The following is a 110,131-nucleotide window of genomic DNA, read 5'->3' as shown; positions in this document are numbered from 1 at the left end:
AAGGGGGGAATGTTCTTTGTTGCAATTTTTAGAAACAAAATTCGACATTTTAGATTTAAAAACGGGGGGAAAAAAAGAGAAAACAGAAAGGATTGCCATTATAAGTGATCTCTGCATCGTTACAGTAAGAGTACCTTTCAGAAAAAACAGGAAGCAATACCTTCCATTCACAGAGTTTAATGTGTGTACTACTACCGTATGTTAATTTGTTACTTGAAGTACATCTAAACGGTACTCAACGTCATCCAATGTTCTCAAATAGTACGCACATTGAGCTGTAGTAATGAACGGTATTGCTTTCTGTTTAAAAAAAAAATGATAAAAGCTCCTCACACGACGGATGTTTTTTTTTTTTTTTTTTTTTGAGCAATCACGATTGCTTATTGTTCTCACTTTACTGTTTTTGGCATGCTATCATTTAATTTTCCCACGGCTGCCCTCCGCACCATCACCGTCGACCGGCTCCTCACGATGCTGCTCCTGTAGCGAAAGCCGTCTCCAGGTTGCATCCATAACCTACACACACGCACATACATACACAACTACACACACACACACACACACGCACACGTACACATACACACACATACACCTACACACAAACACACAAAAAAACATACACACGCACACAACTACCCACACATTCATGCCTGCACACAGACGCAAACACATATGCCTACACACACATACACAACCCCCCCCCCCACATTCATACACACAACTACTCACACACTTATGCCAGCACACAGACACAAGCAAACATGCCTACACACACATACACATACCCCTACACACATACATATACCCCTACACACAATCACACATACTCCCCACACACAAACACACACGCCTAAGCACGCACACTCGTGATTGCGAAAACATAATTTGAATTCAAGATGTCAAAATTCAAATTATTATTATTATTTTTTTTTTACTGTGACGATACTGTGATTATTTATGCATACACTTTTTAAATTTTCTTGTTCTTTTCAACCCTTTTTTCTACATTTCATAAAATATTTTTTGAACCTATGAAGTATTATGTGAAGAATTGTTATTGAACCTGTGAAGTATTCTACAAAAATTTTTGAATAACCAGAAAGTTGCACTTTTGGCGTGTCCCCATCCGTTTTTCAAATGGAATTAAATTATTTAAAAAATTTTTATCAACATTCCACAAATTTAACCATACTTAAAGGTGTAAAATAGCATTCTTTAAATAAGTTTAATTATTTAAATTGTCGAAGTACATCGTTTTAAACTTTGTCCCCATGTTTTCATGTCATTCTCTTGTCCTAGAAATGAGTTCAATTATTATAGATAAAAAAAAAGGAATTTTAAATGATTTAAAATAACTTATCTGAAGTTATTCTGCTCTTATTAACCCCTTCCCGCTCGCTCCCGTGATATTGCCGTGTTGGGTTGTGCAATATTAACGCGACGAAACTATTAAAACCATTTCATTTATTTTTCCCGGTATACATTTTATTTCTCTCTTTAGACACTAGATGGCACCCTAAGTTCATTTTAAGTGTAATTGCAGATTTTAAATGTAACTGCAGAGATGAAGAAAGGAAATTTGGTACTAACTTACCAGATTGTGACGTTGGCCTCTGTATCTCAAGCTTTGAAATTTACCACACAAGAAAAATTTACTTATGTTTACTTATATTACACAAAATATTAATAAAATTCTTCTTTAATATATAAAAGACGTATTTCTTAAAATTTCGCTGCTTGGTAGGGATTGCATGTTGACTTTTCATAAATTTTATTATTTTTTTTAAATTTCAATCCAAAAAATATCGAAAATGAAAAAAAGAATGCACATGTTATTCATACACTAATTTTTATATCATTTTCCTAAATAAAAAAATAGACACTTTTATGATCGTTTTCTTGAAAATTATCCGATCGTTAAGGGGTTAAAAGAATAACTCATTTGGTTTTTTCTACAAAAATTTTTGAATAACCAGAAAGTCGCACTTTCACCCCATCAGTTTTTTAAACGGAATTGAATTATTAAAAAATAAATATCAGCATTCCGCAAATTCAATTTGTAGTACAAAATTAAGCATATTTAAAGGTGTCAAATAGCATTCTTCAAATTAGTTTAATTATTTAAATCATCAAGGTACATCGTTTTAAACTTTATCCCCAGGTTTTCATGTCATTATCCTGTCTTAGTAATGAGTTCAATTACTATAGATAAAAAAAATGAACTTTTGATCTGCTGTTCTATAAAACTGTTTATTGTCACCATTTTGTTGGATTCCCTGAGTATTTTGTTAATATGATTTGTCTTGCTGTTCTCATTAAAATTTTGAAGTTCAAGAATAGGGTATGAAACATTTTCGCTGTCATTCTCCTGGACAATATTTCTGCTTTAAATAAACGAAAATGTTTAACTTTACTCATAGTGTGTGGTTAAATGAAGAGGTAAGAATAGAAAAACAAGTAATAAATTTCGTATGAATAAGCGCAATCTTCTTATTCATACGAAAATGTGTTGCTGTTTTATGAACTTTTAAAATGTGCCAAGGGCTTGTCGGATCCTCTCTATTTTGAAACAAACTTGCTATAAATTTCGCAGTTGCTTTAAATTAAAAGTAAAATGTATGTTATTGCTGATTCCCTTTTGTTTTATGTTTGTATTTCCTGAACCATAAAACAAATCGCAGGTAACGAGAAGGTAACTTTTCTTACTGTAAATTTTATCATACTGTTCATGGCTAACTTAAAGACAGTTTTAATGTAGCAATCGATTTTTTTTTCGTTGAAATGAATGTCCTTTATTTGGAGTGTAAGCTATTCAGAGTGATTAATATGGAGAAACCTATATTTGACTTCTACGCGAAGAAATTGGGGATGTCCGGTAAGGGATATTTTACATAAATTTTGTTTTATCATTTAATAACCATACTTTTTGATTTAGGCCTTACTTATTTCTTTATTACTATAGTTATATCTTAAATAACCCATGAAGAAATTCATTTTGTAACTCTCCTGGTGCTGCGTGTCAATCTCTTACTATATGAAAATTTAACCCCCTGTTTTGAGGGTGTAGTATAGTAAAGAGTAAGTTCTCTCCCTTTTCCCCTTAATAAGTTCCTAACAAAGAGTAATATAATTTTTTTCAGATTTTTTTCAGCATTTTATGTTAAGAAATCGCACATATATACGGCTCTTAAATATAATGTAGGCAACTCAAAAATGTTCCTGTTTCTTAGTACGGCATGCAATCTGTCTTTTTGTGTTTTCGTCACAATTCCACTTACGTGAGAAGTAAAAAAAAAATCAAGCTGATTATACAGAGATACACTTTTTGTTTCAAAATACAGGGTGTCAGACATGCCCTTGACACATTTTAAAAGTTCATAGAAAAGCAACACATTTTCGTATGAATAAGCGGACTGCGCTTATTCATACGAAATTTATTACTTATTTTTCTATTCTTACCTCTTCATTTAACCACACACTATGAGTAGAGTTAAAATTTTTCGTTTATTTAAAACAGAAATATTGTCCAGGAGAATGACAGCGAAAATGTTTTATACCCTATTCTTGAACTTCAAAATTTTAATGACAACAGCAGACAAATCATATTAACAAAATACTCAAGGAGTCCAACAAAATGGTGACAACAAACAGTTTTATAGAACAGCAGATTAAAAATTCTTTTTTTTTCCTATAATAATTGAACTCATTCCTAAGGCAGGAGCATGACATGAAGACCTTGATACACAGTTTAAAACGATGTACCTTGATGATTTAAATAATTAAACTTATTTAAAGAATGCTATTTTTTACCTTTAAGTATGCTTAATTTTGTACTACAAATTGAATTTGTGGAATGCTGATATAAAATTTATAAATAATTTAATTTCATTTGAAAAACGGATGGGGACAAGCCAAAAGTGCGACTTTTTGGTTATTCAAAAAGTTTTGTAGAAAAAACCAAATGAGTTATTGTTTTAATAAGAGTAGAATAACTTCAGATAAATTATTTTTAACTATTAAAAAAATTAAAACACTTTCAGGGTTAAACAATTTTTTGTTAGGCTACGGGGACATAATATTGTTAGGATTTTGGGGAATCACCCATAAGTTTTTGAAAACAATTTCTGAAAAGTTGGTTTTATGAGAAATTATGTTTGACGTTTACGAAAGTTTCAAAATCATATCTTTAATTTATTAAATTGTTTGTCCCTTCATTAGCGATACAACAACTAGATTTAGTTTGTAACACGATACAGTACTATCAGCAGTTAACAATCTTTAAATATCGACGTCATCTAATTATTTAACAAAAAATATAAAGAATTAATTTTAAAAGCTGCTAAAATATATCGTTTACCTGGATAGTGGTACACATGAAATTCAGACCTAGGAGGCCTGGGCGTCCGTTTAACAGTAGCGTATAAAGGTTCCTCCAATGCCTGTAAAAAAGAAATTTTTAAAAAATGGGCTCCCTTAAAATAAATGCAAGATAGTTATAAGCATAAAGAATACACTGTACTTTGCGAATTCATAACATGTTCATATATTTTCTAAGTTTGTATTATGTATATTTTTTGTAAAACTGCTAAAAATCTGTTTATCATGCTATCACTACGCTTATTAGAAGAAAGAATATTTCTGCGAGGATTAGTGCAGGAGAAAACTGTATCTTCTGGAGAAAATTGCTTTTTTCTCAGTATAATAAAAGTACAGATTGTAAAAACAATTTTAGGTTTGTAAATATTCAAAAAAAATGTGTTTTTTAAAAATTAACACACTTTATAGTAACTTCTTGGCTTAAACAGCAATTTTAAACCATTAGACGAAAAAGTTTCTTTTATTGAGATTGTCGTTTGACTTAGTTTGTTATAACTTCCATTTTTACTATCCACTTTTACTTTTTACATTCAACACACTAAAGAAATCATTGGATTCGCTGAACTTTTCAAGTTACATTTTTTAACAGATGTGCTTTTGTGCAGCGAGGAGGAACGCATTTGATCCAAAATTTAGTATGCCGTTGCTCTTCAGTGATAATAAGTGCTTGATTACTTTATCTTACTGAAAGATTAAAAAATCTTCTTAGCCAGAAACATTCTTTGATATTTTTAGGAGTCATAAAAAAGGTGAAGTGAAAAAAATAACAATAAAAATAAAAATAACATAAATGAGTATTTTACAAAAGTAGCTGCTTTCAAAGCTTAGTTATACCTTTTTTTAACTTCAATACATTTTTTATTTCGATTTTGACGTAAGTTAAATTGTTTATCCACCGTCCACGCATTTCATATTCATTTAGTATAAGTTTCAAATATTTTCTTTCTGACTACGCAAAAAAAAAAAAAAAAAAAAAAAAAATTGTCGGCATTTTTCTCGAAAATATATACATGAAATAAAAATCTTATAGTAACTCTAGTTGAGGCAATGTATTTATTTTAACTTTCTACAATTTCAGAGCTTTGTATTCTTCGTCCTCACCTGTCGAGCAGCAGCCTCTTTTTGCTCTTCCGCAGTGATTCGTGTCGTTGCATAAGGGGTGGGATAATAATCTCCTCTGGTCACAGGACTGGAGAGGGCTTTCTTCAAGGAACTCTTCTCCATTTCCGTCATTTGGACTCCTTCGTGGACTTGGCATTTTCTGCTACTGTATGTGTCACTGCCACTCCCTAAAATAAAGCATAAATTTAAAACGAGAAGAAGTAAGCGGCAAATTCTTTACTAATAATAAAGCTCAAAGTTTTTCTCGATATCTGTCAGAATATCTGTCCAGATCTCTGTCGGGATGTCTCTCTGTGACGCTCACAGCACCTACACCGTTCGGCAACTTTTTAAAAAATTTGGCACAGAATTAGTTTGTAGTATAAAGGTGTGCACTTTGAAGCAATTTTTCGAAAATTCAATTTTGTTCTTTTTCTATTCCAGTTTTAAGAACATTTTACCGAGCAAATTATCATAACGTGGACGATTAAATTACCAAATTATCATAACGTAGAATCGTAACATGTGCGAGCAAATTGGCGAGAATGTCACCATCCATTATTTGTAAATATACAGGCGAACCAAATGGCCTTCTAATTTTTTACTATGGGCAAAGCAGCGCGGGGTACCGCAAGTTTAAAATAAGGAAACAACTGGTACAAATGGTAGAAGAAACTCTCATTTATTTGCGGGCAATGAATGGTGCAGTAGCTTTGTTCGGTACTGTCATGCAGCGGGATTTGGAATAAGCTTTTCATGTGCCTCCGACTTTCTCATTGCCTCAACTATTAACTCAAAATCAGCTTTTTCCTCAATAAATCTCAGTTTTATGCTTACAATAATTGTATAAGAAAAGATTTTAATTTTAAAAAAACAAAAGGAACTATTTTAAAATAGACAACAACTAAATGCGTTAAAATTAATTGCGGAAATTTTTGCCGATTTTAATTCGGTGTTTTAAGTTTAATTATCATTTGAAAAAAAGGTTTCCAGCTTAGCTTCAGCTATGAAACGGTACTAATTATTTCCTCGAAAAATATTCAGTCAAAAAATATAATCGTTTTTTGGACTAATGGAAAAATTGCGTACCAATAGATATTTATGTATTAATTTCATTTGATTGTAACTTATAATGTGAGTACAATTCCACCATTGAAAGAAAAATGAAAAATACGCGGAAAGTGCAACACCATAAAATTAGATTTTACCCAGTTTCCACCAGAGGAAAATTCAAGAACCAATGCAAAGCAGTTGATATACAAGTACAAGCAATAACCCCAACTTCTCTTCAAAGTAAAAAAACAAAACCATTAACAGATCACATTCAAAGTATTGCTTTAGGGACAAATATTGATGTTTGATTTTTGAAATAAATGCCTTATAAAAGGAGTATTTCTGAAGTATTTCATAGTTATGCAAAATTAAGAAACATTTACAATAAAATAAATTTAATATTAATTGACTATGGGACGTGACAGAAGTGGAACGCAAAATAAAATTAATTTAGTGAAAATAATGCAGAAAAATGAAAATGTTTAAAAACTCTCTTTTGGTATTTCACAAATCACATCAAAATGACTCCACAAACAAGAACCGCTTCCAAACAGTATCTTCAGAACTGTTTAAGACACAATGAGCTGTGTACAAAATTAACAACCTTTCTTTTTCTTGAACAATCACGATTGCGTATTGTTCTCATTTGACAGTCCTTGGCGTAGCGGTTCCTTTTTCAACTTGGACCAGAGGCTTCTGCAGCAACACCGCCCACCGGTCTCTGGTCCTGAGCACTGTCCCTCTTTTGCCGCTTCTCCTGGTCGGTGGCGTCCACGTTCTACGCACACACACATGCTCACAAACATACATGCTCACACACACGCATCCTTACGCACATACACACTCCCACACACACGCCGTTACACACATGCACACACACGCCGTTACACACATGCAGACACACGCCTTAGTGCATACACACAGGTTTACGCACACAAACAAGCCTATACATGCACGCACAACTATACGCACATAACCGCCCAGGAGGAGAGGCAGACTTGAGGGGACAGAAGCCGTATCTAGAAACAATTACTCCAATGAGTAGGGTCTTGTCGTGATTACGAAAAACATAATTTGAATTCAAAATTTCAAAATTCAATTTTTTTTTTTGTAAATAAAAATTTGTACAAAACTTTTTAGTTGTCTTGCCAGAAGATTGTATCAATCTTCTTCTTCTTCTTTTTCGGCACTATAGCCTAGGGCAGGCCAAGACCGTCTCAATCAATAGATTGCATCAATGAGTCTTCTAATTAATTAAAGAGACAAATATACTAAAAAAAAAAAAAAAACTTTTGAAGAGTCGCATAGCTAATATGCATGACTCAAAATTTAATTTGAATAACTTACATTCCTTGATTTATCACTAAAAGGTAATAAGCAGAGGGAATGACACTACACTTAACTATCAATACAAGTGAGTATAAATGGTAACAAAAATAGAAATTTCTTTTTAAAAAGTAGAGAAATTTTACAGTTTGCTTGCATCTGAAATTTGAAAGTGAAATAGCAATAATTTAATGGAATGTGCAGAAAAATAGGGTGGGATACTTAAAAGTGCTTTTGACTGAAATAGTTAAGATATTAAATACCTACACCTTTTAATTTTTGCTAACCGATGAAAGAAACATTATTTTTCAAATTATTTTGAATTTTATGCGAAAAAGTGGGCTTTATTTTGAAAATTTAATTTATATGATGCTGAAAAATTTTCGTTCATTAAGACATGGTAAAATTTTCACTTATGATACGGACTTTTATGATCAAAAATATAACTTAACTAATCAAAAATTGGAAAAATAAAACATAGAACTTGCAAATAAAAGAAAAATCCACTGTTTTTACAGAAAGCATTAGACATTACAGTAAGCATCAGTCGATGTTCTTCAAATAGGAGTTGCCGTTAAGAGTCAGTCCTTTGGCCATACTGTGCATGCCCGTTTCCTCCCCATTCTTAAAACATGTAATAAATTTAGAACACACCCGTTAAATTTAATGAACTTCTGATAACTCTGGCGAAATGACAAGATCTTTCAAGATCAAGGCTTTCCGTGACCAATGAGAAATTTGCATGAGAGGATGGTGTTGATGATAGTTACCAGCATTGTTTGTGTCCTGCACGTTTCGCTTGTGAACAATGACGCAGACTAGTATTATTAACGCAATGACGACAGCAAGGGAAACCGCAGCAGGAACTAATATGTTTATGTCCAAGTAAAGAGGAAAATCTTGATGACCATCTTCAAGCATTGGATAATGAGTTGTGTAATCTGGAAATACAGAAACAAATTCTAATTACAATAGATTTATTGCAAACAAATCGTTGCAGGATAATGATTGATGAAAACAGATTGTAATTTTATAGGTTTTCAGAAGTGACAGTAATTGACCCATTCTACGTTACAATAACAATATTAAAGAATTAGCTATTCAGCTATCCTTCAGTTTCAAATATGAAAAAAATATTCCTTTAGCAAAAGAAGAATGCAGTTAAGTATCAAAATTTTAATTAAGATTTAAAAAAAAACTAAGTCCTATTGCTTTTAAACACCATGCTGTTATCATTCCCCGTCATTTATCTATTGGCACACAACAATTTCATATCGATCCATCCCTACTTGGCACTAACAGTGTAATTACAGAACAACCTCTCTTATGCGGACTAACTCGGATCATAGAAATCCGGATAAACGAAGATCCGGATAGCACGGGAAATAGACAAAACGTTTTCTTAAATAAGCAGATGTACCTTTAACTGCAAAAAATCATTTTATAACAAAATAAAATACTTTTTTTTTTCGCGCAAACACTTTATCATTTATAATAGTTTAGCTGTAGTGAACTAACATGTTCACTAATATGTGAACTAATAGATGTCGCGTCGGGCTGAAGCTCTAAGTAGGCCGTGATGTTTGTTCGATTACAATAATTTATTGCTTGGTTTTACAGAGATGTTATATAATAAATTAAGCCAAAAAGTAGGTGTTTCGCGTACTGCTAGTTTATTTATGATAATTAAACAACAGTTAGGCAAATGGAAAACTTTTTAAAAATTTTTGGCAATTTTGATTCGGATTAACCAGATATCCAAATAAACGGGGACCTACTGTTACAAATACGTTAGGATATACTTAAATTTTGTGCCAAATTACATTGCAATAAATCCATTGGTGTTTGATCTGTTAACATTATATTGATTCGTTATATTAAAGCTCAAATTTGATGTTTTAAGGCTTTCATTACTTGAAATCAATGAAAGTCCAACTTCATACATTGTTTTTATTTTGTTTAATAGTTTGAAAAAAAAATGTTCTTTATTTTAACTGATTTTCAAAACGACAGGGCAAAACTCATTAAATCCATTGATTTTTACAAGTCATATGAACTAAGACAAAAATTAGCATTTATTGACCCTCGTACAGCGAAAAGATGTTGAAAGACAATACTTTAAAATTATAACACATTAATTAAATTTTAAAATCCTTACGGTGACCTAATGAAGCGTGATAAATTAATGTAATGTAACACTAATCAAACCTCGTCAAATCTTAAATATGTTTACAACATTCACTAAGATTAAATAATGATATGAATTATGCCCTGTCATTAAGAGACTAATCTCAAATGCCTACTCTATATCAGTTCCCAATATTCATGCACACATGAAATAATAATGCCAATGATAATCTGTCATTAGGAGACTGGTCAAGAATATTTTATGGAGACTGAGGTTAATTGTGCCAGGGGCAAGTTGGCCCTCCCGACTGAGCCAATAGGTTTCAACACCTGTCGCGTCATGTGAGTGAGCAGATTAATGGTCTCAAGAGTCTTGTGTAAAATTGAAAGTATAACGTTGGACTGTTTTCAAAACAAAAATGGTTATTGTGTTTTCTATAGCAAAAAAAAAATTTTTTTCTGACCTACGTTGGAATTGTCATTGCTACTAAGGACACTGAAGTAGGAAAACTTGCCTAACATTATTTAAATACCTATATTTCGAGCTGTTACTCTATGCATTTCATTTGTTAATCATGATACTATTTCGGAAACCATTCAGTAAAGTTCAAAAATGTTGCGACAGTGTTCCTACCTTCCCCCGTCCATTATCCATCAGAGATGAGAGCGTTGATGACCAAAATTATAGTGAAAATAATCAATATAAAGCTGTTATCAAATCCCACACTTCAGCAATAAATTTAGTCAATAATAGTAAGAATGCAGATAAGTCTTCAGAACGGAGAAATCTAATTGAATTAGATGAGTCTATGGCAATTGAAATTAGCATTGTAACAGCGGTACGTTTTATAGAAAAAAAGACGGCCATCTAAAGTTGAAAATTGAAAGTGCAAACACTCCACTCGTAAATGTTTTTAAACCTGTTATTCCAGCAATCGCACCTAAAGAGAAAATTTGAGCGAAACAAAAAGCAAGAGAACGCAAGAAACAAATTGAAGAAGAAAAAGCAAAATTTAAACTGTACGGAAATGCCAAAAGGTGCAGAAAAAATTACAGCAACGTTATTTAAAAAAACTGAAGAATAAAGATTCGAATGGCTCTAAAGATGATTAAAATTGGTTATGTCTAGTCTTTGCTTGGAGCAATACAAAGTTTCTAGACCCGGAGAAGTCTGGGTACAATGCATGGCAGTTAAAACTGGTCTCATGTCAAATGTACCAAAAATAAACCTTATAGCATTTGCATTAACAACACATCGGCTGTTGAAACAAGCGAAGAGAACGAGTGATTATAAAAATGAGTAGGCTTGTCGGATATGGGCCTATACATTATACTGAGTCCAAGATTAATATGGCCAAAAATTATTAAAGGTCTACGTTTTATCTTTTTCGATTAAAGCAGTTTTTTAATGTGTCTCTAAAAAAAGAGTTCACAAGCGTTAATAATTAAACTATTTTATTTTCATTTCGTTTAAAGTGTTATTGAAACATGATGGTGTTCTTTTTTTGTGTTCAGTGCATTATAAATAAATAATTATTTCACTCTTAACGTAAAATATCCCATTTAATTGCATTTACTACATAATCTGTACACGTTACAACGTATTTGTACGCCTTCGTTGGGTGGCACAATGTGCCTCAAGCATGTCGCTATACCCCCGCTACGGGGCAAGTTGAGACAAATTTAGAGGCTACGCAAATTCCGTTTTCTGTCATGAAAAACGTCTAAAAATGTTGATAATTGTTTTATAAATATATTGCTCAAGGTTTACTCTAATAATATGATATAATAAATGGTTTCACATCAGTTCAAATCTTACGGTATTATCAAAAATGACAAAAATGTCAATACTAGACCTGGCCTCCCCTACTTAACATCAGTTTGAAGTTAACATGCAGATTTAAAATAATATTAATAATAACCTGTCATTAAGGGACTAGTCACGAATGTGTACTCAGCATCAGTTGATCCTGCTTCATTATGAGCCGTCACCTGAAGCCTGTACCAAGTGCCTGGAATCAGATCGTCAAGAACGATTTGACGTCGGAGTCGCTCTTGAGGTCTAACATTGTTGTCACCAGATCCACCCTCTGTCACAAGATTCCACACCTGCTGTCTTTGCTGCCTGTAGCGAACAGCGAATGATGTCAGGGGACAGCCTCCGTCGTGCCAAGCATCGAGGTGAATGGCTGCAGCAGACTGGTTTGTAGTTAGCATTGACTGTTTATCTGGAGCAACAGGAGCTGGAAAAAATTTTTGAATTTTGACATCAGGAATTCAAATTATGTTTTTCGATATCGCAAGTATGTGTACGTAGGCGCGTGTGTTTGTGTCTGTGTGCAGGCATGAGTGTGTAGGTATGTGTGTGTCTGTGCGCAGGCATGAGTGTTGTGGGTATATGTGTGTGTGTAGGCGTGGGATATGTGTGTGTAGGTGTGAGCATTTATGCGTGCGTGTGTAAGTGTGTGTATGTATGCGTGTGTGTAGGTGTGTGTATGTATGCGTGTGTGTAGGTGTATGTATGTATGCGTGTGTGTAGGTGTATGTATGTATGTATGCGTGTGTGTAGGTGTGTGTATGTATACGTGTGTGTGTAGGTGTGTGTATATATGCGTGTGTGTGTAGGTATGTGTATGTATGCGTGTGTATGTAGGATATGGACGCAACCTGGATACTGTTTTCGCTGGAGGATCAGCATTGGGAGGGGCCAGTCGACGGTGGTGCTGCAGAGGGAGGTGGGGGGAAAGTAAAATCATAAGAACATCAAAATAGTCAAGGGAGAACAAAAAGCAAGGTGTTTGCTCAAAAAATGATCTGTTATATAATATACATATTGGGCACAAAATAGGCAATGCCAATCACATATTAATAATTTGTTCAGCAGATTAGCTTCTTTATGTTTTTTTGTAAAAATATAGCTTTGATTAATGAGCTTCTCAATTATTTCTTATGTGTTGCATGAGAAGTAATTTTCTGCTTCAGATGTGATGATTGAGCCGCCTATATTAATACAGTTTTATAAAAATATCCTTTCTTTAAAACATAATAATTTTAAATCTGATTACTTAGTGACTTTCTTTAGTGTTTTTGCGAGCAATTATGTCGTGATAAGAGGATACAAGTTTTCATTCGACCTATAATTTTCTGTTTCTTTTTCCTATTTTTTTAAAATCTTTACTTCTTTTTATTGTCATTATTATTTTGTTTCACCTCAATGCGCTTTTTTTAACTTAGTATTTTTTCAGTAAATTAATTTGAAAATAGCTTATTGTTCACTTATTGAAAATCAGTCGTATAAGCATGTTCAAATCACGTGCAGTTCCAGAAGAGAAGGGGGTCATGAAACGTACCTCTCTCAAAACCAGAGATTGGGTTTGCTATTGATTCGGGCAGTGATTATTACTCTGTAAACACGAAAATATATTAAAACAGTTCAAATAATTAACATATAAAAATGTTTTTACGAAGTCCATATTGACAAAAATACTATCTAAATACTGATTCTGTTTACCTAAGACAAAAAAGAAAAAAAATTAATTTGAATTTTGACATCTTGAATTCAAATTATGTTTTTCGCAATCACGAGCGTGTGTATGTAGGCGTGTGTGCTTGTCTGTGAGGGTATGTGTGTTTGTGTGTAGGGGGTATGTGTATGTGTGTGTAGGCATGTGTGTTTGTGTCTGTGTGCTGGCATAAGTGTGTGGGTAGTTGTGTATATGAATGTGTGTGTGGGGGGTATGTGTATGTTTGTGTAGGCATATGTGTTTGTGTTGTGTGCAGGCATGAATGTGTGGGTAGTTGTTTGTATGTATGAGTGTATGTGTTTGTGCGCATGTGTAGGTGTCTGTGTGTATTTGTGTGTATGTGTGTAGGTGTATGTGTGTGTATGTGTTTGTGTGTGTTTGTGTGTAGTTGTGTATGTATGCGCGTGTGTGTAGGACATGGATGCAACCTGGAGACGGCTTTTGCTATAGGAGCAGCATCGTGAGGAGCCGGTCGACGGTGATGCTGCAGAGGGTGGCGGTGGGAAAATAAAATCAAAGGACATCCAAACGTAAAGTGAGAACAATAAGCAATTGTGATTGCTCAAAAAAAGAAAAAATAATAATTAATTTGAATTCTGAAATTTTAAATTATATTTTTCGCAATCACGAGCTTCAACAGGACCCTATTAATTGGAGTTATTGTTTCTAGAAACGGCTCCTGTCTCCCCAAGCCTGCCTCTCCTCCTGTGCGGTTACGTGTGCATAGTTATGTGTGTAAGTGTGTAGGATTGTGTGTGTGCGTAGACCTGTGTGTGTGCACGTAGGCATGTGTGAGTGTATGTGTGTGAAGTCGTGTGTATGTATGTGTGTGTGAGCGTGCGTGTGTGTAGTACATGGACGCCTCCGACCAGGAGAAGTGAATAGCTCAGGACCGTAGCAGCCGCGCCGCCTGCACAGGCCGTTTGGCGGTGGTGCTGCAGAGGCCCTTGGTCCAAGCTGAAAAAGGAACCAGACGCCAAAAACTGTCAAATGAGGACAATAAGCAATCGTGATTGCTCAAAAGACTCTTGAGTAAAAGTTTTTTAAAACCGTGTTATTTGTTGGTGAAAAATAGAGGATTCATTCTTACCTCTTCCATTTGTTTGCGTCCTAATAATATCACTTGGAATGCCGCGACCAATAGAATTGAAAGCTGTGACGTAAAACTGGTAACCGGATCCACATCTAAGATCATGTACTGAGTGCTCTGTCTCTGAAGAAGGAAATTCCGTTTCTTGCCAATCGCCTAACTCCCATTTGTAGTGAAGGATATAACCTGTCAATGCAAAAAACAAAACTTACCAGAGATAATCTGTTTCTACTTGTTAATGAAGAAAGAGGAACGCAGTTTCAAGTTAGTAACTTGCAAGAGAAATAAACAGTGGGAATAATTAGGACGCCATCGTTTTTAGGACGCCATTTTAACAAAGAAAATCATTCTATTGCATTAAATTACAAAGTTATAAACGAAGGAAAACTACCAAAACTACATAACGGGTGTCAGACTAAGAGTATGAACACTACCCAGTTAATGCACAGTTCAATTTGTTTTGAAAATGCGAATAAAAAAGTTTTTCCGAAAATAAATTGGCAACAGTAACATTTTCTCTTATATATATAATTTCTAATCCGAAATAAACAAGGAAATGAAAGAAAAAGGAATCTGTAAAAGAAAATACAAACAAATGAAACAAATACAAATAACCAGAAAGCACAAACAGTAAAAGATGAGTAATTAGTAGAATGTATAAAATATAATGTAGACATAAATTTTGAATAAAATTTAACTTTTGTTGAACTCGTCGAGGAATAAAATGCACCAGATTTGAAAAATTAACTTTTTGATCGATTTTTTGAGATTTCTTTTCCGATCGAAAGATTAAGAAATGGAATGTGAAAATAACTGAAATTGGAAAATAATACTCGAATTCCAACAATTTTTCAACTAAAACTATTTTTTCGCTTTAAGGAAAATACTTGAAAGATAAAACACGGTAGCAAATCCTTAGCTTCATCGTAAAACCTTTCTCACATAAATCTAAGGTCTGAGAAAATAATTCTAATTCAGGCATTATTTTAATATAAATATTTTATATTAAATTAAAATTATAATTAAATGAACAGACTAGATTATTGAAATATCTGAAACTTTATAAAATGTTTCTTCTACGGATGATACTTTTTCCTTAAATTCTCAGTTAATTAGAAATATCTTGTTTTTAACTAGAATGAAAAGAATATTTTGAATTTATTTTGTCAAAAATGGGTTTCTGAATAAAAGGCGGCATCATCATACATTCAAAGTGTTGATGCAAATTATGCATTAACATTCACGAATTGCTTAATTTTAAGAATTTGTAGTCTCAGAAGCATTTCTTACTTTGATGAAAAACAAATATATGAACACCTCTATTATTACTTCATCTATTATGAGTGAAATTGGAGGCTTTGTAGCTAATAATTATGTAATGGCAATACAATGAATATTAATTTCACTTCTGCTCTAGCTAATTTTATCCTTCTCTTTCTTCAAACAAGAAAATTCGCTTCTGGGAAAACTCTTCAATTAATTCCAATTTTGTAGATGCTTATATTTCTCCCTCTTTTTTTCTTTAATTCTATCAATTTTCGTCTTCAAGGATAGTTACTTTAATTGTCGTATCCTAATATATAACGGGAAATGAAGTCAAAAAGTACTTTGTGATAAAATACTTCATTTGTTTTTTCTAATGTTTAAAATCTCGCTAGTGTCTGATGAAAATTACTCTTAGTCTTTAATAATGTTTCTAAAGCTACATTTGCGAAAAAAGAAAAAGATAAGTTGAAGGGTTTTTTTTGACGATCACCAAACTTTGTCCTCTATTTGTATGATGAATTCTTGTTCCCACTAAATTTCGCTTACGCTTATACGCCGTGACAATAGCTGAAACTCATGGCAACAAAGAGGGCGCTACAGGGAGTCCCTGTCTTCCATTACGTTGTTATTCATTGTTGGATGCCAGGGTTCCGTTCAGCGATTATTGCAGTCAAAATGGGCGATGTCCAATCAAAAATAAACCAACTTTTAAACTTATCATTGACTGGTGAATGCATAGGAAGATCATAAGTACATCGGTTTAGCACAGAAAAGTCATAAATTGTCCAAGCCCGAAAGCGTCAGTGCCATCTAGTGGTTCAATGATCAATGTGCACTCTATAACAAAAAATCGACTCACCAAGAAGGAGAGGTACGATTGAGATGAAAATTGGTGGATAGGAAGAAAATGTATAGAAAATAAAATGATTAAGTTCTCAGAACGATTGAATAACTTATGTCAGAGTTACAGTAACAAGCTCAGTTAGGTGTTAACCTGCCTCTAGCCTGGATACAAGCTGAAGCAAGGCGTGGCAAAGACCGGTAAAGCTCCCGGAAGGTGTCCTGCGGTATTTCCTTCCAAATTCGCTCCAATTGTCGAACGAGGTTATCAACATTCCTTGGCAGATGCAATCGCCATCCCATCATATCCCAGACATGCTTGATGGGAGAGAGATCTGGCGATCTGACAGGCCACGGAAGAGTTTAAAAAGCTTGCAGATAGCTCATATCAACACGTGATGTATGTTATCTGGCAGTGTCCTGCTGAAAACGAACCTAGGGTACTGCAAAAGGAGCAGCAGCTAAACAAGTCTTAAGATGTCGTCGACGTACCGCTGTGCAGTAATTGTACCTCTAATTACGACCAATTGGGTCCAGCTATTAAAGGAAATGGCACCCCAGACCATAATGCCTTGTGGAGGGTCAGTGTGGCGTGCAAAATTGAAACCTCTGGCCCTGGTTTTCACCAAAGACGTCTTCGATGATCATCAGGACACAGTTGGAAGCGGGATTCGTCGCTAAAGACTGTACGTCCCCAGTCGGCATTATTCCAACCTAATCGAGCTATGCAACACTGTAATCTGACTCGGCACTGTGTAGACGTCAGTGGCAGGTGGCGTAACGGTCGGCGCGAGCGTAGACTTCGTTGTCCCAACCGTCTGTAAATGGTCATGATGGACACTGGTGTTTGGGTTGAATGTCAGATGGTTCAAAGAGATGAAGAAAACGCTGTGACAGCTGATTGGACAATCACTCTGTCATCACAATATGTTGTGACTCTAGGTCGACTGCTACCATCCTGACGCATAACTTGGCTATTTACCACCCATCCTTGCCAGCAACTTCGAATCACCGCATAGCTTCGACTCAAATGACGAGCATTATCCGATAAGATCAACCGGCCCTTTTCAATCCATTGATACGACCTCTTTTAAACTCTAACAGTTGCTCGTAATATTCACGAACTACGCGGCAAGACATTTTTTAGTTGTTGACAGGTAATCTGAATAGCAATCAAATCGAAAGTTGTAACAACTGTTGAATAACTGCTCTTTATATACTTCTGCTGGATGGGCAGTTTCGATGCGTTGGAGATCAAACTATTCATTCATTGGACACCAAATTTTAATCATTTGCATATCTGGTCAAAACACTCATGAATACAAATTTCAAAGCAATCGGATGATTGCTTATTGGAGCGTCGAATTTTTTGTTATAGAATGTGTAATCGCATTACAATAGACAGTGGTTTCAGTGCTTGCACTCGTTTCAAGCGCCTCCTTTTTCACTTCATAATCACTTATGTAACCGGTCTTATAAGATTATGTGATTCGCAAAATCCAGAAGATATTGATAATTGGGTAATTAGGGATCTTAAACCACTGGCGTTTATCCAATAGCTTCAATGCCTGATCGAGGAGTTTTTTTCCTTTGCGCGCGTGAGCAAAGAGTAGGGTAAGATTTATTTGCATACTGTTACTACAAAACAACAGAGCTACCAAAATAAAATTTCGCAAGGAAACATTTGAATACCGTGCGCCCCCCGCTTCCAGATATCGAATGATCCCCGCAAAAACAAAATTAAGGAGGGAAAACTGAAAATAATTAAAAGTTTTGCGGTTATTCCAGTTGAAAACTGTTAACTAACAGAAGGTGACAAGAGATAAAAATTTAAATCCTTGACATTTTTCCAATAGTTTGCAAACAGTTAAATCGTGTGAAAGGCAAAGGCGACAATTCAAAATGATTTATCTTTCTTATTGTTGCATTAATTATTGTTTTTTATTTATTTGACAAGAAAAAAAACAAAAAGGATAATAAATGGCATTCTAATTCCATTAAAAATCAATGGAACGATTGATTGTCATGAGGCAATGAAATAAAAACCGGTCTCATGTTGGTGACTGAAATAGCAGCTCTAAACTTTCCTTTTCAGTACATACTCTAAGACATTGCGTGATCTGCAGTAAAGTATCTATCCAATGCGTACCCCCTTTTTTTCTGTGACAAGGCTACTTTTATGTAGGTCCAGTCCATCCTAGGAAAGGGACAACGTTTGAGGGAACACAGTGTTTTGCGTGGTTGTCTGAATCTGTATCATAAGCCAGATGCCGCAATTGGATAGTAACTTCATCTCGTCCCACCGATAGGAGCATGGAAGCCTCAAACGGGGTCTGGCAGATTAACAACTGGTTAATCAGTCGTTGTCTTGTTGTCTATTAAGAACATGTAACACAAACTCACCATCAACAGGATTAGCAATTTCCGTTTGTTCCCATTCTAGACTAATCGACGACTGGTTCGAAAATACCACTTTGAGCACCGGACTTCCAGGGGGATCTGAAACATAAAATGAAATTCTTATCTATAAAATTCTTATGAACACATGCGACAGCATACAGCACTTTTTACTAAAGGATATTATTTCATTCTCAATGCACAAATACTTCTTTAACTTTATACTTCTTTGTTTTTTAGCATTTAGAGACACATTTTGGTATACAGTTATAGTAAAATTTTGATTTACTCCCGTAAAAGTGCTATAGTTCGATTTTAAATCTCAACACTTTAAGACATTCAATCCTGAAAAAATCATGTCTGAAATACTCATTAAGTATCTAGAACTTTTAACCGCAGAAGAAACGCTCTTCAATAGTCAGGAATAGTTTAAATTTATGTTTCTCGGACTGTTTTTGTGTTACAGAAAAATTACTGTTACTGTACTACATCTATCTCTGGCTGAAACATGAGCACCTGGGTCATGACAATTAGTCTCCTTTCGAAACAAGGTGATTCTGTATGTCATTTTAATTCCACACGGAAGCTTGTGCTTCGATATATTATCACACATTTGTTTGTTTTACCTTTTCATATCTAGAAATAATTTGGGTCCTGAACACAATACTAACACTTATGTACTGAAAATAAACGAAAGAAAACATATGAGGCAGTGAGAAGCAAAGGGATGTAAGTGGACATTTTCAAGTTTTGAGTAAAACGCGTTTAAAGATTAGCTCCTAGGTATGTTCTTACTGATTTTTTTTTCTAAATCATGCTGTATAGCAGCACTTACCAGGGCTACTAGTGCTATCTCTTGCCCCAAGACAGTGGAGAGGTTATCTCCAAATTTTCAATTTTGCCACTTAATTTTTCCCTTTGCTTCTCATTGCCTCATATATGGAAGCAGTTGAAGTTAATATTCAAATTGTTGAACTCTGACTAAATTAGTTTCCCATTCTTATACATTTATTAAAAACACAAAGAAATAAGAATTTCAAAAATATCTTTTGTAGTAAAGCATTAGATAACCAAGCAATATTAATGCGCTCAAGCTTTCAGGATACTGCAGACGTGAGTTTAAGGTAAAATAAGAAATGACAACGTCAAGTAGCACAAATTACTATATACTGATGACACGTGTTTCGCACGTGTTCAAAAAAAGCTTTAGCTTTTGTCGGATGCTTTTCCATCCGTAAAGCCTTGGTTTCCTAGGAGCAAACACGCCGATCGTCGTCGTCGCTCCTCACCGTGGGGAAAACTCGATTCTTCTGCGCATGCGCGCCCGAGCAAAATCGACGTCGTGAATGACCACGCCGGAATCCACTTGACTTTGATTTCAGCATCACGGCGAGGAGCGACGTCGAAGATCGGCGATTTGCTCCTAGAAAATCAGGGCTTAAGCTGATTTATTTTACGTTGGAAAAAGGAGTTCCTTGTAACGCCAAAACACGTGTCTTTAGTAATGTGCCATTTGTGTTATTTGACTTTGCTATTTCTTACTTTAATTTTTATGCACAAAGGTGTTTATTTAACTCACGTGTTTAAGGGTTCCTAAAAGCCCTTTTTCAATACAAAAGAAAAAAATATCCTTGTCTCGGATATCTTTTAATTGTATATTACCAACAAACAAAGCAAAAAAGAAAAAAAAAAAACATTTCAATGAACACTAAAGTAATTTAACGAAGATATTTCGCTTTATTTCTACACTCAGAAGATAAACCTACACATCAAACAGTTATTTTTTATTGCGGGATATTTTTCCTTTCTTACATAAAAGTATTATTTAACACAAAATACGGAAACATTCTTAATCAACTGAAAACTTAGTACTAATCTTGAGAAATTAATTATTCACGTTCTACTCATGAATATAATTCAATGTCATTGAATCTTATGCTTTGGCATATAAGTGTCTTGAATTTCCAATGCTCCAAACTTATTTGTTGAGAGCTCAGTTCAATCTTAATTTATGACTCGCCTTTAAAATGTTAAGTGAACAAAATTTCAATGTCAATACATCAGCTGTTTACCAAGACAAAAGGTGTTCTAGAAATCCATTTGCTGAAAATAGACTTAGTCTTTGTTTGATACGAATGTTTCCTGATACACAGAGAAGTAAAATGTAGGTAATGAATAACTGTTGATAGAAATACCCACGATTGTTAAATATTCATCAATCTAGGCAATTTTTATTAAAAACATGTTTCGTAAACTTTAAAACAGTTTTGTAACTAAATAAAATTAAAATATCAGAATAGTTTGAATAGCTAGTAGTATAAAGTCATATTAAACTATTATTGAGTACCTATTGAATGGTTCCTGTTAGTTGGAGCTCTTTTAGTTTACTAATCTCGGATGAAATGCGTGTTTTCATTAGTATATAATCTCATGATCGTATCTTACCACGTACAAAATAATACAATTTTTTAAAGATTTTTGGAACAATTCCAATTGTATTTTGAATATTTTATCCTACTTTCATTACAAACTCTTTTATCCAGTCCTATAATTAGATAATTATCTCACTTAAAGTGCTTCAAATGCATCTGAAGAATTTAAAATCTTATTTTTAAAATTTTTCTGACGATAGTGTTAATTGATTGTTAAAGTATGCAAGAAAAATAACATATCATGTTTAGGAAACAAATAAACGATTTTACATTTCAGGTGATGTTAGGATTTGAATCGGATAATACTTAGTTCATATATAAATAAGTGTAAGTGCTGCAGAGATTTAATTCCTAAATGAAAAAAAAAAGGAAAAACTGGAAGGTTCATGGAAAGTAATGGGCAGCTAATGAGACTAATTTCTGCAGTAACATAACTGGCAAAATTTCCCGCTAAAAGTCTGAAATGTTTCTGAAAAGCCAGTACCGTTTCTAGAAAATACAGGGAACTTTCCAAGAAAACTTAGATATGTTTATAGTAATAACTTACACCTTCCCTTTTAGGATGGTTCCTCCAGCACCTTAGCATATGAAGCCGAAGCGAACACTGTTAAAATTTTTCTGGGAAATGTACGGTAATTGTTACTGGCATCCATATTGCCAGTAACTGTTACCGTAAAAATCGATGTATATGTTACTGTTAAATTTTACGGTTTCCTCGGTAAGCAACAGCAACCAATTGGAGCTGGGATCGCTTATTTCTCCGGTATAAATTACCGTAAAAATCAGTGATGCTGTAAGTCCGCCATTTTACAGTAACAATTACCAGAAAATCTTCTTGAATTTTTAACAGTAAAGGTAGAACTGCAAGAAAATACCAAACAGTTTATTCGCCTATAAAATTCTGTTAAAGAACAGTAGGGCGAAAATCCAAACTAAGCAGATGAGCATATGTTCATACTGGTAGCTAAAAATGTTTTTCAAAACAACGAGAAGCCTAATTTGATAAAATTCATAAGAAGTAAGGAAATGTTTAAAAAAAATTTCTTTTTCTTGCGAGAAACGAACTGAAACCCGTGAAATCCCGAAACGTTACATGGAAATGACCTGTAACAGTTCTAGAGCAAGAGCCCGGGAGCGGCAGACCTGCATAGTATAAAAACCCGAAATTTTTCTGCGTAAGCACATCACAGCTTAATTAATAGCGAATGGTTCGCTATTATTTAAGCTGAGTCGCGCTGGATTTGACAGGAAACAGGTAGCAAAAGTTGCGTCAAAACCAGAGTCAAGTGACCTCGTCGCCTTCACCCGACCATCTTCGATCTGAACAAAATTTTATAGAGGTGCAGACATACATTTGAAACTATATGCCAATTTTTAGCTTCCAAGACCAAAATCCTTTATATAGGATCAATTTAAAAATAAAAAAAAGAGGACTCCAAAATGGTTGGTTGGTTTGTTCATTTTTAATGGCGCAGGAGCCTCTGAGGGCTGTGCTTCGCCAAAAGATTGTTTAGTACCAATTATATACATAAGTATAAAGTCAAGATATGATAAAAGTAAGCGTGTTTTGTGAAAAAAGGTATATATGATTAGTTTAAAATAAGTTATAAAGACATGCAAACACTAAGATAACGTATGAAACAATATGTTGACAAAAACTTTGAATGACAAGAAAAGGACAAGATCACATTTTGACGAATCAAACACTACATTAACTAGTATGTTGTGGCCATCACGAAACTTCCTTCTATATTTTTCTTTTTTTTTTCTGATCCCTCCCCATGCTTGACAATATGCAATATTCCCAACAAAAACAAAATTACACATGCAAAAACTAGACGACCATCCCAATGTCTGAATTATTGCAAAAGCAAAGAGCGAAAATTGAAAGTTATTTTAAAAGTCTTGCTTGAATTAATTATAAATTTTTTATTGTTTTGTTAACAAACATAAGATGGCAACAGTTAAAAATTTTAAATCATTGAGATAATATTTCCGATCATTTCCATACAATTACTAGTATGTTGTGGCCATCACGAAACTTTCTTCTATATATATATATATATATATATATATATATATATATATTATATAATATATATATATATATATATAATTATATATATATATATATATATATATATATATATATATATATTACTTGATCCCCTCCTTATGCTTGATGAGGAAGCAATATTCCCAACAAGAACAAAATTACACATGCAAAAACTTGGACGACCATCCCAATGTCTGAATCATTGCAAAAGCAAAGCAAAGAGCGAAAATTGAAAGTTATTTTAAAAGCCTTGCTTGAATTAATTACAAATATTTTATTTGTTAACAAACATAAGATGGCAACAGTTGAAAATTTTAAATCATTGAGATAATATTTCCGATCATTTCCATACAATTAAAATCACGAGAAATACGCAGACGACAATCTACTACGATTTATCTTTTCTTATTGTTTCATTAATAAAGCTATTTTTATTCGCAAAAAAAAAAAAAAAAATCAACAACCTCTTGGAGCGATTGGCGTCAAAATTGAACCGAAGCCTGTTTACATATGGATTCACATATATTCCAAATTTTAACCAGAACGTAGCATTACTTCTTGAGATAGGGCACTCACAATGGAAAAAAAGAACGGGTGATTGCGCTACCCCCCTTTTTGGCTGTTGACACCAAAATGAAATCAGCTCTTATACTCACTAAGGGCTACTTGCCGATAAATTTTTCTTTCATTCCGTTCATTATTTCTTGAGATACAGCAGTCACAATTGACGACAAAAAAATGCTCTATGGCTCAACCCCCGTTTGAGTTATTGACACCAAATTGAATCAGCACTTGTTTCTGTTAATGGCAACACATGGACCAACTTTTGTTTGATTCCGCCAGTTACTTCCTGAGGAATAGCAAGCACGCGCAACTCAAAAAACGTCCCATTGCTCCACCCCCCTTGGAGGAATTCGCGCCAAAAACCAATGGGCACAAGTTCACATAGCGGCACATATGTGTAAAAAAATTTCGTTCGATTTCATGCGGTAGTTTTTGCTGTAGAGCGGCCACAAAAAACTGGTCACACACAGACGTGACACACATGCACACACACATACACACACACACAATATACACACAGACAGACAGACATTTCCCAAAAAATAGTCGAAATGGACTCAGTACACCTCAAAACGTTCGAATCCGTCAAAATTCGAAATCCGAAAATTTGCACGAATCCAATACTTTCCTTTATATATTAGATATAGAAGAAAGTAAAAATCACGAGAAATACGCAGACGACAATCTATTACGATTTATCTTTCTAACTGTTGCATTAATAAAGCTATTTTTATTCAAAAAAAAAAAAAATATCAACACCTCTTGGAGCGATTGGCGTCAAAATTGAACCAAAGCCTGTTTACATATATGGATTAACATATATTCCAAATTTAAACCAGAACGTAGTATTACTTCTTGAGATAGGGCGCTCACAATGAAAAAAAAGAACGGGCGATTGCGCTACTCCCTTTCTAGCTGTTGACACCAAAATAAAATCAGCTCTTATACCCACTAAGGGCTACTTGCCGATAAATTTTTCTTTCATTCCGTTCATTATTTCTGGAGATACAGCAGTCACAATTGGCGACAAAAAACGTTTTATAGCTCAACCCCCGTTTGAGTTATTGACACCAAATTGAATCAGCACCTGTTCCTGTTGATGGCAACATATGGACCAAATTTTGTTTGATTCCGCCTGTTACTTCCTGAGGAATAGCAAGCACGCGTAACTCAAAAAACGTCCCATTGCTCCACCCCCTTAGAGGGAATTCGCGCCAAAAACCAATGGCACAAGTTCACATAGGGGGCACATATGTGTACCAAATTTCGTTCTATTTCATTCGGTAGTTTTTGCTGTAGAGCGGCAACAAAAAACTGGTCACACACAGACGTGACACACACACATACACACACACACATACACACACATACACACAGACAGACAGACATTTTCCAAAAATAGTCGAAATGGACTCAGCACACCTCAAAACGTTCGAATCCGTCAAAATTCGAAATTCGAAAATTTGCACGAATCCAATACTTTCTTCTATATATTAGATATAGAAGAAAGTAAAAAGGAGAAGCCAATCTTCCGGAAGAAGGAGTACAAATTGCAATGCGATGGGTCCCCCAGCAACTCCTTCAAAGATGGATTAAAATCTTTAAAATATTTGAAACGTATTCGATTAAAATTTGGGGCAGTTACTTAAAATATGCAACACATTACAATGGCGGATGAGCTTTGTGAAACGAATTGTCATGTTTACCGGGGTAACCCCCATTAAAAGCCCTGAATCCGTCCCCTGATTCCTGAGAAGTATTTAACCTTTTTACCCCCCATCAAGAGCGTAGCCAGGATTTTGTTGTGTGGGGGGGGGGATGTATTTCGAAGTTCAAAAAATTTCGACAAAAAGACGAAAAAGTCACCTGCTGCTAAATTTTTGTAGCATATTACACATTTATAGACATATGGCAATATCGCAGTAGGGTGCGGGGGCGGGAAGGGGTGGCGACACAGAAAAATGAAAGTTGTTTCGGAAGAAGACGCGGGAAAGGGTAGGCGGTATTACTGTTTTTTTTTTTAATTTTTTTCTTTTGAACACAGTAATTTTACTGAATTACCAAGAGTTAAAGTTACTTTATCATAATATGAGTAAATGTTTTCTCAGATAACTTATATTTATTATTATAGTATCATTTCGTCGAAATTTAATACTGTACAAGTTTTGTTGGTTCAGAAAAAGATGTGTGGTGTCGTAAATGTTGCAATTCCGAAAGATACCAATAACATAAGGACCTTTAATTGGCGCTCAAGTTGGACATGAAATAGTAATATGTACCACAAATCACTTTTCATGAGCGTTGACGATCAGGAGCGCCTAAATGATTGTTTGTAAGGGAGTAGCAGACCCAGGAGTATTTTTAATATTTTGAAATACATGCCAAAATGACTGTGGATTCGGTATCTCTTTTTAGACGCAATTTCAAAAGAGATTTTTTTAAACTCAATTCAGGCTACATTTGGTAGTAACACAAGGGAAAAGATTTGGTTTTTGGACACTCCCTTAGAAATTTTTAAATGCTTAAAAACGCATTTGGGATTGTCCCCGAAAAATTTTGTTTTTGCAGTTGTAAGAACGCAATTTCTGTATATATGTAGAAATGCTAGAGAAGGAGGTGATTGCTCTAACTCGTTTTTTTTTTTTTTTTTTTTTTTTTTTTTTTTTTTTTTTTTTTTACGTTATAAGAACTACGCTTGATGACGCTTGGGGTTCTCTAATTGGGAGAAGGTTCGGGAGTTCTCAAATTTTTGACAATACGACTTTAAAAACGCCACTACATTTTTTTTTTTGGGGGGGGGGTGAGTTTACGGGAAGGAGATGGATATTTAGGAGTTTTCCCATTCTTAAAACACATTCTAAAGGTCTCTTTGGCAACGTTAGACAAGGAAAAGAGGTTCCCCAGGGAAAACTGTTAGCAATCGAAGTCCAAGAAACATGATTTTCTATTTTGTTTGGTACGACAGCACAAGAAACGGGTAAGTGGCTGCAGTCCTTCCGTAAGTTTTCGAGATCAAAATTCTGAAAATGCATTTTTAAGTTACCTTTAGTGATATTAGGGAGGATAGTAGGGATTGGTTACTCTGACCCAAAAAGTGTCCAAAATTAAGGGCCTAAAAATGCAATTTTTAACTCTTTTTGGTTTTTTCTTTTGGTCTTTTTTCAAAGGGGTTAAAACCAGGGCTGTGGAGTTGGAGTCGGAGTCGAAGAGTAGGATTCATTTTGTATTAAAGGAGTCGCAGTCGGAGTCGTTAGAAAACATGCCGACTCCGACTCCGGGTTTCTTTTTTACTTTCCTTTTCACTGACTCTCCTTGCATTTTTTAAAAACTGACGACCAATTGGTTCGATTACATGTATAAAAAGATACTAATAAGAAAATAACTGCCATTATGGTAATCAGCTAACTTGAGTGCTTACCGAACTTTCTGTGGCCGTCCCCTAGTTTGCTTAACCCTAGTCTGCTTGTTGTTGTTACTTAACTAATAGCAACTGTCAGCAAACGGTTTTGTTGCGTAACATTTTCAAGTAATCACTTTCAAATAAAAATAGAAATATAGTGCTTTTTTCGATCTCAGTTATAAAATAGTAAAATAAACGTAACAAATTAGTAAGTCGAGGCCCGTAGCTAAGGTTGAAACGTTTAAGGGTGGTCGGCAAATTGAAAGAAGTTCTGGGGCGAAAGCACGAATCCAAAAGATTCGATGAAATAATGTAATGTTTCTTTCTTTATTAAGACTATTTCTATAAGCTTGGTTCTCACTAAAAAGTATGGAACAAAATAAGTGTAAATGATTTCTTGATTACAACACTCAATAATTGCAGTTAATCTTAAAATCTCCATATTAAGGTTAATTCTAAAGCAGCCAATAAAATTTAAATTAAAAATTTAGCGAAGAAGAAATATAGGGATAGTAAAAGCTATTCGTACCAATTTGTATACCGCCACATTTTTGTGTAAAATTAGCTCCTGACGTATATGTGCCCTATTTTCGTTGAAATTTGATTGATGAAATATAATTAAAAATATATTCGTGAAAATTTTCAGAATTAAAATACTTATATTTTTTTTTTAACTCTGAAATTAACTTTGGGTGTCATCTACCAGATGGGTATCACCCGGGGTAAACCACCCCCTCTCAAGAACTTGGATTTAGAAAAAAAGCTTTTTTTCTCTCAAGTTACAGCTTTCAAAAATTGAAAGCACACGATTTGATCAATATCTATTTGTTATACATTAAAGAAGGCAAATAACAGATAATCCTTTTCAAATTTTTTTAATGGAATTTTTAAATCATCTCATTTTTTAACTCGTAACTATTGAAAAATTTTATTTTAAATTGAATTTCTAACGTTGTATGCGTCTTGGGTTCACAATAAAAAACAAAATGCGAAATTTTCATAAAAAGGAATTAATATTTCAATCTCTGTTTAGAGCTTTTCCCCCTTCCCCTGAAGGGAGAGAGGGAGTTGAAAAAATACAATTAAAATAAAATTTAAAACAATCCGGAGTCGGAGTCGGGCGTTTCGAAATCCAGGAGTCGGAGTCGGCCATTTTCCTTCCGACTCCGCAGCCCTGGTTAAAACCCTCGTTTATATCACCAGTAAGTGTTTCTGTCGCAACACTTAAACTTGTTGCTCTTAGTCAGAAATTGCTGCCGCTGCGTGATCCAACTCTAAGGGTCATTTCAAAGTCGAAAAATGAATGGAAGGTATATGAAATTGAAGACCTCTTTTTTATATCATATGTGTCTTAAATACAGGGGATTCTCCCCTAGAAAGTTTAAGGATTTGTAGTCTTGAAAAAGCATTTTTGACGATCTTTGATGATGTTAGAGGGAGAAGAGGTTTAAGGTTGCTCCCCGTCCATTTTTCTAAACTGCAACTGTTATATCCCTAATTATGTTAATAAAATTTATTCGGGAGCTCGCTAACGAATTTTTTTTAATTAAAAACGTAGATTTTTGGTGGTGTTAAGGGGAGGAGAAGATTCAAGGACCCAACCGCGAAATTTTTTTTAATTTATTGTTTTAAAAATGCATTTTAGATAATTTTTGGTAATGTAAAATGGAGGGGGGGGGGAGATTCAAGGGCACCCCCTGGTCATTTTTGGAAATTAATTTTTTTTAAATGCAATTATTGCTTACGTCCTATTATGCTGTGTGGGGAGGGAGGGGGTTCGGTGGTACTCCCCCCGAAATTTTTCGAAATTATAGTTGTAAAAACGCCGTTTTAGACGGTCTTTTATAATGTTTGAAGAAAGAGATTCGATACCGATCCCCGGGAATTTTTAGAAATTGAAATCTTCAAAACACGATTGTAATACCATCTTGGTAACGTTAAGGGGAAGGGCCAGCCTTCCCAATTGAAGCTCTAAAAACGTAATTCTGGTTGACTTTCAATGATGATAGGGGGAAGAGTTTTTGAAAGCTTCTCTCCAGAAAATTTTCAAAATTCAAGCCCTGAGAACCAAATTTAGAACAATCTTTTATGATGTTATGGAGAGAATGGGGGAGGCGGGGAGACATTTCCCCGAAAATTTTTTGAAAAGGAAGGTTATAGAAGATCTTTGGTAATGAGTGGGAGAAGAGGTTTGGGGGCCAAATTTCGGTAATTTTCGGGTGCGCTCTCCGGAAATTTTTTCAGAGTAGCAGCCCAAAAACGAAAGTTTAGACGATCTTTGCTGATACTGGGGTCGGGGACAACTTAAAGTTTTCCGAGTCGAAGTCCGAAAGACGAAATTTTTGGATTTTTTTTTAATAGCATGTGAAACTTTGAAAATTTCGAGGGGGGGGAGGGTTCCTACTCCCTGACCTTCCCCCCTAGCTACAGCCTTGCCAGTCATTGGAGGCGATTTTGGAGCCCATTTTTTCTTTTCTTTTTGAGGTATCCTAGGTCCTCCTGATTTGTGTCTTGGAAGCTGAAAATGTGCATAGATTAGTTTCAAAGGCATGTCTGCACCTCTCTAGAACGTCCTCCAAATCGGAGATAGTTGGATTCGGGACCACCAGGTCACGTGACATGGAATGCAGTAAGTTTACGCACCTTTGCTACCTGTTTCCTGCTAAAGCCAGCGCAACTCAGCTTAAATAATAGCGCACTTTCCTTGCCTGCTGTGATGACCTTTTTCAGAAAAATATTGCGCCTTTATATGAGCTCAATATTTGACGTAAGTCTGGCACTCATGGACCCTTAGACTATTGGGAATGTTCTTACAGTGTAACTAACACTAAAAAAAAAAAAAAAAAAAAAAAAAATCCGAATCGTTACTGAATTTTCCCGGGATATGTTTCGTGATTTCACAGGATTTTATCCACTTTCAGAAAAAAATCAAGTATCTGAATTGCTATAAGCCGCATGAATGCAGACTTCTCACTGCTGTGAAAAATATATTTAGCTACCAATATACAGATTAACTGAGCGTATTTATTAAGTGTATCGACTCTAGCACGATTACGGCCCATCCAGATTGCCTAAGTTCTCGATGAGAGCGAATAAGTCACGGAATTCCGTAGCTTTGCAAGCATTGCAGGCGAGTTAGATTTATGGTATTTGCTTGCAATTCTGTCTTATCTTTGGCCATATTTGCAAAACAAAAATGTGCCAAACTATTATATTAAACCTACCAACGTTTTCTCTGAAGGTTCCAGGGACACGACTGGCTTTAACCAAGGATATTACTGAATTATTTAGAAGTAATCCACTACAATTTCAGGAAGGATACTGAATTTTAGCGAAAAACCTTTCTGTTTTTTGTAATATATGTTTCTTGCAGAAATTGGTCGCATCAGCTGCCCATTATTTTCCAGGATCAATTCTGAATTGTTTTTACAGTGAAATGGCTAAAAATAAGATTTGTACCGTATATGCATCTTTTGCAAACACATATATTCAAATAACGTACCACAAATCTTTTAAACTCCTTCATATAAAAAAATTTTGTTTACGAACGTTCGCCCAAATCAGCTTTTCTCAAACTTTTTTGAACGTTGAACCGGTAAAGCTTTTAATAAATTCTCGCGGACCGGTAAGATTTTTCTTTTTTAAGAATATACATTAAATAAATAAAGGGTTATACTTTACTTGATATTTTAGAACTATCGCAAAACATATGTAAAAAAATAAGCAATATACAAAAATAAGCAATTAATGATATAATTATACAAAAAAAAAATAAACATTGTGGAAAATCATAGCAAAAAACGAAAAGTAAAAACGAAATTGAAGTTAAAACGTCGTATAGTAGATCGTAAATATTACATTACTAGTGGTACCCGCATGGCTTTGCTCGTAGTGGAAAATCAAAAGATCATTTGGTTCGCCTGTATATTCACACATAATGGATGTTGAATTTCTCGCCAATTTGCTATGTTCATTTGCTCGCCCATTCTACGGTTCCACGTTTATGATAATTTGGTAATTTACACGTTCACGTTATGATAATTTGCTCAGTAAAATGTTCTTAAAATTGGAATAGAAAAAGAACAAAACCGAATTTTTGAAAAATCGCTTCGAGGTGCACTCTCATGCTACAAACTAATTTTGTACCAAATTTCAAGAAAATCGGCCGGACGGTTTAAGCGCTATGCGCGTCACAGAGATCCGGACAGAGATCTAGACAGAGATCCAGACAGAGAGATTTTCAGCTTTATTATTAGTAGAGATTATTTATTTATTCATTTATCTAAAAAAAATAATTTGTTTTTGAATAAGATTTTTGAGCAATCACGATTGCTTATTGCTCTCATTTGACTGTTTTGATGTGCTATCACTTTATTTTCCCGCCAGCACCCTCTGCTGCACCACCGTCGACCTGCTCCTCACGATGCTGCTCCTATAGCGAAAGCCGTCTTCAGGTTGCATCCATATCCTACACACACGCGCATACATACACAACTACAAACACGCACACACACATACACACACACACCTACAAACACGAACACACACATACACACACACACACCTGTATACACATACACAAACACATACACACACAAACACATACATACAAACACCTACACAAACACACACATACGCAATTACCCACACATTCATGCCTGCACACAGACATAAACACATATGCCTACACCTACATACACATACCCTCCCCCCACACACATTCATAAACACAAGCACCCACACACTTTTGATTTCACACAGACACAAACACACGTCCCTACACACACATACGCATACCCCCTACACACAAACACGCACTCGTGATTGCGAAAAACATAATTTGAATTCAAGAGGTAAAAATTCAAATTAATTTCTTTTTTTTTTCTTTGAGCAATCACGATTGCTTATTGTTCTCATTTGACTGTTTTGATGTGCTATCATTTTATTTTCCCGCCAGCACCCTCTGCCAGCACCACCGCCGCGTCGACCGGCCTCACGATACTGATCCTCTAGCGAAAACCGTCTCCAGGTTGCGTCCATATCCTACGCACACACGCATACACACACACGCCTACGCACACATACACACACTCATGCCTGCGCACAGACACAAACACACACTCCTACACACACACACTCACACTCATGCCTGCACACAGACACAAACACATATGCCTACATACACACACACACACACACGAACGCCTACACACACAGCACTGCATACACAACACGTACACACATGCATACATACACACACACGCACCCACACACATGAACCTACAGAAACACACACACATGCGCCTACGCAAACACACACGCTCGTGATTGCGAAAAAGAAATTTGAATTCAAGATGCCAAAAATTCAAATTAATATATATTTTTTTTTTTTAACGTGGACAAGCAAAGATTTCTGAAAACTTATCAAATTATTTCTGCGGAACGATGCCGGTCCGTTGGACCACCGGTTGAGAATCGCTGGTCTAAATGGTAACTCATGAAAAATATCAATAGGTACCATTTTCAAGAGTTTTGATGGTAGTTGGATCGGAAGGTGGACTTGCTCCTTTTGCATTGTAGGCTTGCACAATCACTGCGTACTCGATGAGTTTCCGGAGGTTAGAAAGCTGTGTCTCTTCCAAAAACGTTTCACTTCCTTGCGCTTTCAGTGTCTTGTAGATATACGCGTCTTTTGAATTGGCAACTTTGTATCCAACGTAGTAGCCTTCTATGGAACCATACTGTAGATCAGGTCTGGGAGGCTAAAAATAAAAAAGGAATTTTTATATTAATTCTCGAAAAAGGTAATCAGTGGTTTTTTTTTTCCCGTACGTAAAAATAATTATGATTCAAATTTACTACAGCAAAATTCCGTTCATCCTTGGGTTATGTTTCAATTTTTAAAAATAAGTTAATTTTGTGATATTAATAGCGTAAGGTGTAATCATAAGTACCGAAAGATTTGGAAATTGTTTTTTTTCGTACGGAAAAATATATGCTATAAAGTCCGTGAAAACAGGTAAATTAGATTATTTTTCAACTTTACGCATACCTTTAAAATCAATTTGATATGTATTCCTTTTCTTCCCTTGTTTTTGTTACAAAATGAAAATTATTTATATATGTTAAAAGTTAAATTTTACTGCCAAGTCTGCTTTTAGGACATTAAAGTAAAATTTTTAACATGTTTCAACTTATAGGTTTGCGAATATATATATATATATATATACACTGGTATGCAAAAATTAAGGACGAAGTCGAAAAATTAGCATATCAGCTGAACGAAGAGGCAGAGCGGACAGAAAGACCAATCAGGAGATTAAGTAAGGTGATGTACGGTAGCACATGCGAAGATATGCAGGCAAACGTAATGGGGGAGTGTCTGAGTAGTATAAAGCATGTTGTCGGTGTAAGATAAGTATTTCTGGCAAAGAGATTGCACGCCGTATAGCAGCTAAAATTACACCGAGTTGCTGCCTCAGCGAGAAATGGCGAATAACCAATCTGTTAAACGACATCTGGATGATTTTACCCCCAGGTCGAATCATTGGGAAAATGCAGGAAGGCCGCAGTGTGACAAGTGTGGCTGCAGAGTTCGGAATTGCTCAGAGCATCGTTTCACGACTTTGGAGACAATTTCAAACTACAGGAACAGCTATCCGGGGATTCAGTAGTGGTCGTCCACGAGGAACCACACCCGCAGATGACCGGTATATTGCCTTACAGGCCAGAAGAAACAGGCGGCAGACAGCGGGAGAAATCGCTAGACACCCGACACAGGCGACTGGACGACCGATATCGCGTTTTACCGTGGCCAGAAGACTGCACGGTGGTGATCTGTTTGCACGTCGCCCTATACGGTGTGTACCTCTAACGCCTGGTTATCGGAGAAGGCGTTCTCTGTGGTGCCGGGAACACCGGAATTGGAGAGACAATGAATAGGGACGAGTACTCTTTACAGATGAGAGCAGATTCAGTCTGAGTAGCGATTCTCATCGCATACTCATCTGGAGAGAACGGGGAAGCCGCAATCATCCCTCGAACATCATTGAAAGGGACAGGTATGGAGGTCGCGGTGTTCTCGTTTGGGGAAGCATCATGCTTGGTAGTCGTACAGATCTTCACATCTTTGACGCAGGTTCAGTCAACGGGACCCGTTATTGTAACGAGATTCTTTTTCCATATGTGCGCCTTTTTGGAGGCGCTATGGGTCCGCAGTTCATTTTCATGGACGACAATGCACCATGTCATCCCACAGTAGCTGCCGAACAGCTCTTAGAGAGTGAGGATATTGAACGTATGGATTGGCCGGCACGATCTCCGGATCTCAATCCCATCGATCATGTATGGGATTTTATAGGCAGACGCTTGGCAGCTAGCAGGGGCGGCAAATAGGGGGTTCAAGAGGGGGCGGTTGCACCCCCAAAATTTTCACTGTGAATAATAAAAAAAAGGGTAAATTTAATTTAGATAACTTAGAAAATCATTTGCCTGCATTTTCAGAACAGAAAAAACTGATGGAGAATAATGGTTTGCCTTAACTAAAGAAGTAATCTCTTCAAATGGGTTAAATATTTTAAAATTGTGTAATCTGTGTTATGATGGTGCATCTTGTATGAGATGCCTGTGCCGTGTTGAGACCGTGCAAATTTTACACGTGAACTCCATGTTATCTTACATGAATTTAATGCTCATATTATAACTTAATGCTTAACTAGTAAGTGTTCATTGATTCCCTGTACTAGAAACACATTTAGCAACTCGATATATTATATGCTTTCATAGAAATTTTTTGTAAAGATATGCTATTTTTGAAAAACTTCCCACACCAAAAGATACTTTCATATCAACTAATATATCTTGAGGCTCTTTACTTGACAATATCTGAGTGACACAAATGGTATTCAAGAGCTAAACCTATAAAAGTTCCCTAGAAGAATTACTGGAAAGCAATCTTCCCAGTGATGGAAAATCAAATATTATTTTAATATGTATGACTTTGTTTGAATTTTTGCTTACTTTAATTCATGCGGAGCGTTTTTTGAAGAATGCTACACTCTAGCATAAAAATTTCAATCTCAATTATTGGATTGACAATTGAAACTCTTAGTAATTTTTGCACTAATGCATACTTGAACCAAGTGTGGAACTTTGTGACAGAACTTTCTATAACAGTTTTTACTGTATGCCAATGTAGAAGAGGTGACAAAACTCACATGAATTTGTAGTCAAATATAAAATTAATATTTTGAATAAAAATATCAATTCAGTTTCTCAAGAAATTGAGGCAGGATTTGATGAGATACATTTATCATTAGTCTTAAGTTCAATATTATGTAGGTTGGTTATAGAAAACAAAAAAGAAAATATATTACACTTATACACTAGTGCAGCCAGAAATTCCTTCTGGAGGGATTTTTTTGATCAAAAATACCTTCTGGAGTAGCTCTTTTGATCAAAAATACCTTCTGGAGGGGGGGGGGGGTGATGAAAAATATCTTCTGAAGGGAATTTTTTGATCAAAACAGCCCTTTCATATGCATAAAGTACTGCATTAGAATCTGCATTTCTGTTAAAACCAATGGCTTTGGGGGGGGGGGGGGTTCACCTCCCCTTTACAGCCACCCCTTCCTTGTTGTGTTACTGCACTTATAAGAAAAATTTATAGTATGAGGGAAGAGGGATTGTTTTGTGAATTACGACTATACTTTTTAATGACGCAAAATAAATACTAAACCAATTTAATAAGCTTTCTTGATTATTTTAAAGAGAGAAATCTGAAGGAAGTGTGTTTTTTAACATAACTTTTTCTTGCTTCCATTGTTTTTTGTCTGTTTCAATCTCGTTAGTCATTTTAAAGATGACTTGTGTGTCTCAGAAGATTAAAATTACCTTTGAAGAGCAATGTGGCAAGCAAGACCTTGATCTTTAGCTGTACTGGAAAAAGTCAAGATAAATTTAAAGCTTTGGTCGCAAAAAATTTAATTGTTATTAACAAACCTACTTATTCTTAACATTAAAACCATTTTAGTATTCCTTCCTGTTAACCAATATTTACTTTGTACCGCACTGAGGAAATTCATGTTCAAGAAACTCGACCCCCAAAACAAAATGCTGAAATGCCGCCCCTGGCAGCTAGTACCTTTCCACCAGTAACGATTCGGGAGCTTCGATTGGCGCTGCAAGATGCATGGGCAGCAATGCCTCAACAACTCATTGACACCTTCATTCTCAGCATGGGCAGACGCTGTGAAACCTGCCTAGCAGTCGGGGGAGATCATATCCCCTACTAAAGACCGGATGCTTCTTGCTGGACACCCATCACAGGGATGTTTCGGTCTTCAGTCGCATTGCACTCCATGCTACTTTTTCAATAAAGCTTTTTATCCCTCTGATTTCTCTTTTAGTAAGTGTTGCTTACATTACACATGTCTTTACGTATTGGGGATCTTACGGTATTGAATGTGTTGATTTGGAAAACTTTTGTACAAAGTTATATTGAAAAAACCGTCTCGTCCTTAATTTTTGCATACCAGTGTGTGTGTGTGTATATATATATATATATATATATATATATATATGTATGTATGTATGTATGTAGGGGAGGGTTGCCCGCAGAGAGTAGGTCTTCGTATGCCCCCCCCCCCATGGTGTGCAAGCGGCGATGCATGAGTATGTCGTGTTTACATGAACAGTTCCAAGTTTTAATCAATCCCAGCGAAGCTGCAGTGAAACGGCATGCCGCAACCAGACTAAAAATTAAAAAATATATGTACACTTCTAAAAAAAGACGTTTTTTGATTTGTGATTCATCGAAGACCAGCTTATTTTTTTTAATTTTCAATAATATTACGTTATTCTGACACCATCCACCTACAACCTACGATAGTCATTTCTTTTGTTTCTTTTTTAAATTTATGGTTATAATTATTGAAATAAAAAAAACGTTTTAAGGCAAAGCGGTTATAGGATTTAATCATATATTTATTTATAATTTCTTGACTCGTGTGCTGGCGCAGATTTTCTGTTTCAATAGGCTAAGCATTCCTTTAAAAAGTTATTTTTTAGGATGACAATAAATTTGATCTAATAATTTAATCAGTTATTTCTTTATGTTTTATAATATAAAAAAGTGTATTTACATATATATATATATATATATATATATATATATATATATATATATATATATATATATATATATATATATATATATATATATATATATATATATATATATATATATATATATATATATATATATATATATATATATATATACATATATATATATATATATATATATATATATATATATATATATATATATATATATATATATATAATATATATATATATATATATATATATATATATATATATATATATATTATAATGGCAGGTAGCTATTAAATAATTTTAATCATTTATAACTTCATATTTTATTGGTAAATGACCCAAGTTACAATTAGTTAAGCTTACCCTCTTTTGGATCACTGGTCTGGCAAAGCGGGTTTTTCAAATGTTCGTAAAGTTTGATAACAAATACATATTGCCTTTGAAATAATACAAAAATTACTCTTTTAAGTTCAAGAACCCTACTAGGAAATAAAATCAAAACTGTTGCGATAAAAACCCAAAAACTACAATTTTCGAGCGTTCTTCGAAAACCTACCTGCTTTGGGCCACTCTCTCCTATATATTGAAAGTTTTTTTTCTTATATCATCTCATTTAGGAATAATTTCTAAGGGGTTGAAAGCAAACTATAAAAGAAAAAATCGGGAGGCAATTTCGGCAACCCCAGAAATTAAGTCGTCCTAGTTTACAATCAGAAGCTCTTTTCAATCAACTGGGTATAAAACAACTTTGTGTGTTAAATATTATTGTGTCTTAACTTACCTTCCTATTTATTAATGATTAATCATCATTTGTTTCTTCAAAGTAATTATAATTCGTCTGGTTTATTTTGTTTTGTTAACCGTACACTCCGAAGTATATTTATAACCTACTCCTAGTAGTTTCATTTTTTTTCTTGTGCATTATTTTTCTTTTTACTGCAGTCGCAATTTGACAGTTCCAACTCACTCTTTCATTTTCCTTTAACCAGTGTCTTTGTTTAGAAATAAACTGTTGTACACTTCCTCTAGCCTCTAGGTCCTACACAGTCAGTATAAACTATCCACAAAATACGCAAGCAAAACTCAGAATATTTTTATTACCAAATGTTTTTCCGTACCTTCCACGTAACCTTTACTGTATGAGCTCCAATAGCTTTTGCTTTGACCTTTTGGGGTGGGCCTCCAGGTGCTGAAAAATAAATGAAAAGTTATATAAACATAATTTCACTAAACTCACGATTTTAATATAGTCTCGAGCATACAATCAAGTGGGTATTCATCTGACTTATTATTACTCGTTAAATTAGGTTTTTTTTTTTTTTTTTTTTTTTCTTTCTTTTTTTTTTTTTTTTTTTAAAGTTAATTGTAATCGTTTTCTTAATAAAATATCGTCTGTCATAAATAAAGTTATTGTGGAAAAATGAATGAAAACTTTTTTTAATAAACGAATTTCCTCAAGTGTTTTTTTTTTTTTTTTTTTTTAAACTATCGACGGCGCTTTCTACCAGTTTCAAAAAGGTTTTGCGGAACACAATAGATTGGCAAAATTATGTTGAGTTGATGAGTAGTTTTAAAATTACTAAGTAATTAAATAGTTCTCTGAAATTTTCAGAACATCTTTTATTAATACAATATTTTATTAACTAAATTTAAATTTTGAGCCAGAAAATTGCTTCTACACACCTCTTTTCCACACATTGACGGAAAATTTTACTTTTTTTTCCCTTTTTACCTGATTGCTGAAAATGCGTCACTTGACACAACTTTTATATTTGAGGTAAACCGTGCAACGCCAAGCAATGCAGCTAGTTTCCAATATTTTCCTTATATAGATGAGCTCAGATTAACTTATCAAAAAATAAATCATATTGTTTGAACAGAGTTGTAGAATTTTTTAAAACACTTGCTTGGCCTTTTTTGAAGAATCTCCTTTTTTTTTTTCTTCAGTTAAGTAAAAATATGTTCATAAAAGTTACTAGATAATGAAAAATTAAATTCAATCCAATGTAAATGCAACTAAAAGCAAATACGGTGACCGAATTCATATAAGTATATTTTATTATAATTATCCTAAACAGAATTTTAATTAAAAAAAAAATATATATATATATATATATATATATATATATATATATATATATATATATATATATATATATATATATATATATATATATATATATATATATATATATATATAACGGTGGTGTTTAATGCCATCAAATTGCTAAAGAATCAAAACTTATTTAATTGATTTATTAGAAAATTAATTTTTATTGTGTATGTTTTAAAAAGCATGAATGTTAAATAATTCGCCTAAAATTTTACTTAATTGCTTTATTATTTTTCTCCTTATTATTAATATTTTGTTCTATTATCAATATAATTATTGTTATCAATATTGCTATCGCTCTAATCTTAACATTATTATAAATATTCTATCCAATTGTCATTTGTTAAACATGGTAAAATTCTCTGTACCTTCCTGATCTGTTCGTAAGTGTACAACGTTGCTTGGTTCACTTCTACCAAGAAGATTTTCTGCGTGTAAACGGAAGTGATAAAAAGTAACAGGTTGTAAACCACGAACCAAGACACTCGATTCAACACCAGAAACAGAAATGTTTAGTGACTTTTGCTGCCATCTATCTGTAAAAGAGAGAAATAAAACAGTTTTACCTATTTTTTAGTTCATAAGTTTTGTCGTATAATATATTTTTTAAAAAGTTGTCTTCTCCTCCAAACTTTTATGCAGAAAAATTAATAAAAGTATTCAAAATAATATTTCTTATGCTGATGATTAAACTTTTTTGCAGTGGCGGGGCAAAATCCAATTTCGAAGGGGGCGCATGTTCAGTTTTAGTCCGTTTATATGAGCAAAAAAGGAAAAAAGTTACGGGGGGATACGTCCCCAAATTACCCTTTGGTTATATACTTTTGTGTTAAATGCATAGATAAATATATGCATGTCAAATTCATTTTGAATATCATTACTCCGTCCCATCATTTCGAATTTTTCTACGGGTAAGGGGGGAGGGGCAAAATCTAAAACTCAATGAAATTTTATCGGAGAAAAACAAAAACCTCGCGCACTTATATGTTAAACTATTATTACTTTTTTTTTTTTTTTTTTTGGTGGAGGGGGAAGGGAAATCAAAATCTCCAAAACATTACAGTACCCTAGAGCAACGTAGAAAAAAATAGGGGAAATATTTCACACAGAAATGAAAAAAAAATCATAAATGAAATAATATTCAATCTTAGTTCATTAAATTAATAAAATTAAGTATTAAAATTGAAATATTTAGCTAAAACAAAATGAAAATTTAGCAAAATAAAATGAGGGAAAAAGCCTTGACAAACTAATGAATTTTACGAGAAAGTAGGCAATTGCAGTTTGTGACGTAGACAGCCAAACATATCGGAGGGGGACATCATCAAATTTTAAATCGGGATATCGTTAATTTTAGTCTCTTTCTATGCTAAAAAAATTAAATTTCTGAGTTTTGAACCTGAATTTTTATCCTCACACTTTCTTCCTATTTGCTACGCAGCAGCCCATGTTCTGAATTAAAGGCATTCTCAATGTTTCATATTTCTTTAGAAAACATGATTGATGTAAAGTAAGAAATAACGTCAAAAAGCACAAATGGCAGATTACTACAGACGCGTGTTTTGGCGTTACAACTCAGCGTTTACTTCAATTTTCAGCACAAAGGTATTTATTTATCTTATGATTGATGTACTTTCTAATTTAACAGCCCTAAAATTTACTATTGATCTGCTGTACATATCTAAGTTGTTGCAACAATTAAGAAAGAATAACGTTTTGAAGAAGATTTCAAAATATACTGCGTGCGTGAGTAAGTGTAAGAAAAGAGCGACTTTTTCGTACTGAGAAACAAGTGAAGGCAGTAATCTATTTTGTAATTTGTTTGTTTCAAAGCAATTAGAGATAAGACACTGAATTAAAATAGGAATCGACAATGGGAAAATGGTTTCCTTTTCTTTTCTTCAGAAATCAAAATAAAAAGGCTTTAAAATGCTTTCGCGATTCCTTCAAAAAACTACGATGAAATGTTAAAGCCGTTTTAAATTCTTTATCGCACTATAAACCAAGGAGATATTTTTTGCATGTGTTAATAAATGGATCTGCACGTGATCAGATAATATATTACACTTAAGCAACGAGATATGATGCAAACGTACGTTTAAAGGATCCTATGTTGGAAAAATTAATTTAGGTTGTTTTAATATAAAAGTTTTGGAGGATTTTCCTTTCATATAGGATCCTAGAGTACAGGTTCTTCACTTCAAATTAAAATAAATAACCCTAAAAGACAGGGGGAAAAATCCGCTATGTAATACGTACATTACATTTTCAAAGCCAAACGAATAATTACTTCCCATCCCCACCACCGAAATGACGAGCCTGTAAGGGTAGTTTTTAATGATCTTAAATAATCGTTGAACTTCAAATAAAGTAAACAAGTCCTGTAAGATCGAAATGTGTGTCGAATATCTAAATTAAATGAACGGATTTAAAAAAAAAAGAACCGAAAGAAAGGTAAGAGTTTTTTTTTTTTTTTTTTTCATATCACTTTAAGAGATAAATATTTTGTAATTGCAATTTACTTCTGGCAAGTCTACATAAGTTTGAAAAAAAAAATTCACATATCTTTGCAATGATTAAATCTTCAAATAAATCACATTAAAGTAATATTCAATGAATATAATTCAATGTGCACGAGCATACTTATTCCTGCAGCAAAATTCAAGCTTTCTTTCAGATATTTTTCTTAAGTAGGAACCGTTTTTTAGCCTTCGTACCCAGTAAAAGTCGGAGAAAGAAGAAAAAAGCATGAAAGATGGCTTAATGAATCTTAAAAATACCGGGAAAAAACGAAAAAATAAGTCAAAAATAAGTAAAATAATTAAATAACTATCAAAAAATTTAAAATTGGAAGGAAAAATTGAATTTGGCATTGAGATGGGGGGGGGGGATGTCTGTCTGTCTTTTTGGCGGAGAAATTCGGAGTCCTCTATGTTTTAACATATAAGCGCAGACCTTTTTTTAATAATGAAAATTATATCTTTGGGTTTTATTGTTGTTTATTTATTTTTGAAAGAACATTTATCCTTTTTTTAATTGATGCTTTGGCAACAATGGAAAAACAAACGATTTTTTTAATAGATGTAGTGTTTATTTTACTGAGTTCATTATTTTAAATTCATTTTAAAAGCGATTAAAGATATTTTTTTATTTGACGGTAACATATTAACTGCTTTGTTTAAAAGAGTCTGCTACTTTATTTGCTTGCTATTTATTTTTTGCGCATCTATTTCTTTAGATGAGCGAAGCATATTTTATTTTTGGAAGTCACCTAAAAATGTTAATAAGTTGTAATTGAAATAATTTACAATTTTAGCTTATTTTGAGAATATTGATCAGATACTAAAAAGTTGATATATGACAAAGCAAGCTCGTTTAGTTCTTTACGGAACTTCTTGTTTCAAATTCACAGTATTTCTCCGGCACTCATTTGATATAAAAGAACTAAGGCTGATAATCTAAATTTTACCTTGTGTCTTTAAATGTGGCCTTTCACAATTCACTAGTTATTAACATTTAGAAAAATAAGTTAATGTTTCCCTTTGAAAAAGATATCTATTAATTTGCAAGATTCGCTTTATAAATTTCATTCAGTTTATGCAATTTTATTTATAAATAATTATTGTTGATTGAAATTTCGTCGAAGGTTAAATGCAAATCCATAATCACTCTTCAGGTTAAGCACAGTTATTAATGACGTAACGATGTCAAATCAATGCAAATTATAAATTGCACTACAAGAGAAATATAACATGCGTGCAACAACTGACCTTGAGGGTCATTTCGTTACAGCTGGCATTGGATTTTGAAACAACTTTTTAAAGCATCTATTTGAACAGCCATGGTTCGTCAAAAGGTAAAAAAAATGAACTTCACGCACAAATCTGGGAAATTTGAGTTTTGCATGAGTGAGTAATTTAAACGACAATGAACCAAATGATAGACCACATCTATTGAAACGTAGATATACTTGAGCTCGACATTTCAAGGTGACTTTTATATCCAGCTTCCTTTTTCCTTGTGTCCCTTTGACGAGTGGGTTCGTTTTCTTTTTTACTTTTGTTCTAATTGCTATTCTACGAATGTATATTGATGGTAATTTTTCGTTTTCCTTTTAGAATGAGGGACTTTTTAAAAAACGAAACCCTCGTAAACAGGTGTCATTTGTGGTTTCTGCAACGAAGAATACACAACTCAAGTAATACCTGGCCATCAGTACTTTTGTAAACAACTAAGTGGGCATCTCATCAGTTGGATTGGAGATATTTATCGACTATTGCTTAGAAACCTTATTCTTCGCAGCCATTAAAAGAAAGCCGATATGAAATCCTTGATTGCCATTGTGCTTCTGTGTGTCTTGATTGGTACAGTTAATTGCCAAGATGAAAGAGGGAATTTCTGGGATCGGTTGAAACAGATGGTCAAGAAATTTATGGATGCGGCCAGGAATTTATGGAATGAGTTTAAAGAAGAAGTGTCTGCAAGAACTGAAGATATGCAAAGTTGGACGTCTGAAATGATGGACAGTTTTAAACGCAGTATGCGAGAATGGATAAATGGAAAAAATGATATTCCTGATAATGAGAGGGAAGATATGAGAACCTATGTTGAAAGACTAGAATTGCCTCCTCAGGAATAAAGCAGTGCGCTGTATAGGGACTGGAGTTAGTGTAAAATTTCAAGGCTTATATTTCACAGTAAAGTTACTGAGTTGAAGACGGATGGACAACTTTAAATTTGTGATTTTTGTGCTATTAATTACGAATCACAACTGAACGTAAGTACAAGAACTATCGTGGAACCAAATTCAAGATCAGTTTAGAAATTTTAAAATTTAGTTTTAAAAGAAAAATAGAGTGTTTGATTCGAAAAAGAACTTTTTTCAATTCCTGTAAGATATTTTTTGTGTGATATTTTTTTTAGAAAAGCGCATGAACGTTTCAGAGAAATAATCGTCAAAAAAGATAATGTTGTGTTTATATTTAGGACAATATTATAGAAAAAGTATGAAAGTTTGTTTTTCAATGATTTACATTTTACATTAGGATATATTAATTAACATGATAATACGTAAAACATTTTAATGTTTCTGTAGAAAAAAATATGTATGAATTAAAAACCAAAAATTTTCCTGAGCTCTGTATTTGCTCTTTATATTTTTGTCATACAGCATTTGACTATTTAAATTTAGAACAAAAATGTATCAGATATCATAAGTTATTGCCGTTAAATCTAATTTGAGTTGTGTATTAGTATTATGGTAATTTTTTCAATGCACAAAATTACCATACTCATGTTACCTGTTACTTGACTTGACATGTAACTAAACCTGTAACTTGACTTATTTGAAACTGTAAATGCTTAGATAAATCAATAGTTTTCATTATTGAAGAATAATTTCATTCCTATTCACACATTTAGTGTTTCTCAGTCCCATCACTAATACTGATTTTTAAAAAAATGAGATGAAAAACAAAAATAAGTATTCATTTTAGATAGTTAATTATTATTGCATGGAAATGATCATTTATTATATATCGTTTTACCTATGAGGAATGCAACGTTCGTATCTTGTTCAACATCCAAGATTTCTTTAGTATACAAGATAAAGTTAATTACAGTTGAATCCCTTTTTGATAATATCAAATCAACAACAAATGTTCTTAAATTAGTCTTACGCTTAACTATTATCATTAAGATCAATTTCATCGCAATGAGAAAGTTATTTAATGCTGAAATAATATTTATCTAGCGTGTATACTATTGATCTAGTATGTATGCAGTTATGTATGTATGTATGTATGTAGTTGGGATGGGACGTGAAAGGACGCCGTCTCTAAAGTAATTTGTTTTTTATTGTAAAAAAAAATGCAAACATAATGCGAATTAGTTTCAAAACACCATTTCTTTTAGTGAGTCCCCACAAACCTCATGATGAGTTTTCTCAAATATTTCTTCACAACAACTTTCTTTAGTATTCAGAAATTAGTCTGTAAATTAAATGTATTTCATAATGCTTTTTTAATTTCATTTCGGGCACAGATTTTCTTCACTCAAGATTTTTTTTTTTTTGACAACTAAGTTTCCTTTTTTAATTTTCTTTTAACTGAATTATAAACCCTACTTGCGTTAAAGTCTTCTTTAATTTGGTATGTGTTAACCTATTTATAAGAAACTACTCATTCATGTTATTCTAAACTTTTGAAGTAGTACATATATCGTGATAGATTTCTCTCTCTCTCTCTTTTTTTTGCACTGGAACTCGTTTATTAATTTATTTGTTTTTGAAATCAGATTTACTAATACACGAGTGAATAAGCTGGTTCAACCTAAAGTAATTGCATTTAGATTTGTTATGTCTTATCACCTCAAAATTTCTACGTATAAAGTCCAGCTTTTAGATAAAAGCTCAGTAATAAGGCAAAAAAATTACTAAATGTAAAAATAGAATTCTGCATACTACTAAGTTTAAATTGTATTTAATTAAATATTTTAGATACGTATTCGAAGCAACAGAAAAATTTGAATTAATAAGCTTCAAATATGTACCTTGTTATGGTGGATTAGTTATGTTACTTTGACTTTGAATAAATAAGTTTTTTTAGAAATTAATTACACTTTTGATGTCCAAAAATACGTAGCAATGTCATATCAGAAAAGAAGAAAAATTGTTGGAATTATCAATAGATTTTTAAAACAATAATTAATGTTGCATCACTTAGAGAAAGGAAGAATAGGTCATGTTTTAACATTCGTTCATTTGTGGCCCGTAATTTAGTAAATTGAAAATATTGCTTTATTTACTTTGACCTGTATCTGTGCCTCAAAGAAAGACTAACGTTAGACATTTTATTGCTACTCTGCAGGAGAGCGAAAAGACTTTCGCCTGGTGCCTATAAAAGTTGGGGCTCGCGCTCTTTTATGCTTGTAAAATATTTAAAAAGAATACTCGTTATAAAAGTATATGTAAATTATATTGTAATGAATCGATGCGGAATACGATTCTATTTAGAAAGCAGTAATAACTTAAAAACAGTCCTGTTTGGACTTTCAATAGTCTGGCTTAGAGGTACTAATATTATTGCTACAAATGTTAGCTGCAATTTAAAATCAAATATTTTTAAAGATCATGTGGAAGAAAATAATGAATATGAATGTAAATATTGACAACTTGTTCTAACATGCAACATGATGGGGCATGCTAGAGAATTGTGCGGTGATAGTTGCACCAAAATTGAACAAGATATAAAACAACTTATGAAATATTTAATTCTACAAACATGAAGTCCCAGACACGCCTTAACGTACTAGTATGATAGTTCTCAAGCTTTTAATTTTTGTAGGAAGTCATAAATTGACGATTCACATATGACATAGAAAAGCTGATTTTTCAGCACACCTATGAATGATACTAACGGGTTTTAGAGGCTGTAATAAGCGGCACTAAGGAGTGTGAACCATCACTTTCTTTTTTTAGAGAAAAAATGTTTTCACCGTTGAGAAATTTAAAAAAAAAGCAGTAAAAAAGCAGTAATAATAATAATAAGAAGAAGAAGAATAGCAATTTATTTTTCATCAGTTTTCATTGCTTATACGCTTCCGACCAAAATGTAAAAGGTGGGAAACAGAGTCTTCATCAACTCCTGTAGTGGAATTGCATTCAATATCTTCGTTCGTGTCACTTTCAGAGGAATAAATCCTTTTCTCTTTCATTTTTTACATTAAACAAAGCTGAGTAAGGGGGAGGGATTAGTTTTTTTTTTTTTTTTTTTGATGCAGCAATACAGAGAAAGGCTTTCTGATTTTTTTTTCTATTCGTTTTACATTTTCATAAATAACTTGATTTCTGATTGGTGTGTATGTTATTTGACACACAAAAAATGAAAAGTATCCAACATTACTTTCACTAAAAATTAATCGGATAAAATGTTCTTCTTTAATTCAAAAACTTAACTTTAATTCAAACTGGTGATTCTTGAAAAAAATTCAACTGATTTACGTCATCGAAACCTAGTAAATAACATTATTTCAAATGAGAGATTAAACAATTAATATTTATGCTCTACTCTTTCCAAAAAGCGATAATGGGCATGTTGAAAATACCCCTTATTGCCCTAAAAGCAGTGGCGGCTTGTGCCTTGAAAAAGTGAGGGGGCCAGATCATGGCTGCACTCGCCCCCCTCCCGGTTTTTAAGAAGAAAGATTTAAAAAAAAATTTTTTTTAATATTTAAACTTTCTTAAAATAATTATTTGTGTTAAAATATTTGTGTTAAATAGATAAAATTAAATTTATTTTAAACTCTAAATTATCATTATAGTACGCTAATTACTTGAAGACAAAAAGTCAAGAATGGAGCAAACGGTCTAACCTTGTGCAAATGAACCCTTCTTCAGTAACTGTGTGTTGTTAATTTTACATAGCCTGAACATTCCAGCTATGTAAAATAAACAGCATACAGGCAGTGTATCGGTCTCTGCGAATATTAAGGTTCAATGCGTTGGTGCTGACTGAGAAAAAAGAACAGATAATCCACGGCAGCGTGTAATCCATACATCATTAAGTGTACACTTTTTTAACAGATAATCCGTGGGTTATACGCAGGAAAATACTACAATTCATTTCTTTTTAAATTTCAAGCAAGTACGCACAAAAAAAAAGAAAAAAAGAAAAAATAGAAAATAAGTAAAAATACAAATTGTCTGAAAATATTGAGGGGGCCCAGGCACCCTCCAGCCCCTCCCACGAGCCGCCACTGCCTAAAAGTTTCAAAATGTCTCTTCAAAAGTGCGTCAACATAGCTGAGGCAATATGTAGATGCCATCAATCAAAAATAAGTCTGATTTTCAAGAAGTTAGTATAATAATAGTCCTTTTCATTAGCATCTTAAAAAAAAAAAGTTTATATCTCGTCTGCAAAATATATCGGAATTTAACTTTAGTTTTATTGAAATCTAGTAGAAACTCCTGTTATTCAGAAAATATATCTAGTTGAAATACATTTGATTTATTAGATTGAATTTGTAGAGAAAAGAAATTGAAAATACCTGCTTCCTCCTTGTAATACAAAATATATTGCGTAATTTGGCTGTTTCCGCTGTAGGGCGCAGTCCATCCTAACTTGGCATTTCTGCTTCCAAATTCTAATACTTTTAAATCCTGAGGTGCATCTGGTGGCTCTAAAATCAAAAGTAGTTGAAAGGTATGAAAACAATTGATATTTTAACGGGGAGAGGTACAATAGAAAATCATTTTTGAAAAAAAAAAGGGAAGAGAAATCAGTATAAGATAAAACGTTTTTATTTTCTTGCAAAAATTAAAAGGAAATTATTATTTATTATGTATACATTGAAAATACTTGAAATTTAACTGTACGTAAGTAAAAAATTAAAAAAATCTTAAAATTCAAAATTACATGCGTTTGAATTATTTAAAAAATATCTGATTACAAACATGACTCTACAGCAAAAATACTTAATGAGAATGCGAAAGATTTTTTCTTTCTCTCTTTTTTTTTAAACCTTTTATTTTTGAATGTCAAAAATAATCCAATTGAAAATCTGCTTCTGCAGATGAATTCCTTAACAATACAATATATTTTACTGTGAAACGCAGATTTAATTTTCAAATGTTCAAAAACTATCTGATTTTAAACTTGTTTGTGCATCTTAAATCATCCTCGGTATTGCAACACATGTTTTTAAAATGTAGAAAAATATCTGTTTGATAAACTTGCCTCTGTGTGTAGCTAAAGAAATTGTTAACAATATACTAGATTTAACAACGAAAAATATCTTTAAGTGAAATAGTTTTTAAAAAATACGAATCTTAAAGCCGCTGGAAACCCTAAGACTATAATAAATCATTGAAAACTCGTGGTGCTTTGAAATTTAAATAAGAGGGTATTCAACACTTATTTATTTAACTTGTCCGGTGAGAATTTGAATTTTTATTGAAAAAATTATTGCCCATAACATTTCTCATGTGGTATATAACAATAAGAAGAGGTGGGTTTACTCTTAGCCTGAATTTGGATAACTTTACAATTTTAAGTGTTTTTCTTAAGTTTTGTGACTGTAAATGCAATAAGACTGCTTTGTGGAGCTGTTAAAAATAGAAAAATTGTAGGTACATCAATATTAACATAAATGTGAACGACAGGTGTATATATTGATTGAGCTACTAATAGTTTTTTTCCCCTGCAAGGTTTAAAAAAAAAAAGTCAATTATCCAGAAATTGACGTCTATACATAATATCCCAAAAATCAGCATCAATTTCTAAGTATTAGTAACTACTTAGCTTCGACTAATACGTCCGTCAAATTTTTATTTCCCTTCATAAAATAAACGCTATTTTTTTGTTAAAGAAAACAGAAGTCTTAGTGAATTATTACCATCAAAGTTGGAGTTTTTTTAATTATTTCGGCATTGTGTTTTAATATGTAAGTCCGAAAATTCAGAAAAAATATAACTTAAAGGGAATCTACCGATTAAAAGCTTCATTAAAATGGAAAAAATGCAAAAAATGTGCAGTTACACTTAGCGTAACGAGCATTTCGTATAACGAGGAACTTGTATATTAAGAAAAAATATTCTTCTAGTTATGGTATTTCGGAATTAGCAAGTGACTAGTGTAAAGTGGGAGCATTTGGTGATAATTTTAATTTAGTTAATATCTGTCGCTTAAAAAAATACCTTTCCGGCAACTTAATTTATATTTTAATGAAATTTTTAAAACTGCTTAACGCTTGTCACGAAAGAAAATGCAACAAGGATATAGGAATAAAAGAACTAGAACTCAAAAGTCGAATTATTTTTAGAAGCGTTAAAAAGATAAAGCTGTCTTGCAATCGGTCAACAGCAAGTTTACACTGAACTTAAAAACAAGGACATGTTTAAGATGATTGACGTTTCAAAGCGAAAAAGAACTCTAACGCTAAAGCCATGTATTTGTAATGAAGTTAAATGGTCACAGTTAGAATTGAAGGAAAACAAATGCAGGGTGACAGAGTTAAATAAAACATAAAACCCTCATAGTGAGTAAAATCAAACGCATCAAGAACGCATACAAAATTTTTGCATCGGTGGTCTTCCCATCAGATACTAAGGCCAAATAATTACGATTTTTATCTTTTTATTCTTGTTTACTTATTCATTTAAAAAGAAAATGAACAAAAAGTTATCCTGAAATATGTAAAAAAAACAATACAATCTATTTAAAGATGTTTTCTTTCTTTTTGAAATCCGTCATTTATGAAATTAATCAGCTAATTGATTTAATAAGAAAGCTGATAGAAATCATTTTTGCATAGAGATTATTAATTGCGCATACAATAATCATCAACCTAGCAAATTTATAGCTGTGTTGAAACTATTTAACATTTCTAAGTGATTGTGGATTATTAATAAAAAGGTTACGAGAGCAAAGCACGAAAAATACAGTTAATTTCAGAAAAATACATTTAAGTTTAATCTTTTCTTCGGGAAGCAAAGTTGAATAAAAGAATGGGGTTGTTTCCTTCAGTCAATTGTAGTACTTTTAGTCACTGAAATTGATAGAATAAGCAAAAAAAAAAAAAACATGGACCCAGAAAATTCTTTCATTTTCCCAACAGTTATTTTTTAATTAAAGTTTGAAAATGTCCGATTTTTCAAACAAGGTGTGGTCTAGATGACGTCACAAATGCCACTTTTTGGCGCATCTTTGTACCGCGTTTCCACGTTATGATAATCAAGAAGCGAATAAAAATTGCGCTCTACGCTTGCTATCAACCATATCGTTGCCAATACACGTGAGTAAAGATGCGTTATAAATATTTTGCTCTGTGAATGGCAACACTGAATGGCATTTCATCTTTTGTGATGTCATCGGCAGAAGCGTTAAACGATGAAAGAGCACCGATTTAAGTAATTTTTTTTAAATATTAAACTTAAAGAAGTTATTTAAAAAATGGTTATATTCTATGTTTTTAAACATGCTCTTTCAGAAAAAAATACTTTTAAAATTTTGAAAACGAACCCATTCTAATGATCTTGTTTTTTTTTCTCAATAATTTGATGTCCACATTAAAACGTACCTTGCATGATAAGCTGCATATTGGTGTCATCTTGGCCAAAAGCATTCGATGCCATGCAAGTGTACAAAGCAGAATCTCTTCGATCCGCTCTTCTGATGACTAACTCAGAAGTTGTTCCTCCGCTCAAAACAGTTTCCGTCAATTCATACCTTAAATAAAAACAGACAGATAAATTTATGAATTTACAGTAAAACCTCATTTATCTGAACTAACTGGGATGAAAAGCAACCGGGTTAACAAAAATCCTGATAATCCGTGAAATATGGGGATTAACAACGCAAACTCTTAAATAGGCTGACATACCGCTCATTACGATAAAAAAAAATATTTTGTAGCAAAACTACATAGAATTGTTCACAAAATATTGGAAAATATCAAAACAATTTTTCACATAATTTCTTTTAAAAATTGTTTCTATGTCTTCTGTTTCAAGCACGTGTGTTGTTTCAATAAAGCACGATCATCCTAAGACTTCATCACTGTAGTTCAGCTGCAGTGGCGTTTGTTAGATTACCATAATTTACAGTACAATCTATGCAGGAGCTGTACATTTAATCAAACTACAATAAAGAGCCTTAAAAAAACATTTTTAAAGCTGCAAGTTTGAAATACGAATAATCCGTAAATCCGGATAAAGAAGCCCCGGAAAAAACGAGGCCCTACAAAACTTAATCCATAAGACTGACAGCAGCAGAAATCCCTCAAAAGTACAAACAGCAATCATTTGAAGTACAATGGGCAAAATGGGACGAGCTGGCTTTAAAACTAAACACTTCGTTTATAATGCCTTATGCAAAACTTAGATTTCGACAATAAACTGCGAAAATAAAATAAATTATGTCTAAAAATGAAAATGGTCAATAAAATACAGTAGTTTCCTTTTCATGTTTAAGAACTAAAAAAAGGGGTCTTTGGAGCTAAAACAGTTTATAATTTGTACTACACTGAAAATTCTGCGTGCTTGACACGTTTAAAATACTTTAACACAGAAAAAGTGTTCCGGTTGCGAGAATGTACTAAAAAATGTGTTCTGAATGTGCTTTATTAAAAAGAAAGTGTATGGAAAGGTGCTCCAAATCTCTTGCGCTCAGGATAGTTGTTGAATTTAAACTGGGAACATATTTGATTGAATGTCCGTTTGAGAATCGATTTGGGCACACTTGTAAAAACATTGTGTTCTTCCACAAGAATTATATTTAAGCAGCTTCCTCCAACTACCAATAGAATTTCTAAACATGATACTACTAGAAGTTGTGTTGTAATGAATCGCCAGTTGGAATCATGAATACTCTTACGTAAGGCTTATCTCTGGTAGAAGAATGGGCCTTAAACTATCCGGCGACTGGCATCTGCCAAGCAATATTGCTGTAAAAATCATTGCAAAAATTAAAAAAAACTGTAACATATTTGAAAAAATATGAGCGTTCCAAAAATATCCTAAACTGTGTGCTACAAAGTGTTAGAAAAGCGACGCTTGTCTGTGTCAACAAAACGTTCTCAAATGCGTAACCAAAAATGTAAAAAAAAAAAAAAAAATGTACTGAACTAAATAAAGTTTTTTTGAAAAATGTTCTTAGAAATGTTTTGAAATTTATGTTTCAAAACATTTCTAAGAACATTGAAATGTGTGTTTCAAAGTGTTCAAAAAGAGGGGACTAATTCCCTTTTTAAAAAAGGGTTCAAAAAGTATCTGAAAAATAGCAATCTATTTACTATTGTTCGACCGTATGATTCAATTAGGCAATAAATTACCTCATGGATTCAAGCCAATCTACCAATCAAAAACAAGTCAACAAGCAAATGAATGACGTAACTGTATAACAAGCAGATTAAGCTAAATTTACTCAAAAAGTAAAATAATAACTACATACCTGAGATCAGCATGTGGCTCAAAGCTTTGTTTGTCTTTTAACCACGAGATTTGGAGAGGTCGATCTCCGATGGCTTCACACACCAGCTTTGCGTCTTCTCCTTTGCGTACGGTCTCAGCTCGGAACTTGCTTTTGAAATGAGCAGCCACTTTACAAATACAAAATAACTTCGATTAATTTTTACTTCCTTTTACAAAAAAGGAAGTATTGTATTCGCGAAAAAAAATTCACTAAAAATTCGGCCTTAATTTCTATTTTGCTCACCCTCGAATTAATGTTGAGTTTTTTTTCAACCCGACCACACGCGAATAAGTGCCTAAGAACGTATAAAAACTCGAAGTATCCATTTTCACATTCCCCGAGTTAATTACAACGACTTTTCTCGTGACATCCGTATGTACGTATGTATGTATGTGCGTATGTGCGGATGTGCGTATGTATGTCGCATAACTCAAGAACGTATGTCCTAGAAAGTTGAAATTCGGCACGTAGACTCCTAGTGGGGTCTAGTTGTGCACCCCCCCCCCCCCCCCCTTTTGCTCGCATTCCGGTGTTTCCAAAGGGGTCTTTTGCCCCTTCTTTGGGGGTAAATCATTGTTAATTTCAATGTATTCTCAAGTGGTGCTATAATTTGGCGCACACTTGGCGATATATCGCCAGTTTTTGGTCGTCAAGTTTTGTTGCCATAACGACAAATTTGGCGATTTTTTTTTTTTTTAATTTTGTTTCAATTTGGCCACTGGTAATGATATTTAGAGACTAAACTATTGAATAAGATTAAAATTGTCAGTAATAGGAAAATGACATTAAAATTGGAGCAAAAGGAAGTCATGTGATGCGCACATCAGCTCATTGTTTTTTAATAGCATATTTGCTGCAGATATCCAAACAGTTTTTCAACCCTCTCGTCACCCTGAACCTTATTTGAAGCTCCTAATTCGAGAAGCATTTTTTGGTTAACAAATATCCGCATAGTTAATTTTCTTTCCTGAGTGACATTATTTATTACTGTAAAACAAACATGAACCTTTTAAAAAAGACTAGAAAAATTATCGTATCATTGTGCCACGGGAACAAAACCAACACTTGAACCGTGTTTATGGTAATCCGAAGACTTATGATGAATTATAGGAAATTGGTAGAAGTAAGTAACTTAGTAGAATTGGTAGAAGTAAGTAGTGTCTCAGTGCTTGCACTAGTTTCAAGCGTCCCCCCCTTTCACTTCACTTCAAGTAACTTAGTGAACCAATTGGTACTATTTGTCCGATGAGAAGAAACATTAACTCGTTATTTTAGCTTCTTAACAAACTTTTCGTTTCTTTCATTGTTTTTTCTTTTTGAAGAAATTAAATTTTTTTTTTTATTCGATCAACCCTGCATATTACGTAATTCCATATAAACTAAGCCAAAGCAAAAGATATTTCCTAAAGTAATGAAAAAGTTCGAAAAAAGTAGGAACGCACTGTAAAAACAATTCAGAAACGCTCCTGGAAAATAATGGGCAGCCCAATTTGTAGCTGTAACATATCTTGAAAAATTCAAAATTCACATGCTAAGCAATGATAATGCACTATTAAAGGAGAAATGATGATTTTTGCGACAAACTTGGGGTGAAAATATTTAAAGTGTTGCTTTACAAACTCCGAGGCACTATTATCATTAAATTGGAGTAAAAGGAAGTCATGTGATGCCAAACATTAGCTCGTTTTCAGTTCTTAGCAATAAGTACAAGCAGTTAGAAAACATTTTTTTTTAAATATTAGGCATACTGATGCCTATATTGTCCGTTTTGAGGAAAATTATGTTAATGTTTATATCCATAAAGAAACAAAATTTAGTGAAGAAAAAGATCAGGAAATTTTGATAAGTTTCTCTTGAAATAACTTTTGTCTGTTGATAACAAACAGATTGTTGATAACGCTTTTTCATCAGTTAAACTTTTGATAAAAATGAAATCACGATCTAGCGAATTTTTACTATCCTGCATAGGAATATGCGTGGTTGGCTTTATTGGTTCACATGGCCCTATTCAACGCACCCACTCTATGTATGAAAACCTGTCCCTAAAAAATTTGTGAAAAGTAATCGTTAATTAATGTAAAAAATATCGCATAAATGTTATCCATACATTTTAAATGAATAATATTTTTAAAGTTAACTGGTGAAAAAATCTCGATGACCGGTAAAATGGATCGGTGACGGTCCAATCAGTTGAGAACCGCTTTTCTAGAGAGACTACATTCAGTGAATCTTACCATGAACAGAAAGCTTGACGACTTTGCTTAGACCCTGCCCTATTCCATTCGTCGCTTGACATAGATAATGCCCCTCATCATCAGCCTCAACGTTATGGATAACCAGAGATCCGTTTTCAAAGACGTGTAAACGAGAGCTGCTGCTGATTGGTCGAAATTCAGATGCAACGTCACCTGCAAGAGAAACATCATTCCAATGATATTAATAACATAGTGAACTTTGCTTTAATAACTATTGAAACTATTACCTCAATATATGAATTTTAAAAGTGAAAGTTTACAGCATACCTTCTGATTTAGTCCAGCGAATACGAGGAATGGGAAATCCATCTGCTTGGCAGTCAACTACAGCTGATCGACTTTTAATTACACTGGTGTCTCCGGGTTCAATTCTCCACCGTGGAGGAACTATTTGAAAATACAGAAAAATATTTTAAAAACCGATATAAGTAAATAATATGACATTCGAAAATTCGGTAGTTCTATCAAAATATTCGATGTATTATTACTGAAAGTTAATTAGAAGTAAAAGAATAATTATGTTGTCAAACTGATTCATATTCCTGCAACTTATAATTTTTACTTGTGCAAAATAAATCTGTTGATGACGTTGTACAACAGGCTCAAGAGGGTTCTATTTTAATTTTAATATTATATATATATATATATATATATATATATATATATATATATATATATATATATATATATATATATATATATATATATATATAATCATCTTGTTTATCGTATTAAATGTCTTTCCTGAAATCTATGTTATATTGGACAAACTAGGAATTCTCTAAATATTCGTATCAACAATCACAGACATGATATACTTTCGTTCAAAAACAAAGAAGACAAAGAACTTCAGCATTTTCAATTTCACAGTTTTGATAAAATTTCTATTTCAATTCTAGGTTTTGAACACTCTCTGGAAAAGAGACTTTCACTAGAAACTCATTTTATTCTGCATTTCAAATCTATTTTCCCTTATGGGTTAAATTCCTCCCTTGATAATAAATTATATACAGCATACCATAACTCATCTAAAAATCTTTGTATTTATTCATTGTTTAGATTTGGAAATAATACAAGTACTTCTCGTTTTAATAGAGGATCAGGAAAATCCCCTCCTCGTTTCTGCATTTTTTCGCCCTTTGAAATTTTTAATAAGCTTGAAAATTCTTTTTGTCATTCTTATGACACTGAATATGTTCGGAAATTTCTTTTTGGTCTTAAACATAAATTTCTAAAAAAACTAAAAAATTTCCTTCCAAACTACCTTTCTAAAAATTCACACTTTGAATTTCTTTGTTATGATCTTCTGATCTAAAAAGTTGGTTCTACTCAACAACATCAAACTTACTACTGCACCTTTAGTTTTTTGCAAAAATCCTTCGACTATTTAAACTTTTCTAAACTACACAGTAAACTTTTGGATTTTTTTCCCATCAAGGATCTACAAATTGTCTTCAGCTACAAATTCAATCCTCCTTTCTCGAAAAAAATTCTAAACTATCAAGAAGTTGCAAAAAATTTTGATAAATATTTGAATTTTGATTGCAATTGTGCTAATTTCTCTAATTCCATCTTCTTCAACTCTGATTTTGGTCATATTCTGACCGGTTATTTGAATTTTTTACAAAACAAAAAACTCATTAAACTTTTTAGTTTGGTACTAAATATCGGCCTAATTTTCGTATTAATTTCCTAAAAGCTTTTAATAAGCTTACATTTGAACTTGAATTTTTTTTAAGAAAAATCTCCTATTGTTTTAATGTTCCACTTAATGCATTTCTTGAATATAGACACCACTTTTTAATTGAACTGAAATCACGTTTACGTGATATTGTTAACACAGATTCTTCATACTTCCATCTTTCTGCTGATGAAAATAATGCCATCAATGTTTTTAAAAAAGCTTTTGTCTTTACAGTTGCTGATAAAGCCAGTTCTAATTACTCTATCTGCTGCAAAAAATTATATGCTAATATTTTGAAAAATGAACTAGAAAAAACCACCACTTATGTTTCCTCCAAACTTAATGAATCCTCCATCATCAAAAAATTTGCTGCTGCTTACAAACTTTTTAAATTGCCACGTCCCGATTCTGTTAACTTACCTTACTTATATGCAATTCCAAAATTTCATAAAACACCTGTTTGATTTCGCTTTATTTGCTCTGCCACCAACACCATTGGAAAAAATCTGAGTGTAAAGCTTGAACAGTTTCTCAAAAAAATTCTTGAACAACTTAAACTTCAACAAATGAATTGGTTCTGGATTGTTAATAATAGTGTTGAAGTCATCAATTTACTTAATATGCTTGATATAAATTACTCAGAAACTTTTGATTTTGAAAACCTCTTCACCAATATCCCACTCATTGAATTTTTTCCCTCTGTTTCAGAACTTTTTAATTCAGTCAAGGATTCCCTTGATTTTAATGAATTGTTTTTTCTTGGTCTAAAAAAACCAAGAAAAAACAATTTTGTATTTTCAATTTTGTATTTTCAATAATTTTTTCAAAAATGGAAATTCATGTTTTCTACAAATTAATGGCATAGCAATGGGAGCTAATTTTAGCTCTACATTTGCCAACCTTTTTCTTTTATATTATGAACGAAAATATTTAATTGACAATCCTTCCTCTACACCTCTTTGTTGCAGATACATTGATGACCTTTTGTGTATAAATTTTCCTAATTTTTCCGAACTCAGCAAAACTATTTATCATAGTTCATTAACGCTCAAAAAGACCAGTTCTAATCAAAATAGCTTTAATTTCTTGGATATCAACATACAAATTGACTCAAATTGCTCCACTACAATCTATGATAAAAGACGTGAATTCAATTTCACAGTTAACAGTTTACAAGATTTTTCCTCCTGCCTAAGTAAAAAGGTTTTTATTGGCATTATTGTTTCGCAAGCTATCAGAATTAAAAGAATTTGCAATACCATCTCTGCATTTAAGCAAGAAATTTCAGTACTCAAAAACTTACTTTTTAATAATAATTTCCCTAAAAATCTAGTTGAAAACATTTGCTTAAGTATAGCCTTCGATGAACATTTCGCTTCCTTTGAAACTGTTTAACTGTGTAAATGTATGATACAACCGTGACAAACCATTTTTTTATGAATCACCGTGGTGGATGAATTTTACACGTGCGAAACAGGCGACTCGGCATGTCTATGGATCGATTTCGGGATATGTTTTTATGTTTTTAATGTTTTGTTGACAAATGGATTGGTTTTTTTTATCAGGCTGAACAATGGATTGGATTTGTTTACGCGGATTTCAAGGTAAGACAATTTTGGTATTGGCAGGTACTGTCCCGTGGAAGGCTAATTATCGGAACTTGTTTTCCTAATTAGTCGAGGCGAAACCCCCTGCTTTTAGTTTTAGGTTTGAGGTCTAGTTTATTGTTTTTGGCTTAGCAAGTGGCGCGTTTGCCCATTGTTACTCTATATTACATGTACTGGAGCTTAAACATTCTCTTCTAGTTTTTAGTTAAAATTTTGGTCTTTTGACCATAATTAATGAATCCTCCACGGCTGATGAGCTCTGGATTCACTCTTTATCTATTCCTACTTAATAGCTGTTTGCATTTTTCCTTTTTATCATCATTTGTTATTTATAATTTGTTTAATATTTGTAATTATGTTAGCTTAATTATATATATATATATATATATATATATATATATATATATATATATATATATATATATATATATATATATATATATATATATATATGTATATATGAATGGTGTGAAATTTATTGTACAATGTTTCTCTTTTTCGTTTGTATTGCTCCTCCTCGAGCAAAATTTAAGAGCTATATTACAATAATTACCTCTCTATAAAAACGCAATTATAAAATTTGTAAGCTTATTTGATCTTCTTTACTAATAATAAAGCTGAAAGTCCCTCTGTAGGATGTCTGGATGTCCGGATCTCTGTGACGCGCATAGTGCCTAGACCGTTCTGCCGATTTTCATGAAATTTGGCACAAAGTTAGTTTGTAGCATGGGGAATGCACCTCGAAGCGATTTTTCGAAAATTCGATGTGGTTCTTTTTCTATTCCAATTTTGAGAAGAAAAATATCATAAGATGGATGAGTAAATTACGAAATTATCATAACGTGGAACCGTAACATGGGCACAAGCCAATTGGCGAGATACGAAATTATCGTAACGTGGAACCGTAACATCGGTACAAACCAATTGGCCAGAAAATTCACCATACATTATTTGTAAATATACATGCGAACCAAAAGACCTATTAATTTTTCTATTACGTGCAAAGCTGTGTTAGCAACCACTAGTTAGAGAAATAATTGCATAACTTTCTAATACTGAGACTAAAGTAACGTAAAGTAACAACGTCTAAAATGCAAACTTGCATTAATCTGCGAATTTGAGCTTTTTAGACGTTGTTACTTTACGTTACTTTACTGTTCAGCACAAAGCTATTTATTTACCTTACGGAAACTAAGATTTAAAACTACGTTTGGTGCTGCCATCTATTGATGCGATTACAAAGATAACGCGTATAAGCTAGTTTTGCAAATTTTATTCAAGTTATTTTAACGCTAATTTTAACCATTTAAATGTGTTATAGAATGTAATAGATCGATGGGATGTCTATGGCTTAGAAAATAAAAAAACAAATCCTCATTATTTTATTTAATTAAATAATTTGTTTTTTAATTTCAATTCAACGTAAAAGCAAAATGCCAAGCCGCGTTTAAAAATATCATTGAATTAAATAATTCCCTAAAAGAGTCGAATGCTTAGAATAACTCCTTAGTATCCAGAAAGCTAAGACTAAAATGATGAGTTGTTTTTTTTTCTTTAGCATTATGGAAGAGTCCTCAATATAAATTTAAAAAATAAAATATGATAAAAAATAAAATTTAGTTTTTAAGCGCGTTAAACAATGCAAAATTTCTTGGTTTGGAATGCTTGAGATAAATAAAAATAAACAGTTTTTATTTTTTACTTTGTTTATTGATTTATGCATTAACTTATTGCTTCAATATTTTTAAATATTTTGTTTAAAAAACATTTGACCACACAATCTGAACTTAATAACTATTTTAAGTGCTCATAACCGGGAACTGAATGATACTAAATTAACGTTCATTTTACCTCTTTTCTCTATTTCCTATAAAAGTTTTAAAGGGGGAAAAAAGCAAGAATGAAAGCTGTAATGTAACAATATCATTAAAAAAAAAAAAAAAAAATCAAATTAAATTTAATATAATATAATAATTAACAGGAAATAAAAAATGAAAGTTGGATTTTAAAATGAGAAAATATTTTTTTGTTTGTCTCCTAATTACTCATGATGAAAAAAACCGATTCGAATCCAAAAGTGTTTTCTTACAAAAGGAACAACATATAATCATTCCCATGCTTTTTTCCTTTTTTTTATTTCAACCTTTTTCCATAAAGTTTTGATCGTTTCATATTTGAATTAAGCATGTTTTTTTTTTCAATTAATAACACGTTTTGAAGTTTTCCCATCATTATTTTCTCCCGAGAGATTAAGCTGAGCTATTTATTACAGTTGAAAATATTTGTGTCTGTCTCACTGGAATATAAACATCAAATTCCATTAGCTGAAATTAAATTTGAAATATGGCAATTAGATATTTAATTTAAAAGTCTTCGAGTTAAAAAAAAATGTATTATATTAATAAGGGTTTTTTTTTTTCTAATTTTAACCTGTTAGTAGTTTTTTTCGAAAAGTACTTAGCTTGTTCATAAAAGACATTCATCGAAGAACGCTATAAAAACTTCATTTTTTAAAGAAACAAAAAAAAAAAAAAGAAAAAAACAGATGAAAAAAAAAGAATAAAATTCCATTACTTTCATTTAACTGTGTCTACTTATAAAGCTATTAATAAAAGCAGGGGGATAGCGGGGGGGAGGGGGTTAAAATGCTGAAAAATGATTATTCCTTATAAAGTTCTTTTTTTACTAAACATATCTTCTGCTACTTACGCTGATTCGTTTCAGCGACACCCAAACAAGCAACTCTTCAATTTCGACAATTCTGGAACACTACATTCAGCAGTAGTACTCTAATACAGTGTCAATTTAAAGTACATTTAAGTACATTTAAAAATATTACAGACATGAATTTTGCGTTTGGATAAGCTAAGGATCTTATTCCAAGCACTCTCGTACCCTTGAATGTTTGGTGGATATGTAAGCCATACCGTGAATTACCATTGTAGCGGAGTGGCTAACGGTTCCAGCTGCGTTGGAGGCCCGGCAAGTGTAGTTTCCGTGGTCTTCAGGAGATAAAGAGTCAAAGACCAATGACGAAGAGTACCGAGTCACAGGAACCACCTGCAAATCTGCACCAGGGGAATGCATTTCGTCCTTTACCCACTGGATGAGGATGGGAGGATCGCCATCCGAAATGGTGCAGAGGATGCTGAATCTTTTGCCTTGCTGAAGAGATTTTGGGAATGTAAAAGGTTCGATAACTGGTTTGACTGCAAAGAAAGAAAATTGTTAAGTACTTAAATTGAGAATGAAATAAATCCACGAGCGACATAAAAATGATGATAAGTAAAATTTTAGTTAAAAAATGATTTGTCTCAAGCAACTGAAACAGAAATCATTCGATAAATACAACCGATTTAGAAATATTGTTAATGTGTTCTTTGTGGTTACAAAGACATAGGTTACATCGGAGATGAAATACTCAGATTTTGGCAGCGATTTTTCTTGCTCATGAATCCAAATATCAAATCTGCAAAATTTTAACACAAATATCCCTTTCTCATTTTTGCAACGGTCACCACATTTCGTTAAATCATTTATCTTAAAAGAACCGGGTAAACAATTATATTTCATAAATGTCATATTTCAGAGCTAAACAAAATCTTGTTAGTTTCTTTTACATTTATAGTTAAACAGTCACATTACTTTGTTAGACATCATGTTTTTCAATGGACGACATTTGGCATTTCAATCAATTATAGGCGCACTATATCCACTTTAAATGACGTATTTTAAAGCGTTCCACCTTAAATACTTATTCATTAATTCCTGATAGTTAACTTCTTTTGAGAATTCATAATTTACGAGTATGATTATAACATATTATTATATATATGCGTCCTATATTGCATCTCTTGTTTCCCAACAACATATCTTCACTTTCTTATATTTTAAACAATTTATTCAGATAACTCGTAATCGGAAATGTCACCACGTTTGAAAATGTAATATCTTTTAAAATGAGTTATTTATTTATTTTTTTTACAAAAGGGTAGTAATTAATACATATTTGAAAAGTCACCTTTAGTCTCAAAACTAAGACATAGCGGCTTCCTTTGAAGAAAACTGAACAAGCAATGCGATTTTACAAGAATTCGTATAATGTTCTGCTATGAAAAGGACTTAGGCATTTTGCAGCAAAATGAGCTGAGAGAATCAACACGTAAAATATATTTAGCAGGTTAACTAATTGGAATGTCTTGTCTGTTTGAGAAGGCAAATGTTTGTTAGTTTAATAAAATCGTGCAAAACTAAAGTAAAGATAGCTGGAAACATACGTTACGTTTTGAATCATACACGAAAGTATTCATAGCAGAAGCAGAATAGGAAAATTGACTTTGTTTTACCAAATAACATATAATAATTGTTTTTGACTTTTCTTTTTTGAATTAAATAATAATGTTTTGTTTAAATAGTGTATAGAACACTACATGAATTACAAAACTCGAGAACAAAAGGGAACTTGTAAGAGGTCAAATTTTACTATAACCTCTAATCAATGAAGTTAGGAATCTTTGTAGTGAAATGTTTATGCAGAGTATAAAGCATAATATATGCAGCTGTATAAATAGTAAAAAGTATGGCATCTTTGGTAGAAAATGATGAAGTATTTCACAGTTATAACCTTCAAAAAATGTATATATTTAAATGAAAACGCTTAAAATTAAACAAATATAATAAAATAAATAAATAAATAAAATCAGTGCTAATAGCTATTTTTATCCGCTACGGTGAATGATAGCTAAAGTTATGGAAATTAAAAATTTATGTTTGGGAAAAAAAGTCAATAAACGCAATTTAATGTCAAAAAAAAATTCTATGCGAATTTGTTTAAACATTTTTGACGTAATTATTAGTATTAGTGTTCGTACAGTGGTGGAAATTCGACCATATTCATTAATGAATATTTGTAAAAACTTGAATGAAATTAACTACTTCCAACATTTTTATTTTTACTCTTACTCATGTATACTGCATATCTGGAAACATACAATTTTTATTTGTACACACAATACCAAGCAGAAATAATCTACTCCAATTTTGCTTTTCGTCTCTTAATCTGAAAACAAATGAATGAAAGGAGATATTTCGGTAATGGGGTTGTTTCCGAGTTTTTAAAAGTATTTTTTTCTGAAAAAGCATGCTTAAAAACGTAGGTTTTAGCAATTTTTTAAATAATTTGAAAAAAAAAAAAAACAATTGTGCGCAGATTGAAATTCATTTTTTACACTTCTGCACATGGCATCAAAAGCGATGAAATGCCATTTACTGATGCCATCAGCGCAAATTATCATAACATGGAAACGCGGTTGACAGTTAAGCGTGAACATTTAGTGCGGCAACGGAGTAGCGCGCCAAAGTACATCACTTGTAACGGCATAAATACCACACCTTATTTCCAAAATTGGACATTAAAAAAGTAATAAAAAACAACCGTTGGGAAAATAAAAGTTTTTTCCCACTCCACGTCTTTTTTTTTCTTTCTTATTATATCATTTTCAGTGATTAAAAGTTGTACTTTTGACTGAAGAAAACAACCCCATTGAGAAATAGGTGTGGTCGTCAAATTTTTGGCTTGAATAATTTTATTTTGGATATCATATTGCTTTGTGCTAATCCTTTTCAAATAGTAGATATTTCTCTACTCGTTGTTTATGTATGGAAAGGAAAACTGTTTTTCGCGCTGGCATTGGAAACAAAAAATTTGACGTCAATGGATAAAAATCGCCAATTATCCAATTTTTAAAATCTTCCCGTATGAAATGAAGAATAAAAACTCAGTTTATACGTAAAACGTCTGTGTGAACAATATTACTTGTAAAATGTCTATTATTATTGAGTAAGTTGCTTCTTCATCATCAGAAATATAAATTTTAAAGTATCAAATGAACGAACTCTACTTGTGGCAACATATAACTGTCCATTCGAAAACACTGGACGTCACAATAATAGTATTTTTTTTTAAGTTGGTCTTTGTGATTTATCTATGATTAAGGACGGTGCATAACTAATGTCACATTTTTCAACATTTTCGACCCTCTCCCACCCTTGTCACAAAGTTTCGCACTTCACCCTACCCCCTCATCCCTTTGTCACATGTCAAGCTGTTTTTAATAACGTTCCTATTAAAAAAAGGCTTGTTTTCACATTCTCCCCCATTGAATGTCCCTCTTGCCATTTCTTTCCTCTCCTATTGGACCAATTTGTACTATTTGGTAAACCCCACCTTAAAGAGGGAATTCATTCGTAGACAGCAACTGTTTTGTGGTAACTGTATGCGAATATATATTTAGCTACTCTTTGTATACGTATGAAAAGAAAACACATTTCTCGCGCTGTAATTAGTGCCAAAAATTTGACGCCAATAGATAAAGACCACAAATTTCCCAATTACCTAAATCTTCCCGAATGAAATGATGCTACAAAACTCAGATTATAAGTAAAACTTCTGCATGAACAATATTTCTTTCAAAAAGTTTATTATTTTTGAGTAAGTTGACTTGAATTCTGCATTATAGAGATATACAATTTCAAACAGTTAAATGAACAAATCCTACTTGCTACATTAAAAATTGTCCGTTCATGAACAATTTGTCACAATAATAGTGCAATTTTATTAAAATAATCGTCTTTGTGATTTGTTTACGGTTTTCAAAACTCCTTTAATACGTAAAACTTCTGTACCAACAATTTTCTTTGTGAAAGTAGGCATGACCTTTGCAGTTAGAAATGCAAAATTTCCAGCAGTCAAATGAACGTACTCTACACACGCCAACACATAATTGTCAATGCGAAAACACTGGACGCCGTAAAAATAAGCCAATTTTATCAAAAGTGTTGAGCCAATTTTATCAAACAGTCAGGGGGCTACGGGGGAAGAAACTGTATTTTGTAATAAAATTTTGAAACTTGGCATGTTTGTAGATATTGTATATATAAATATTTTAGGAAGGGAAGGCATTCCAAAATCCCACCAAAGCCCCCCTGGCAGCCATTTTTGGTCCAAAACCAAAAATGGTGATTAAAAAAAAAAAAAAAAAAAATATATATATATATATATACATACATATATATATATATATATATATATATATATATATATATATATATATATATATATATATATATATATATATATATATATATATATATATATATATATATATATATATATATATATATGTACAAATTATTGCTTGTATCACTCCATAGATGTTGATTATAATTTTTACCGTTTGAAGCTCCAATAAACGTCTAATTTCCGAAATAACTTCACAAAAAGTGGTTATTTAAAAAAAAAAATCGATACTTTTAATTTATAAATTCTCTGACGCGAATTTTCCCCCCTCATTACATAATTACTGGTTTCTAAATTTAATTAAGGTTATATCAAAGTAGGGTTCCAGTTATTCGAACTCTAATTGCGCGAACTGTCCAATTATCTGGTAATGATGCACTTCGTTTTTTATGAATGTGTAGGAATAATCGAAACTATTTCCGAAAGGTATAAGAGAAAGAGGATTTGAAGGAAAATGGGTGAAATTAATGTCAAGACGATATAATTTTAATAGAAAGAAATTTAAAGTTTGAATTAAAAATGTCTTCTGATTTCTATCATTACACTGTAAAAATATTCCGAAACTTTACTGGTTATTTCCGAGGTACGTTTTGGGATTTCAGAGGTTTTAATATAGTTCCCCATAAAATCCAGTATCTTCGCCAAAAAGTTTCCTGAATTGCTAAAAGATGCACGAAGGAGGACTTTCCACTGGTGTGAAAATTATTTTTTGCTACCAGTTTAAAGATTGACTGAGAGTGTTTATTAAGTGTATCGGCTTTAGCTTGAGTACGGCTTGTCCGGATTAACTAAGTTCCCAAAGGGAACAAATAAGTCACTGGACAGTTGCAGCTTTGCGAAGCAGGAATTGCAGGCAGGACTTGGTTCTTGCTTGCAATTTTCGCGTGCTTTGGCCATGGTTGCTCTAATGCTTCTGGAGCTTTCTTAGTAAATCAGGAAAACTCTAGTCAATAACATTAAACCTATTTAACATTTCTAGAAGGATCCTGAGACATGATTGGCTTTAACAGGGGAGATTTTCCAATAATTCAGAAAGTTTCAAGAACAATTTCAGAAAGGTTACTGACTTTTATCGGAAAACGTTCCTGGTTTTTGTAAGATATGTTAGTGGTTGAAATTGGGCACATCAGCTGCCTATTATTTTCCAGGTACGTTTCTGAATCGTTTTTACAGTGTACTATTGGTGGTGTTGTTAATTCTCCGTTACCAGATTGATCACTAGTAAGCTTTTACTCATTTTATGGGGGAAAAAACATACCTAAAGGTATTATAAAATATCTCTAACTACTTCTTACAAAAGGATTCACATCGATGCAATGAAGACACTTTTGACAGAGAAGTTTTTATAACTTAAAAATCCGAGAAAGAAAGCACAATCTCAATGTTCGAATTTTGAAGCACCGTATTAAAGCTGGGGTTTTAATGTTAATGTTTATTAGATCACAGCTTTCAACCAACTTTAATACTTAAAATACACCACCAGCTCAGTCATTCCGACCGAGGACTGCAGTTTCGTGCTTTTTAGCACTCATTAGCCCGGAATAGGAATCACATGAACTGGTGGCGAAACTCCTCTTAAGGGAGCCAAGAGAGTCAAACAAACTGGTAGCTAATGTAGAATTAGCACACCAGATGAGTGACCGGAGATGAGTGACCACCAGTGAGTGGAATGACTGAGCTAGTGGTGTATTTTAAGTATTTCTGCCTTAGCCCTGGCTTAGGGCGGTAACTTACTATAAAATACCATGCCTTGCCATCAATCTTTGAGTTGAACCGCACCATTGCTGCGGTCACTCATCTGGTGTGCTAATTCTACATTAGCTACCAGTTTGTTTGGCTCTCTTGTCTCCCTTAAGAGGTTTTACGCCTCCAGCTCATGTGATTCCTATTCCGGGCTGATGAGTGCTTAAAAGCACGTAACTGCAGTCCTCGGATGGAATAACTGAGCAGGTGGTGTATTTTAAGTATTTCTGCCTTAGCCCTGGCTTAGGGCGGTAACTTACTACAAAACAACTTTAATATATTTTCTGAACCTTTGAAGGAGTTGATTCTGCGTTTTATTCCCATTTTATTGCTATACTAAGAGATGTATATATATATTTTTAGTAAGTATGCTCGATGATTACCAGTTTTCATAAAAGATCTTCTTCTTTAACCCACAAACCTGCCAGACGTACAAAAAGCATTCGAAGAAGGAATGTTTGTTGCAAAAAAGACAATAAATGTGTTTTTGTAATTGGATTGGATAAGATGGATGTTGGTTGGTCTTGAAGTTATCGATGTTTTACACAATTTGAAAAAGTCACCTCGGTTCATTTAAAGAAACGCTGTATATACGCAATGAAGAAATGTTTAGTTTCCAAAGCCTGTTTTCAAGAAAGGTCTTGAAGGGTCAGGCCTTGAAGAGCAATAGCTGAACATGGAAATCCATTTCTTGAAACATCGAAAGAATTGTTCTCATTAGAGAGGAATATAGCAGTAGACGAAGAATATATGAAGCAACTCATGAAGATTAGGTAAGTTGGGAAAAAATCACAACAAATTCATAGAGAAAGGAATTGTGACTCAAAAGTCACTTCATATTCACGGGTAGAAAAAAAAAAAAACTTTTTAGTCTTTCATTTTACAGAAAAACCAGTAAGTCTGTTTAATGAAAAGATTAAAATTCGATGGAGATACATTTTCAAAGCTTTTCATTATTTGCGATATCGTACATCTAAACCTGGATGAATTGCTCCTCTATGAAAATCAACCTCACCCTCCATAGATTTCAATAAATGGAGCTCTTTGAACGGGAAATATGTCTAGTTATTAACATTCCTTCTCAATGAATTAAGTAATAGTATTCCTACTGATGAAGACTACTCGAGAGAAGACGAAAACGTTTTGAGAAAAAATGCTGAAGATGAAAATTATGAATGCTAATTTTAGAATAAGTGGAGAGATACATTGTGATGCTATTGTCTATAATGGTTCTTTCATCGTTCACATAAAACGACCTAGGACCGATATTTTTTTGTTTTAGTATCTGAAGTCTATTCAGGATACAGATGCAAGACATATAAGAGGAATAGGAGAAATATAAGATTTTGGAGAAAATAGTTTGTTTCCAGAGAACTGAATCAGTTTTCTCCGGAATGCAGATAAGAAGACAGAATTGTTTTATGATTGTACTGCCTATACCATTTTGATTTGCTCTTAAAGATTCGACGGGGATTTTCATTGAATACGACACGTCTAGCTCTATGAAATCACGAGGAAGCTGATTGTAGGATCTTCGGACATGTTTTGGATGCTGCAGAAAGAGGATACAGAAGCATAAGAACTATTGGCGCTCGCTGTCATATTACGCATATCATACTTCCATGAGTTGTACAAAAAGGGGAGAAAGAAGATGGGGCTTACATTTGTAGCTGGACAACACTTTCGACTAATACTAGTCCAAGATTTTGCTCATAAATTCGGTCAGCAAAAAGCAGTTGCTTAAAGAATGTTCGACTCATTCTCAGGATGTGACACGACCTCTTTGTTGCAAGTTGGGGAAAATTGATGGAAAGACTATCTCGATTGGTGCATTTTTATACCTATCCTAACCTCAAAAAAAAAAAAAAAAAATAATAAATAAATAAAAAAAATCCTGATTAAGAATTTCAAATATCTTATCGAATCTTTGCTTCGTCTTCATGTAATAACCGTCTGTAAATGAAGCTAGAAAACGTTTTTCCACCAGCAAACAAAGATCAATGATTAATTTATCACCCACAGCTGAAGGCCTTTGGCAACTTATTTAGCGCTTATCAAGGTCGATATCAATGGGACAGTAAAAATTTAGCCTGAACTTAAATTTATGATTTTGGGGTTTACAGTAATTGATGAGAAGCACTTTCTTGTTTGTTTGAATCTTCCCGCAATTTCAAGTGCTTAAAGCGAATTTATGTCATGCAAGTGTAAAAAACAACTGCTCTCAAATAACTTTTGGGTGCTTCAAAAATGAACTTATATGCACATCAATGTGTAAATACAGCAAAGGAAAATGCTATGTATCTGTGGAAATTACTTGTAAATTCAAACTTTTTAAAATTATCTTCCGTATAATCATTGTACATATCACTTACTCAGATTTGTTGTTTTAGTCGTAGTTTTTGCAATAGTGAGTTATATTTCAATAAATAAGAAATTTATTTATAATAACAATTTTTTTATCCTTATTAACAAAGCACTAAACTTTTTATTGCAGTAATTAATAATTTATTCCTCTTACATCGTTTAAAACATAGAACAAACGCTTCAAATCGTCTGAGAAAAACTTAAAATTTGTTTTAAAGCGCTTAATAATAAATTTTGGTGTTCTATGAACAAAATATCCGTGCCCCCCCCCCCTCCCCGCCCTCATTTCGCTAGTGCAAATATAACTTATAATAAAACTGCGGAATGCGAGTCAAACTTCCAAAAAATTGCGAAAAAAAGTGTTTGAAGTTTTCTTTTTTTGTTTTGCCAAAAATGAAAATTGATATCGTTTTAACTAATCAAGGTATTGTATACATTCTTAAGTAACAATTGAAATGTTTGTTTCAAATTTTGAAAAAAATTACTAGCTTTGTTTATGATTTTTTTATTTCTAGTTTTATTCTTAGTTTTGTAATCAGTTTTTATCGGTAGATTTTAAAACATATGTTCGGATTTTCTAATGTTTCGGATTTTTGGGGTTCGGATTATTGGGTTCTACTATAAATGAAATGATTTCCTTTAACATAGTGCTTTAAAATGCATAAAAAAAAAACGTTTCTCAAACAACTCCTCCTGAAATGTTCAAGACTTTAGTTAGTTAAAGTTTCGTTTAAAAAAATCCAATTTTTTGAAATACTCACAAAAGAAGAAAGAGTGGGTGTTTTTCAAAAAATAAAAAATAAAAGTAATTTTGGATTTTTGACCAAAAATAGCCGCCAGGGGGGTTTGGGTGGATTTTGAAATGCTTCCCTTTCTAAAAATGTTTATAAGGACAGTGTCTACATGCATGACAAGTTTCATGATTTTATCACAAAATGCAGTTTCCGGCTCTATTTTCTACCATAGCCCCTCTACTAACAAGTGTACCTTACGATCTGTTTGTGATGATTGCAAGTGCAGGTATTATTGGGAGCTATGCTTTTTTATTTTTATTTTTATGAAGGTGATTTTATCGGAACTGAAAGTTCTCCCTCACTCCGGAAAATAATGTATTTAAAAATTAAAGTAGTGAAAACATAATCAAAGTGAAAATATTTTAAATGCAAATTGTTACCCAAAAAAGCTTCAATAATAAAAACAAATGCAAGAATTTGATTTCTTTACGCTCAAGCGAGAAATGACAATACATAATCTTATACATCTACACGCTAATGTCGCTTGAAAAAGCAAATAAAAATGAATGTTCACTAACTTTTAATTGCTTCTGGTGCTTTTTCTAGTCAATTTAGCGGGTTCGGGTTTTCGAACGGTAAAACCGTGTAGTACGTGTTTCAAAGTATTTTTCACGAGATTCCCCACCGTACCAAGCTCGAAGCACTAAAATGCATTTTTCGTGTAGAAAGAGCAGTTTAAAAAATCAATTAAATCTTAATGTTTTACGCTTCCAACAATGAGTTTAAAAAATGAAAAAGAGTAAAATTTAAAAAAAAATTCAAATTTAAAAAAATGAAAAAGAGTCAATTTGAGTTTCGTAACTAAGAAACGCTTATAACTTCCTTTCTAGTGGATTTAAGTCATTGGAACCTTGGGCTATCTGACAATTTCTTCGTTTCGAGTATTTTTAAAGACCTTTCCAACCATATCAAATTCGAAAAAAATGGACAATCCATTCGTATAGAAAGAGCCATTTAGACCGAAAATGTGTTTTTAATTAATATCTCCATTAATTAGCGTCCAATTTTCAAAATGTTTATTGATGACACTAAAACTCTGAAATAGCTACTAAACAAAAAAATAATGAAGGAAATCGGTTTAAAAACAGAGGAGAAATCGGTACCGATAGAAAACGGCTTGCCTATTAGTATATGAAGATGAGCTGTAACTCTTTTGCACTTAACTGATTTATAGACCATTTTACAAAGGGCAAATACAAAACCGAAACTCTGGAGTAATAACTGATTCTGCAGGTAATACGAAATGATATATCGCTTCAGAGAAAGCTTGATTGGCACTTTGGATGACTACATTGGAACCGATGCAAGCTATGGAAATATGGATAAACCACGTAATAGGTTTAATGATAAATCTTACCTACGACACTAACAAATAACGAATTTTCTGCCGATAAGCCATCCGCATTCGAAGCTGAACATTTATAGTAGCCAGAATCAAAAGGCTTCTCAACATTCCTGACAATCAAGGTTCCATTTGGGAATACTTTCTGGCGGTGGTTGAATGGCAATTTGACTCCATCTGAAAGGAAACAAATAAAGTATCACTTTTTATTTATTTTTTAATTAACTAAGAGATTAGGTGAAACATAATCATCATACGAGTGCATTATTACAATGTTTTTTGATTTATTTATGCACTTTTACCGTGCACATGAAAAATGCAACCGTACAGTTAAAATGTTAAAATTTAACATGTTTTTCACTAAAAGCGGCATTATGACCTGTTAGTGGTGGCAAATAATGTTTCGCTATTAGCATACTTAAGAGGTGAATAGACATGATAATCTTGTATTGAATGTTTTGTTATAATGAGGTAAATGTTTCATCAACGCCTTCTTAATACTCAATACATGTCAGATTTGCCTCAAAAGATGAACTGCCCAAAAATGGCAAAAATACGGTAATAAGAGCCACCTAGCGGCCATTCAACGGATGGTCGCTAGGCTATGGTGGCAGATTTAAACAATTCAATTTAAACTGTTAATTTCTAAACTAAACTTTTAAAAATAACCAATAATTATTAATTTCAAAGATATCTGAAGGATAACAGTTTTATCTTACAGAAAAAAACGAGAAAATGATAAGCATTTAGTATTACGAAGGTGTTGGATGCATGAAATCATTTACCAGTTGTCAGTTATGTATAGTAATACGGTACAATACAAAACAAATGGACCTCCACATCCTTCGTGTTCACCAGATGATTCAACTCTCTGTCAGAAAGTCAAACCATTGGCCAAACCTCTGGGAAATGCCTTCTATAACAAAAAGGAGTGCTCCAATTCGTGGTTATGGTGTCTGACCGTCAGTTGATTAAAGTGGGGATCCTGGGCTCTCTAACTACTAGACATGAGAATTCGTGTCAATGTCCCGCCATTTTGGAGCCGTTTTTTCGAAGGAATCCTAGAGCCTCAGAATTTGGACCTCGGAAGTTGGAAATTCACATATGTTGATTACAAAGACATGTCTTTGTCTTCATCTCTATAAAATTTTATCCAAATCGGAGATGGTCGGGTTGGGAGCACTAGTTCACTTGACATGGAAAAGGCTAAGAATAGGCTATTTTTGTGGACTTTTGAGCGTCTGGCAGCAATTGCTGCCACGGGAAGTGTCCGGCAGGATGTTTTATGAACTATTGACAATGTTCTGCAAAACATACATAAAAATAAGCTCTCGGAAAATAAGTAAAAATATATTTCTTTACATACATCAACTGGTACGTGCAAATTGGCTCTCGGCCCGAGCTAACAGATATGCGTATGTTCAAAGCGCATACTATTTCTATACCGCATATTTAGTTACTCAGAAAATAGGTAAGACCCTACACTGTTAAAAATTCAGGAAGATTTTCTGGTAATTGTTACTGTAAAATTGCACCGCCGACGCATCGCTGATTGTTACGGTAATTTATACCGGAGAAATAAGCGATCCCAGCGCCAACTGGTTGCTGTGGCCTACCGAGGAAACCGTAAAATTTTACAGTAACATTTGATTTTTACGGTAATAGTTACTGGCAACATGGATGCCAGTAACAATTACCGTAAATTTTCCGGAAAATTTTTAACAGTGTAGGCCCTTGGACTGTTCGTTTGTCGTGCAAACAAACAATCTCATTAATTTAGTGTCACGCATCGCTTTCTCTAACCTGGACGTAGCTTATGGGTAGTAACTAAAGAGCACAGCGCAAATGTTTTCATTTAAAAATAATAGTCTCGAAAATATAACTTTAATGATGTTACACAATACGAAGCGATTCAAGCACAACTTGTTTCGCAAAACAGGAAGAAATAATTTTTTTTTTTAACTTCAAACATCTGGTGCACATGATTATTTGTGCATAATATAGCTGTTTACAACAAAGGTTATGCAAAAATAGCCCTTTGGATCAATCATTAAGTTGGAAGATAAAAAAATGGCACAAAAATACAGTAAAACCTGTGAAGTTGACCACCTGTCTAAGTTGACCGCTTTTTTTAGGCACGGAATCAGCCCTTATCATATAAATCAGCCTTTGTAATTTGACCACCTGTTTAAGTTGCTCACAAAAGTGGTGCTCCGCAAGTGGTCAACTTGCACAGGTTTCACTATACTTGCAAATTTATTCCAGAAAGATGAAATGTGCTTTAAGCTTAAGAACCACTGAATGATAGTCTGCATTTACTTATTTCTTTAATTACAAAACCAAAAACTCCTAAAATCTAATTAAAAGTTTAAATAATCTCCAACCTCAGCGGCTGAATCGAGTAATATCCTCAGCTCATCTTTCACTTTTATGAAAAATCCATCCCTCACGGAGGATGCGCGATGTAGCTTCTTGCATCCGGCAGCTGACTTCAAAGGCCTCGCTTTCCCTTTCATTGATCCATTAGCAGCAAAATCCTTTTACCACTGCTTCCCTTCCCCCAGCGTTCATCATTATCATCGACGATTGATGTGAGCGGAAAAACATGGTATCAAATTCTTCAACAACTCTTAAAGTTCTTAAGAAAGTAATGCGGGGCGAAGTTGCAAAAGTTTGAAGAGTGGATCGATGGAGTGAAGGATTGTTTGGAAGTTTCGGGGATGTGTTGAATATGGGGAAGATTCTTTTTAGTTAATATCGATCTATACCGCGTTTTATAAACTAACATACTTTTTTTTTTAAATTTGAAACTTGTCATTCTGCTTGAGTTGACACCGATAAAGGCGTTTTTTATGTGTGGAAATATGTGTAGCTCTGTGACATCGATGACGCTTTAATAGCTTACAGTGTTGATTTAAGCGTCAGAATTTCGGAGAAAACTTTAGCTCTATGTTTCACTGCTTTTCGCTCTACTTCTCTTTACATTGAGTAATTTGTTTAACTCTATGAAGAATATTCTGCAGTGGGCAGGTAAAAAGGCAGTAACTGCAATGTTTCATTGCTCATTTTTTTTTTTTTTTTGGTATTGAGCTAGTCAAATTGGTATATTTTGAGTAGTTGAAAATAAAACATACACACGCACACACGTTATATGTGCATTGATCTTCATATTTTAACGCTAAAAGAATGACAGTATCATCAGAGTGGGACCAACTCCAGCATATTGCAAGCAAAAACTTTCTCGAGGTAAATTTAAATTACATCAGTTGTTAATTACTATGAAAAAATATTACTTTAAGCATTTCTTGATGCTCGATAAAACGACGGCACGGTACCCATTTATTGCACAAAATGACACGACAACTACCTTTATCATTCTTAATCTTTACTAATAATAAAGCTGAAAGTCCCTCTGTTTGGATGTCCGGAGGATGTCTATATGTCTGTAGGATGTTTGGATCTCTGTGACGCGCCTTGCGCCTAGACCGTTCGGCCGATTTTCATGAAATTTGGCAAAGTTAGTTTGTAGCATGGGGGTGTGCACCTCGATGCGATTCTTCGAAAATTCGATGTGGTTCTTTTTCTATCCCATTTTTAAGAACAAAACTATTATAAGATGGACAAGTAAATTACGAAATTATCATAACGTGGACCGTAACATGGGCACAAGTCAATTGGCGAGAAACGAAATTATCATAACGTGGAAATGTAACATTAAGCCAATTGGCGATAAAATTCACCATACATTATTTGTAAATATACAGGCGAACCAAAAGACCTTTTAATTTTTCTATTACGGGCAAAGCCGTGCGGGTACCACTAGTTATTTATAAAAACAAATCTTTTGAATTTAACAATTGATACATGGGTCATTATATTACACAATATTTTCTTATTTAAGTCAATAAGCTTTGATTAGAATGCTAGCAATTACAATAAAATTAATCAATGCTGCTTCGTAGGCACAGCATCAATCAATGGCGCTTGCTAAATCATGAGTTATGAGAATTACTGCTATCAATCTCGAACCCCCTTTACTGTCAAGCGTAACTCTTGGGATTCCTTATGGCCTTAATCTTATTTTCGGCGGTGGAAGTTCTGAGAAGGTATCAATGTTAGGTCAGTTTCTCATGCGATTAGGGATTAGGCTAACTACTATAAATCAAGCGAAATCATTAAATTTGAATAGGAGCATAAATTGTGAGCATTTATGAAATAAACAGTTAAGAAACACTTTAAAAGCAAAGGAGAATCAATATAGAGATCTCAAAAAAAAGTTAGAAATACCTACAATCATGTATTGATTTTTTAAGAAAATTTCCCGTTTTGGCAAAAAATAATGCACATTTAAAAAAAAAAAAGTTTTAAAAAAAGTTACTAATTTGTGTACATTTTAGGCTAAAAATGAGGAATATAAATTATTTTTTGACGCCATTTTTCAAAAAATCACATTTTACATATTTCTTTCTTTCTTTCTTTTTTTTTTTTTTTTTTTTAACTGGTGACCTCCATGAAAAATATCATTCTTGTGGCTCCAAAAACATATCACATGAACAACTTTTGAATCCTCTCTGTCCCTTTCTTTAAAAATTTTACATTAAATTTGATTTATGAAAATAGTTGCAATAGCTCTGGATAGAGGAAGGATGAATTTCAACCAGCGAATCACACGAATTAGATATACTATTTCTAAAGGATATTTTTTGTGAGAACGACATAACTTCCTCAATAACTCGTCAAACTTCATAGATAACGCATATTTTAAAATTTTTTCCGCACTTTCGGCAACAAAGAAACAGACAACTCGCAATGTATCGATTTTTCTAAAAATCGATTTATTCTAGATTTTACTAAGCATTACTTTAAGGAATAGCTTCAAACCAGATATGCCTTATGAGCTCAGTTAGAGCAAATAGCAGAATGGGCTCGATCCCCCATTGGTTAAAAAATGTCGGTAGTATTAGCTAGTATTTTATAAAATACCATGCTTTGCCATTAATTTTTGAGTTGAACCGCCCCATTGCTGTGCTCACTCGTCTGGTGCGCTAATTCTACATTAGAAACCAGTTTGTTTGGCTCCCTTGGCTTCCTCATGGTTTTCCTTTTCGTGCTCAGTTACTTCCTATTCCGGGCTGACGAGTGCTAAAAAGCACGAAACTGCAGTCCTCGGATGGAATAACTGAGCTGTGGTGTATTTTATGTATGAGCTAGTAGCTTAATAAGAAGAAAAATGAAGTTTTTTTTTCTTGAAGATCAGATGATATTTCCCCCTTTCTTTTTACCACAGCAATGTCTACGATATGCATGTCACATCTTAGTAATTACCATGTCTCCCAAACAGCAATGGAAACAATCAGTGTCAATGATTGCCCCATTTTGGAACTCTTTTTCGCTCCACTAACTCCAATTCAATTCTAACTCAACAATTAGTTTTAAAGTTAAAGCATGTTATGTCGCAACTTTATTTATAACCAACTTTATACTCATGAGCGACGTTGGGAATCGAACCTACCATCTCAAGCGTATCAAGACATCACTCAGACCATTGAGACACGATAGCGTCTCTATATTACGGATGCCGCCATCAGTTTTCACTCATGTATGCTTTGTGTAATTTCACTACACAAAGTACTTTCAGATAAGCTTCAAAATATGCTGCTAAAACTAAGGCATTTTTTTTACTGTTCAAAGTGTTTGCTAGACTCTAAAGTATACTTCAACTTTATAATTCCTATATGACCCCCTTTTTTACTTCCTTTTACAAAAAAGGAATGCATTCGCGAAAAAATTTTCACTCAAAATTCTGCCTTAATTTCCACTTTGCTCACCCGCGAGTTAATGTTGATTTTTTTTTCAACCCGACCACACGCAGATAAGTGTCTAAGAACGTATTAACACCCGAAATATCCATTTTGACATTCCCCGAGTTAATTATAACGACTTTTCTCGTGACGTCCGTATATATGTATGTGCGTATATGCGTATGTGCAGATGTGCGTATGTATGTCGCATAACTCAAGAACGGTATGTCCTAGAAAGTTGAAATTTGGTACGTAGACTCCTAGTGGGGTCTAGTTGTGCACCTTCCTTTTTAGTTGCATTCGTGTGTTTCTGAAGGGGTCTTTTGCCCCTTTTTTTGAGGGGCGGGAATCATTGTTAATTTCGATGTATACTCAAGTGGTGTTATAATTTGGCGGACACTTGGCGATATATCGCCAGTCTTTTGGTCGCAAAGTTTGGTCGCCAAATTGTCGACAAATTTGGCGATTTTTTATTTTTTTTTAATATCTGGTTTTAATTTGGCCACTGTTGGTGATATTTAGAGAGTAAACTATTGAATCACATTAAAATTGCCAATAATGGGAAAATGATATTAAAATTGGAGTAAAAGGAAGTCATGTGATGCACACATCAGCTCGTTTTCCGTCACAATTAGATAAAGATTTTAGTGAACAGTACAATGCAACTAAAATCGTTTTTTCGAAAGCTCACTTGGGTCAGAATGCATATTTTCATCAAATTAACACCTGTCAGTGGGAGCAGTTTCGAAGCTCTGAAGACACTTAACTTAATCCAGACGTATGGGAATTTTCTCATCAATCATCGTTCTCTACGTTAAACGCCACAAGCGGGATTCGTTTAATGTTTGGTCACATTTGGAGTAATTATCTAAAATGATTGATGTCGCAATATCAACGTATTTTAAATACAAAACAACTAAAGTATTCGGTAAAATCATTAAAATATGATTAAATTTGCTTATGTACCGATTCTACAATTAGCATAGATGGAATTTTACTTTCAAAATTAATAATTGTAATTGTTATCTATTATTGAAAGTGATATTTAAGAACTGATAAAACATTTTTCATTTTAAAAAGGAAGCATATTCAATTCTTAGCATAACACTTAATTTTTTTTTTGAAAAGGTAAAATCTTATGCATGCCAATTGTTTAAAAAACATAGGTTGGTCATGTGTTTGATGCAAACATTAAACTACGAAACAAACGTCTATCATAAGTGTTTTTATTTTTTAGTTTTTCTACATCTGTTCTGCTACTTTTATGAAATTTTTACTTCCTTTTAGAAAAAAGGAAGTATTGTATTCGCGAAAAAATTTTCACTCAAAAATCGACCGTAATTTCCATTTTACTCACCCCCGAATGAATATTCAGTTTTTTTTTCGACTCGACCACACGTGGATAAGTGCCTGAGAACGATAGACAAGTGAAATATCCATAATGACGATTCCTAAGTTAATTAAACGAATTTTCTCGTGACGTCTGTATGTATGTATGTATGTATGTATGTATGTATGTTCGTATGTGTGGATGGGCGGGTGTATGTCGCATAACTCAAGAACGGTATGTCCTAGAAAGTTGAAATTTGGTACGTAGACTTCTAGTGGGGTCTAGTTGTGCACCTTCCTTTTGGTTGCATTCGTGAGTTTCTAAAGGGGTCTTTTGCCCCTTTTTGTGGTGAAATCATTGTTAATTTCAATGTAAACTCAAGTGGTGTTATAATTTGGCGGACACTTGGCAATATATCGTCAGTCTTTTAGTCGCCAAGTTTTGTCGTCAATATGGCGACAAATTTGGCGATTTTTTTAAAAAATCTGTTTCAATATCGCAACTGTTGGTGATATTTAGAGAGTAAACTATTGAATCACATTAAAATTGTCAATAATGGGGAAATGACATTAAATTGGAGTAAAAGGAAGTCATGTGATGCACACATCAGTTCGTTTAAAATACTTTCAAAGCTTTTCTTGTATTCTTACGTATCCATCAGATATAGGCAGACGGAATGAAATTTAATCCAATCAATTTGTGCCAATTTGGCCATTCTTCATTACACAGATAAACCAGATAAGAAATGACCAGATAAATCATTACCAGATAAAAAAATTTTAATTGGAATTTGAAATGTTTATAGCTAAAATAGGGTGTGAAGCGGTATCTAATTTAGGCAATAACAACCACATGTAAATGAACAAATAGATTAGCAAATATAGTACTCATGCTTAATTTATTACGTCATCGTGAAATGGGAATTGCTTAAATGAATACTTACCCTTCTCCCATTTAATGTTGTCGATTGGGTGACCTCCAATGGGGCACACAATTCTTAGTGTCTCCCCCGATACCACAGTTGCATTGGCCATCGTCCGGACGAAAGGTGGTCCAAAAATATTAACCCTCGAAGAATGTTTGACTTCTCCAATCTCATTGGAGGCGACACATTCGTAGAGTCCACCATCCTCGGGCCGGACAGAAGTAAGATTCACATAGCTCACCACCTCCGTTGAATCACCACCTGTTCGCACGTAGTCACCCAGACGATAGCGAGGGCTGTCTGGGATTTGGTTAGAGTCCAGTGTCCACGTGATTTGAGGTAGCGGATTGCCCTGGGCAACACATTTTAAGGTGACGGAGGGTCCAGGTTCTATCGTTTTCTCACTGAAAATCTCCAGTAAAGTTGGTGGGTAATCTGTAATGCGGAGAAAATCGGTTAGGAAATAAATTCCTTACAAACAAGTAGCAAACTATTAAAGGCGAAAGAAAAAAAAAATAGCAAGTAGCTATTTAGATGCAGAACAAAAATTTTTATAACATACGATGCAAAGGATTTTTTTTTATGTCTTTGATTTGAAAACCAGTATATTTCAGATGCTAAATACTAATTCTGCATGTGGCAAAGCAGATTGTGCTTAATATTCCCGAAGGTTTTGATCAGTATCTCGTACGTGTGCAGTGCAGTTGTTGACCTTAATTCTAACCATCTCTAAAACAATTCTAGAATCAGCCTAAGAGGAACGTCGTGATAAAACAACCCAACAACCCCTTCCTGCCATGAGCCTCAGTCCTATAACTGGCTTCATTAAAGTTGTATATAAAAGATTTTAACGCTGGCAATGCCAACAAAAATTCGTGGAAGGTTTATTGATTATTGACATTAAACTCATCTCTGATAAAATCATTAATAAAAGGGACCGTAAAATTAGTGTCAATTTAAACAGAGTATCTTCAAAAAGCATTTTTTTTCAGTCATCCTAACCATCATTAAAATGCACTTTTTATCATCTGTGATGACAAGCTACTTTCTTTTATCATTTCATCATTATTATATTTTAATGAAATATGTGAAAGAGCTAGAAGCAAATTAAGTGTAAGTGCCCAAATTAAAAATTAGAAAATAACTAACACAGTTGTTAGAAGATACTCTCATATGTTTCGGAGTAAGAGATGGTACTAGTAAACCTGATAAGTGATGCTATACTGTTATAACTTTTGTTTTTTTTTAAAGAAATGCTTTAATAGTAAAGCTCTAGATCAGCGGTCACCAGTCATTAACGGGTGACCATTTCATTGAAAACTTCCAAAAAGTAAAGTATTTGTCACCCAAAATGGCGACCACGTGTTTCTTTAAATGTTCAAAATCATATCGTATATCGTGCTACGAGAACACGTTTCCAATTCGGAGACATTTTTCGCCTCAGTCGACGCTTGGCAACGTAATTCAGAGCTAGTTCCATTAAGGTTCCTTTTTTTTTTTTTTTTGCTCTGAGTAAATATTTGTTATAAAAATGGGTACTAAAAGTCAAAAGCAGCTACCATTTTTTGCAACTCAGGTAGCCAGTGGCTACTATTCAGAATTCCTAATCTAAAGCTTTAATTCCTAGGGTTCATTGAATGCCTTTTACTTAAAACTGAAAATGATTTCTTGCATAGTTTTTCTTCTCACCGGCCTAAGGCCCCTATATATACGAGCCTACGCATCAGCTCAAGATTAGCCATTTTGGATCGGAGCGTGTGTTTGAGTGGTTGTCTTTTCAGGCGAGTTATCGCGTTTGGGGATTGTTCACTGTGGGCAATTATTGGTGGCACACACACATACACACGTGAATTGTTTATTAAATAAAATATTTTTTCGGCAAATTTAGCGAAACTCGAAACTTCGCTGTGGTAACCCTAGCAGCGCAACAATGAAAAATCCGATCCAAAATGGCTAAACTTAAGCTGATGCGTCGGCCCATCTATTAGCGGCTCTACACTGTTCTATTAATACTTGTAAAGTATAAATAGTTTCAACAGTTATGTTTTAATTTTAACAGTTATGATGATAATCTTTTAAGTGATTTAAGTCTTTTTTTTTAAATATATATTTTTTCAGTGTAAAATTTCATTTTCAGTTGTAAACATATTACAGTAGAACAATATTTTTTTAATTACTGTTCCTTGAACAATGATTTAATACGTTTATTGTTCAAGGTTGTATATCATTGACTAAACATTAGTCTTTCCTACCAAAAAAGCCCTGTGGATATCAACAATCTGTAAATGTTCTCGCAAACAGCGGAAAATACAAATTTTATAGTTGCAGTTCCAGTTAATTTAAATTTAACAATACCACTCGCAAAAAAAGTTTATTTCTGCTTCTTGTCAGAGATAGTCTTTAAAACTAATAAGTTAGTTTATGTGTTTAAGTTATAATGTATCAAACAACTTAAAAAATACACTCCAAAAGTTGTGTACCTTTAATGCTTCTTGAAATATTCTTAATTTGCGTTTTTTTCAAATAGAAAAGAATTTTCCAAAAAATATTGAACATGGCGTGATTTACGGAATTAGTGGATTGTATACATAAAGAAAAAACATGCAAGCATTCAAACATGCAAGCGTTCAAATAAACAGATGTGAAAAATGAAGAAAAAACTGTATTCCCTACTCTTGTTTAGAGAAAATATAGAAGTTTAATATCACGTCGTCTGTTTAGCACTCACTGGAGAACAACTACTTCTATATTTTATCAGAAACCAAAGCCATAATTTAGATCCCTCGAGAATCAAATCTCAGGAAGTAAAAGCAAGCGAAGAATCCAAAAAGCGATATAAATCTGTATTTCGATGCATATTTGCGTTAAAAACCTTCGTTTCCACTCAAAGTTGATTCAGGAAAAAAAGATACTATGGTTTTCTGGAGGAAATTCTCATAGTTAAAATATTTAGTAGAATTGCTTTTGGTTTCAAGTTACTTTAAGAATTTTAATGGAATAATGTACCTAGTCACAAATCTAGATGTAAGAAATTTCGTTCAGATTCTGTTTTAGCTTTTTCATTTCGATGCATTCCTATATTTAAACGAAATAAGTTACGTGTGTGTTTGTTCGTTCCTGAAAGAGGATATGAAAGATTTTTTTTTTTTTCAATTTAAATGACACTTTTTTTTCCTAAATGCCAGTGACAAGAAACCGCAGCTGCGTCTACTTTTGATGTAAAGCAGTTTTTACATATATATATGCTATATTAATTCAAAATATTCTCTTTTTAAAATCTTGGTAACAAACACATTAACATTACATTCAGAAAACTTTATAAGAGAAAAATTCTCACTTTATTTTTCCTATTTCACTGTTTTTTTACGCAAATTGTCTGAAACTTTTCTTGGGCAATTAAATAGGTATACCTAATGCGTATATCTACAATATTCATATATTCAACAAAAAGATTGAGATAACTAAAGACATTAAACTAGTGCACCAAAATTCGGAAATTTAATATGACTTTGAATAGTTTTCTTTTTGTGTTCTATGAATTTGAATAAAATATATCCAGACAATATAACCGTTCATAAAGAATTTTGATAAAGTTACAAAACGCGAAATATTTACATTCATTTTCTCAAATAAAACTGAATGTAATTGTTATGAAAATAGATATATGGATGCAATCCATTATTATTTTTTTTAAATCTTAGATTTATGTTTAAGTTGTCTTTTATACAAAACAAAAATGCTTCCATTTCATTTTGATGAAACTTAAACGAAGGAATATTTTGCGAATTACTTTCAAATAACATATATTCTGTAATTTTTCTATTATTCATTATTGACCTTTTATGCAGTTTTTCAGTTTTTATCAAGATCATTTTGTTCCTTTAACTTTTACTATGCTGATATTTTATTTTAAGTTCTGTGAAACATTTTTGGTTTTAAAGCTCCAAGTATCTTATTAGAAACTACTAAATTTTGGTAGCCAATTAGACAAGAATATGAATTTCATATCATTTTCCAGGAAATGTTCTTATCAGTTCTACCATTGGTAGATGAAAAAATAAATGTTACAAATGAATAAACTAAATGCGTGGCTCTACAATGTAAAAGTAAGAAGAGTCTGTTGGGGTAAAAATACACTTAGGATAAAAGGAGACGTATGGTAAATGGATTATGAACTCTATTACCACATTTATGGTAATTTTTGAAACTAAAATGTTCCTTAGTGAAGACTAGGCAACATATAGATGATATTCTAAGAGCTATGCGTATTTCCATAACAATGGGGTCGTTTCCGAAATTTTAAAAATATTTTTTTCTGAAAGAGCTTGCTTAAAAATACAGGAGCTGACCACTTTTAAAATAATTTGACAAAGTTTAAAATCCTCATTTTGCCTATTGCTACATTTTTGTTGAAAACAACTGAGCTCATATCTCGAGAACCATTTAACCTGGAAGCTTAATTTTTGTTGCAAACGTGTCCATTTAGCGCAACAAAACCTCTCATAGCAGCATTAAGCATTTCGCTGTTCGGATATATGAAACAGCGTTAATTAAAAATTCTTTACTGAAATGGCGCGTATACGCACCTTTGGCCGAAAATGGGTTAATATTTAAAAAAAAAAAATAATCGGTTCGCTTTCATTATTTAGACTTCTGCCGATGACATAAACAAATGATGAAATGCCATTTACTGATGCCATTCACAGAGCACAATAATTAATTCTCTTCTTGATTATTATAACGTGAAACCGCGGTAGACTAATGCGCCGAAGTACATCATTTGTGACGTCATAAAGACCACGACTTATTTTCAAAACTGGACATTTTAAAATTAATTAAAAAATAAGCGTTAGGAAAATGAAAGTTTTTTTTTTCCCTCGCTCCATGTTCTTTTTTTTTTTTTTTTTGTTGCTTGTTCTATCAATTTCAGTGACTAAAAGTAGTACTTTTGACTGAAGGAAACAACCCCATTGTGAGGCGCCATCATTGTTTGACGATGACAAGGTGAAAAAGTTGTTTTATAAAGTTTAATAATCTTACATTTTCCCCTCCAGCAGGTCTAACAATTCGTTTCAACCAATTTTACGCCATAACGTGCAATGTTACTAAAAACTTTTCGTCATTTATTTTGCTATTTTATGTGTAATGAAGGTGTTTCCATTTCGCCCATACATTCTGCACTCCGTTTTTCATTCTTCGAATATTATTAAAGATTAAATGTTGATGCAAAGTACACTTTTGCATACATTTTGCGAACGTTCAGGTCAGAGCTAAATAATTCATCGGATATTTTTAAAAAATGATTCCAGATTACATTTGGAGTATTCAGTGGCTCAAATGTGACCTACGGTGCAAAAAATGAGTATTCTTGGTGGAAAATTTCTAACTAATTCTGTGCAATTCCGATTATCCACAGTCATCCACCTCATGGGGAAACGAATAGGTTTTATTCATCCCCTATCCCCTCCTCCATGTTTTTGGGACAAAAGAAAACACTCTGGGGAGAGAAAAATTGCTTTCATTCGCTGATAAAGAGTTTTGAAGTTAAATGCTTCGTGCCTAGTTTCTCAGCAGTTTTGAAGTGAATGGCATTTAATCACTTGTGATGTCATGCGCAGAAGCGTAAAAAGATATTTGAATCTGCGCACCAAAAAATATATTTAAAAAATATATATATATTAAATTTTATCAAATTATTTAAAAATTTGGATAAGTCCTATATTTCTAAGCATGCTCTTTTAGAAAAATCACTTTCAAAATTTCGGAAACAACAGAGTTCTATTCCATTTAACCAATTCTATATACATTTAATTGAAGTAATGAAAATAAATGATACACATTTTTGCTCATTTGGAGAACTAATAAAGCAAACTGTCAGTAAACCTAACTTAGTAACGCACAATAGTATTCTTTATCTGACAAACTTCTAAACTCCTTCTGTATCTTTTCTCTAAAAAATGACTTATTGATTGAAAAAAATAACGGTTTTAAAGATAAAAAATGAAATGAATCCGATCTTTTATGTTTGATGTATGACTATTTTACACGAGCAGGTGTCAGAGTACTATCATCGATTATTGAGGAGGACATTTTAGTCACATTGATCATTTGCATAATTTCCATCCATTGCCTCAGGTGACATTCTGATATTCACTTCTTTACGGCGTCATTCATAGGAACTAAGATTGATGATGCTGCCTCATTCAGAACCATTATTCTGCACCATTCGTCACGTGCTGCTCAGTTTTGAATGATTTTCATTGCTTAGTTTCTCCAGCGAAAGACGCAGTCAGCAGGGTAATTGTTATAAGTTTGCGGAGGAGTGAGTAGTTTGAACTGTTATTGTTTTCATACGAAGGAGGAAAAAGTTTGCGTGTTTGAGTGCTTTCTGGCTTAATATTTATTTCACGAGCAATTTTTCTGCAAAAATATTTTGGTACCTCACTGTTTTATTATCAATGAAAACAATGGTAACCATCATAAAAGTTTAAAAATAAATAAATAAATAAACAAATAAAATTAAAGTTAAATTTAATGAAAACCAATAGATAAATAAATGAGCTGTCAATGTATTGAAAGGCATGTTGTCAAAACATGGGCAATTTTTTCAACGCTTGAATTAAAAAAAATATTCGTCCGTAACTAAAATATCTTACTTTTCTTTTAGTCAACAGCAATTTTGCAACATAACAGCAACTTTTTTTTATCTCCCTCTTCCTTCTTTCTCTTATTTGTCTTAGGATCTCAGTTGCTTTATAAAAGCATTTTGAATGGTTGAAATATTAGTTAAAGAAAAAAGGTTTTTTAATTGTAGAGGAGGAAAACTGCAGTGGGGTAAAAAAATTTCTGCTACGTTTTGTCTTTTTCGGATGTTTTACTAGCAAAAAGCAATGACACTTGCATTACTTGTATTACTTGAAAAGCAATGACATTTGTATTTCCAGAAAAAGAAACAAAATAAATTTTAAAACGGAATTTAAATAAAATATTTTCGTTCGGTAGTCTTTCAAATTTAGATAGGTAAAAAGTAAACAAGACAATAAATAAATCAAACTTAATTTTTTGCAATACAGTGCACAAACTTCCAGTTCATTATTATTGACATTGCAATCTTTTATTCATTATTTATCTTTACGTGTAATTCTATGCCTATATATATATATATATATATATATATATATATATATATATATATATATATATATATATATATATATATATATATATATATATATATATAGTTGTATGAAAAACATTCGAAGTTATCCAAATTTAGTTAATAACTGAGAATGAAAGCATGTAGTCATGTATTTAACCGTAATATCAACATTACTACTGCAGGATTTTTTGCAATGTACGCTATGTGTTTGCAATGTATGTGATGCAGAAGAAAGATTAAAACGTAACTATATATTTATTATGTAGTACATTCTGATTATTTTTCGAAAATAAATGAAGCAATATTATATTGCAATGAGTGTGACAAAAACCTCGTTCATGGAATATATTTCTGGTTGTTCCGAAAATACACGAAACCTGAGGAATTGAAATGTAAAGAAGCTTTAAAAATGCAGTGTAAATGCTATGTGTGTATAGTTATTATATACTTGCTAATTGTGTTAAAACCTATTGCAATGAAAATATTTGCCGAAAACGTATCAGTTTTCGTAAAATATGCGTCACGTTACACGTGTCTTCAGCAATTGCAGTTTATGAATAAATACTGTTAAATTTATGCTGATTAATGACTTGAGACTAAACCTGTAACCTACAAGTTGTCACTCATGTATTATAATAAGTATTCAAATCATTTTCGTTTTATAGTTTCTGTCTTTAGTAGGAGGTAATGAGAGATGATAGAGTGACATACAGTTCTTTTTGTAGGTACAATGCATGCATGTGCTGAGCACATTAAAGCTTCGTTTATCCGGCCCTCGTTGATTCAAATCCCCGGATGTCATATTGAATGTTGTGATAAAAAATATGTTGGCAAAAATAGTTTTAACTTACAACAACTAGGACGTAGTCATAAGGGTCTTTGGTTCCCTTTAGTCGGAATAAACAGGGTTGTTTTGTGTTTGAAAAATATTATTTACATTTTTTTTTATTTACGTACAATACAATCTACCATCCGTCACTGAGATAGTGGAAGTTAATTGAATTCTTGTTTAGTCTTGTTGTGTAAACTAAATAATGTCTCTAAAATACTGATAAAGATCCGATAATCTCTGTTAACGTACTTAAGTTCCCCATCAGCACTAAAAATTAAGGGCTTGGATTGCATGCGGTTTGCAGAAAACTTGTTCTTTTCCTTCATTCTTTTTTAAATTTCAGAAAAAGATGCAACAGTATCTGTAATATTACGCAAGTACTTATTAAAAATCCGCGGATAAAGTTTCATGGTTCCAGCTTCCCAGAAGAAAGCATGTTTTCTTTGTTAGGTTATACAAGTAATCTTTTAAAAACTGCTTCAATCTTGCTGAATAAGTTTCACAGGATTTGTGTGTCTATTTTGTGCATTTTCAGACCAACTGCGGTTGTTCTACAGTAATAATCACATTCAATAGGTGAAATTTTATCCCGTGATTGCCGTGAAGCGAGTTGGTTGGAACTTGCTTCTTATTTTCTTTAAGTTCTGGCTAAAGGGCGAGAGCTTGTAACAGTTCCATACTTTGTGTACTTGTATCCTCTAAACTTACATAACCTTAGGCATTTTATTTCTGTATTACCTAAAGATCTGACACGTTTTTTTTTAGGTCAATTTACAGAGTCTTAATCTTTTTACTTCTGTAAATTCAATCTTTCGTACAAACTCTCTGAGTTTTTACAAAAGATCTACCTTGCTTGTGTTTATAATACCCTGTATTCTAAATTCTTAAAGTCTACCAAAATTTTATTTTTTTTTTATTTTCTGCAATTTTAGATCAGTTTCTCGATAAATAATCATGATAATGTAAGAGATCTTCCAGAAAATTCTTATATAATTTTACGATTTTTTTAAACGGTGAGTATAACCGCCTCAGAATAACAGTAAGATATCCTACTATTGATTTGAGACGACGATATGTGGAAAAGTAACCTGGTCGTTATAACAAAGCTAAAGAGCGAATATCTTCATGACAAATATTGAAAATCCAGTTCCTACATATAATAAAATCGTACATTTAACCTATTAAAACTTACCTCCAAGAGTTAACTGCGCCGTTCCTTGCGTTACATCAAAATCATTGGATGCGAAACACTGGTACATTCCCTTATCTTCTCGTTGGACAGACTTAAGCTGGACAAGTCCTCTTGCTGGAAACTCAACACGTGGTCTTGCCCTTAACGGCATTCCATCCTTCATCCATTCCACGTTGAGAATTGGATGGCCCGAAATAGAACAGTTGAAAACTGCAGATTTTCCGACATCGATGTTTTGAAATTTAGGAACAATTTGTGCAGAGAGTGGAGCTGGAAAAAAAATAATCAGAAATTTTCGCTTTTGAACAAACTCTAGAGTTTTCTAGGAAGAATGTTTCGTTTACTATTGGTTGTTAATAAACTTTACAACGCGTTTTCATTATGTATACTAATAACAGAAAACTGAAGAGTTTGTTTGTTTGTTTGAACGTGCTTATCTCAGGAACTACTGATTTGAATTGAAAAATTATTTTTGTGTTGAATAGTCCATTTTTTAGGAAGGCTACAGACTATTTTGTTTAAAAAATGAGATTGACTGAAAGATTTGTTATTGCAAATTAAATGTTTAATTAATAGTTTAGTTCCATGAATTCCTAATTCTTAATACTTACTAATACACTTTTATTATGTTAATGTATTATTACTCAATCAGTGAAAAAGAAAAATAAAGAAGTAGGAAAATATCCCAAACAATACTACTATTTATAATTAAATATTAATAATTATTCAAAGTATGAAACATAACTAAAACTGCTTACTTCACTTCAATGTGCAATTTGTAACAACAGTGGGCTACAGTGCGATTCGGTTTACGCGAAATGACTGTATAACGAGTTTTTCTCGATTAATGAATTTTTCAGCTGTCGCGAATTCTTCACCCGCAACACGAAAAGTTTTGGAGCGGACGCGTAAGGCTTAGGTATCACCTTCTTTCTTGGGTACTAAACATTTTATTTTCGTGAATGGACATTTACTTTAGCATCACTGAAAGCGGAAGTTCCCCACACCGTACTAGTCGAAACATCGGACTGTTAATGTACAAATCGCCACTCCGCATCTTTTTCAGTCTAAATATGAAGTTGATGAAACATAATTTCCCATAAGCGGGCTGTTTATCTAAAGTTTGAAAATGGAAGGAAAATCAGAAACTTTCTGACAAATAAAGAAATGTTCAGATTTTCGATGTACTTGAGCTAAAAGGTGCGTCGAATATAATTACTGCTTCTACTGTACAGTACAGTGCTATTTTACTGCTGCATTTTATTCTAATAATTTTCATACCTCTGTAAGTACATAATTTGATTTGTCGTATTATTCAATTGCGATGATTCTTTATAACGTTTTCAATATAGTACTCTCCGGCTGAAACCCGGGCAGCACCGGGTACCCAGCTAGTGTAGTAATTAATGTATTGAAGAACAAAATTGTAATCGAACGTAGTATATCCATATTTTGCATGATCAGAAGAAATCTCTCCTGCAGCCTGTTTCCCCACAACATCATTTCTCAACCAAAAATCTTCATAGCATCACGCAGACTTGAAAAAAGAAAAGTAATAAATACGAAAAAACTATAAAATATTTTTTTAAGCGAATCGAAATTAGTAGCTACTATATACAGATAATTATGTCAATATATCAGATCGAAACTAGTTTGTAAAATCATATCAGATGCATAAGTAAATCTCTAAAAGTCATATTTATTATGGATTTTCGAAATGAAACAAGAAGTTCCGTCTAGAACTATACGAGCCTACTTTCCCGTATACCCATACTACTTTCTAGCACCTGATCAATATTCTCAAAAATAGCTAAAATCGCGAATTATTTCAAACATATTTTTGCTAATTTCTGGGAATAAAGTATTCCTCACGCATCTAAAAAAATTAGATGCGTAAAAAAAGGCAGCACCTTTTAAACAAAGCAGCTAATACACTTTTTTCACTTAAAAAAAATCTTTGACAGTTTTCAAAACGAAAAAATAATAATTAAAATTAATAAGCTTATTAAAATAAATACATCATATCAAGAAAAAAAAATCGTTTCTTTTTCCCCTGTTGCCGAAAATGATTTTTTAAATGAATTAATGCACTTACCAAAATAAATAAAAACAATAAAATGTCAACTTAAAGAAATACTTTTCATTGTCAAAAAAAAAAAAAAAAAATCGTTTGCGCATATCGTTATATAGAAACATAAATGACTTCGAGTTTATTTGCCGAAAACTGAATGCCTAAATTAAAACTTTAGCGTGAAAATAAAAACAAATCATATCAATAATAATTATTTCACATTGAAAACCATAGCTGCGGAGTTGGAGTCAATCTCATTTTGGGATAAAGGAGTCGGAGACGAATATCCAACAATCGGAGTCAGTCATTTGTCCTCCGTGTATACATTTTTGCCAAAGCTACGAAGTCAGAGTCGAAGTCGGGGAGTCGGAGTCCGATTAATTGTCGGGCACGGGAGTCGGAGTCGGAGTCAGGTGCCTCTAAATTATCGGAGTCGGTGTCTGGAGTTTGGCGCCAAGAGCTATTTCCAACAAAATTTGTTTAAAATAAATCCGCTTTCAAGTACGGAATCTACATTGACTTTCAGTTTCCCCGTAGGCGCTAATGTTAAGTTTTTTTTTAACTGTTCGGGAATGAGGTGTCCTTGCCGAGATCTTTCGAACAAAAAAAAGTTTGTTCGAATCGGACTATTCATTCAAAAGTTATTAGGGGGGGGGGGACAGACAGACAGACCGACAGACCGACATCCATTTTTCCCCCTCTCAATACCCTACTTTCCAATTTTTTATTTTTTGATATTTATTTAATTATTTTATTTATTTTTGATTTTTTTTTGTTTTTTGCGACATTTTTAAGATGCATTAAGCCTTCTTTCATGCTTTTTTCTTCTCTTTCTGACTTTTACTTGGAAAGTAGGCTAAAAAAAATGCGATACACCAACTTGTTTTCAGTTTTGTGCTTTATTTTTTTTCCAATTATTATTCTTAATTTCAAAATAACAATATTTCGTAGTAAAATTTTGTATCTATTAAAAATAATGCTTAAAAACTTAAAAAAATATATATTGCAAATGTCTTACAAATTAAATATTTATATGTTTAAAAAATACATATTGCAAATGTCTTACAAATTAAATATTTATATGTTAAATAACGTGGGTCAAATTTTCTTGAATTTCCAAGTATGTAATCTTAGATGAGAAATGTAAAAACGTTTACATTTATCTGATAAAAGTGTTCTATTGGAATGACTGCCTTTTTTTTTTTTTTTACAAATAACACCATTTACTCAATTCACAATAAATTTAAAATGCAAGACATGATATACTCTTTTGCTTAGCGCATAGCTAGTTGATTTAGAACGATGACGGTTCTAGAAATGGTAGCGCAAGAACTATATGACTGAGACAAGCCAATTAATATTATTCAGGTCAATAGGCATTGGTTCTGACAGGAGAAGAGATGAGTAAGTATCCTGTTGTGATGGATTCCGCCAATTATTCCCGAAGAGCAGGAATAAAAATTATAAATAAATGGCACAGAACGAAAATGCAAAAAGAGCAATCACACCGAATTTTTTATGCTCAGCTCAATATAGGCAAGAACTACATTTTGCATCTGCTAGGTATATACATATATAACTGCAAAAATTTTAACTCTTAGGAGCCAGGAAAAACTTTTAAGCTCTAGACAAATTATTTCTCAGATTTTTTGGGAAAATAAAGTTTTAAACGGCTTTTAAAAAGATTCTTGTTCTCAAACAAGTAGTCGCCAAGGGATTCATTTAAGGTCTTTCTCGGTTATCATTTATTTCCATATACAGTCAAACTTTCTTATCAGAAGCATTGATTTAGCGAGGAAATCTGAAATACTCGGTTGGTAAATTGTAAATGTATGGGAGTATAACTCGTTTTTAACGAGCAAACCCCACTTAAAGCGAGAAATATTTTTGCTTTTCATGAAATTTTATTGATATGACTTCCAGCCTGAGCCTATCCTTTTCAGAAAAATTCTTCCGACCCTCTGAAGTCAACTGAATGTTAGTGATGAGTTATAAATCCTGAGAAAAAAAACAATCAGGAAGTAATGAAGTTCAAAAGCAAATTAACTAGAAATCATAATAATAAAAAAAGCAAGTAAGTATAATTTTTCGTGAATTTTTCAAACTCGCCTTTTACAAGAATTAAAATTATAGGAAAAAATATGGGCTCTTTCAATATTTGAAATAGAGACCACCACCTACCTAACATGATTTTTAAAACTGTTTAAAACAAAATGACCTCATTAAAAAAAAAAAAAAAAAAACATTCTGCTTCATAAATAATGAATTTAATTTGGACTTGAAAATTGAATTTAATTTGGGTATAGAAATTTATGTTGCCGTACTCTGTATATCGGTACAAATTCAACATTTTAAAAAGGAAATATTATAATAGTGAAGAGTTGAAATTCCCTCATTGATTTGAATTCAGAGGAGGTTGTACCTCCTCTGAACAAGGATTATGTTGCATTTCCAAAATTGAATTTTCATCAGTTGAAGAAATAGCAAAATTAGCAAAACCCTACATCTTGCTTCTTAAAACAAACCAAGTGCAAACAATATTTCAAAAATTATTTTATTTAACTGCACTTGTTAATATAAATCAGCTCTTCCAACATCGGAAAACATTCACCATTTTTCATTCAAAATGTAGAAATACTGGAGAAATGTGTAATTGCATTTTGGTAGTCTGATATGCATCATAGAACGAGGGAATATGAAATTTCAATCGGAAAGCAAGGGCATTTAAGGATTAACATGAATTTATTGCGTCAATAAAATTGCTACGCAATTAGGATATAAACCAGCCAATTCGCAATTTGAAATTTACTTGTATATTTTTCTAAGCATGCATGCAGTGCAGAGGAGAAAATTACCAAAAACGACAGTAAATTTTAATTTTTACGCCTCACAAATGCTGATTTCATTTCCCAGCGCGATGTTGCTTTATATTTTTATCAAACTGTCAATTTTATTCTCCTTAGTTTTATTAAAAACAAAGGCAAACGATTTTAAACACACACCGAAATACAAATCATGTTTTATAAACACATATGGATTGTAAAAATTTTATATATATTGTTTAATGGTTATAAAGAAAGAAAAGTTTTTAATTAAATTTCTTTTTGTATAGCTGTTTTAGAAAAAAAATGAGGGGTGGGGGAATAGGTATTTAGGTAATTATAGCAACATAAATGGCCTGGAGGAGTGACCAGGCCGTTTTTTTTATTTTTTTAAACTGTTCTTTTAAGTTGCATTTATTCTACTGTTTGTATCAATGATTTTAGATAAGAAGAGGTCGTTTCATAAAGATTTCAGAGTATGGAACAATTTTGTTTATCCTAAATTACTGGTATTAAACGCACCTTGGATTAACCATTTTATGTGACTAATAAGAAAAAACAAATCCTTAACTAAGCCGAATTACCGTTTATTTCGAGAAAAACGGTTTGTGATAACATCGTTTACAACACTTAAACATCGAAAAAAAATTTTTTCACATCATTGCTTGGCGAAGACTTGGTCCTATTTCGTATGTTTCAACAACTTGCAGCTTTCCATTGAAACACAGTCAAGTAAACCATTTACCATTAACGGTTTATGTTTGGACAACATTGTACAACGCAGAATTTACGCTTTTAATCAAAATATAAAGCGGATGTAAAAAAAATAGGACAAAGTTAATTGGAAAATTTGCAGATAACAGCAGCAGACAGGAATTTTAGGGTTTCAAAATGAATGGACTTTATGTTACCAAGTCATCGAATAAGAGCTAAATACCCTGTAACACGTACTTGCAGATCTTCGCCCATTTTTAAGATTAAATTTTGTGATATGTATAGTACAACCTTGCTATTCGAACACAATTTGTTCCAGAAGGCATTTCAAATTGGCGATTTGTATGATTAGTGAACTTTTCCCCGTAACATATGATGTAAGTTGGAATAATATGTTTCGGATCACTTATGAATGCTGATTTAATTTTATTAAAAACAATATATATATATATATATATATATATATATATATATATATATATATATATATATATATATATATATATATATATATATATATATATATATATATATATATATATACTAGCTGACCCAGCCACGCGTTGCTGTGGCTGATAATAGAAAATAAATTTTTACTCATTATTTTTATACGATCAAATCAATATTTTTAACAATGCTGGAAAATATTCAGTCGATTTTAAATTACAGGGAATTGAGAATGGTCGGGTTTGGCCGAAGTAGGACTACTAAATTACTAACTAACTAATTATTACTAAAGTACTAACTAAATTTTCTACAGTGAAAGCATTACTTTCTATACTTACGTTTATTAAATTTAGTGAGTATCACTGTTAAAACGATTCAGAATTGTTCCTGGAAAATAATGGGCGGCTGATGTGACCAATTTCTACCAGTAAGATACCTTACAAAAATCAGAAACGTTTTCCGATAAAATTCAGTAACATTTCTGAAATTCTCCTTGAAGCCTCCTGAAAAATTCAGAAATCTTCCCGCTTGTAGCCAGTCGAGTTTCCCGAACATTAGATAAAACGTAAGTAGGTATAACATAACAGCTTGGCACTTTTCTGATTTAATTAGAAAATTCCATAAGAAGTATTGCAAACATGGCCTTAAGAGTAAACTTAGGTAGGTATCATATAATAGTTTGGCACCTTTATGATTTGTTAAGAAAACTCCATAAGCAGCTGCGCAAACATGGCCAAAGCAAACCCAGATTTGCAAATATGTACCACGAATTTTACGCGCTTGCAGTTCTTGCAAAGCAAGTAGTTCATACTCATTCGCTCTCTTTGTGAGCTGATTAGCATGGACGAATATACATTCTGTAGTCGAACGGAAGCCGATACACTTTATTAATACGTTCAGTTAATCTTTGAACTGGCAGCTAAAAATATTTTCACAACAGTGAGGAACTGCATTCGTGCAATGTGTAGCAATTCAGAGAACGTTTTGACGATGTTACTTGATTTTTCCGATAAGTTGATAAAAACCACTGAAATCCTGAAACGTTACACGGAAATACTCAGAAACGTTTCGGAAGTTTTTTGCTATGTACTTACTTCGTTAAATGGTGCAAAATAACTTGAAAGTGGTAGGTAAAGTATCATAATGTTGAAATTAATCATTAACCAATATACAGTTCTTGTATGCACATTTTATTCATCTCAGCTTTAACTATAGTTTTTAATCAATGACTTCTCACAAAATATACTAAATAAACTGATAAACTATTAAAGTGAAATTTTAAAAATAATGTAGATAACATTGATTTCGAACTATTTTTTCGATTATTTTAAATTATTAAAATTGAAAATTATCTTTGTACTCATTTGTTCACATTACTTTTGGTTAATCTGTCTTTTGCTAACACGAACAGATTTGATGGTTTTTCCACACCTGAGAAGGTTACATGTAATTGCCCATGGGAAAAACACCTACTTTCCTTGTCCAAATCGACATTATTGTTTGGCCATGAGATCTATTAAGATGGTTATCGCGAAGGCAAAGCGAAGCGGAATATGAAGCCTTCTAGGTTGTATTGGAGATTCTGATGATATTAATGGAATGCATAGCAGCAGGATGATTCCTCCTTTAAACTTTCCCGTCAAAATTGCTGCTTCAAGAGCATTTCCGGTGACTCTTTTGATAACTATACGTGTATATTTGTGAAAACCTGGCTGGGTTTAAATTATGGAGAAGATTAATTGGTGAATAAATTTTCAACTGGAGATTGTGTAGTGTCATTCCTGGTATATACAGAGAATTTAAAATTTAGTTGGAAACTTTAATGATGTGTTCTAATCAGCAATTGTATCGATTTAATTATTTTTTTCCAAATTACCGCGCAACAACTGTTGCATTTAAAAGTTAAATGCGTCTGCATCAACGTTTTTTGCTGCCAAAATTACGCGATTACAGAGGCAATCACAATAAAATAAATTAAATTTATTCGGGAATACACTCTCAATTAGTTCACTTTTTGTCTCAACAGCAGTGCAGAAATTGTCAGGGTATTTGATGTACTGTGTATTTTGATACATTTCAATTTCACCGTTTCCAACACCCAGCAATTGATTAGAAAATTCTTGTGCGCTTAGATCCTTTTGCGTTTGTACTCGCATGTTCATGGTCAACCGTATCATCTCGAAATTAGGCTATCAAAACGATTGTTTTAAACATCCGTTGATTTCATCGGAATAACTGGTATTGTCTGCCGGAAGTCCCCAGACAGTATTCAGACCAATACCACCTAAAAGTTTATCGTTGCCTTTCAAATCTTGCATAATCCTATGATGTGCTTCGAATGCATGCTTTTACTTATGAACCATAGTACACTTATCCCAAATTATAATGCAATCTCTTTTCCAACACTACAGCAATTCCGCGTTTTTTCTTTACTGTTACACATAAAGCGTTTGGTTTGTTATGAATATCTAATAGGTAACTTTTAAGCTGAATGTGCTGTTCGTCTACCATCTAAAAAAGGTAGCAGCAATGCCTGACGATGCAATTGTAACTGCAATTTTCTGTTGCGAACGTATTTTTTCAAGAATTAATGATATTAAAAATTTCTTGGGTGGGGGGGGGGAGAAAGAAAATAAATGTTTTCCGCTTAAATTTGGTAACCTTCCAGAAATTATCCTGGAATATTTTCGAAGAAATCAGTAGTCTTCTCGTTAAAGCCAGTTATGATTCTAGCAAATTTAGAGAAGCATAACGTAGGTTTAATGTAAAAGTCTGGAACCGTCTTGGGTTTTCTAATTCAATTCCCAAAGCATTAACGCAATCATTGCCAACGCTAAGACAAACTCTTGAGCAAGTAGCTCAACGGTAACGCGTCAGCAGTTCTTTTTAAAGACTCCATGATCCAGACATCTTTTCGCTCTCATTGGGAGCTGAGACGATCTGGAAGAACCGTGATCAAACTGAAACCGATACACCTATTAAAAACATTCAGTTAATCTCGATACTGGTGGAGAAAAATATTTTTCACACTAGTGTGAAATCTGCAATTTCTAGCAATTCAGAAACCTTTTTGATAAATATAGTTGATTTTCTCAGGAAGTGAATAAAAAGCTGTAAAATCCCGAAACGCTCTACAAAAATGATGAGCAACGTTTCGGGTTTTTTTAGCATATTGTTTTTAGCAGTAAGTCAAACGATGTTAGAGTTATATCAATTAATTAACTTACACCGCCATCTATTAAAAATTTTTAGAACTAAACAAATAATTCACACTTTTATTGTATAATTAATACTTAATTTGCAATAAAAAACTATAAAAACTATCCTATCTTTTAAGTTGGACCAAATGACGCATAGGTATGAAATTTGATAAAAATCGGTTGAGTAGTTTCGGAGTTTACCCCGAACAAACATCGTGACACGAGATTTTTATATATATATATATATATATATATATACAGTATTGTACACGATATTCAAAAGCAAAAATTTAACTGCACTTTGCTTGTACCAAGCGATTCAACTCAAAACCTCCTGTACTGTTCAAACACCGTATTACAGTGGCCATCACTTCAAACGCTTTTTTCCTACACACGCTTTAAAGTGCACCACACACACACACACATAAGGAATCATTTTTAACAAGGCAAATTCCAATTTAGTGTTTTCGCTTGATCAATTGCTTGAACCCATGTTTTGCAGGGAATTTTTAAATTATCAGCTAACGTTGAACATTGAAAGTGTTTACTCCAAAGCGTTTCAAAAAATTCTTATTGGTATATTTTTAACTCATGAGTTAAATCAGTTTGATCATTCAGTACCTAATTAGAGATTTTTATTTTATGTCTTTTCAGACGCACAATACTTTAAGCTTGCAGGGAAGGCAACAGCTTAGCGATTGATTGACGAATCACTGAAGAGCAAAGTTGTGCATTAAAGGAGCATTAAGGTGTGGAATATTTGGAAAGTTTAGCACCTATAACTGTTAATATTTGTATTTTGAACTGACCGCTACGAGCTAATATTCATTCATGTGTTTGCCTTGTGGCACTGCTCAATTTATGATGCATAAATAATGTTTCTTGATTTGAATGTAGTCTCAGGTTATTAGTGGTTAATACGTACTAACTTAAGACATGATCTAAGATTTTTGGCAAATTCTATATATCTCGTTCACTTTCCGAGGCACATATTTCAAGCACATAAATTATAAAACGGGAGACATTAATGACCTTTTGGTATATTGACTGATTGTAAACATTTGTTTCAATTTCCAAAGTCATAACTAAACGACAATAATCAAGAAAAGCTTAAGTTATTCACGTTGCCCGGGTTTCCTTTACTTTTGGAGAAGGAAAATTATTGAACTTGACTATTCAAACTTTCTTTGACGCTTAAATACGTCTTTATATGTTTATATCACTTGAAGCGATGTCTTAGTTGAATTTATATAAATGAAAAAAAAAAAAAAACAATCATTGTGAAATTTTCTGAAAAGTACAAGATATGAAACTTTGGGATTACGTTCACCTTATTTCAACACTTATGTTGGAAAAAATCACCTCATTAGTAAACGTGTCTGATAACTTTCCTATTTTCCTTTGATCTAGGAAAAACTTGTACAAATAGGCCCAACTACGAAGTTCAAACCATTGTACCTGCTTTGAATTTTTTTTTAAAGTTGACGTCTCGCACGGTGCACCACTCGCGAGTTGGAAAATATCAGCATACAAGGGCTGTCGCACCTGTGCAGTTTAGCAAAATCTTGTATTTGTACTGCTCATGCATTCAAAATAATGGAACGTGAAAAGATTTCACGTAAATTATGACAACATGTATTTAAAATATGTCGTTTTAAACTCTTGTGCTATTTTAGGAAGGTTAGTAAGAAATATAATTAACCTATGTACTTACAAAATGTCATTAACCATCATTTACTTATGCACCTCTCAAAGAACTTACACTAAACCTCAAGAACTTACGTTATAAGCGAAATTCTTACACCTAGAATAAATGAAACCTTTTTCTTTACTTTTGTTTCTTCACATATTTTATAATTTTGCTAAATATCATTATTTTGTGCAACGCTTTGTGTGAAAAGAAACATAAAATGAAATATTTTTAACTGAAAAACATTTGTTTCAGGGAAATAGTAGGAGTGAGAAACATTCTCACGCTGAATTATCAGGTAACTTATTTTGACGCAAGTTCTGGATGGTTACTTTAACCATTATAATATTATGTCTGATAATTAAATTTCATGATAATGTTTATCTATGAAGATATGAAGACATTATGATTCCCCAAGTAACTACCCAATTTCTTGTTTTTATAACTCTAGCAACTTTTAAGTTCAAGTAATATTCGGTAATTAGATGGATTCCTTCATTCAGATGCATTAGTACAAATATTCACCACAGTTACTTGATAAAATGGCATTGCATGCATATTTTCAGCAAAATCCGTGCATTTATGCAAAGAAAACAAATAATGCAAAATAATCTTAATATGAACGTAGAACTAACAACTAATCAAGGAGGATACATTTGAATATTTTCTCTATTTACTGTACTGAATTGTTTTCACAAAACTTATATAAAACGCATAACGATCATTATAATGCAGAAATTAATGTATTAAAATATTCCTCTGGTGATATTACTAGCTAATTAAACGAATATTTTACGCTTGATGTGGGTCTACAAAGCATTCCAAACTTTTATATATTTATGAGACGTATATGATAATCCTGAGATGAGACAGTAGACATTCCTCTGTTGAATAATGATAGCAGAGGGTTTTAAAATCAACATTCAGTTGGTAATGGACACGAAAAAGTGGCAAAGTAATGGAATAGTAATGCGAAGTTTTATCATCTTTTAATGAAGTTATTAAAACAGAAAAGGAAGCATTTGAAATTTGAATATTCATCGAAAACATGTTGCTTCATATGGCAAACTGATACCAAATCTTTAATATCAGGCCACTCATTAAGCAAGATTCCTTTGACAATTGTAAAGGTAAAAATTATAAGAATTCTACAGTTATAAACGTAAACCACAAAAACACTTTATAAGACACATAGTTAAAACTCAAAAAGTAAAAATTGGATTTTTTTTTTCTAATTTAAAATCTAGCAGAAAATTGTAAGTAGACCACGTGATTAGGACATAAGTTATCTGGCTCTACAATATAAAGTAAAAAAATAATAATAACCATTTTGTTGTACTTTCAAAGCATCAAAGAAAATTCGAATTTGTCAGAAGTTTTTTCGAGTCAGAAAACTTGGGCAACCCCATTCTTACTGTATTAGAATTAAAAGTGTATTATGTTGAATTTACAAGTCATCCCTGTGATCCAGGTAATACGAGTTTGCGAATCTTCAGGTAGGCGAATGCCCTCAATTTTTTTTCCTTCAATATTAAGTGCATCTTTCTAAAACTTTACACGACTATTAAATATGACATAAATAACACATTTTGACTACTTATTTGCTGAAAAAAAATTTCTATAGTTTTTTTTTTTAAATAAAAAAGCAATATTTTTAGCAAAAAACTATCACTTCCTTAACACTTCCAGCGCCTCCATTTTTTTAATAATTTTTAAAACCTTTTGTGTCTATCTCTTTGTTAGATATCAGAGAATTGTATGATCCTCCAATTACACATAAGTAACTAAAAACAAGTTTTGTGAGAAAATGTTTGAAAAATTTACCCGAAAAACGTGCTTTTTGCCCCCTTAAGTTAAACTGATCATTATATCTCAAAACCACATATTGCATTTACGTCATTTTTTCGAGCACAGTAATGTGTTCAACTACCATCTTTGCAAAGTTTCCTATTTTTAGAGTTAATACCTTTTTCGCTAGAGCTGTTGGCGTAAATAAAAACTTTGAAAACGCGGTTATGAGAAAATCAAGTAAGGAAAAGTAAATATCAGTTATAAGCAGTGCATTTGAGTTTAGCAAATTTCTTCTAGTGTTCTCAATAATTGATCGATTTAAAAAAAGAAAAAATGCGGATTAGGCAAGAAGAACACTGGGGCTTTCTAAATTTCTGAAAATCTCAAAATCGTTTTTTTTTTTTTCGAAAATTAGGTTCTCGCCTAACTTAGAACCCCAATAACTGGAGACGCTGACGCATCCGCCATTTTGGAGCAAGCGTACAACAGGGAAAGCTACCTTTATTGGCAATCTTTCGTCAAACAGGGAACGAGAGAGTCGGAGAGCGAAGGTGAATATTGGCGAAATTTTAGAAACAGTTGGTGCCGTTTCCAAGCTGCCAGTCACTTCGCGAGCTATTATTTATACACTAGCATTCCCGTACCCGGCATTGCTCGGGTAATGGAATTAGCAGGGGTTAACAGTGCTTGGTGCACCTAGTTTCGAAAATCCCCTATAATAATTACTTATTACCTTTAATTTTTTTCTAATTTTGAGAGGATCCCGGGACGCCTGGACTCCATATACATATGCCCTTGTCCTTAACCGATCTTCAACTGTTATTAACGATTTTTTTTAAAGTATTGATTATCTTTGCAAACACAGGCCATCCAAGTTCTATTACTATACCTATGTTTAAGCAAGAACTTCTTTGTATACAACATTTTTTTTTCCTGGTGCTAAAACTATTAAGCTGCTTGATGAACTGACGTGTTGGAGCAAGCGACATAAAATTGTCCGTTTGAAAAAAAGTCTTCTCCAAAATCGTTCCCTGATACTTTTAATGTCTGTCCTTCTGAATTATTAACGGTTATTGCAAAGCAAACTTTTGCAGGAAACTGCACTCTTCAAAAGAATAGTTGGTCTGTGATGATGTTCTTAAAAACTTCGCTTCTAGTTTTGAAAAAATGAAAGCAAAAGACAGAAACATTATTATTTGACTTGAGAAAAGCCTCGAAGAATCACGTGAGAAACAAAAAAAAATATCAAATTTAAAATTCGCTTTCGACCAAAAGTTGAGATGAAGTACTGAATAATGATTTGAATGGAGGAAAGCCTCCGAAAATAAGGGATTTAAATTTCAATGACAGGTGTTAATTTCACAGAAATTAAGGGGTTTTAATTAATTCCTCCTGAACTAATCGATATTTCGAAAAATCCTTTCTTAGTGGATACTTTCATATGCATGTGGACATGCCTGCCAAATTTCAAGTCTGAGGCTTCAGCGGCATTGGCTGTGCGTTGATATATATATATATATATATATATATATATATATATATATATATATATATATATATATATGTTATCTCAGGACATTATTTTTTATATATTAAGATTTCTTTTTTCTTTCTGCAACTGCTGGAAATCTGAAGAGCTGAAATCCTATTTTGGGGCTGTTTACACAATTAACAGCCGAACAACCACTCATTTGACTTAATTTAACATATGCTAAAGAAATGTAAACATCAGCAGCAACGCTATAGCTACAAAACACTGGATCAAGTTTGCTCCAAAATGGCGGATGCGTCGGCTCCTCCACTATAGGGCCCTTAGCCTACCTGAATGATGTTTTGTGACTTCGAATTTTAGTGATGCTGGGGTGAACCTTTTCCTTCGTTTTATTAGCTTTTACTGAAACGGTTGCAGTTGTGAACTTGAAATCATTTAATGTATTCACAAGCAATAATTCGATTTTCCTTAATATAAAGAAAGGATAAACATTGTAAAAATTGCTAACACAAGTATAACACATGTTCTGATTAATTTACAACAACGTAACATGCTAAGAAACAGAAATAAATGTTATTAAAATGGAAATCTCCATAAGTTGCTATATTATTGACATGAATATCTGACTACTTGTCATACTTATTGATTAGTGAGATCACAGAAACGTTAACCCTCAAGAAATGCTTAGATAACAGGAATTTCACCAATGACAGGCTACGTAATAATATGCAGCCCAATATACGTCGCTCAGGGAAGAGTAAACGACATGTTAGCGTCAGCTGCTCTTTAGATTCGAGTAATGATTTCGAGATACTAGATATTGGGAAATGATAATGTCAATAGATCGGTCTCGCAATCAGCTGACGTTGTAATGTAATTTAGTTGGGGTTTACCTCATATTAAAAGAAAAAAAGCGTATTAGGAGACAAACTGTTTAGGCTTTGATTCGCCGTGCCAGTCACATGGCGTTTTTCCTGAAATATATTCTTAAAAACTAATCACGCAAGTTTGGTTTTTTATGCCCAAATTCATCGGAAATTCCGTCCTATGATTTTCCAAAAAAAAAAAAAAAATATAAATAAATAAATAAATAAAGTTCTGTCAAGAGCTTCAATGTTTTTGAAAATGTAACCAAATGAATTATTCACACATCACTTTGTCAGTTCTGTCACATCTCTTCTTCTGTCACATAAGGATACATAATAACTCCAAAAAAAATTTATATAGTATATACCTACGGAACGCTATGGGGCTCCTTTAAATATTTTTGTTTTTAGTAAATTTTGCTTTTGATTTTCGTTCAAGTTTAAGAAAAATTGTAAATTTTAGAAAATTCTTGATTAAAAAAGTTTATTTTGTCACAAAGGAATTCATGCTTTTTTGGGTATTGTTTTTTTAATCGTCATTTTACAAACTCTTCTCTCATTGAGAATTCTTTCTAAACATCATCATGCTTAACACCATCATTGGTATACATGCATTTCAGAAAGTAGATATAGATGGTAAGGTACTGTACACATTTTTTTTAATGCTCAGCAGTAGCTTTAAAGTTACATCATTCGCTAGTGTACATAAAGCACACTACAATACTAAAATAGGAGGAAATGAAATGAATATAACATCTTCCTAAAACACAACATCCGAAGAAAAAGCAGGCCGTTGAGACTAAGTCTATCAGACTACAGGTATCGTTAATTACCCCTTATATATTTCAATACATATTGCTAGCTATAATTAAATTCGAGTCTGCTTATTTAAAATGTATTTCAATTATTCCGGATTTTCCGGATTCTCGTTTATTCAGATTGTCTTTAGTCCCAGTTGTTCGTATAAACGAACTTGTACTATTGTTTTGCTTGTATGCTGTTAATTTGTTTAAAACTCTAGTAACATATCTTAGAAAACTCTGTGAAGTCAATTGGAATTTTTGTGATAAATTCTTATATCTTAATGAGTATAATACTTTTTGTGTGGAATACAAAACGTTACTGATCTGAAAGATTAATAACTTAAATATTTTCATTTAATCAACCAACCACTAGCCAATACGACTATCCATTTTCTAATTAAGTACTTTATTTATCAAATATATAACTTTGCGAAATATTCTACCTCCTACTTACTAAAGACACAGAACTCTAAGCAGCAACTTAGAAGGAAATTCTCCGAACTCGTAGGAGTATTAGTTTAACGATTTACTTAAAATATTCTTATCCGATCTTCAAAGAGACCTCCGTTGTTAATATTTCTATGAAATTTAATGTGCTTCCATCTTCCAAACGCTGTTCCTCTTAGTGGAACATTTCCCAGTTTCATATATATGGAAATGTTACTTTTATTGATATGACTGAAGGTGCTGCATACTCATTCAACTGTGCCTGTTTGAACGAAATGCGTTTCAATGGAAACACTTCTTAGGAAGGTATAATAGTTCAAGAAAATGTAACAGAACAAGCACAAATTTGAAAGTAAACGTAAAATACGGAGGAGTAAGATTTCCACTGTTGTACTCCAGAAACTGTTTTATAAATTGCAGGTTAGGGTCCACTTAGAAAATGATTTATTGTTCACGAACTAATATCTTGAATTTAATAAATTACATATCTTGCAGTTAATTATTTAATTTTTTGCTCGGACTGCAATAAATTATATATATATATATATATATATATATATATATATATATATATATATATATATATATACATATATATATATATATGGCATATATATATATATGAGCTACTCTACTGCGCTAGTGCGACGCAAAGGAGGGTTGTATGCTTATGAGTTTATGTATGTATGTATGTTTTTTCCTATGTGGCGTTGTAGAGGCTAAAGGTCTTGGCCAATTTTGATGATTCTTTTGTCAATCGATTTGTTTTAACCGTGGGAGTGTGATTAAGTACATGACAGTAATCAAAATTCGCCATCTCAACAGCCAGTTGCCATATTGTCATTTCGGGATCGTGTCGCACGCTACCTACGTGCGACACAGCGTGCGACAAATGCAGGTAGCGCTTTCGCTGCCTAAATTTTTATTTACTAAGTCTGCTAATTCGATTTTCATCTCTAACATGTTGCATTTGTTTTTGTCGTGATTTGGGGGACTGAGTTACATGACGTTTACTTCCATGACGGGCTTTTTTAGTTTTGCGAGAAAGATTTGACTGATGACACTTCCGAGCTCGCGTATCATGAGCTATACAGGCTATTTACAGGGGTTAGACAAAAAAAGGGACACACCTAAAGCAAACCATATTTTCTTGCTTATTACCGTGTAGGAGAACCATTGGCATTTAAAACAGCTTGAATTCTGTTAGGTGTACAGGTCCTGTGAGGTTTTCAAAGGAATATTATGCCATTCTTCCTGAAAAATAGTGGCAAGTTCAGTTAGAGATGATGGAGGGGGACAGCGATCACGCACCTTTCTCTCCAAATTAGACCACTAAGGCTGAATAATATTGAAATCAGGTGACTATGGTGACCAGAGGAGACGCAACAAATTCCCCCATGCTCACAAAGCTAGTCTTGGACGATACGAGCGGTGTGAACAATGACTCTATCGTCTAGAAAGGCAGCATTACCATTGGGAACCAAATACTCTAAAATGGGATGGACTTTTTCGACCAAAATAATCACATATTTCTTACCAGTGATGCGACTTTGCAAGGTAATCATGTCAATAATCGAATACCGCAATATGGCTGCCCAAACCATGATGACCACCCGCCGTGGGCTCTTGGCAGCTAGCAGTGTGTGTAGTACGCTTACGACGGCGTTCGGCAGACATGAAGTTGGGAATAGCGTGAAACAAGGCTCATCCGACCAAATGACTGTCTTCCATTGCTCTATCGTGCAGGTTTTATGGCTTCGGCATCATCTTCTCCTATTACAGGCATTTGCATGACTGACGAGGGGTTTTGAATTGCGGCTCGTCCTGCAATTCCCTCGTTATGGAGCTCCCTTCTTTTTGTTTTAACGCTGACAGGATTTGTCAGACACTTCAAAAGTGATTTTTGCTGCAGTCTTATCTTTCGTCACAATCATTTTTGAAAGACCGTCTGTCACGATCACTTAACAAAGATTTTCTTCCACGTTGTGACCTAGCAGATGATGTTTTCCACTTTTCCTGTATGCAGTATAATTATTCGATACTGTACCTCTTGCGACACCAAACACTTTGGCTATCTTGATTGCAGAAGCACCTAACATTAAAGCTCCAACAATTTCTCCACGTTTAAATTCACTTAGCTCAGACATAATGCACTCGCAACTACACAGAACACAATTATGACAACGACTTACACTTACAACGTATTAAGGACATTGCGCAGATGAAGTTAGTGAGAAAATACAGCAGCGCAACCAACAGCCTCATCTAGAATCAACTACTACATTTAAGCAAGTATTTCACAAGGTGTTTCCATATTTTTGTCCAACCCCGGTATATAGCTGTGGTTCACTTAAGTTTGCGCATTTTTGCTAAAGGTCAAGCATACACTATGTGACCAAAAAGTATTGGGACACTTTCAAAAATTCACATTTTAAAGAATCTCTCCAGAAATTAAAGACCGATTGCTTTGTAACTTTTGTCTCATAAAAGGTATGTTCTAGCTGTCATTTTCCATAGAAAGATATATCATTCATGAACTTAGGGGACCAGCAACAAATTAATGGAACCAAAAATGCTTTTTGATCATCGTTCATCGTAAACAATAGCTGAAAATAATCAGTAAATTTCAAAAATTAGGAACCTTACTATGTACAACTATTTTACGTACTTTCGAGAAAATATCACTAATATTCATTAAGATATAAGCATTTCTTTCGGAACTACGAATTTTATTTGAAGGTTTTTGGCTCCTAACGTGTAATGTTTTCCATCAAAGCTTACCAAACTTTCAGAAAAGGTGACAGCATGCAAGTGAAGTTTAATATTAAAATTTGAAGTTAAAATGTTGAAAATTTGATGATATATGAACGTTTAAAGCAATTAGTTTTTCTTTGCGCATGCGCGAAAGATGGCAATTTATAACTTTCATAATTTAAGCCCAAACTAAATTTTATTATTAGCAATTTGTGCCTTTTATTATCCAAACTCCAACTAGATTTTCCAACCCATAATAAAATTTCAGTTCCATATCTTAAAAACTCAAAAAATTATCAGCGTTCTAATATGCTGAATTTGAATAGATCTTATGCAGACTACGAATCGTGAGGGATCGTTTGCAAATAATCTGTTTTAATAACGATTTTTACTGAGCTATTGCAAGCAAATGTTGCAAACTTGCGAACGACCCCTAACGAGTAGTCGACTAGCCAAGACCTGTTCAAATTCGGCTCATTATATCGCTGATAACTTTCTGAGTTTTTAAGATATTGAAATGGAATTTTATTATGACTTGGAAAATCTCGTTGGGGTTTGGATAATGAAAGGTACAAATTGCTATCCTTCGCGCATGCGCAGAGAAAAATGAATTGCTTTAAATGTCCGTATTTTAACAAATTTTCAACATCTTATTTTCAAATTTTAATATTATACTTCACTTGTGTGCTGTCATATTTTCTGAAAGTTTGGTAAGTTTGCTGGAAAACTTTATGTTAAATGAGCCAAAAACCATGAAATAAAATTCGTAGTTATGAGAGAAATGCTTATATTTTCATGAATATCAGTGATATTTTCTCGAAAGTACATAAAATAATTGTACATAGTAAGGTAACTAATTTATGAAATTTATAACTTATTCTCAACTATTTAAATTGAACGATGATCAAAAAACATTTTTGTTTTAATCAATTTGTTGCTGCTCCCCTAATTGCATGGGTGATGTAACTTTTAATGGAAAATGACAGCCAAAACATACCTTTTGTGCGACAAAATTTACAAAGCAATTGGTCAGTTATTTCTCGAGAAATACTTAAAAATGCGAATTTTTGAAAGTGTTCCAATACTTTTGGTCATATAGTGTATAACTTTAATGCGGATTTAGTCCCTAGCACGACTAATAATCAGTAGTTTAGACCACCGCAAGTAACTTAATAA

The 110,131-nt window shown here is 32.9% G+C and overlaps 1 protein-coding gene across 1 annotated transcript; it reads right to left on the bottom strand.

Annotated features, from left to right (window-relative positions):
* Positions 1-4,278: 4,278 nt before the first annotated feature.
* On the bottom strand, positions 4,279-89,925 carry LOC129235203 (cell adhesion molecule DSCAML1-like). The gene is made up of 19 exons (XM_054868909.1): positions 89,859-89,925; positions 80,694-81,110; positions 72,635-72,796; positions 62,226-62,507; positions 56,272-56,394; positions 55,987-56,172; positions 53,732-53,879; positions 51,861-52,009; positions 48,831-48,962; positions 40,154-40,321; positions 38,791-38,861; positions 33,072-33,315; positions 19,108-19,203; positions 14,599-14,784; positions 11,907-12,227; positions 8,628-8,798; positions 5,479-5,666; positions 4,358-4,439; positions 4,279-4,295 (listed from the first exon to the last, which is right to left on the bottom strand). Exons 1-19 carry the CDS (start codon positions 89,923-89,925, stop codon positions 4,279-4,281), a joined length of 3,210 nt encoding a protein of 1,069 aa, XP_054724884.1.
* Between the last annotated feature and the right edge of the window lie 20,206 nt (positions 89,926-110,131).

The sequence above is a fragment of the Uloborus diversus genome, chromosome 2, assembly GCF_026930045.1.
Source record: "Uloborus diversus isolate 005 chromosome 2, Udiv.v.3.1, whole genome shotgun sequence".
NCBI classification, from domain to species: Eukaryota; Metazoa; Arthropoda; class Arachnida; order Araneae; family Uloboridae; genus Uloborus; species Uloborus diversus.
The sequence above is the reverse complement of the archived record's forward strand: the minus strand, read 5'-3'. Positions and strand labels throughout refer to the sequence as shown.

Excerpts from the sequence above, each read along its gene's own strand:
- LOC129235203 (XM_054868909.1), bottom strand. The coding sequence starts at position 89,925 with ATGTACCAGTGTTTCGCATCCAATGATTTTGATGTAACGCAAGGAACG. Across the intron at positions 5,667-8,627 it reads GCAGGACACAAACAATGCTG|GGAGTGGCAGTGACACATAC; the intron begins GTAACTATCATC and ends GCTTTATTTTAG. Across the intron at positions 4,440-5,478 it reads AAGAGGCTGCTGCTCGACAG|GCATTGGAGGAACCTTTATA; the intron begins GTGAGGACGAAG and ends TCTTTTTTACAG.